Source organism: Camelus dromedarius, chromosome 2, assembly GCF_036321535.1.
Source record: "Camelus dromedarius isolate mCamDro1 chromosome 2, mCamDro1.pat, whole genome shotgun sequence".
NCBI classification, from domain to species: Eukaryota; Metazoa; Chordata; class Mammalia; order Artiodactyla; family Camelidae; genus Camelus; species Camelus dromedarius.
In genome coordinates, this window is record NC_087437.1 from 107,133,812 (window position 1) to 107,277,990 (window position 144,179).

Below are 144,179 nucleotides of genomic sequence, written 5' to 3' on the forward strand. Positions count from 1 at the left end.
AGAGAATATTATACTTAGTGAAGTAAGACAGTGAAAGCCAAATATTATATGATATCACTTATGTGAGGAATCTAAAAAATAATACAGTGACTCTATATAACCGAAACAGACTCACAGACAGAAAATAAACTTATAGTTACCCAAGGGGAAGGAGAAGGGGGAGGGATAAATTAGGAGTATGGAATTAACAGATAAAAACTTTTATGCATTAAATAGATAAGCAACAAAGATTTACTGTGTAGCACAGGGAGCTATATTCAATATCTTATAATAACCTATAATGGAAAATAATTTGAAATATATATATGTAGCTCAATCATTTTACTGTACACTTGAAACTAGCACAATATTGTAAGTCAACGATACTGCAATAGAAAAAGAAGTAACAACCATCCTTGGCTTGAAACATTGTTCCAAGGATGATAGACATGACTGGCATAGACTTGCCAGTGGAAAATGGAACTGATGATTATGGGAGACTTTGAAAGTGGTGGGAAAGGAATGTCAAAGGGATAAGTGAGACTGCGGATACGCAACTCTGGCCAAGAGTTCTGCTTCAATGCCATGGAACACTCAATACAGAAATGAGCTTGGAGTGGGTCACATTTTTTTAAATGAATGAAGCAAGTTAGTCTTCTCCATTTAGTAAGATCCCTTTGATTGTTGAGTGGGACACCAACGCAGAGAAATGGCTCGTGTATGCAGTTGGTGCATGTTTGTGGTGGAATGATGGAGAACAATAAAGTGAAGTCAAAGGTCACTGGGGAGGGAGGGTCAAAAGCAGGGTAAGAAGAACGGAGTCAAACAGTTTCGAAGGTGCAGGGCAACAGACTGAAAAAAAGGTTATGCAAGATGGCTTTGCAAAGTTATCAGTTAGTAAGATCAGCTGATGAACAGCCTCAAAGTTAAAGTTGCTGAGTGCTATATAGATTGTGCCTTTTTGCCATTGTTTTTGGGACCTGATCTGTCTATAAACTAACTTACTTCAGTGGATGTACTAGTCTGGCCTGTGTCAACATTTTACTGTCGTCTTCTCACCTCATCTGGCCATTACTGCGGGAAACACTTCCAGGCAGGTGTAACCTGAGAGTAATTTCCAACAGACACACCCTGTGTCTTGAGTGCTTTCTCACCTGGGGCTCCTTGAAGCTGCAGAATGACAATCTGGTAAATGCAACCGGGAAGCTCAGAGGAGTGGATAACTAGCCAGGTGGCAGCCCTGGAATAGGGACCAGCGGGAAATGGGTCCTTTTCTGTTCTTTGGGAAACACTAGAGAGGCCCATCATACATGTCTCTTCAGAAGATCTTGATGGACTTGAGTCCCAGTTGTCCCTAGCAAGGACCAGCTTGAGAATCCACCCTGACGTTTGCTTCCCCCTTGCCTGTCTAATTCTTGCTGGGCCCCTCTCCTTTTCCCTAAATTTGCTTCTCTGCTCCTTTCGCTTCCTCAAGGGCTGTCTGCACACAAGCTTTTTTTCTCTGGTTCTGCCTCCTGGGCTCAATTGAGTCTAAAACAATGAATATCAGTAGATCCTTTCAATGGGACCATTCACCGATCACACAGCAATAAGGATTCTTTTACTGGTGGTAAGTAGGGTGGAGTAGCCTGGGGGCAGGCAGTGGCATTACAATACAATTGCAAAGACTCAGGATGCGATGAGATGCAGGTTTAGCTGGCAGCAGTGGAACTTAAACAGAATGAGGAAAAGAACACTTTAAAGTGCGCAACTGAATGGCTTTTGATAGCTGCTTCAGAGTGAGGGAGTTGATGAACTATGGCCCAAGGGCTTGACCACCTGTTCTGAGAATAATGTTTAGCTGGAACATTTGTTTATGTATAGTGTGTGATTGCTTTTGCCCTACCAGGCAGAGTTGAGCACACACGTTCAAAATATTTATTATCTTTACAAAAAAGTTTGTTGACCCTGGCTTTAGAAGCCTTGAAAAAAATTTTAAAAGAGAGGGTTTGTATTTTTCTAATTCTTTGCTGTTGTTGTTTGGTTGGTTTTGTTAATGGAGGTGTTGCCGGAAGATCGACCCCGTCCCGGATGAGCCAAATGACTCAGAGACCAGGTTTTGGAGCTTAGAAGGAAAGAGACAGCTTTAATACTTGGCTGGGCAAAGGGGACTCACAGCAGGCTAGTGCCTCCAAAACTGTGAACCCCCCTTGGGGATGGGGTGGGGTGATTATATAGCCGTGGCTCTAACAATAAAGCATCAATAACAATCAACAGAATCGTTTTCTCAACAGAAGACTTAGAATGGCATCATGGTACCTCCAGACGACCAATTCTATAGAGGCCAGTGGTTAGATCTCTTTATCTCTATCTTGTAAGTACTCAAGGTGTGGTCTTCTTGGTAATTCAGGCTATTTTGTAAGGTTACAGTCCTGTGACCTTCTCCTTGGAGAAAGACTCAGAGACCAAGCATGATTATTACTTTCAATGACTGGAATAAAGTATAAACAATAAGATCAATAGCTTTAGTTTTAACAATGGGCCTGGAGCTGTGAGTAGCAACCGGTCAGTCAGTTCAGTTGACTGTTTTAAGGGCAAACATAATAAGCAATCTGTTAGCCTAAATGTGGCCATTTTATTATTCCTCCTTCAGAGGTACTGGGGATTGAACTCAGGGCCTCCTTCATGCTAAGCATGTGCTCTACCATTAAGCTATACCCCTCTCCCATTTTTCTAACTCTTAATCTCAAGGCATGTCTTGAAGTCTCCTTTATCTCCTGCAGCCAGAGAGCAGACTGTGCTGAAAAATCTGAAAATGTATAATCTTATGATTGCTTAATCCCAAATCTGAGTCCTAATAGAAAAATTGTGGAAACTATATGAGATGGAGACATTTGGGTGGCTGAGCAAGAGAATCTTGAACCCCCAGGTTCTCCTGGACCCTGACACTGCAGATTGTCAGGGGCAGATATCACTCCCTTGCTACAGCAGGACAGCCTCCCTTTGCCAAGAGGCTGTAAAGTTCTCAGCAGACCCAAGTGCCTCTCAAAAGTACACTTGCTCTCCTCTGTATCTGCTCCATCTCCTTCATTCCTAGCCTCGTATGCAAAGTTCAAAATTGTTCTTGGAGAAATTCTTTGAAGAAACACTGTCCATGCAAATTATGGTCCCCAAACATTTTCTAAATTTAAGTAATAGAAACAATAGCAGCCAAAAGCATTGCACTAACAGTAATATTGTCAACTTATGTGTGGTTAAGACAGACTTACAACAGTATAAAGTAGTTTATTACAGTGCTGTGAAAATTTTACCATCATACACAAAAACTCCTCTGTGAGAATGCAGAACTGCATTATTTTCAGGTTAATGAGATGACCTGTTGGAGTATGCACAGTTAACTAGCAGGAAATTCTGGGGGTCCGGAAGTGAGAGCCAAAACAGAGCAGTCCCTGCTGCCCTATGGGACTTGGTGGTGGTTGTCTATTACGAATTGCTATCAATAGGGATGATTCTTGCCCGTTTCCCAAGCTTGCAGCAATGACTCCAGCAAACTATCTGTCCATCTGGAGTAGGGGATTGGGCTGGGACAATACTGAGGGTATGTGTGTGTAGGGGAGTGACTCATTCTCCGTATCCCCAATTCCCTGTCTTCTGAGCAGTGGCTTCCCGTTGTCCCCTGCCAGGCTGTGCTTTCTCTTTTATGCGGCTCCTAAATGAAGAACTTCGGTCCACTCAAGATAACTCGGCGGTGGAAGGGAGCCAGCTGTGAATGAGGTTCTATCTGAATTCATGTTTTTCTAATTTTACCATGACAATAATAATGCCTGGTATTTACTGTGTGCTTACTATATGCCATACACACTCCATATAACTTAATTAATCCTCACGTGGAGATTTATTGTTATTAATATCACTGTATCACAGATAAGGTAACTGAAGTACAGAGAAGTTAAGAGATTTGGCCAAACCCACACAGCCTGATGGAGTCAGGTAGTCTGTTCTTTTAAACTTTAATGCAATATGTATATATGCATTATATGTATACAACCATATTTAAAACTTTTTAAGGGTGGTGAGAAATACAGAAGAAAGAGGATCGGGTTAAGAGTCAGGGTAACTAATTTCAGATGCACAACCATCTGCTAATGACCGTAATCACAGACTCGCTGGAATTTAGTTTCTAAATCTATAAAATGAACGGGTTGGACAGCTCCAGTTCAACTGTTCTGTAATTTTCAAGGTGATTTGAGCACTTTGAAGAGCTATAGATGTACAAATTGCTGTTTGTGTTAATGGTATATCTCCACTGTGCGAGCAACTTATTATATGCTGAATGCTTGGTGAGGTTGCTATTCCTCAATGAAACTTTGCCTCAACTAAAAAATTGTCTGTATTAGGAAATTAGACACAGTTTTCTTCTGTTTCTAGAAACGCACTGCGGCTAGTGGTATTATTGTCACTAGTGTCAGAAAATAATGGAGTAAAAGATCAAATAAGGCTGTTTTGTTTTACTGCGATTCAGCCTATAAAAGAGTTGGGGAATATGATGGTACAAAGGGATTTGGCTTCCAAAGGGATTCAATGCCACATTTTGTAGAGTCTATGACTTAAGAAGTCATATGTATGCATGTATGAAAGAAAAAATGGATTTCAAATTTCCAAGTGGTGTCACTAAGGCAGGAAATAAAAAGACTGCAGTTTTACGGTTTCTTAACTCTTAAGTATGTCTGACTCTGAGTGGGTAACTGCAGTGCTTTCTGGAACTCATCAACACCATTGTCACTCTAAGATTTATTGAGCACTTATTAAGCACAAGCACTGACCTACGTATTTCACCTGTATTACAGCTTTGCTGAAAAACCATCCCAAAAGTTACAAGAGAAAGTTCTAACTACGGAAGGATAAATAGATGGGAAACTTTACATTGGAATAAGTGAACTTCTCTACCTTGAAGAAGAATGTGACACTTGCTGAGCAGCTGACATGCATCCACACTCAAGGCAACTGCACGAGCTATATATACTTCTCATTAGAAATCAGAGCTGGAATAAAAGGAAGCAAGTGAAGCCAAAGGAACGTTACAAGCGGTCTGCGGAAGCACACGTGTGAAGCACAGGCGCCCTGTGCCGAACACCTGCGCAGCAACTGAAGCGGTGAGAGAACACGTGGGGCACAAGGATCAGAAATACTCTTAGCGAGAGACGCCTCAAGTAAAGCATTTTAAAAATATTTTTTTTTTTTTTTGCAAATTTAAGAATTAAAAGGAAATTAATGACTTTACACAGAATAAGCCAAAAGTATAAAGCAAATCCCTCTGGTAGTCTTTTAAGAGACTAGAAAAGAATTGTAACGAATTAACCTTCTAACTCAGGTGTCATTTTCTGACTGGCTGGGATTCAGGGAGCCGCTTTTGAGAGAAAATTGAGACTGGGAGTCACCCATGCCCTGTCTTAAGCCCACGTGCCGTGATGGAACGCAACTCTTAAAGAAAAGATTTGATGATTTTAGGGACAATGGCAAACTGATGAGGACCAAAAAGACAGAAAAAAATTAAGAGTTTTCTTGTCAGGTCTATGTCAGATCACAAACGTCTCTGTTCATGCAATGTGCATACAGAAAATGTGTGCAAATAAGATATAACTCCCTTAAGATGATAACAGGAATCTTCAGCCATTTCTCTCCTAAAATTTAGGATTTAATTTTGTGATTTTTTTTATCTCCTTAATATTTTACGTTTGACATAGTTAAAAGAGGTACAGCAGTCTTACTCTCTTGCAGGAATATTATTTATTGCAAATGGCTGTTGAAAGCTTCCAGTAATTTGTGGTAAGAATAAAATCTGTTTTTAAAAAACGAGAGAAGAACTTTTGTTACCAAGTGAAGTGATTTTTTTAACAATTGTATCAAGTTTTTCCTCTGGGGTTTGTGTCAGTCTTCCTCCCTCCCTCCTTCCTGTCTTTCCTTCCTTTGTTCCTCCTTTTTTATTTGTAATGTCGATTACTTTCCTATTATGTCAGGTACTGGACTGGGCACTAATGATACCTACCCTGCACCCTGAAATTTCACAATCTCATTAAAGATTGTTTAAATAATTGCTCTTGAATATCTTATACAAATGTACTCAAATAGTTGTTCTTGAGTACAGCGAGGGCTTTACAGGGAATTCAGACCAGGAGAAGGGGATGGATAAAGATAGAGCCATTGACCTGTCCAAGGGCAGGAGGACTGGGGGAGTGGTGCAGGTTTCGAAGAAGAGAAGTTATTTGGTCTGATTTTCTTTGCATTATTTTGAAACTTCATAGATGTACCTTGTATGTGGTAAGTACTGCCATTTCTGTTCCTTTTCTAAGAAGATGAGAATATGGGGAATTTGTCTTCTCATGAAAAGGGTCATATGCTTTAGAAAAGATTTTTTGTTTTAATTATTTTGTCATTTGACTTAGTACACTCTGTTCTGTACAGCTTCGTTTCTGCATTCTACTAAATTATCATTATCATTAGAAACAACACAGACTTGATAACTCTCAGATGTTCATGGATGTAAGGACTTAGTTACAGAGAAATTTTAGATTCATTTAGCAGTTTCAGGAAATGAGAAAAAATATGCTAAAATCTAATTTTAAAAGTCTAATGAACAGTTTTTACTGTTTAATTCCTTCTGCATTTCTATAAAAACTTTCTTCAACATCATTTAAGAATTTTATCAATGTTTCTTTGTTTTTTGAAAAAAAATATGGATGCCTATAAAACTAAAGCACTAAAATGTTATTATTTGGTGTAAAGAGTGACTCTGGGGCATTGTAAAAACAAAACAAAGCAAAACTCAAGCTTGAAGCTTTCAATATAATATTAAAATTTGAAGTATTTAAATATTTAATATTTTCTTTTTAATATATGATCAATTTGTTCTTTTTAAAGAGATTGACTATAAGTACAGGAATAGGTTTGTTGACTTCTTACATGTTTCCTTACCTTTTCTTGTTAATGGTGGTACAAAATAGTGAAGCTATAAGAAGAATCTTATCTTCCTAAGAAAAATGGATTACTTTGTATTCTGTTCTCAGATTAGAGGAAAATGCTTATTTTGAGAAGTAAAAATGACCAGAAAATAATTTAACTTTGTCCCATAATTTCTGGTAGGATATTATACATATATCTATTAGAGAAATTGACATATACCTTCAATCATATTTTTACAAATTGTGATAATACTGTAATTTTGAACATATTGTCTGAATTGGGACTTTGAATAATATCCTATACTTTTAACATGCAATTCTTCTTTTGAAGAATCGAAAAATGCCATTTAAATGAAACACTTGCTCAGCATGACTCCTCTTTCCTTATTCATTCTCTGGTAGATGCTGAAGGAGACACTAATGTCCTTTAAAACCCCAAATGGTCCTGAAGTAATCAAAAACAATTAAAAAGAGTACGTGTAGTCAAATCTAGGTTTTTCTGATTAATGAAAGAGTCAAAGACCTAAATAATTCAGAACATTTCATAATCCAAGACAAAACATATAAAATATTTTTAAAATACTTGAATAACATTGATTTGAATATAAGTGATGATGAGAGTGGTGGTGATAATGATGGTAACTCACATTTACTGACAGCGTTTTAATCGCCCGGCACTGCACTGAAGTCTTCCCATAGATTAGCTTATTTATCTTCCAAATAGCCCTGTGAAGTGCATCCTCTTACTACCAGATGCTTGGAAAGGTTAATTGACCTGTCTAAGATCTCATAGCAAAGAGAGAATTTATGTAGTCATTAGTGCTGTCCACTGAGTATTTCCAGTTCTTTTTCTAAGAACATAATAATATTGTGCTTTTCTAACCTCTCAAAGTTAGGTGTGTCTGTGTGACTTCCTTTAATAAATTGTGAGCAGAGTGACTTGTTCTGGCCAATGACTTGAGAGCAGAGTGTTATTACTTCCAGTTGGAAACTTTCAGAGCCAGAGTGATTTGCCATGTTCTCTTTGTTTCCCTCTGTAATGACAATGACTGGCTACTCCATCACCCTGGGTTGTGGAAAAGTGATAACGACAATGTGACAGCCCAGTGTAATGGGCACATTGCACAAGTAAGGAATAACTCCTTGTTTTCAGCCCCTGAAATGTGGGATTATCTAGCCATAACCTAAATCATCTTGACAGATAAACTAGTAGAACCAAGGTGACCTTTGAATTGGTGACAACAATAAAACTGCAAACTATTACTCTGAGAAGCTATATTTGAATTATTAACCTTCTGTCTTTTATGATCCTTCTTTTATACAATGTACCATGCCAAGCTGATTCCTTAGTTTCTATCTTAAAAGTTGGGAAAGATACTTAAAGGAATACTAGCTATCTTCATTTCAGGAGTACAAGAATGTTTTATTATACAAAAATCTACTAACATAACTAAACCTATTACCAAGTAAAAATTTTAAAAATGAAATAATCTTTACGGATGCTAAAAATAAATTTTAAAGCATTTAATCATCTGTTCTTGAATTTAAATATAATTAAATCCTCTTACTCTCCAGAGACAAAATAAAACCTTTTAGTATGATAAGGAATAACTAAATACACAGTATGTATCAAATTCACTTGAAAAGCTCTAGAGTTATCCCCATTGAAATAAAGACAAGGATACTAATTCTTAGCATTATCATTTGACATTTTCCTGCAAATTGTAGCCAATGGCTTAAGAAGAAAATGTAAGAAAGAATGTGGAGGAGAGGAGTGGAGCAGAAACATTAATATTTTATGTATATGTTCAGAAAAGATTTCACGTAAACTTAAGTCTGGGATTTCCATGTATATAGCATGCCTAGACCATTTACTCTGGAAAATTAATATTTAATTTCTCTCGCATATTTGTAAGAATGTTCTGGGTCTTCTAACAGAAGTTCAGTTGGTAGGCAGGCATGCACATAACCTCGTCTCTGACAGTCGAGAGGAGGAAGGAGGGTACATTTGGTGCTCTAGTGCCCACAGATTGTACGGGTAAGAATGGCCAAAGGGACTTCTCAAAGAACCTGTGGGGTAATCTTACCAGGTCATGCTCGTTCATCAGCTGCTGGCCACATTATGGAAATGTAAAGGCCAGTTAAATTTGCCTGTCTGTGTGTAATAGGTCATGACGTTTTCTTATGTTATGATAAATTGTGCTCTATGCCAACAGTGTGCACAATTTTCTGTAAAACTTATCCCTCTTCCACTGTGATGGTCATAATATAACGTGATGGTCTACAACTTAGAAAAACCCAAGAGAACAAAATGAAAAAATATTATGATCATCAAAGTAGTTTTATGAAATTAGGTTTAGGGTAACAAAATAATTATAGCAACATCAAGAATTTTTATATATCCCTCCAAACATAAAATATAATGGAAAAATTTTATTCACAGTAGCAACAATTTTATTCACAAGCAATTTATATAACCAACTTAAAATATATAAAAACTGTACTGGACTACATAAATAAAACCAACAAGCCTTTATTCAAGCACCAAAATACTTTAATAATAGATAAAAAAAAGCAATAGTCTGGGTCAGAGTAATTTCATATTATAACCTTAAAAACACTTTCCAAATTAGTTTACATATTATATAAAATTCCAATAAAATTCCAAAGGTGGCATATAAGGTAAATCCTTAAATCTATGGAAATGAGAAAGAGAAAGGGAATTTAAACCACTCTTGGGTCAGAGAGAATATACAAACTAAAATTATAGGATATCCAGGAAATATTAATGAGGAAAAGACTAAACAGAACTTAAACGAATGACTGAAAATCTACTAGGAAGCCTACATTTGGACTTGTTTTTTTTTTTTTTTTTAAAAAAAGAACAAAATAACCCAAAATAGAGCAGGAGGAAAAATACATTAATAGTAGAGAGTAATGGGAAAAAAGAAAACACTAGAACCAGTAAATAAACACAGAATATGATTCACTTAAAAATAATAAAATCAATATACCATTAACTAACCTAAGAAGAAGAAGTACATATGAAATAACAAATACTAAGTGTGGGAAAAAAACCACAGGTACAAAACAATTAGAAGATATTTAAGTTATATATTTTCTTAAGTTTATGTAAAAATATTTGAAAATCTGAGTGAAATCACAGAAAACATAATTTACCAAAAATGACAGGAGAAGAAACAGAAAAATCTAACATTAGTTACCACAAAAGAAATGGAAGAATGTCATTAAACAGAACCACCTCCACCAAAAAAACACCAAACGCTTAAAAAATAGTTAATCCCAACAATGTTGAAGTTTTCCAAAGCCATGGGACTAGAAGAAAGGCACTAAATTCTTTTTGCAAAGATAACATAAAGTTAATACTTAACCTTCACATGGTTTTCACAAAGAAAATAGTATTTAGACCAATTTTACTTCATTTTTGAATAAGATCACAAAGAAGTATGTTTTAACCCAAAAACCCAAGGGCAATTCATTATTTTGAGTTATTAACATAATTCATTATTAATAAATCTAAAGGAAAAATCCATATGTTCCAAATTATTCAGATGCGGAGAAAGCATTTAATAAACTATATTATCCATTAATAATAAAGGCTCTTAATAAAAGAGGAAATATGGATACTTTAAAAATATTATGTAGTTTTCCTGTCCGAATATTAATATCTTTTAAAATGAGGAAACAATAGAAGTAACAATGCAGAAATTCCACTATCAGCAATATTAATTAATGTTTTTCTGAAAGTACTAACCAGTAATAATTGGCATGAGTAATAAATCACAAAAAATTGGAAGTATAAAATAAAATATTTCACAGTCAGTAATTTGCTATTTTACTTAAAACTAAGAAAATCAAGTAAAAACTATTATATGGCATAAGATAATTCAGCATGATCATAATACATATATAAAAAACAAGTTTAAAAATATAATGGAAAATAAGCCACATTTGCAACCAGAAGAATATTAAAATCCTGAAAAGGACATGACCAAAAAATTTTGAGTTTTGTTTAAAAATAATGAAGTTAAAAGAACTTTGGAGGTATGCAAAATGATTTGATCAAATGATGTCATATGTTATTGTTGGTCCATGGAAGACTCAGGTCATAAAAATAACATTTCCCCACAACTTATACCTTGAAAAATCACAATAGAAATATTAATAGAAATTTTCTCAAAGGGAACCTAGAGAGATTATTTTTAAATTTATACTGAAAAACAGGCAAAATTAATTCAAAGGAGTGTTTAACTTTTGCTTAGGAGTTTGACTCTTATTGAAAATGTATAAAGCTGCAAGAGAGTAACACTCTTATAAAATTGTGGATAATTAATAAAATCATAACTTTCCTTGAACTGTTCAAAGAGCTGTAGTCACAAAGGACTAAGAATGGAAGAGAGAATGACACACATTTTTTCTTCACTATTGACAGAGCACTGAGAAAAGAGCTAGCGTAAAAGTGAATAAAGAAAAGACTGTTACATTTTTTATAAATTCTTAAAGGACAAGCATTGACCAACATATTGGGAGCACAAGCACTAGAAGACTTTGCACTCACTCACAAGCTAGGAGCCTCCTCCTTAGTGACTCACAGGTACAAAACCCTACCATCTCCTAGACTTATATCTCATTTGAAACCAAAGAGAAAGAAGAACAATTTACTAATTCAGGGATGTGGAATTCAATAGAATCTATCTTCCTTGAGAAAGAAAAGAAATAAGGCACCCTACCCCGGTCCCTAGCAAAGGTAGATTGCCTGTGAGGATAGAGTAAATGTGAGAGCTATCTGTGCAGACTGTGGGACTCTGCCTCGGACTCAGATTCTGCACTCATACAAGGTAGAAGTCAGCTACAAGTAGAGGAGAGAGAGAAAACTCTCCCAGCTGCAATCCACACAAATATGAGGCGGAGTTGTACTGCCATGGAAGGAAGGGATGGATAAGAACCCTAAAGCAACACCATCACCACAACCCAGGCTAACAGGGATTGCTTAAGACAAAGGCATAATGAAGACAACAGAAACACCCAACAGAGTGCATATGGTGAATAACAAGCAATTGCAGAATACTGCTTGGGGAGGCAAAGAAATTGGGTAGAGACACCCCTCTGTGGTGTAGGCATGTTGAGACTGTCAAACTCCAAAGACAGAACAGGGATCTGAGAAAATGCTTTGGCATCCCAGACATCACACTGAGTACAAAGCAGAGCGTAGTGTGCACTGAAGGTAACAAAAGCTAACCCAGTTTGACTACCAACTTGCTCGACTCAACCCCCCATTAAATGGACTGGTCAAAAGAAGACATACCCCTTTCTGGGAATAAATTCTAGTTACCACACTATTCTTTTTCAACATATAATGGCCACTGTTCAACAAAAAATTTAAATGCACCCCCGAAAAACCAAGGGAAAAAAACATCATCAAGAGGTAAAATAGTCCACAACCAACAATTGTGAAAATGATATTCCTCTTGTACAAATTTGTTTTGCCCCTTTGCTGCTTAAAACAATGCTTCTGAGTCATCTCGAGAGAGAATTCCACCTCCTTTCCCGTGGCCCACGACAATGTGTGCTGTCTCAACTCTCCCAAGCCCTTCTTGCCATTTCAGTCCTCCTGCTACCAAACCATTTGTTGTTTCCTGCGGGCACAATGCTGCTTTCTGTCTCTGTACCTTTCTATTTTCCCTTCCCGAATCCCAGAACATCCATTACTTTCTTGTGTGCCTGAGAAACTGTTTACTTTCAATACTCTGCTCCTGTGACGACTCCAGGGTGAAAAAATGCCAGATGGTGCCAGTTCCTCCCCCACATAATCACAAGCACCTTTCTTCTGTTTGTGTTGCTGTGTCCATTGTTCTCTTTGTTACCTTGTATAGCTATCGAACAGCAGCAATTGTCTAGTTACTTATATAATTTTCCCACTAGAGTGTAAATTTCTCTAGGGTAAAGGCTGCCTTATCTCTACCTGCAACTTTTTTTTTTAAATTCTAGACAGCTAAATGTTTCCTTCAGATAGATTGAACTGAAAATTACTAAAGACTAATGTAAAAATGATGCTTGCCTGTGATGGGATTCAAATGAGTGTATTAATTAATTCTTTAAATGAATTTCTTATGATGAAGAAATTATTTGGAGGCAGATTTTTTTAAACTGTTTTCCTTCATGATTCAAAATTTAAAACAATTGTTAAGTTATGATTTAATTTTCATAGACAAGAACTCTTTAATATAAGATTGATAACTGAGAGTTGGTATTTCACTTTATAAAAAGGGTCTTAAAATGAGTACGCTTTTACCTCTGTTTCAGGCTGTACTATGCACTAGATTGCCTTAAGACCCCTCCTGCTGAAAACAACTAAAGAACTGGAGGAAATATTAAAAATAAGGGAGTCCTCATGAATGCATCTATGAACAGACAAGAAATTAGAAGGAATTAGAAGCCAAGGAATCAACAGAGGGAAACAACTCAAAAATCAGTTCCCAGTGAGGACATTTTCTGTATGGATAGAGTTTGTTTTCAGACACTGTTTGGAACTGGGGAACCCAGATAAACCTCAGGTCCAGACAAGTTAGGATCCTCAGAGAGAGTCACCGTATATTCACCTTTCAAGGAAGGACAGGAAAAAGTGTCTGTTTTGAATTTTAATATTGTATGGAGGAGACTAAAAAGTTTTTTTTTCAGACTTTATAACTGCAAGCCATTTGATTTCAGTTTTACTGCTTGAATTCATTCTTCCTGGGTGATCTAAGTAGACAACATACAAGGATTCAGTGTAAAGTTGGGACCTGGCAGGACCGGACAAGAGCCCTCTCTCATAAAAACCACTGCAGCTAATGGCTCAAATCGTATCTACAGTAATATGAGCTCACAGTAAAACAAACACAAAACAAAACACAAAACAAGCAAGCCATGTTGAGTGAGAGCCAGTGGAAAGAAACAAACCCAGAATGAAACCTGCAAAAATATTAGATATTAGAATTAGACACAGAATATAAAATAATGGTTTGAAAGTGAGTCTATAAAAATAACCAAACATAAAATCTGAATAAAATGGGTTTATTAGTAAATTAGACAAAGATAAAGAGCAAATTGGTGACCTCGAGAGGGATAATGGAGAAATTTCCAAGACTATAACAGAGTCCATAGGATGGAAAATAGAGAAAGCAGGTCAATAAAAATGAAACATGGAGTAAACTTAAAAATAAGAAATTTGTACCTCAACATAGCAGTAAAAGTTCAGATGACCAAAGATAAATAGAAACTTTTACACCCCAGCAAGCACTATACATAGTAACATTTAGAGGAATGACAATTATTCTGAGAGATGATTTCTCAACACTAACAATGAAAGCTTGAAGAAAGTGAAATGATATATTTAATATACAAATATACATACTGAGAGAAAATGTGTCAGTCAAGAATTGCATCCTAGAAAAATGACAGGAATGGGACCAAAATAATTACCTTTTAAGATAAAGAAAACCTGAGAATTGTAATAGACACTCACTAAGGAGAAACTCAATTATGTATTTCAGGAAGAAGGAACATCATCTCAAATGGAAGCTTTTTCTAGGGAGTCAATCAGCCATTTCAATATTAACACCCATAATTCCAGACTATTTAAAAAGAAAGAACATTCCAGCTCATTGTATGACAATAACATAAGTTTGATATCAAAAGCCCCCAAAAAAGAGTGAATGAAGAGGAAGATTTCAAGCCATCTTAGTCATGACATTTGTGCAATACTTTTTAGCCAAATACTAGTGAATCTAACTGAACAATGTATAAATAAATACCTCTTGGTCACATGGTTTAACTCAGAAATGCAACAGAGGTTTCAGACAAGAAAACCAACAAATATAATTTACTACATTAATTTGAAAAAGGAAATTTGGCAATTGTATTAAAGATGTAGGAAAATAATAAGTAAAATTTAACACCCATTCATTGTAAATATATTCTTAGGAAACCAAGGATAGAAAAAACTTTTGTGACCTGATCAAAGGTTTCTATAAAAATTCTATAGCAAAAGTTATACTTAATGGAGAAATCTTGGAAATATTCTACATATGAACTAATCAAGGGTACCCAACATGACCATTTTAAATAAACATTCTTTTTGGAGAGCATGAAAAAATTTAATTATATGAAAATTAAATGATCATCATTATAGAAAACTTAAAATACTTTGTAAATCATTAGAATTAATATGAAAGTGTAACAAGATATTTTGCACATAAAATTAATACACAGACTCATTTACATTTCTGTACTAATTAACATTTAGAAAATAAAATCAAAATGTGCCATTTATAATTACATTGGAAACAAAATGTATGTAGGAATAAAAGATTTTAAAGAAGATCTAAAGAAAATGGAGATATATTATACATGCATTGGTTTAAAGACATATTTGAAGAAAGAACTTAGTCATTGAATTGATCTATAAATGAAATGTAACTAAAATAAAAACCTCAACAGTTTATTAGGGGACTTGACAAATTGGTTCTAAAATTTATATGGAGGAAGAGAGGGACACACAACACTCTGGTAAAAGGAAAGCTTATCTGATAACAAAAGTTAATATGGGCAACTTCTGGTAAGATCCAGACAGTAGAAGCAGACCATTGCTTCCATCATATCAACTACACAAACTGAATAAAAATAATGGATTTTTGGAAAAACATTGGAAATCTATAGTTCTAAATGTAGGAACTACATTCCAGAGGGGGAAAAGTAATTCTTAGGTGAGCATTTTCTTAGATAAGGGGTTTGCTGATATGGGCCATGGGGTAAGGAACAGACTTAACCATAGGCGAAGAGATTCCCTCGGGTGAAAAAGAAACAAGCAGAGCTGCTGAGAGCTGTTTGGGATAAAGGACTGGAGTCTGGAAGAATCCAACAAATTTCCCTTCCAATTTTCTCTCCTGCTACTAGTCCTGAGTTCTGGAAGGCTGAGGTGGAAGTGCTTAAAAGCCAAAAATTTTCTCAAAGGAAGGCCTACCATAAACATGGGGCAAGTCTTTCCTGAAAGATAAGTGAAGCCAGAGGTGAAATGAATAGAAATGAAACTGCAAATCTGTCCTGATCAAAATCAATTTTTGACTGGATTGAAGTAGTTAATCCCTCTTTCTATCTGCCCTGCAGAGGAAGGGAAATGCCCTCACTGAGGGGAAGAACATTGACTTCAATATCTACCTTCTTTTAAGCACAACACCTGGCTTACAAAAAATATGTGACACTGAATGTGTAGAAGCAAGAAATGAAAAACATAACCAACAGAATCAGACCCACAGGCGATCTAGATGTTAAGATTACTAGACAATGATTTCAAAATCACAATGGTAATAAAAATGTTTAAGTATATTGAGTAAAATATATAAAAAAGAATAAAAAATGAGAAGTTTCTTCAAGAGAAATAAAATCTATCAGAAGAACTAAATGTATATTATAGAAACAAACAATACTTTATCTGAAATTGGAAACATATTAGGTTTAGAAGAAGCCTAAGCATAGAGGAGAGGGTTAGCAAATATAAACCAGAGGAGTATAAATTATGCAAACAAACACTAAAAGAAGAATGAGAAAAAGAAAAGTAAAACATAAGAAACGTGATATACAGTGAAACAGTGTAACATATATGTAACTGAAACTCAGGAAGAGGGTGGGGGGAAAGGGTGTGGGTGAAAAGCAACATTCAAAGATATCATGGCTGAGAGTTTTCTAATACACAATGTAAGACAGCCACCCAGATATTCATTAAAATTAGAAAAACAAAACAAAATAAATACAAACTGGCCCCCACATACTTACACACACCCAAAAGATAATAGTTAAAAGTCTTAAAAAGCCAGAGAGGAAAAATGCATTACTTTTAAGTTTTGTGCATCTCTCTTTATGATTGCAATTGCATATAAGGCAGATAAAAATTTAATAGCAGGATGGGACAAATAGAAGACAAAGTAAATGATTATGTGAGTAGGCACATTAAAATGCAAGTGTATGAAATCTTACAGCTAAAAGACAAAGATTGTCAGATTAAAATAATAATAGAAAAGAATCACCTACATAATATTTACATGACACCTCGTAATTGAGAAGCATAAAAAATATATATGCACAGAAATAAATAGAAACAGAAATATATATAATGTACATGTATGCATGGGTTAGTATAAACATACATATCTTCAGACTATATACACGAGAGGATCTAAAAGCAATGACAGCCCCAGTAGCATTAAGTACACTTGGAGCCCAGATCTTGGTTTCCAAGTACCATTATGGAATAAAAGGAACCAAGTCTCCTTGCTGTAGTAGTTGATTGGGCAGGGAAAATTTGAGATGTGCTTAGAATATTTTGTGATACCAGAAAATAAGGTAGACTTTAAAAAAATACTAACATGGATAAATTATATAAATATAATTTATACAATTTTGAGCAAACAAAAGTATATTGAAGAGTATATGCAGTATTATTCTATTTATAAGAAGTTCAGAGACATACAGAAGTGAACATACTGTTAAAGGATACAAGCATATGTGATGATAATCCCCAAAAAAACCAAAGACATGATAAACATGCAATTTTGCATGCTGTTTTTCTTATTTGCTAAAAACAAAAACACCGTTGAACTTTCAACAGCTTAATAGCTTTCACAATCAAGAAGACTCTTCCTTTCTTTACCTCACATACATCTTTCCATTGTTACAATTAATTCTATCTGTCTGGGTTCAGTAGGTCTAGTGATTACATCCTCTGTGTAGTAGCCAAGCTTAAAATTGGAGATTGATGTTAGCTTGCTTTCTCCAGCATAAATAATTCCATGTTTTAAAGATCATGTTGTCTAATCATCAGTCGTATTTACATTATTCCTCTGGTCTTCTCTGAGTTTTTCTTACCTTTTGGCTTAAAAACCTTGTTCAGTACACTGCTGTGAAACTGACTACTCCTGAGTATAATGAGCTAATGCCTCTTAATGCCTGTGTGCTAATCCCTGTATTGTACCAGTTTGCAAACCCATATATATTAGTTCCAAACTCACCAAAAAATCGTTAATAAGGTAGCTCTCTCTTCCACAATTCTTCAGGTGCACCCAAGCCTGGTATGGTTGAACTTTCTCTCTCGCTCTCTCTCTACTTTCTCAAACATTTCAGACTATCATCTCTATCTATGTAGAGAGTCCTTTTTTTCTAACCCAAAGAGTTTGTAGTAATGGGAATATCTTTCTATAAAATGTGCAAATAATACTATCACAAATATATGGAAATATAAATTCTGCTTTTTCAAGGCATAAATAAATTCATTATTTTAATATTTTCATATAATTTTATGCTTATAACAATAAACTAAATGTAAATTTATAAATATTAGAAGCAAAATGAAAATAGTATTATAGAGGTATTAGAGTTACTAAAATAAGAGACACATTTAACATTTTTTTCTAAGTTTTATAAAACCTCTTGGTAAATAAGTGTAGTTAAATTTCTACTTATGCTACATAATTTGATAACAATTCAAATAATATTTACTACATTGTTGATGTTTATTTTCTTTATCCAAAATAAATGTAAACATATTTTTATTAAAAATAATGCAATGAAATGTAATGAGATATCTTAGGTTGGATCCTGAGATAGAAAAATGATTAGTGGACAAACTGGTGAAATCTGGATGATTTTTTAGTTTTTAGTTTAATGAATCAATGTCTCAACATTTATTTATTAGTTTTAACAATTAACCATGGTTGTATAAGAGTTAACATTAAGGAAATCTGAGTGAAATACAGGAACTCACTGTATTTTCTTTGCAACTCTTCTGCAAAACTTCTGTATATCTGGAACTACTTAAAATGAAAAGTTTATTTGAAAATAATATATATTATTCTTAAGTAAAAATTTTATTCCACTAAAATATATTACATTTTTAAAGTCTTTTTTAAGGAGAAATTGAATAAGTTTCTAGAAATTTAGTTTCCAGGTGAATTATTTAATATGACAGATTAACAGTAGCTTTCATCTAGAGATTTTTTTCTATTGTACAAACTTATCCTAAACTGTGTAAGATGATGAATATGCAGTTTTAGTTTTGGACTAATGCAAATATGAAATTTCCTGAAAATTGGTTGACATTTTGTAATTAAAAGTCATATAATATAAATGTTTCTTATTTAACCAATACAGGACATATAATTGCCTATAGAAGATATACATCTACCTTTGATGGAAAACATTTTAGGTGAGTCCAGTTATATATTTAAGATAAAATTCCCTGAGTATCAATGAGATCCTCTATTGGGAGCCAAATGAGCAGTGGAGATAACTGATGATTTCCTCAGGGTTTGAACATATAGATATGTGGAATATAAAAGTGGCATATAATTTTAGTGTGATTACCAAAAGTTTAATAAGCAAGTCAGATTCAAATGAACTTGGGAAAAACCAAGTAATTTCCCTCTTTGTGAAAGAGGATTAACCAAAAAATTGGAATTCTCTGATAGGCAATGAAGACAAGTCCACGGGGTGTTTAAACACTGCATGAGGGTTCTATTTAAGGATAAACAATAAGCTAACGGATTTGTAGCATTTGCAAATAGGAAAGAGAAATAATTCTTTATCACAGATGCTGTATTTCTATTCCACCACTGATAGTAGAAGTTTCTTGATACACTAAAAAAATCAAGAGAGGGCAAAGAGATCTACGTGGTTCCAATGTGTTTTTATTTTAAAAATTAGTACTACCCTGAATTTAAAGCAAATAGAACTCTGAAAAGTCATGAAGTGAAGTTTTTCCTATGTTTGTGGACATTTATGTTGATTCACAAATAGAGCTCTTTTCCACTCTGTGGGGTATAATTCATTGGTGCTAATTTTTGTCAACGTACAAACTCCAAAGTGGACAACCTACAGTTTCAGAGGACAAAACCTCTGAGACAAATTTGTGTTCATCACGCTATATGGCACATGTGAGATAATCCTAAAGGTGAAAGAAACTCCGTGAACACAGTGCAGTTCTGTGCTCATGTATGGAGTGTATTCCATTATGGCTTTGACTAGAGACTTGTACTCCTCCCTTACTCAGGTCACTCCTTTTTCACACTGAAGCAGGGTTTCTCGGAAGGAACAGGTTCGGGGGGAAGCACTGGGCTCTTTCTCAAAAGCTACCTCTGCCTCTGGTGGGCCAAGTCCATAGTTCACCATAATGAACTCCTAAGTATGTGACCACTTTCTATTGGACTATCAGACACCCTGACTTCTCCTTGGTACATTTTTACTAACCCAGCTTTTCAATCAGACCTAGGAAGCTGCATAAGCCTTCACTTAAGAATCTTCAGCTCTGGTCACATCTCATTGCAAGTCTTCCTGCCTATTATATCAACATTTTTTTTATTGACCTGTAGTTGATTTACAATGTTGTATTAGTTTCAGGTGTACATCAAAGTTATTCAATTATATATATATATATATATATATATATATATATATATATATATATATATATATATATATATATAAAATATACACACACACATATATATATGTCCTTTTTCATACTCTTTTCCATTATAGGTTATTACAAGATATTGAATATAGTTCCCTGTGCTCTACAGTAAATCCTCATTGTTTATCTATTTTATATATAGTGGTATGTATCTGTTAATCCCATACTCCTAATTTATTCCTTCACTCCTCTTTCCCCTTGAGTAACCATAAGTTTGTTTTCTATATCTATGAGTCTGTTTCTGTTTTGTAAATTAGTTTATTTGTATTATCTTTTAGATTTAACATGTAAGTTGTATTATATAATATTTGCCTTTCTCTGTCTGGCTTACTTCACTTAGTATGATCATCTTTAGGTTCATGCATACTGCAAATGTCAATATTTCATTTTTTTTTTTACAGCTGAGTACTATCCCATTGTATACATACACCACATCTTCTTCATCCATTCATCTGTCGATGAACACTTAGGTTGTTTCCATGTCTTGGCTCTTGTAAATTGTACATCAGCATGTTTGATGTGTATCTTTCCTCTACTTATTTGCATTTACCACCATTTTCTTTTGCTTTATCTCTCCACTGGCAATGGTTATCAATGGCCTCAGCTAAGACCTGTGAAGTCTTGGAAGGCTCAAGCAGCTGGCTCTTCTACACTGCTTCTGTCTGACACTAGGTCTGACAACCACAACCTCCTTGCTGGAATTCCTGAATTAACTCCTAGCATTTTGGCATTTGAACTACATTCAACAAAATTTAAGATGATTTGTAAAAGAAAACATATAACATAATGAAGAACGATTTGGAATGAAAACAAAACAGAACAGAGGTCCACAGCAGAGAGCAGAAAGAGTTAATGTGACCAAGTACCTGAGATGATCTGATTGTCATAATTGGGCACGGGGTTTAATTTGCCTGGAAGCAAAGAGATTTAAGCTATTTTTGTTTTTACAGTCATAATAATTTAAATGATACTTGCAGCAGTTTTTTTTTGTTTGTTTTCAGGCATCTAGCATAAAAGAGCTGCTTATATAAAGAACATTAAAATTCAGTGGCAAACTACTATGGTTTTATAAAAATCTCTAAAATCATGCTTAAAGAGATGATGTCTTTACTGACCTTGAAGCTGAAAGTTATATTATAAATTTGTGAAATTTTGTCTATGTCAACTAAATTAATATTTTTAAGTCTCTTATTTTTCAATGATCTAATTAGCTATAGGAAGAGGACTTTGGGAGTCTAGATGAATGGGTGCATAACATGCTAAATAGACTTTTTAATGAATGACTTACATGAGTCAATGGCAGGTGCTGGATCACAGTAAATGATGTTTTCCAGTTCTAACTTAGAGCAGAGAGATCTCTACTATTGGTCAAGTCAGAACTGTCATTTTAATAAAACCAGATGTGAATGAGCAATTTGATTATTTCACTATGAAATTTTGAGAGAAGATTTCTCATCTCACCTGGAGTTCAACCCACTTTATCAAGACATGAATAGCAAAGGATGTTTTTAGAGCCAATATTTTCTTTGAAGTGGGTAAATGTAATCCATGGCATTAGAATTATGAGACCTGGGTTTGGTTTTAATTCCATACTCACGAATTGTGTGTCTCTGGCTGTGCCAATCAATGGTGCAGCTCCTGTAAGCATCCTTTTTAAAAAGGAAAGAGTAGACATAATTTAGATCAAACTTTATATGAGTGTGAGTTTGAGGGGACAAGGATATAATGGATGGGATAGACAGGGGTTGAAACTCATGATTCCAAAAACTCCAATTAAGAAGCATTACAACTCCCATTTTATTATAGAACATAAGTGAACAAAGTTCCTTTCAATAAGCTGCACAGTTAGGATGAAAACTAAGGGCATAAACTTAATATGCTCAAGATCAGTTAACACACACAGACACACACACGCTGTATTTGCAGTTTTTCAATTTTGATGTTATGTAATAACAAGACCACCCAAAAGGTGGCACTAAAAAACAGACAGTCATTATGTGACCTTCAAGTAAATGTAATTTAATGAGAAAAAGAAAAAGAGATGGTAGATAAATTTCAGTCTTGTTTTCTGTTTAAGTGCATAAGTTGTTTTCTTAGCCACAGATAAATAATAAGCAGGTGGCTTCTATTCTCAGTCCAACATAAAGCATTTGAAATTGATTTGTGTTGTAGCTGTGTATGTTTAATTCAATACCCTTGCCTCTTTTAAGACTAGTGTCTCTTTTTGTTATCAGAAGACAAGATGTTGGCTTTTGTAGACTCATTTGATTGTCTTTGGAGTCATCCTCCTGCAATAAACTTTGAATGAACAGATGATCTTATCTGAATCCAAATGTATACATTACTGCATGTCTATGAGTTGTAGAAAAGGCTAGTAGAAGATATGCTGGAGCTGATTTTTATTTTTTTGTTTGTTTTTGTTGTTGCTTTGCCACTGTGTAAACAATCAAGCCGTGGCACAAGAAGATTAAGAATATAATGCACATATACTGACACATTTATTTCAAGTTGTTAATAAAATTTTCTACGAAAAAATCAGCAGTAGTTGCACATTCTAATAACTGATAAAAATGTATTTATATCACTGAATACTAAAGTAGTAGTTTTTAGTATAGTAACAGTTAAAAAAAAACTATTGTAACTATTGATGGCAAGCATATTTAAATAAATACTATAAAACAATGTGCTACCAACTGGGGGATGCAGTAACTGTTTCCCCACCTACCTACTCAGATTCTTCATTAATTAAGAAATACAATGAATGAGTCAACATATGGAGAACAAAAAAAATCATTCTTATTACAGTTAAAACTGAAATTAGAGAATGTGTTTTGTATCTGGGAGAACGTGGGCTTCCGAACGCTGAGCCTCAGATTGACGCAGCCTCACATACCTCGTCACAGGAAGGCTTGACTGGGCAGGTTCTTCCCGTGAGAACAGAGCTGGCCCACAGAGAAGAAGAGCAGAACATGTGGGCAGCTGTTTCTCAAGAGAAGAAAGGGAAGGAAGATACTGGCTCCACCTGCCTGGGTCTTCTGTCCAAACTTACCCGTTAGATCAGCTGCTCCCAGTTAGGTAAGCCGTGTGGGAATGAGAGGGCGAGGGAAGCTGGGAGTATGACGACAGTGGAACACTGCACAGAGAAGAAAACACCAGGAGTAAAGAAGTGTTCCCTGATAGACCCATCTACAAATGGTCTTTTAAATTGAAGTATACAGTTGAGTTATGATGTTGTGTTATTAGTTTCTGGTATACAGCATAGTGCTTCAGTTACATGTATATATATATTCTTTTTTAAATTTTTTTCATTATAAGCTATTACAAGTTATTGAATATAGTTCCCTGTGCTATGCAGTAGGACCTTGCTGTTTATCTATTTTATGTATAGTAGTTAGTATCTGCAAATCTTGAACTCCTAATTTACCTCTCTCCCCTTTCCCCTTTGGTGACTATAAGTTTGTTTTCTATGTCTGTGAGTCTCTTTCTGTTTTGTAAATAAGTTCATTTGTCTCATTTTTTTTTGCTTCCACATGTAAGTGATATCATATGATATTTGTCTGTCTCTGTCTTACTTCACTTATTATGATAATGTCTAGGTCCATCCAGGTTGCTGCAAATGGCATTATTTTATTCTTTTTTATGGCTGAGTAGTATTCTATGTGTATATATGCCACATCTTCTTTATCCATTCATCTGTCAGTTTAGGTCCCTAAATGTCCATTGACAGTCTCAGGGCTGGCATCTTTAGAGAGTCCTGAAACCCTACAATGTCTTGGTAGAAAGATGGTTCCTGTGTTTACAAATAGATTGCCTTAAAATAGATTCCACCCAGGTCTTCTCTGTTATGGGGGTCCATCTAAAAATTACTGTTTGCTTTATTCCTTTGATAACTATGTAAGTTTAAAAAGTTAAAGCTCTAATCTGTTCTTAGAAACAATAATCAGTACATATATGCAAACTAAAAAAAAGGTGCGGTATACTGTATATATGTATTTACATGCAATATAATGTGTATGTGCAGTTCGAACTATAATAATCTAACTGATAAAAAATGAAAAAGGGAAAAAAGTCTAAAAAATAAAAATACTGTATGCATTACTTCTGAAAATATTTTATGTGTATTCGGTCAATAAAACATTTATTGAATGTTTTCATGTGCTAGGTGTCCTCCTAGGTGTGGGTAAGACAAAGACGAATCGGATAGATTTTCAAACGCAGGGAACAGAACCTGCCTTTAGAAGGGAGGGCGTACAAAGGAATAGAACATGATATTATAGAGTGATTTATTTTTGTGTAAGAGGGATGCACAGAGTGACTACTGTGCTAATGTGAAAGAGGAGCGGCACCCCTTGGCCCGGAGGTGGGAGAGCAGGAGTTTGTCGGGTGAAATGAGGGCAGGGAGCAAGAAAGGCATTTGAGGAGCAGCTGGTGCCCAGGCCAGGAGATGAGATGCTGGTGTCGCGAGCACCTGTAAGGTGCCCAGCACCTGCAGCACAGGGTGGTGAGAGATGAATCTGAAGAGATAAGCCAGAGCCAGATCATGATAGACCTTAGACCTTGCCTTTTCAATTGTTTGTTTAGTTTTAGTTGGCTTTGTTCCGGAAGAGTTTTCAGCTCCCTTGCAGGGCTGTGAATACCATACTGAGACATTTGGAATTCTTCCTAACATGTTGCCAGTAGTGTCAGAAGGAGAGCAATACGGTCAGATTTGCACCTTAGGAAGATAATTGTGTCTTCTTACAGAACAGTGAAGAGCAAGAACAAAGACAGAGGCAGGGGCCAGTTAGCAAGTTGCTGTAGTGTGAGGGGCTGAATCAAGACAGAGGCTTTGGTGATGGCAAGAAGTAAGAGATGATAGAACATAAACACAATCAACGTGGTTTGCTAGTAAATATTTTCTCAATGAATGAAGTGTGACTAATTAGATACGTGGGGGAAGGAAGAGGGGGATGTTGAGGATGAATTACAGGTTCAGGCTTGGGGAACGAGGTGGGTGACAAGAGAAGTCATTGCTTGGACAGTGACTGCATTCCTTCTGAGTTCTTTGTGTGTATGGAACTGGAACTGTTGCATGTGGATTCATCTTAACTATAGAATAAACTCACTGCAAGTAAGTCAGGGTCTTTCTTCTTTTTCCTTATAATTTTCCCAGCATCAAGAACAGTATTGATCACACAAATGTGATCTAATACTTTCATTGATTGATGACAATTCAGTGAATCCAAAGTAGCATGTGGTGATATTCATCTAAGAATGACTGACGGGGCTCACCTGAATATCAGTTGGGATTCTCTGATTGCATGTAATAGAAACTGCCTTTGCCTAACACGAATCCAAGAAAATTGTGGTGTGTTATTGGAAGTTCTCAGGCTTGACACAGAGTCTGGAGAAACAGGGTTGGAAATAAACAGGTAGAAAAGTAGATGCAGAGAACGGAACAAGAACCATAGGATAAGCCACAATTTTCAGTCCCTTTGTCTGCTTAACATTCCAATTCCAGAATTATTGGCCATCTTGAGTAACATCTCACTGCTTGACCAGGAGAAGATTGGGACCCTAATTATAGTCTCACAACAAGGGAAGGAGTAATTTCTCAACATTTGGAAATCATGGTGCCCTTAGGAAAAGAAAAATGATGCTAGCAAAACAAATAATTATAAATGTCCTCTTCAAGCTGATTGTCACTTTTATTGTTTTTTTCCGTTTAGAAAAAAATCATTTTTATTGAAGCATAGCTGATTTACAATGTTGTGTTAATTTCTGGTATACAACATAGTGATTCATGTACACATACATATAGGCCATTACAAGGTATTGAACATAGTTCCCTGTGCTATACAGCAGGACTTTGTTGTTTAGCTACCTTATATATAGTAGTTAGTATCTACAAATCCCAAACTCCCAATTTATCCCTCCCACCCACTTTCCCCCTGGTAATCATAGGTTTGTTTTCTATGTCTATGAGTCTGTGTCTGTTTTGTAAATAAGTTTGTTCATGTCTGTTTTTTCTTTTGCTTTTTTTTTTAGATTCCATATAAAACAAAAATGAAGCTTTATGAAGTATAGGCATGAGAAATTCATTTTCTGGCTAAAAGGAATTTTGATCTTTTTCAATTTAGCTTCTCTCTTTGACAAAGGGTTTAATCTGTTATTTAGCTTCTAGAAAGTAAAATGAAAAATCTAAAAATAGTAGCACATAAGCACTAAACTAATGAGACACAATAGGAAATTCTAGACTTGGAAGGAAATATTACACAGATTTTGCAGGAGAAGAGTGAATAGGCAAAGGGGAAGGGATTGGAGTGGGAAAGAAAAAGGAGGAACACACACAGAAGAAAAATCCAATTTTGTTTGGATAAACTTTAGAATGACATTCAAAGCAAATCTCTAACTCTTGAGTGTCCGGAGGGAACACCCGCCACTAATTACAGGACTAAGATATGGAAGAAGCCACTTCAGGCTGTGGAATTCGAATCAGTCATCCTGAGGGTGGCTTTTAAGATGTGGCTGTGGTTGTTTGTTTGGTGGTAGAAGACAGTTTAAATTTATTTCCACTGGCCTTGGTAGATGTTGATGTTTCTTCCATCTCTAATCTCACTCCAGAGCTCAGGAGATAGCTGTGCCAGCTGGGGCTTTGCTCTGCCAGACAGTCCTGGTGCTGCAAAGTCAAATCACTGTGAAGGATGTTTAGGTGATTGTGGGAAGAAGTTTTGCTTAGAGATCACCATGAAGTTTCTCTACCCCATCCCTTCTGAGAAAATAAATTAAAAGAGCTGGTTTTATGATTGATTCTGAAAATTGTGTAAGACTTTTAAGTTGGTCTATATTTGAAACCACAATTTTGATGATGTCTCTATTTCCTTTCATTTCTAGGAAAATTATAAAAGATTCTAAAATTTCTCCTTTGCGGCAAGCAAAGATGAACTTCTTGAAGAAAGCGCACATTCTTTTGCAGGATGAAATAGAGATGAAACAATAGAATGATGGGCGAAAAGTCCTTTTTGAAAACTTAATTAGCATTTTCTGTGAGAAATTACACTAGACATGTTATAGATTGGTTTAATAAATCTAGACAGTTGATGTTATAATTTACTCCAGAACTTTTCAGTTTTTCTTTTCTTCTCCCAAGCTAGAGAGAGGTCCTCGAAAATAATAACTTATAGTTCATTTATTTACACTTATTATTTTACATCTTATGAGTGTGAGGTTTTTTTTTTCTTCATTTTCTATGCAGAAAAGATGATTATGAAATAGTAGATGGGAAGGAGTAATTCTTCGGAATTTGGAAATCGTTTAGCAGAGCTGCCTAAGGAGTAAATTGAAACTGTTTTAATTTGTCACACAGAAATAAGGCCCAACATATTCCTTCTGCTTCAGAAGTGTTTTCCTGTCCTTACTGTTAGGAGAATTAATACACTGTCAGGGGTGATACTGAGCACATTAGACATCAATTTGTGAGTTGGACTAGATAATCTCTTAATCTCTTAACCCCATTCCAAACATGAATACAGTCGTTTGAAGGTGTCTGTGGGGGACTGGTTCTAGGATCCCTGCAGATACCAAAACCCATGGATGCTCAGATCTTTTTTATACAATGGACAGCTCTTCATATCCATGGTTCCGAATCCACGGATATTGAGGGTCAACTGTATCTATGTTACTATTGTTGTCAGGGATGTGGTCAAGGATGTAAGCCAGACTGCCTGGATTTGAATGCCAGCTCTAAACTATAGAATCAGCTACCATCCATAAGTTGCGAACAAGTGGTATTCTGCAGAGCTATACGTATGAGTTGATGCAGAAAAATCTGGAAATTTCCCTTTATAAGTTGGTTTTTCATTTGATGGTCTGGAGGGAGTATAAGAGTTTGCATATGTCTTGATATTACCAAGCCATCTAAGAGGAAAACTTTGATTTTAATAACGCTGCTTCTCCAACCCATTTCACGTGGAGTACAGTTACAGCGGAGTTAACAAGTCCGTGCTAGCTTCTTTGTATTACAGATGGGAAGAGTCCATAGGCAGAGATCAAATAGAATCCAAGATAGATCCTTATTTGTTGTGTAAATCCTTATTACAGTCTGGGAAAGGGGATGCGACATGGGGGATACTGTCCCCTAAATGGCAATCAGGATACCTTCTGATGGGATGTAGACTGGCATGCTGATGATGAAAACCTGGCAATTCTTCTTGGTCAAATTTTTATGAGGATTTCTTTTAGCATTTTCTTAGTCATCTCTACCTACCTTTCAGGCTGTCATTAATTGAAGGTGATGAAACGTGTGATAACGTGGAGAAATTCTATGAACTAAATTAATTCAGACTATTATTGGCAAACAAAAGTGTGTGGCTCTCTGTGCACTGGGGGATTATTTCAGGAGAGGTTCAAAATGAAAGTTGCTAGATGTGAAGCCATTTTGGAATATATTAAAATCAAAAGTTTTATTCCCTGAGAAATGCCTCCAAAATTTTGTTGCATTCAAGATTATATTTCCTGGTAATTTTTTCACGGATAGTAGTAGTTGATTTTTATTGAATTGATCTTATAATAGAAGAATAAATTTCCAATAAAAAAGTTGTCAGATCCAGCTTTATTCCCACATACAATAAGTTGACTTTGTATGACTCTCTCTCTCTCTCTTTTTTTTTTCTCCCCCCAAGGGAGAATGGGTGGAGAAGGAATTATAATAAGTTACATAAGAAAATTTTAAAATCTTGCTTTATTTTTAGAATTTATGTTTCCTGTGTGGCTGTGTCTTGATTTGGGCTGGATAATACCCAGGGCACTTGTTTGGAGTCTGAGAAGTTTACACCAGATTTTTCACTCGGATATACATATCAAAGCTGTTTAGAACTCTTTAAATTTTTCTTATGGGTGCATCAGCTATTTATACCACAGTGAGACTATCATTGCTATGTGGCAGCACACCTGGAAACTGAATGGCAAGATCAGGTTGAAGTTATGGAACATTCCAGAAAGGCCAAAATTCAAAGTAAAAGCAGCTTAACTCAGAACACGCTCTTCAGTAAGGGATGGTTGTTTTGGCTTCTGCAGAAGCCTCGCTGATGATCTGCTATTCGGAGGCTTCCAAGAAATAAATTTTTAACAGTTTGCCCTTTGGAAAGAGGATTAAGAATTTTATCGACTATAAGCATTAGATATAAATATTCATTAAATTCTGAGTACTTTTCAGAAAGTCTCACATTGTCATTATACTTTAGTTCTAGCACTGCATTGTCCAATATAATAGTCATCAGCCTTCTGTGAACATTGAGCACCTGAAATGTAGCTAGTGAGGCAGAGAAACTGAATTTTCAACTTAATTTAATTTTAACTCCTTTAATTTTACAACTTGAACATAAAATATCTCATTACTACTATTAGATCAATCATGTGTTAAGGTGGTAATATTTTGAATATATTGGGTTAAATAAAGCACATTATTAATAATTTTACCTGTTGCTTTATATTTTTTTTTGTCATTGTGACTACCAAAACATTTAAAATTACATGTATGGCTTCCATTCTATTTCTGTTGGGCAGCCTGGTTGTGCTTTGTACTCGTTAGCTGCTCAGAGATCTCTAAGTTTCCTCAATGCACAATCTCTCCTAGTTTTCTTTCCCACAGAGGGATGGTTATATACCTGTTTTTCATGAATTGATTTATAGCTGGTTTAAGAAGAAATGACTCTGATTCTTCCATGTAATTTCCCAGCTCTTTGGAGAGTTTTTTTTTTTTTTCCTGAGAACAAGTTCACTATTATCAAACAGTCAAAGTCACCAAATGTTGTCCAGTGTCTTTCTTCCTTGGCTTTCTTGAATTCTCCAGGATAACCCATACCAACAATGGTATGCATGGCATTAAAAAGTTTTTTTTTTGTTTGTTTGTTTGTTTGTTTTGCTTATCTGTTTGATTGAGTGATGTCTCCAAGATCTCTTACTTTAGTCAGCTTCAGTCTAACTAGTATATTGTCTCCTCTAGAGTTCTGAACTTGGCCTTAAACCTCCTTTCTCTCCTTGTTACACTCAAGAAGCGTTTGTTGATCCTGATTTACATTACTTCCCATGGTTTCCTCAAGGTACTGCTTCCTAAGTAATGTCTTCCCAATTCCACTCCCTGATTCTCGGGACCCAGCATAGTTGTGACTGGATGCAAAAGCACCGTTACCATCTTACACCATTCTAGGTACTGCGCACAGCACTGTAGAGTGTGGCATGGCTTCTGACCTCATGGGACCCACAGGCTGGTGGGAGAGGCACAAAATCAACACTTATGCTTTTGCCAGGCTTCTGGAACCTGTTTTGCCTGCAAGCACAGAGAGGGGAAATGCCTGAGAATTTAGTTCTCCATGAGAAAGCTCTTAGCCAATGACTGGTACGTGGGTGAATATAAATACTCCAGCCCCTAATCGGGACAACTCTTCAGTGAGACTACATGGAACACAGAGTGCCTTTGAGTTATTGAATTTAGGTCACACTCTGTGGGGCTTTTGTCCTCGTTCCTTGTCCTCCTTCCTTTTCTGGTCCCATGTCGTCACTCCTTTACGCATGTCCTAGAAATATTTCAAATACGTCACTTTCTGAAAATTCCTCATCTCTGTTTGCTTCTGGGAAGTTCAACCCTTTGTCAGTCATCTTAGGTGCTGGAATTGGTTCTGGGATGCTGACTCTCAGGATGAGATTCTGGAATTGGATCATGCGATGGCCAGATGGCAACAGAGATCCTGTTGTTTGCTGTAAGTGAAGGGGTAATAACCTCTGGCTTGCTGTCATGTTAACATTTGTCGATACTTTTACCTGTTGTGAGTTGGGAAGGGATACAAGGGAAAGGGGAGTCACTGGATTGTACGATATCTAAAGAATTGGATAGTTACGATAATTATAAGAAAGATGGATTTGTTTGGTTGCTGCTAACTGATGCACTGTAGAGAGAAAATATGTTGCCTTTGTTGGCCAATTACCACTTCCTGGGGGAGAAGGAGATCAAGAATTCTATTTTATAGCTATTTAATTTTATCCAAGGGAGATTTCAAGGCAGGGGTGGTTATGTGTCTGTAGATGGGTCAAAGCTAGAGATCGTCACTGTATACATGGTTGATGCAATTTGTATTAGAGTTCTTAGTAGCAAAAGACAAAGACTAGCAGAAACCATTTCAAGGAAAGAATATTGAATGGATGTTGGGTAACTCACAGAATTCCCAGAAAAAGTGAGAATGAGACTCAGGAAATTGTCATGAACAAAGGAGGCTGGAAGGTAGCCAGAACTGCACAAACAATGAGAAAGCCACAGATCCTGTCCAGCAAGGACGCTGCAACTGCCACCACTGTATAATTTGGTGTCTCAGATTACACAACCTTCACTTTAATTCCTGGAGGCCACTGTAGGCTACTGGTGCCCTGGACAATGGATGTGGCTGCTGCTGGCATTAGAACCAATTTCCTATGGTCTCTGTATCTATATGTCACAAGCTACAAATTTGAAGTGGCGGATTCTTCTGATCTGATAAGCCTTGGCCATAATCCAGGAATTTCCTGGATCTGTGGATTTATATAAGTACTAGCCAAAGAGTACAAAGTTTCACTTACAAGTCCTAGAGATCTGTGTACTGCATTGGGACTATAGTTAACAATACTGTATTGTATACTTAAAAATGTGCTAAGATGATAAATCTTATTTTGTGTTCTTATCACAAAAAATAATAGTAATAAGTAAAAAGAGTGGGAGGAACCTTTGAGGTGATGGATGTGTTTATGGCATTGATTGCGGTGATGGTTTCATGGGTGTGCCTTTAGCTTCAAACTCATCAGGTTGGATACATTAAAAATGTACTATATTTTGTTGGTCAATCATATCTCTATAAAGTGGTTTTAAAGACATTTTGAAGAAATTTTGGCCATTCTTTTTTTTTTCCCCTTCAATCTGCCTTTTCTTCCTATTTTTCTGGAAGTCCAGTTGTTCCATAGGTAACAGAGGTTCTGTTTATTTACTTTTCATTCATTTTCACCCTGAATACTTTAGTTTCCATTTCTGTTGCTATGTCTTCAAGTTTGTTAATCCTTTATTGCCCTATCTCTAATCTGCTACTAAGTTCATCCAGTTAAATTTTCCTCTCAGATATTGTTTGTCAGTCCTATAAATTACGCTTGTTTTTCTTCAAATCATCAATTTCTCTTCTCAATAGGTTTTTGTTTTCATTTAAATCCTTAAGCATATTTATAATATTGTTTAAAAGTATTTGTCTGCTAACTGCATCATCTTTGTCATTTCTCAGTTTATTGCTATTAACAAGCATTTCTCCTGACTCTGAGCTACATTTTCCTGCTTCTTTCCATGTTCAGTAAATCCTTATATGATTATAGGCATTGTGAACATTGTGGTAATTTTGCTGTGTTCTTTAAAGAGTATTGAAATACAGTTTGGCAGGAAGCTTAATTGTTTATGGATTATCTTGAACATATCTTTCAGCTTTTTTAGAGGACAGAGTAGCCTGACAATGAAGACACCTTCTGAAGTCTCTATTGGATGCCTCATGTGTTCAGCAAGGTTTCTCCAGTTTGCGTAGTCAACACACAATAGTCTCCCATCCCTGAGTGAATTTTGGATTTATTCAGTTTACAGCTCCCTAGTAGCTTATTATTTTTGCCCAGCCCTATAGGCATTTTACCCTATGCATTGCTTAGTTTTACCCTTCATGTATGGCTTGGTATTCAGCCCAAATCTCAAGAAGCCCATGCTGTCTCCTGGAGCTATTTCTCTGGGAGCTTTCTTATCTCACAAGATATGTACTTGCCCTGCAAATCCAGGTTTCTCAGGCTCTTTGAACATTAATCTCTGTTCCATCAACTCAGCAGGACTAACATGCTCCTCTTCCCTGCTTTGAAATTTAGAAAATGCTTTCAGGAAAAAAGTTGCAGTGATCATGTAGCTCACCTCATTTTTAAAAATATTCTCTCAGGTACTATAGTCCTGGATTGTCAGTTGTCTAATGCCCAAAAATAGTAGTTTTGCATGTTTTTTCAGTTTTTTCATTGTTTATACTGAGAAGGCAAGTCCAGTTCCAATGACTGTGTCACAGGCAGACGTGACAGTCCTTTGTTCAATTTTTAATCTGTATTTTGAAATTTAAATCTGTGACAAAACAATAATCTGGGACAGTTTACTTCCAGAATCCACATGTTCCTCATATATGCTGGTCTTAAGTGGAATTAGTAGCAGAATTTTATTTTGGGAATCCTTAGATGTCTCTGACTGTCAGAATCATAATATGGCCTAAGTTTTGATGATAAATAAAGAATAAAACCCTTTAGCAAACAAATGTCCAAAAGCAGCCACGAAACAGATAAATGTGCTTTGTTTGTTTCAGTTTTTCATTTACAGTTTTAAGAATAAAATTCATAGTCTTTAGAATGAGTTAGTACTGCTGGAAGTTTTTCATTCCTCCTATCTTATTTTACATACTAGAATAATATTCTTGCATCAAATTCCAACACAAATAAAAAGACAAGAAAAAAAATTAAAACATTAGCAACAACAAAAGTCCTGTATTGCAGCTCAACTTCTTTGCTCTCTGTCCTTGAATATTTTGCCATGCAGGTAAGTAACACAAAAGGGACAACTCTTTGGAAGCTTTAAGCAGTGTTCTGCTCTCAAACAGAACTTTAAAGCGTCCCCTTTTGATTCAGAGTTGTGTCTACTCAATGCTTCTCACTTTTCTCAGTCTCACTTTGATCTCCTTATCTGCTCTCACTCCTTCTGTCCCATCTATCTGCTCTTGCTCCAAGTCAGATCAGCACATCGCAAAGGCAGCACAGGGCTTTATGGCTGGGAAATTCCAGGTTTACCAGTGAGGACCCAAAGTCCTGTGTACCTGCTGAGTCCCTGAAGCTCGAAGAGGTGTTAGTTTTGATCAGTGCTTGTGGTGTGAGGGAAAGCCAAGAGAGAGGGTGGGATGGTGCCATGATTGCAGTGGAACAGCATGCTGAAGTGTCATGGAAATGTGAAGTGTTGTGAAGACATGAGTAAGGACTTGATCCCTTTGAATCAGTGGATGAAAGGTGATTTGACTCCTCATCATGAATTACTGATCTCTTCTTATAAAAATGCAATAGGGAAGGTGACCTCATATTTTCTAATTAGTTTTGTCATCACCAGCCTCTGGTCCACTGCTCTGTGTATGTGTTTTCCTCCACAGGTAAATAAACTAACTCCAGCTGTTCTGGTGTGTCAACTTTTCCAACAAGTTTGGTCCTTAGCTCTGATCTGACTGCGTACAAACCAAGTGCTTTCTCCAATCTAACATTTAGATTGAACTCTCATTTCCCAGGTCTGTAGCACACAGCAGAGCTTCTTACATGATTTCAATGTATTTTTATCTAATTAACTAAGCATTGAATCAACACTTATCTTGGGTCAGTTGGGTGAAATATGATGCAGTATTTGACAGCATTTCCAAAAATATACACAGTGCTATTTTATGTGTAAGAAATTATTATCATTGATCTAGTAACTTGAGGCTTTAGAAGTATCTTGAGGTATTTAGAACATGTTAAGCATTGGCATTATCAAGGAAGGATGTAATATTCTGATCATCTTCTCAAGTCGTCTCATATCCTTAGGACAAAATTCAGTGACGTTAACAATAAATGATTGCAGGTTGAGCCAAGATGCGGGATGGAGATGTGACTGCTTTCAAGGTGTTTTTGCTTTGAAGTCATTATTTCTTTGTCTGGTTGCTTTTTTCCCTCTAATTTTCCTATTATTAAGTTATTTATCTTAGTTCAAAAGCAAATACTTTAGGACTTTTTGAAAAGGTAATAAGAAAGATATAGATAAATTAAATTTTAAAAAATTAAATGAAAGGCCATAAAGTGGGACCAAAAACTGACAGAGGGAATATAATTGAGGCCTGGGGACTTTTTAGAAGAAAGGAAATCTAGATCTCATTCTGTTTGTCATCGTGTACTTCCTGACTTGCCTGGATGTGTCTACTTAGTATTTGAATCTAGTTCATATTTTCTTTATATCTGTAAACCTGCTTCTTTTTTGTTTTATTCACTAGTTTGTGATATTTTTCAGATTCCACATATAAGTGATTTCATACTGTATTTGTCTTTCTCTTCTGACTAATTTCACTTAAGACTAATGTCCTCCAAGTTCACCCATGTTGCTGCAAATGGCAAAATTTCTTTCTTTTTTATGACCGAGTAGTATTCCTCTCTGTCTGTGTGTATACATATATCTCATCATGTTTGTCCAGTCATCTGCTGACGAACACTTAGGTTGCTTCCATACCTTGGCAATTATAAATAATACTGATATGAATATAAGGGTGCATGTAGCTTTTTAAATTGGAGTTTTCTCCAGATGTATGCCCAGGAGTGGGATTGCTGGATCATATGGTAACACTGGGGTGCCTATACCTTTTCAAATTAGTGTTTTTATTTTTTTTTTCAGATATATGCGCAAGAGTGGAATTGCTGGGTATTATAACCTCATGTTCATTTTGTGACTTTTAACACTTGCATTAACAATAAATTTATCAATGTTTTGGTGTCACTAGAGGAGAACGATTTTATGGAATAATTACATGGAAATAAAATATGGCTTTAACTTCTAAAATTTTTAATTCTCTCATATAGTCATATATTCATACCCAATTCAGGGAAAGCTATATTTTTGAAGTTTTTGTTACAGGAGCCACAAGAGTGAGCATTCATTCTCTCTCCCGACTTTCCCTTCGTGCATTCTTTCTGTTTTACTCAGTGTGTCTCCGTCTCTCTATTTTCACTTATGAGTTGATTTTGTTGGTATATTCAATTTGTCATTCATTAAATGTGGCTGGAAGTGCAGTTCCATTAGACGTTTAGGACAAACATGACTGGTTTATTTCAGTGTAAGCCCATCAACCAAAGGTGGAAAAAGTTCCAAAAAATCTCTTTGCTGGAAAATTTACTAATAAGCTTTTCATTGCTCAAAGGCTTGTTCACAATGTGGGATTTGAGGGTGGGGGCCTGGGTGGAAAGAAGACAAAATATAATAAACACAACAGAAACTCACTGGCATCAAACTGATTGGAGTGCATTAGGAAAACAAATTATGAGAGAACTATGAAAACAGGCTTTGTACTTTGCAAAGTGGAACATTTCAGAGATGCCGATTACAGAGATTGGAACTAATAGCAGTGCCCCAAAGCAAGGTTTCTGTTTCAGGCCTGTGTGTGCACATTTTATTCTTCATTCATAAAGAAATCTTAGTTTGCAAACAGGATGTATACCAGACCCCTCAAGGATCTAAGAATTTCATCAACATAGAGAATTAATGTGAACACATGACTTTCTTGTAGAGTGAGAAAAGGTTAAGCTAAAATGAAACAAATGACATTTCACTTATCTGACTTTTTAAAATTAGAAGGGGAAAAAATGTATGAATGAGGAATCAGATTTTTTATTAAAAGCATATTTTAGAATATTTTCTTTTCGGAGGGCCAGATTTATTTCCTTCTTCCATTTGTTGACTCCCCCGTGAATTTAAATAAGTTCTTGGTGTGTTGTTGGTTTATTTGACTTTTGATTTTAAAAGTCAAGGGATGAATTTCAGTCTCTAAATTTGAAAGAATGTCTTTGGAGTGAGGTCCTGCCAGCTTCCTGGAGGAAGTGGCAATTAAATGGGCCCTTAGGGAAAGGGCATAATTTCAATAACAAAAGGATGGTGTAGAGTCCTCCCAGATGGAGGGACAGCGATCTTTGAATGCAAGGATAAGGGTAGGGGGCCAAGTCATTTTAGATGAGTGAGATGACCTTATGGTTCAGGACAAAGGCGAAGGGGGAGAAAAAGTGGGAAAATTAGACTTGCACATGCCCCAGAATGTCAGGACTAAGAGTTTTATTTGGATAATTGGCACTTGGTAGACATGGACAGTGTTAAGTATGTAGCTCCATGAAGAGAAAGTGGGTGAGCTAGAAAGAAGAAATGAAGCAAGACCACAAGTTTATGGAGCTATTCTCCTGTGCTGTATATTACACAAGCTTGTCAAGTTTCCCCTTATGCAGATGGATAGGGAAACGAGGGGTCAGGATGTTGAAAACTTGCTGAGATCTGTAGATTGAGTATTTGGATCCAGCGTTGTTGAGTGAACAAAGCCTAAGCTTCAATAGTGACAAGACTCAAGAGATTCTTCAGAACCAATGATCTGGCACAAGGCATAGAGACCAGGGTCGGGGACACTTCATGGGAGCCTCTAGCCTGCATCAAGGTCAACCTCCTAAACTAAATCTAATGGTACAGAATGTAGAGCAGACACTAGAATTCTATTTTTATTCTATTTTTTTCTGATTATCAAAGTTAATAGGATTTCAGGGTCAGCACACTAGACATACTTAGTGATATACCTCATTTTAACTGAGCATGATAAATCAAATACAAGGAGAGAACAAGGGTGGAATTTTCGCTAATTGGATCTCTAGTGTGGTGGATTTGAAAAGCTGGTCTTAGTCTGTATACTCTAGGTTCCAATCTCTGAACTCGGACAAGAAAGGAGCCACCCCAGCAAGTAGGCACATTGACTCCTGACTTGTAAGCATGTTCAGGTCCAAACAAATTAAATCCAGAGCCCAGTTCTTTCCCTCATTTCTTTTATATGCACCCATTTCTCTCTCGACATTCACTCAGAGATTACAAGTTTCAGCACACAAAAGGCTTGGAAGTAGAGGAAGCTAGAGACAGGTAGAGATGGGAAAATGCAGCTCACTGAAGATCTAAAGAAGAACGATGTACTGCATCTGATTCTTGCACTGCAACTTACTCTAGAAGAAGCAGACTCAGTCCACCAGGTGCCCACTGGGTAAATTCCTATCAAGTGCCACAAGATGACAAGGCATTATGTTCCATCTCTTGGCTTTTAGGTTCAGAGAGGCAAACTCCCCAAATTCAAGTGGTCTGGGGTGGGGGGCTGGTTGTCCTCTTTGTTTCAAAAATCATGTATGGATAGACTTCAAAGATGAGCACCTAAAAACAAAACTAATCAAAGCATTTGGCCTATGATAAGAAAATACAGAATTAGGACTGAGAACATGGCCACAAAGATGTGCGGAAATACTTTACTTCCCTGGATTCATGATGAATCTCCTGAGTTTTTTTTTTTTTTTTTAAATACTAACACCTGGGCCTCAGACCCAGTACTTCTGATGTAATTGGTGTGGAGCCAGGCCTTGGCATTGGTACTTTTTAAAAGTGCTTCCAGGTGACTTTAATGCAGCCAAGACTGAGAACCTGTTAGAGCAAGCTAGAGCAAGAACATGTCTCCACAGATATTCTCCTCTTATTTGGTCTCAGTTTCCTTATCTGGTAGAAGAGAAACTTCTGATAAGGCAGTGAGTCATTGTATTTCTCCTACCTCCTTGAAAATGCTGTTACTTTCCTGTGATGTTTATATCCTAAAATCCTCTGAGGAAATACATATCTACATGAGAGCCAAACAGCAAATGAGATAAACTGAAATTGCATATAATCTAAGATGGCTTCCTTGTACCCTGTTCATTTTAGAATGTGTTGTCATTCCAAGATTGGTTGAGTTCAGGCTGCTAGAAAGCCTTACTAATAAAGACAAAGACTTTATGCTGGGTCCCATGCGCAAGGAAGCCTACTGGACTTTGTTCATATCCATAGACCCCAACAGCCACCTGAAGACCCAGTATTTCCAACATAAAGGAGAAGTAAGAGTGTGAACCTGGACCGCTTTCTCCTAGCCAACCCAGCCCTCAGGGGCTTCATCTATATAATAAAGATGGTGGATAATACAATTTGAAGTTCCCTTAATTCTCTAATCTATACATTATATTATTATTATTATTCAGTAACAGAAGCTCATTAGCATTGAGAACAACAAACAAAACAAAAAACACATTTTACAAACTTTTCCCCAGTTATTTTAGATGTCCTGGGTATTCCGTCCCAGCACCAGGTCTCTGATGAGATGAGTGAAGAACTTGTCTGCAGCCCCCAATTTAAGGAGGGAGCAGGGGTGTCATAAAAGACTCAGTACTCAAGAAAAATCATCTCTGTTGTTCCATTTTTAAAAATCAAAACGAAAATGAAAAGTCCATAAGCATAAAACATCAACAATCTAGATAAAAACATTGTATTTAAAATTTTTGATTTATTTAGTATTTTAAATTCATGTCTTACAGTGTTTGCCCAAGCTAATATTCAAATACGCGCTCATGCAATCATTTGTACAATAAGCTTCCAGTCCTTATGTTGTATTGCCTCCTTATACTACAAATATAAACATGTTGAAAAGATGCTCTTTGCCTTCAACAGACTTAGAGTCCAATGTAGGGTGGTGAAGTCAGTGAGGTAGGGAAAGAAGCAAAAATAGAAGAGGATAATAATGCAATTACCCATAATGTGGGTATTTAGAAGACACAGTGATTGATTTTGACTGGGAGTGTGTGTGTGGATCTGGGCAGTCTACACGAAAAATGTTACTTCTTAACCGTGGAGCATTTTATTGGGAGACATAATGGAAAGGCAACCCGGGCTGAAGGAACCACATGGCAAAGGCAGAAACTTGGGCACAGAGAAAACAGTTCAAGAGAGAATATGCTTTTGGGGACAGAATTATAAGTGTGTCTGATCAGATGTGATGGTTGGATGTGTGGTTGGAAAAGTTGGTTGGAACTGGAATGTTCTGAGTAGCCATCATCTGCTGGATTCCAGACTCAGGCCCTCCAGGGTAAAGAACTGAGCTGTAAATACTCTTCAAAGCTCAGAATCCCCACAAATGAGAACCCACTGTGTTTCTAAATACAACAAGTGTTTTGGAGATTGGTAGCTCTGACCTAGTCAACTTAGCCAAGAAGGTTTAGGTAAACATCCAGGAAAACAGGCTGCCTCCAGAATTTAGCTTTGAACTGACAAAAGGCATTATTCACTCCCCTGTCTGCATCATGGGCACAGTCAGGCAAAACCAAGGTAATGCATTTTTAGAGTTGGCTGTTCGTTTTGATGGCTGTGTCTGAACATACCAGGGTGATCATGTATTAGGTTCTGCATTGAGCCAGGATGGACTCTTATGATTGAAAATCATTTCTCTGAGAGAAAAACAAAGCACATCAAAGTGTGATCATTTTTTCAAATTGTACACTTGCTTCTAGAGATGGAGTGTCTTTGGCTTTAACTTGAAAGCTGTGGCATTGAGTCTTTTAGGAGGTGGAAGGTAATGCCATGAGATGTTAGAAATAAACAAGAACCTCAGGAATCCTTCTGGTTTGGCATGGTGGGATCCAGTGGCAAGTACACTGTATATATCTAAAAATGAACAGTAACCTCACGAAAATGGAAGCAGAATTTCATAGTGTGTCCTCCCTTGATCTTACCTGCTTTTAACAACAGTGCTTGCAAACTCTCTCTCCCTCTCTCTCTCTCTCCCGCCCACCCCCTCTTTCTCATTCTTCCTAATCTCTCAGAGATGGTGGCTTCTTTCTGGTTTTGATCAAATTTTCAGCTATTGTGGTATTGGTGATTTCCTTTCTAAATTAGGAAGCTGTGGTTTAAAAAAAGAAACACAATTTAAAAAAAACCCAAAAACCCTTTTCTCCCCCTCTATAGTCAATTAGAATATTATTGGGGCTATTCTGAATAGCTAAGTTTGAGAATGTACATTTTGGCTTAGATCTTTATATATAAGCCTTTCTATAACTCTTACTCTTCAACAAAAAACCAACATCCGTAGATTCTGACTCATGGAAAATTGAATTCGGATTGTCTGTTGTACTACCCTGTTTTTGTATTTCCTAGAGTTTTTGTATTACTAGAATTCTCTGGAAACTAAACCATGCCCATTTACAGCAGTTACTATTTAAATATGTATGCTATTTTCACCTAAAATAAACTATTGTTTAAAAATGCCCATGAAAAACAAAACTTTCATTCTTCTCAATTCTTTTCATTTGGCTATACGGGAAATATTCCACTTAGCTCATTCAGAAAATGTGCAAACCTGGCTTTGGGCACAATACTCATTTTCTCAATTGGATGGGCTAGTTTCCGCACATTTCCCGCAATCGGTTGCATATGGCTGGAAGTCAGAGTAACAGTGATTTATAGTAATTGCCTGTCATCAGTCTATGCCATGCTCACCTGCATAATCCATCAGTTGTCTCCCAAATGCCCAGGGCTCATAACCTACCTGAGGTTATTTGGTTTTCATATGAGGAAACACACACCAAGTGCCAATGTTCTGAAAATGAAGCACTGGCCCCTAGTTCCTGCTGCTCCAAATTTCACAGCACTGAAGAGTCACAGGCATGTTGGCTCACATCTAATTAGAAGGTAAGAAGTACTTTCCTGAGAATGTGTATCCCATAGGCAGAGCGGGACAGGCGTGATCTACTGAAGTGCTGCTTCTCAGCCTCAACATTATTGACATTTTGGATGGGATAGTTCCTTGTTGCAGGGGCCTGTTTTGTGCATTGCAGCATCTTTTGATTCTACCCCTTAGACGCTAGTGTTGCAGCAAAGTGTGTGACAGCTCAGTGTGACAGCTCAGTTGTGACAGTAACCTGGATCCGGGCGAGAGACCAAGCAGCACTCGGAGGGTTGGAGAACTCAGGTTTATTACTCCGGTGGGCCCAGAGGAGTTAACACTCCAAGTTCTGGACCCAGTCTGTAGGGCTACACAGGCTTTTATAGGCTGCCAGTCTACACTTTGCAACATCATATACAAATAACATGTAACAAAGTTGACTAATTAGGAACGAGCTTTGTAGAAATGGACCAATCATGAGTGGTAGAAATGGACCAATCAGGAGTGAGCTCCATGCAAATAAGGTGCTACAAATGGACCAATCAGGAGTTAGCTCAGGGAACCAATAGAATCTTAGGGGTAAGTTCCACTTTCCTAGAAACAAGCCGTTTCAGAGGCAAGAAGCGAGATAATGCCGCCAGGCCTGGGAACCGGATGGTGCTGGCAGGAGAGTAGTGGCCCTGCCGGGGTGTCCTGCCAGTCTTTATCATGGGGCTTCCCACCTCACTAGTAGCATCCTTTGTTTTTAATTGAAGTATAGTCTATTTACAATGTTGTGTTGGTCTCTGGTATACAGCATACTGATTCAGTTATACACACACATATATATGTACACATATATTCTCTTTTGTATTCTTTTTCATTATAGGTTACTAAAAGATATTGAATATAGTTCCCTGGGCTATACAATAGGACCTTGTTGTTTACCTATTTTATATATAGTAGATAGGGTCTGCAAATCCCAAACTCCCAGTTTATCCCTCCTCCGACCCTTTCCCCCTGGTAACCATAAGTTTGTTTTCTATGTCTGTGAGTCTGTTTCTGTTTTGTAAATAATTTCATTTATCTTTCCTTTTTTTTTTTTTTTGAGATTCCACATATAAGTATATCAGATATTTGTCTTTCCCTGTCTTATTTCACTTAGTATGATAACCTCTAGGTCCATCCATGTTGCTGCAAATGGTATTATTTTATTCTTTTTTATGGCTGAGTAGTATTCTATTTTATCTATATACCACATCTTCTTTATCCCATCATCTGTCAATGGACTTTTAGGTTGCTTCCATGTCTTGGCTGTTGTATATAGTGCTGCTATGAACAATGGGGTGCATATATCTTTTCAAATTAGAGTTTCCTCCAGATATATGCCCAGGAGTGGGGTTGCTGGATCATGGGTAAGTCTGTTTTCAAATTTTTAAGGAATCTTCATACTGTTTTCCATAATGGCTGCACCAAACTGTATTACCACCAGCAGTGTAGGAGGGTTCCCTTTTCTCCATGCCCTCTCCAGCACTTTTCATTTGTGGACTTTTTAATGATGCCCATTCTGACTGGTATGAGGTGAAGCCCTTTGCAGTTTTGATTTGTATTTCTCTGATAATTAGAGATATTGAACTTTTTTTTCATGCGCTTATTGGTACATCTTTGTTGGAGAAATGTCCGTTTAGATCTTCTGCTCATGTTTTTTTTTTGTTATTGATTTGTATGAGCTGTTTGTATATTCTGGAAATTAAGCCCTTCTCAGTCACCTCATTTACACCAGTAGCATCTTGGCCACTGCATAGTGACAATCAAAAATATCGCCAAACACTGCCAAACATCCCTTGCGGGGCAACATTTCTCCTGAATGAGAACTACTGTATTAGGGAAAAATAAAACTAGGCTTTTATAATTGGCCAACATTGCATAATGAATTCATGAACTATGTATCAGTCTATAGGATGAAAGGGAATAATAAGATAGATACTTATTAAGCATACTAAAAAGCAGCATATATATGTGTGTGTGTGTGTGTATGTGTGTATGTGCAAAGCATACACTGACATTTTGGCACACTTCATTGGGGGAGGGGAGAAGTAAAAATAAACGTCGGTAGTTATGGTACTTCTGGGGCACCTGTGTTTGGAAGAGAAGTTAGAATGTGAGAATGGTAGAAACTTTTGCCGACATTTGCCTTTATTTTGACCAGCTCATCGGTTTTAATTCTACCTTTCTTGTTGTGCAAAGTAATTACAATTTTTCTTCCCCACTATAGCCCATCAGCTATTTGAAACACATACTACATTGTTCTAAAATCCCTTTCCAACCTTTTTTTTTTTAACCACACCAAATAGGACATAGTTTTAAGTTCTTTCAGCTTTCCAACTTCTTTCCCTTAAAGGAGCTTCAGTCTGTTTATATTATTTTTAAATTAGGATTCCCAGGATTGAAATGGGAACTTGAATCAATTAGAAATGCTTTTGTCTACAGCAGAGAGAAAAATCCAATAGGGATTTAAACCTTAAAAAAAAAATAGTTCTCACAAAACAAGTATTCCAAAGATGGTTGATTGTTGGCTTTGGTTTCTCAATGACCTAGTCTCCTCTGCCTTACCATTGTTAGCACAGAGCAAGGAGGGAGGGCGCAATGGTGTCAACATAACAGTGCCTGTAACACACAGAATAGGGAGAGAATCACTGTATATAACTGTAGCAACACACTTCAAGAGTCTAATTGCTTCTTTGGTAACTGCATTACTTGATTAACCCTGTATTTAACTGTATCAGAGAAACTATGACACTGCAGTGTAATTTCTTGGTCATCTCTATGCATCACCCTGGCTTTAGGTCCTTAGAAATTGTGAATTATTTACTATTGCACCCTAATATCATTATTGGCTATATTATTTAAGACATCAATAAATTTTTAAAAATTATCATTATATACCAAATATCTGATAATCTTAAGAGCAAAATTTTCACTGTTTATTAGTACGTTTCCATTTACAACATATTTATTTTTCTTTCTGTTGCATTGAAATTTCTTATTTAGCTTCAAAGGCCCATGAATTCTCTAGAAATTGTGCATAATACTTTGTGTGCACGTGTGTGTGTGTGTGTGTGTGTGTGTGTGTGTGTGTATTAAGCAAATCAAAGCTTTAATCAGGTTCTTGAAGTGATATTTGGCTCACGAAATTTTAACTTCTTCTACAATGTAGATTTAAAAAAATGAAATATCAAAAGAAAACTATTCTGAGAGAAGAATAATTTTCAGGAAAATAGGACAACCCAAAAGGGCCTATTTTGGAGAGATTTCTGTGTCTTCCTATGGCCCAAAAGTTAAAAAAAAAAAAAAAAAAACAAAGAAAAGGAAAAAGATAAAAGCATCTGCCATGACAGTCATGGATTTCATGTCAAACTTTGAGCTCACATACTGGAGTCTTATCAATGTCAAAATCCAAAGAGGGTTTAAGATTCTACATATATTGGATTTTAAAAATTAAAATTGTGAGCTCCATACTCTACCAATATTAAGACAGTTTTGTTCTTTCACTATAAGAAAGATGCAACATACAAGCTATCCTTTCTATAGGCTCCTGACCCATTTTCAGCAGCAGATGCCTTCTGAAATCTGTGTTGATGGGTGTGTATTTATTCATCCACAGTCTCTGGCTGGTCCCCGGGAGGACCAATGGCAGAAAAGCTGGTAGAATTAGGAGGGAGGTCTATCACTTTGAAAGAGCTGGAACTTGGTCACAGCTGCATAATAGAGCCAAATTAAGGTGCTTTACACTTTTCCTAACAAGCACGTTTTCGAAGTCTTCATCTTCCTGGGTAGAAGAGTTTTGCTCAATTGTAAAATGACCTACAGATAGATGACTGAACAATTTATTATTCTTTTGTACATATCTGGCTTAATATTTTAGAAAAATAAAGATTTATGTATTATTTATTTAATTCCACACATACAGCTGATACCCAAGCCTCATTTTTACAGTCTTAAATTTGAGACCTCTTTAAGTCAGACACTCCTGGTCCACAGGATGACGACAACTTTTTAGACATGTTGAAATGTTTTATTCAGGGAAAGGCATGCAGAGTGGGGAAAAAAAACAACAAAGACAAAAACAAAAAAACCCCAAAACAATAAAAATCAATTCATCTTCCCCACCCAACCCGAAAGATTCCCCAGAGTCAGGGCTGGTACACAAAGTTAATTACAAGACTGTGTGACTTATTGTCTGTAGCTCGCTGGATTTATACTCAAATGAACATAAAGGGTAATGATTTCCACTTAATTGTTAACTATTATGCCTTTGTAATTCTAAACATTGTTGTTCCTGAAATGAAAACCTCCATTTATTTGTGTGTGGAAATGACATGGTTGCAAAGAAAAATTAACTTTAAAAGGTTGATAACTACAAAGATGGAGTATAGTATAATGTTTCGACTTTGGAGGAATTGAGGAAGGATCTTTGAGTGCTGCTGATTCACACATTGTGAAATTTTTTAATTAGCTGCGTTAAAAAGGAATGTTCTGGGACTTTGACGTCTTGGATGTAAGAAATCTTGTCGATTCCACTTGGGTCTTTGGAAGTACCTACTCTGGAACCCTGAGCCGCCTTGTCAGAAGACCGATTACAACTTGGGGAAAAGACCATTGGGGAGAGACCCGACACTACATGCAAAAGAAGGGCCCCAGCTGAGGCTGACCTTCTGGTTGTCCTTGCCAAGACACCAGGCATGTGAATGAATCTGTCGTGGACCCTCCAGTCCAGTCTAGCTACCAGAAGAATTTCATCAAATGACTCCAGTTGACGTGCAGAGCAGATGCATTGCCGCAACTGAGCCCTGACTCACAAGATTACGAGGTTCAGTAAACTGTTGTCTTAAACCACAACATTTTGGGATGGCTTGTTAATAGCAGTATAAAATCAGAACATCCTTACTAAAATTTTAACTTATTTGATCAAAGCCTTTATGCATTCATTTACTGCCAACAAAAGATTTCTTAGCTGCATCTTGGAAAACATTGTTCCAGGCAATAGATTCCCTCCCCATGGACTCATCCCTTTTGCCCCTGTTTTCAACCTGTTTTGCTTGTTCTCATCACTGTGGTGACAGATCCTTACTTGCCGTCAAGCTTTCGGTTAACATTGTCCTTGAGTCAGGGGGTTTATGTGGACCTCTTGGCCAGCAGACCAAGTGACTCCATATCAAAGTTAGCTTAGATGGGGGTCTGATCTCAAGCTTTTGTGCCCATTCTAGTAAGTCTGATTCTGTGTTTTTCTTGTGTCCTTCCTCTTATACTATAACTCCAGTAACTGGTTCTTAACCTTGTGCATTCTGATTAAGGGTGTAAACTGATAGCCTTTCTAATACTCCACTCTAGATTGGCATCCTTCCTTGTTTTCATTTTCTATAATTGCCTTATCAAATTGCCATACACTTAGCATCTTAAAACAACACCAGTCTGTATCTCATAGTTCTATAGATGTCTAGGCTCAGCACTGCTCAACTGGGTCTCTGCTCTGGGTATAACCAGGTTGGAATCAAGGTGATGAAGGGGCTGCATCCCTTTCTGGAGGCTCTGAGGATGAATCTGATTCCAAGCTCCTTCATGCTGTTGCCAGAATCCAGTGTCTTCCTGTTGTCTTTTATGGTTCCCTTTCTCCACCTTCAAAGTCAGCAGTGGTGCACAGCATCCTTATACTTGGCATTTCTCTGGCTTCTTCTTCTGCCCTTCTCTTCTGCTTCTAAGAGTTCATGTGATTACATTGAGTGCCCCAGTTAGTCCAGGGTAATCTTCCTATTTTAAGTTACGTGGGTTGGTAACATTAATTCCATCTGCACCATAATTGTATAGCAGTAGCTGGGTTAGTGTTTGACTGACTGGTCAAGGAATGGCAATTATGGAGGGACATCTTTAGAATTCTGTCTTTCACAACATGTCATCCAAGGAACTATAGATCTGTTTTGGAGTCAAGGAGCTGAGTTCTTGCTACCATTCATTTGCCCTGGTCCCCTACTTCCCTGGCCTAACCCAGGCTCACCTTTTGTCTAGAATGTCAGTATTACCTGTTTAAAATATCTTCATTACCATATTTTTTCCCGCCTGCTAAGACCCCTTTGACGATTCCCTAACCCCCTTAATGATAATTACCTGCCTTGATTGCCATCTATTCATTCATTCATTCATTCATTCATTCATTCATACAACAAGTATTTATTGAGTACTTATTATATGCCAGGTACCTTCCTAGGAGCTGATGATGTGGCAGAGAAATAAACAAAGACTATACCCTCAAAGTATGTATGTTTGTATCCATAAGTAGGTAGGTAGATAGATAGATACATACATAGATATTTAGATACATAGATAGATATCAGACATACACAAATGAGCATATATGAAAATTTCAATTGTTGATAAATTGAGGAAAAATGAAGGAAGAATGGTTCTATCTGATCTAGAGTGGTCAGGGATGGCTTCTCTGAGAGATAGCATTTAAGCAGAGACTTGAAGGGAGAGAAGCAGCAAGTGCTTATGTGGGGGAGAATGTTCTAGGTAAAGAGTTCTGGACAGGGTTCGTGCTTGTTACCATGAGAATCAGCAGGGAGGTCAAGTAGCTGGACCAGGGTGAGAGAAAGAGGAAAGGAAGTCAGAGGGAGGCAGGAATCAGATCCTTGGGGCTTTGAAGGCCATGGAAAGGACACTATTTTTCACTTTGACTAAGATAGGATGGTGTTGGAGAATTTTCAGCCAAGGACGTAAATGATCTGGCTTTCCATGATCGGCCTGGCTGCTGAAGGAAGGAGGAAGCACCATTAGAAGGCATTTGCTACTTTTTAAGGTGGACAATGTTGGTGGTTTGGACTAAGTTGGCAGCAGCAGAGGAGCTGAGAAGTGGCTATTCTTAGCATCTTCTCAAAGTAAAGATGTCCATTGCTTATTCCTGTACACTGACGTTCTGTCTGACATACCCACAGTGGTCACACTCCAGGCACTTCTTCCGGGTTCCATCTGCGTAGGCTCTGGTGTCTTTGTATCTTCTGCCTGATCCTATCCAGATCTAAATGAGCTCCCACATTCAAACTGCCTAAAACAACACAGCTAAGATCCTGGGAGCAAGAAAAAACATCACTGAATAGGCAAAGAGATAGTATAAAGACTCAACAGTAAAAAAAAAAAAAAAATCTGGATAAATTCTTTACAACGTCTAGTAGGAGCCAGACTTATCTGGAAGATGAATGTGTTAGTGGTTCATCTACTTTTGTAGATGAACAATTCTTTTTACCTAAAACTAGTTCAGCCATTGTTTTTGGAATGAGTACTTCTAAGTGATTAAGAAATCTTCCTGCTTTCCAAGATTTACATGCTTTTAATAGTAAATAATAACAACAAAATGTCTGTAACTCCAATTCAAGGCAAACTCCAATGAGAGCTAAAATAGGGTGGCAGAGTGCTATGGACATGCAAAGGTAAGAAGAGAGGTCAATATTATGGCAAAGTTAATGAATTCATGTTAGAGTGAGGTCCTGGGACTGTTTCTTAACGTTCTCCATCTGTGGGACCTGCCCCAGTTGGTGAATCATTCTGGGATTCAATTCTCTTTACCTCTGAGGTGAACATGGAAGAAATTGAGAAAAACAGAGCTGTTCTCCCTTGCTTGTGTCTACATTAAGACATATAATCTTACATTCTGGGGGAAAAATGAGTTTACCTGAACAGATAAAACAATAATACACTAAGAAAGACCCCCACAGAATCTAGGAACTAAAGATGGTTGAACTTTTCAAATGTCTATCATTTAATTTCTAACCATCTTTATTCACTCTACTCCTAATCTAAAAACTACCCCCAGGACAATTTTTACACCTTCGACCTTGCCTGAGTCAGCTCATTGTTACCTGTGAAGGAAATTTTAAGGTTAAATACTGAAGAGTATTTTTCTTTTTTAACCTTTCCCAGCCATTTACTAGTTTTCTAAATCAAGTTCTCTCTCCTTAAACAATAGTTCTTTGTACACTCTGAGCTCTTGTCTCTACTCTCACGGCTTGTCCAATTCTCCAGTTTCCATGCAATTTTAATTGGAATTTTAAGATCACTCTTGCTTTAACTCACCCACATATTAGGGCATCTAATCGCTCCCCCTCATTTCCCCAGTCTCACACCCTCCTCCATCCACTCTGCAGTCCCTCCCTCAGACTCACAGTCCATATAGATTTAAGATTCCTAGGGCTACAAGAAGCCAATAATTGATAATAAATATCTAAAGTGCTTATAACAGTGCCTGGAACTTGGTGACAGCTAGATGACCATTAGTTATTATGATGTGATTGTCATCTGCAATTTTGGGGTCTGATGACCAATGTCATGAGGGTTGTTGGAGAAAAACACTTGGGAGAATGTAAAGGTGTTTATCCCAAGGCCTGACCCAAAGAGATGTTCAACATATTTTAGCCAAATTATGATGTATCATGCTTTCAAACATTTAAGTGTTTTCAATTATTTCTTTAAAAAGTTTACAGCCTACCAAGAAGAAAATTTAAGGCACAGTTCTGAAATATTATTTGATAGGAGAAAGAAATTCAATGTTTGCCATGTACACCAAACAGTAATGATTTCAGGTTTAGAAGGAATGAATGTCCTTTGGAATCCTGATACTCTAAATTTGTTAGCAAATACATAGGCTTTTGCTGGTGTCAATTCTTTTTGAATTTCCACGCGTGCATTATTATCTTGGCTCTTTAATTTTATATCTAGGATGTGTTTAATCTTTTACAAAGTAAGGATGAAGCAGGTAGATTACTTTGCTGGCTGCTTCTAATTTAACATCAGAAGTTCAATGCTAGACAGATTCAGGGAATGATGGTCTGGTAAGAAGAACTTGAAGCAATAGTTCCATAATAATTTAAGGAAAGTATTAATTGTTTGTGCCAAAGTGGATGAGAGATGATAGAAATTATAGTGAGCCTAGGGTTTCGTTAAGACTTGGCTTGGTCCTACTGCTGTTATGAGAAAATTAAAAATAAATGGACAACAGTTTCCAACTCTAAAACATATTCTATGCAGTACATACGTTAACCTAGTTTACAATTTACGTTTATTATGCCCACTGAAATCACAAAGCCAATGCTTAATTTTACAGTTTAAAGTCACACATAGGGAAATGCTTTACAAAACAGGATACTGTTCCTTAGTGAAAAATATTACGGTATAGGTCCCAACCGATTCAGTACAAGTGGTTTACCTGGATGCCGGAGGGCAGTGTTGTGGAGGGCGAGCTACAAGACACAAGAATGCTTTCAACAGTCGATTCGGGTTTGAAATTTGCCAAAGCTGAAGACACATTTTAAACAAGACCCATCTTAATTTTCCAAGATATATTTTTGGTTTTTCAGCTGCATTATATTGACTGAAAAAAGCCATCATTCCTGGAAAATTGAGGGTAAAAAGCAGCCTATATTGCTTGTGTCTGGCATGTAAATTCTCAGTATTTTTCTCTATCTTGAAAGCATCTTTCAAGATTTAAAAATCTCAGTTCTACCTATTTAGGTTTATTACCTGACTTGACTCCCAGACTCTAATATAGAAATCAAATATTCATGCCACGGCCTAGAGTAAGTGGAACACATTTCCACAATCTGTTTAGTTATCTGCTCTATTTACAAAGCATGTGCGTGATTTCCTCTAATTAATGCGTCATACTAAAATGTAAGCAGTATTTGTCAAGTCCTACATTTATGTCATGCTGGAGTGTGTAATGCAAGAATACCACCCAGAGACAATATAAATTTCTTAATCTAAAGTCTAGTTTCACAAAGTCACACACAGTATGATACTCTACTGTAAATATACTCTGTATGGGTTGAAAGGCTTCTAATATGCTGTGAATTATTACAGAAAAGATGGAGATATAGTGGCCAAGTGTTTACCAGGGACATAAAATATTGCAAAGCTTAAACAAAATCAGGCTAAATATACACAGGCGTTTGCGTATAAGAAACAAACAAGTTTGTTTGAAAGGGATGCTGATGGCTTAGTAAGCGATGGAACATGACTAATGGCTTAGTAAGTGATGGAACGTGACTCATTTAAAGTCTGCTGCTTCAACCTGATGCTCTTCAAGTTTGATGTCACCTTAAACATCCTCAGCGTACATGTAGCTTATGTCACTAAACACTGCTGATCCGAATGACCGCTAGATTCAATTTCCCAAACTTTGAGTTTCAAGGTGTGCCCAAACTTGACAAAACACTTGGCATTCTTTCTTGCAAATTGAAAACTCATGTATAATTAAACAGTAAGTCCAAAATATCACATTTGACAGTTGGTCACTGAGGATGTTAGCACCTTGATAAATTTACAATTGTAAATTGTAACGTGCCAAAGGAAAAAAAAATGTTCGGTTTTATTCACAAATCACAGTTTTCCTCACAGTGCTAGACTTGGGTCACTCTGATGTGGCAGTGCCTTATAGGGTGACGGGCCATTGTTACTTGTTTTTTCATCTGACCTATGTCTGTGCACATGGATCAGGCGGTGGAGCTATGAGATAAGGACCACAGACGGCAAACTTATTGTTAGTGCTAGGAAATTGAGGGTGCAATTTGTCAACTGAGTTAACAAATATGTACATTTCAGCTCTATTCCCTTTTAAAACCAACATTTTCTAACAACATGTTCCTTTATTTTTTCTACAAAACCTACATTGAGAATTATGATATCGTGGCGCCAGGGAGATATGTGACAGATCGAATGGTTTTCTGATCTGAATGCTACATACATTCCCATTTTCTAGCTCACTAATGCATGGGTTGGTGTTTCAATATGTTCTCATACATTAATTGACTAGAATACACAATTATGCAGTTTAGAGTGATGTGTTTCATGTGATATAACTTAAGAAGTCATTTCTGTAGTTGATGTCAACAAGGAACTATAAAACACTGTATTTTTTCAGTGGGCTAGTGAGCTAAGTTGATCTACCTATTCGACCATCTAGAACTACATGTTGTTGGCAAGTGAAAAAGAAAAATAGAGAAAACATACAAGTTCCTATTCTGGGTGTCTAAGTGACAGATCACCTTGACTGTGCATTTGGTTCTTTGGATGACCATTTCTGTCCTCAAGGTCATTCATTTATTTTGTGGCTCCAAAATGTTAAAAAAAATATTAGGTATTTTTATGGCCTCAGTTTAACTATAAATAGATTAGTAATAGTGATCAGTCATGCCAATGAGACTTCACTCAGCCACAAACAATTAGCAAAATTCAGTCATGATTGAATTCAATCTAATTTCACAAAAAGTGAACTCCAAGCCATAGCACAAGTCCTGAACTTCTTTGAATCTGGCTGCTGTCCCCATGTAAACCACTACAATGACCTTGTTACTAAGGAATGAGTCAATGGGAGAAACTTCAGAGCCAGAGGTTGATCCGATCAGTTGTGTATCCAAAGATGCTTTGCCCTATTGCTGTGATCAGACCGTGAAATCACAGTCAGGGGCAAGCTGGTGTGATCAGAGGGGTCCCTGCTTTTCCCAAGTCCTATTATCTCTCCATGAGAGTAATTTGTAGTAGTAAAAAGTCACACTGTATCAGTGGACATCCCATACTTGCAGAAACTGTTATGACTACAGATATTTGAATAATTCAATCCAGTTTGTTTACTCTCATCTGTAGAACCTTAGATACTAGAGACTAAATGATAGTCATTGTAAGGAGTGTTTCTAAAGCAGCAAAAGACAATATTTAGTTTTACATTGTTGCTGTCACTCGGAGGTCATAATGTATCAACAGCTCCTTGTCCAAGTTTATCAGTGAAGTGCATGGACCTGGTTCTGAGCTGAGTCTTAGCTTCTGTGGGACACTTCTAGACCTCAGTTGGTTGAGTACGTGTTTTTCTTATCTGTGACTTGGAAAAGTTAGCATTCAGTGGAACCCAAAGACCTATTAATGTAACTTACAAGTAATGAACACTACTAGTCATGAAAGATTAAGTTTAAAACTTCCTTAGAAAGGACAAGGATAGTATCATAAGAACACATGAGAAATATACACACATACACCTGTTTCACACAGAAAGCTTTCTGTAAAAAAAATACAAAAGCAACCAGTGCTGTATATCATATAAACTCACAAAGTGTACTTTATACACAAACATGAAGCATAAATTAAAAAGTAGGACAATAGCAAAACATTTTAAATATAGAAGAATTTGCACATATTTTTGTTAAATAAGAATAAATAATTTTATCACACAAATTCACATACCAGTTGCAAAGACAATAAATTACTTCTTTTTTCAGTGCTGCAACTTTTTTGTTTGTGATTAATCCCTTCATTCTTAATGCACTAAAACTGTTTCCACAGGAAGGCAGAGGAAGCTGAATTTTCTGAATAAATTAAAACAATGTCCTTAAACTTCTAAACAACAAGGTGGGGCTTCATTTGACCTTTTCTGTTCTAGAAGAAATAAATGCTATTTTCTTCTAGGCTCTCTTTGTGTTTAATGAAACTCAACCTGAAGTGTTTAGTTTTGTGAGTGAGATTAGATTCTTACTAACCTGAGCATTTTCAGACAAACTTTTTTTTGAGGAAATAGCCCCTCACATCCTGAATCCTAGGCTCGTGGTTTAAGATGTAACTATGGAAAGGTAAAAAGTATAATCCAGAGTGAAATTGGGCTAAATTATTTTACATTATATAGGATTTTCCCTTTGCTTATCTTTCTCTATGTTCTGCCAAACACTCCATTTCTCTGAACTTCAGTTTCCAGTCTATGTATTTTCTCAGGAGTTTAGACATACATTTCGTTAGTCAATCTATTGATACCCATACAAAAAAAGAAACCTAAAGAAAATTCCTTAAAAGCATGGAATAGTGGTTTCTTGTCCTAAGGTCTCTGGGACTGTTCCCATGAGAAGTGTAAAACTTCATTATTTGGGGAAAAAGTGAATCATTGATAACTCATATTAAAAAATCTATAAATACAGTCTGGAGAAGCAGAGTAGGAGACAATCATGTTTGCTTTTCAATGATTATTTAATGTTGCTGTCACTATACTGCAAAAGATAAACATAAATTTTGTCATAGTGGAATTACTTGATTCAAGTTATTTTGAATACTGGAAACAGTAAGGTTGGCTTTTCCATTAATTTTCTCTGCATAGTCAAATGGTCAGTGTGATTTTTATTTTTATCTTTTCTGACTGATATGAACAGCTTTGCTCCCAGTACCTGGTATCTGGTGACCTCTGTCAAATGGAGGGGACCAGTCTTGTATAGGCCTCCTTTCTGTAGCTGATCATTTATTAAGAAAAATGACCACATCTAAAGCAAAGTCAGCCTATGAAAATCCAAAGGATGATTAACAGTTTTGTAAAACAATTCTTTGTTTTACCAAACGATTTCTTAAGAAAATACTTAGTGAGACATCCATTTCCTTGGCCTACTGAAATGAATGTGCTTCAGCAGGATCAATTACATAATCCTTTTATATTAAAAATATCATATAATAAAAATAAACTCTCATGAGCTTAGGGGAACTCAAATAATAGTTCCCTAATATCCTTACATGCAAGTCTTTAACAATAGGCACATTTGGTATGATAATTATAAACTTTTATAAAAACAAATAGCTTTGTGATATTTCACAAAGAAAAAGAAAAACCAATGAAATGAAATATGTTAGATTTTCTCAGCTGTGGGATAGAGGGATGAGGTCTCCTGTCTATGAGATTGTTATGCAGATGACTGTAAAAATTTTCCACATCTAACTATTCCAACTTACAACCTACTAGACAGGCTATGGAAATAAAAGCAAACTGCAAAAATCATCACATTTCATCACTCAAACACTTCCTGGCACAACCAAATGCTTTCTAATTGGGAAAAATCTTAAGTACAGTATCAGTATACTTAGATTAAAAAAAAATGCAAGAAATTATTGCCTATGGTGTGGAAACAGTCTTGTTAATATTAACCACTTTTTTTTTGCACTAGCCACATTAACAATAACCACGTCTAGATGTGGCTAGTTACCAAGTGATCTTTAATATTCCTATTACGCTAAGTCAACAAGAAGTATAAAACATAGTAGTTACTATAAGACCCTTGAACAAAACAAACAAGCGAAAACAAAAATGCATTTTAAAGGCTTGCTGGTAAGAGATATACCAGTGTTGAAGGTGATAGAAAACTTTGCCGTGTGTTCTGTACGTGTACAACACATTGTGCAATATCAGATGGGAGCTACAGAAAGAGAATGCAGTGGTGAAGATATAACTTAAAAATATGGTGAAGGGTGTTTTTTCTCTTCATTTTAAATCCCAACAGAAGGAAACTATTTTTTAGACTCTTGAATACAGACAACATACACACATGCACACACTACTTCTACCTCCTCATTATGCATTAATTTGGCTGGCTGCCTGAAAAAATACAGGCAGTCAAAGATATAAATAAATGGACCCCTGTATATATTTCAGTGACTAAATACACGGAGATCCTTTTTCTTTTCAGAATTTCTCAGAAGATGCTTGCTGTCAAAATGGTTTTTGACGAAAATTGTATCTCCTGTAGTCTGAAAGTATAGTAAATCTCTTTAAAACAGCAGCAAGTTCTTAATTTCCAGTAAAACATCCACAGCTCTTTCTGGAAACTGGAGGGAGTTGAAATAGCTGCAGACCTACTTTGGTCAAACACTTTTTTATAGAAATATATATATATATATATTTATATATTAAATATATATATATATATTTAATAGAACCAAGTGATATAAAGTGACATACCAAGAAAGAATGTATTTACAAACAGTAAAAATAAGCTACTGTGTAATATGCATCAAAATGACTATGATGCCTTTGAAGACATTCCATAAGAGGTAGGTGACAAGGGGGAGACTGCTCTGCCAGCTTCCAATGTCCCCTGATTCTACATTCATCAGTGTTTTTGCATTCTTGTAGGTCCAGGGCATGTTCAGTACTCCCAAGGTTTTCTCTATTCCAAGGTCACCACTGTCCTGTGAAGCAGTGCACATCTTCATTTGGTCGCTGAGAGCAGATTCTGCCCATGACTGGACTCCTGTTGCTAATGACACTGAAGTGTGACTCTGTGCTTTAGGTTGACCTCTGTTCACCAGGACCGTATCAGTGAAGAATCAACCCAGTTATCTCTGTATCAGCTCATAACCACAGGCTAACATTTCTTGAGCAAACACTGCTTAAATGCAGAAGGCCTCTGAGAGAGAAGGCATCCCTTGGCTAACTTCCGGTTTCCATCCTGGCACTGCACCGTCCTGGTGTGCCAGCCTGTGTCACAGGTTCTAGAGCAGGCGAGCCAAGGGCCCGTCACCCACTGCAGCTGCGGAGTGTGCGATCCTACCTGATTGCTGCTGTGGCTGGTGACAGAGTTTACTTTTTGAGTGGACTTCTTGGGAACAAAAAAACTGTAACGGACATCTAATGCTTTAGTTGGGTCTGTTGCAAGGATCTGCACAATGAGTATTTCCCTCGTGGCTGCGTAGCCCATCCCATGCAGGAAGTCATCCCTGTGGCTCCAACCACTGTAGTTCATGACTGTTCCGTTGATGTCTATGATGGTTTCTGAAGTGGAGATCATGTACTTTCCATTGATAAGATACTCACCGTTTTTCCTCTTCAGGGCTAAGTAGGCAGTGAATCTAGTCTGGTCTTTGGCTTTGAACTGTCGGACTTTTATGTGAGTTGCCCCTTCGGGGATCCTCACAACGTCAGTGTAACCCTTACTGGAAGCAGAAATGTCCGCAGGGGAGGAGAAACAGAGAGAAATGGGAAGAAGGAAAAATAAGTAAACAATAAATAGATCAACAGAAATTCTCTAAAAGTCTCACCTTATCTTAATACAAAGTTTTAATGTATGAAAGAGATTAGTTTAAAACTGGCTTCCAAAATTAATTTTCTTATAACAAAATAGAATTGCAGTTGGACTATCATATTGTATACCTTTGCATTAGAATGTTCAAAGTTAGGACAATGTTAGCAACCTGCCTTTGTTTTAAAAATTTATACCACCTTTATTTAAAGATTTACAGAAAAATCACACATCTTTATCAAGCCCTTTCATCTTTACAAAGCTACCTAAGATTCCTTCTGGCACAAAATGGGACACACATAAACACAAACCAATAAAAATCTACCCTCAGTTAATCTCATAGAAATTGGTGACATTTCTCAAACTTGTTTGCACATTGAGATCACATGAGTATCTTTAAAAAATTCCAAAGCCTACAAATTTAGATCCTCAGACACACGGGCAGTCAAATCCCATTTTTCAGGACGGGTCATGGGCAGCAATGCTCTCAGAGTTCCTCACGTTGTTCCACACGGGCAGACTAGCTGGGAAACCATGGATTTAATTATTTGTTGGACTAGAGACAGGGTAGAGGCTCTGATTCCATTTTGACTTGAACTCTGGATTTCCTGGGGCAGAAAATGGAACATAACATTCTGTAACTGGGTAGCCATAGCTTACTAGTATCATCAGAAGAAAAAAATACAGAATCTTTAATGCCTTAGCAAGTTTCCCCAAATGCTTAGGGCCCATAAAGCGTTATGACAGATTGAGTGAGGCTTTATGGTGAGCGATGAATGAGATAGCTCTCTAGTGATCCATCATCTGCTCAGGAAAATGGGCAAAGGCTTCAATATCTCTGATAGCAATAAACTTGCAGAAAACACCAGGGCGGAAGCATTGATTCAGCACCAAGGGACTGAGAAGGAGTCATCTTTTGCCAAAATCTTTGCCTGTATAAGTAATTTCATAGTAAGGTAACTGTGTATTTTGTTTTCCTTTTATTTATTTATCTTATTTATTTATTTATTTATTTATTTATTTATTTATTTATTTATTTATTATTATTATTACTTTAAAACTTTTTTTTAGGGGGGGTAATTAGGTTTATTTATTTATTTATTTTAGTGGAGGCACTGGGGATTGAACCTAGGGCCTCACGTATGCTAGGCACTCACTCCACCGTTGAGTTACACCCTCCTTTTTCCTAGTTATTTAAATAGAAAGAAATACTTTGCTTGTGCAGTTTGACGGATGTGTGTGAAATTTAATTATATACTTTCAAATTCTTACTTGGGGTTAGAGACTATGGGGTAACTGATTCACAGACTGAACATCCAAGTCTGTTTCCCCCGCTCGAGCATTTCCTCGGAATTGGAGAGGAGACTGGTCCCCAGGGAAGGGCCTTTTCTATTGGACATCTGACCTACAGTGACTGCCAGACAGGTGTCAGAGCTTCCTACTGTGTTGAAGCGAAAAGGCGCAATGCTGACGATGTTGAATTTGAGTCACTTTTATTTTTGTAATACACGTTGGATTCGATTCTGTCACAGGATTGTGTTTTTTTTTTTTAATATCTAATATTGAGATGAGATGCTTCTACAATGGTTTCAAACAAAGCTGGGAGAAAACATTCCATCTTACGTACGCAAGTGGAGATACAGTAAAGCGCGTGCGCAGGGTCCCTGGAGAGCTAAGGAGCAGCAGGGCCGGGCCTCTTGCCTCCCACTGTGTGCTCCTTTTCCCACACCACCAGGCACGAAACCCTATCCTCTGCCAGCTGTATTTTGTCACAGTTAAATGGAAATAAGTTCTGGTGATGTTCAGAGTTTAAATGATACCAGAGTATAAAGAAAATAAAGAATGAAGGGTAAGGGACTCAGACAGGAGAGCATTTTTCTTGTCTTAAATCCTTGTCTTAGAGACTGTCTCATACTTACGAGAATCAGTGGGAACTGTCAGCTCTGCGGCAGGTCTGCAAACTGAGCTTCCCAGGCACTGGGAAGTCTGAGGGCTAGAGCCCAGATTTCTTGGTGCTTTAGTGAAATAGGATTCCCTTTGTGCTCATTCATTTTCTTTGCATCCTGCCTGGTAGCATTTAAACTCTGGACATTAACCAGCTTCCTTGGCTACCATGAATGAATGCGGTTGTTCTCCTACAACTGAGATCTGATGTGCGGCTGGCTGGCAGGGCAAGGGACTCTTCTCTTGTTCAGGGCTCTCCCTACCGTACAAAGAACAGTACCTGCCACGAAGGAATACGTTCATTCATACATACTAAGCAGGCCACCATGGAAGTGACATCCTAGCGGGGGGAAGTGAGACCCACAAATTATCTACTGGTAAGAGCTGTGAAGAAGCAGAGCAGAGTAAGAGAGGAATGAAGAGGATCGGGGAGAGATCCTCCGATTCATTTAGGGAAACCACTGCCTGGTAGGGGGTGACATGTAACAGACAGCTGAAGGAATTCTAGAAGCATTGGTTGTTAACTGTAAAAAAGGTTTGCTTCAGGCAGAGAAAACAGTCCACATGCTCTTGCTTGCCCTGTTGGAGGAATGTTAGGAAGCTGGGAAGTCCAGTATCTGAGAACAGGGCAAGAGAAGGCGACAGTGTAGAAGGGACCCAGAGCAGGGCAGGGGCCAATTTTTTAGCCTCTCATAGGTTACAGAACAGTCTTGGAAACTGACTCGAAATGAGATGATAGCCGTTGGAGGACACAGAGCCAAGGAATGATGTAGGTAATGAGGTGATGGCTCTCTCTGCTTTGTGAAGAGGTAAGAAGCTGGGAGACCCCTGGGAAGATGGCTGGATTGGTCCAGGCAAGAAACAATGACTACTGGATTGGGATGGCAGTGCTTGTGGTGGTGAGGGGCACCCAGATTCTGGAGCTATGTTGGAGGAAGGACTGACAGGACTTGCTGATGGATCGAGGGGGCGTGTGAGAGAAAATAAAGTGTGAAAGATGACTGCAAAGTTTTGGGCCTACGAAGAAGAAGGACTGAGTTGCCATTTACTGACGTGAAGAATATTAAGGGAGCAGTGAATTAAAATTGGATCATATTTGCAAATCAGTTTGAACTTAAGGAAATATTTTAATATGCATTATTTCACTTGACCTACACAGCAAAATTAATTTGAAAGATAAGTACTCGTATTTCCATTCTACTCTCAAGAATTCTTAAGAGAAAGAAGTTGAGTGACTCTGCAAAGACCACACGGCTAGTGAATTACTGAGCCAGAGCTTGACTGCAAACATTCCAGCTCCAAGGTCAATGTTCTCTTTTATCCATCACACATTAATCTGGGTTACTCACACAGGTCATTTGCACCACATAATACAATCTTGCTCAAATCAATCTGCAAGCATCTACGCTGTGTACCCCTTGCTACTCTCCTGAATCTCCTCATCTTTTCCTGTGACATCAAATGTGCAGATATTTGTTGTAAACTCAGAAAACCTAAAATGCTAAATTAAGCATTATAAAAAGAGGTTTAGAAGTTTATGTAGGAAGACTGCATATTATATAGTAAATAAGCTATCACTTATTTTAAAAATTATGGTATTTCTCATTTGGTTCTTTTCTTTCTTTCCCTTCCTTTTTTTTTTTTTCCTGTCTTTTTTTACAAATGGCCTGTGCATCATATTCCTATGACCTAAGCTACAGCCTCTACTCCCGCACTCATCAGCCATGTAAAACTGGGAGATTCTTAAACTTTCAGAGTCCGAGTTCCCTCATTTGTAAAACAAAAGTTTAGATCAATCATTTCTAAGGTGCCATGCATCTCTGAAGTACATTCAAATGCAGCGTATAATTGGACTTGTAGGATTTTTGACCTAGATGGCCCAACACAATTTGATGAATAATTATTCCATCACCAGCAAATAGGCTTTAGCAATGCATATTTTAATTCAGAATAAATTCTCCAGCCATACCTTTTTTTTATCATACGGAAGATGATTTCTAGTTTTTTTTTACATTAACATGGCATGCAATTGTTTTACTAAGTCCTTATTGTTGACTCAGTTTGCATACTCCCCTCCACAAAGACAACACAGCACATACAGCAGGAGTGCGGGTGCACCCGACCAAAACCACTCAGCACAGGAGTGGTCTGGTGAAGAGGAAAAACGGTGCTGCATTTCAACAGACTCTTCAGCCAACCCAGCCACCCTAGCTGATAGCAGAATATTTTATGCCAGCAATTGGTACTTTATAAACTCACATAGTTAAAGCAAGTGTGTAATCAAAGACCAGGAGGGGAAGCAGGAAGCAGACATGACTCTTTATCGATATGAATCAGGATAATTCACTATAAAACGGGATTGCCACTACACCACTGCAGATAATGTACATTTTGCCATGAGAAATGTTCTCTCCAGAAAAAGACAACCAAAGAAGAATTTATTTGTAAAAGAAAGTAGTTAAGATGGAACCAAGCCATCCTTTCCTAAATCATGTTTCAGGAATAATAGATCTGCAAGATATTGCCAAAGTGGAACGTCTCAGACATTTTTGTTTCCTTTTCCACACTTTGTAAAACATTGACCCCATGGCCGTTGCAGTTAACCTGCTTTCAGAGGTGCCATTAGTGTCCAGTCGGCATCCAGAGCTTTTTTTTTTATCTCCTCTCCTTCCCTTCTCCAATTCATGTCTTCCTAGAGCTGAGCTAGACAGACCCCCTCCTACAGATAGCTTATGATGTAACGTGAGTCCTCCTTTATCAATTTTGCAAGCATCTAAAGCCTTGGTGAGGTCAGATAAGGACAATTGTTCTCTCTCATTACCTTTTCTTATTGAAGGTTCCAACAATCTTTGTACAGCTGGAGTTGTCTCCTCCACACACTCCACACTTGTCATACTGCAGCTTTGAGCCAATGATGCCGTCGCAGCCGGTCCGCACACACTTCCCCCGGACGCAGACGGAATTACTGTATGGCCTGCACTCGGTCCCATCAGTCACCTGAACAATGGGAAACACGTCAGCCGTGGGAAATACCTGTGCTTGTGAACGTGGTTTCTTTGATAAAACAGCAAGTTCTAATTTGGAAGTTTTAAATTTGATTGGAAGAGATAGTACACTGAAAACTAAACAAAAAACATACAAACAAAAAAACCCAAAACACCCCTAGTTAATAGGAGTATCGACTGACAAATCCTTGATGTATTGACAGAAAGAATTGAGATAGATCTGGGTTATGCCCTTTCTCTCTTGAGCTTAATTCCGAATGTGTTAGTGTTGAGTAGGCAGATAAGTGGGGGCACCGGGCAGACAGGTGGAGGACAGCGAGGATGGTCCGGATGATGGTGTTATGCCTGCCTCCAGCATAAAGGGGCTTTACTTCCTCTAAATGAGTGGCAGCAAGAAACCGCTTAGAATCCGACAAGGACCTAACCGGACGTGACCCAGTGCTCGTTGTAATATAATTAGCATTGCAGTTTAGGCCCCCTCTGTGGGTTTTTCTGTGTACATCACGCGTAAGGACATGTGCGGAGGGGACAAACATGACTAAGCACTCCAGGGGCAAGAGCTGTCAATCAGTCAAAAGACTATCTCTAAGCGAGGGTATAAGAGAAAGGGCAGGCAGGGACCGCTGCTTTTCCCCCTTGGATCAGCCCACCTCCTGTTCTTGGAAGAATACTTTCCTTTTACTAATAAATCCTTTAAAATCTTTCACGACGTAACACTCTGTCTCCCATCTGTATTCCCATCTTTCGGTTACGACAAGAACTAGGGTATTTCCCTTCCCCTTGTGGGGTAACATTAGGAGACCCAGGGTCCTGATCTCCATTTCCATGTGCATGATAAGCTCCCATGGTACAGTCTTGCCTTTTTACTGACAGAGTCCATCTTTCACTTCATGTATGGGACTGTCTGTCACTTATGTGGGGAGCAGAATACGGGTGGGCTCAAGGACACAGATATCCTTGGTTGCATAATTGTTATTACAGTAATAAACTGAAAATCTCCGTCTGACATTCACAACCTCACAATGGTTGGAAAGCATTTCCTATTGTGTCGAACTGTGAGATGCTGAGATAGAGGCAAATTCATGTAAAACAGAAATCTGGGGAAGTCAAAGAAAAGTAGTTACTGGGAGGGACTGAATATATTTGGATAAAAGAATTAGTATATATTTTAAAAGCTCATTATAAAACAGTATGTATATGGACTCTGTGATTTGTGCATGTTGGTAAATGCAAATAACATATGTAGCCATACGTGCAAATAACATATGTAGCCATACGTGCAAATAACATATGTAGCCATACGTGCAAATAAGCACACGTATTTTGTATTTGTGTGTATATCAAACTCTTCATACGTGTGTGAAGATACAAGTGTGTGTACCTGTGTGTAAACTGATGTAGAGTATACTGCAACAGACTAACAGCTCTCTAGATGATTATATTTCTGAGTAATATTTTTGCTTTTATTTCTCTATACAACTTTAAATAAAAATGAATTATTTTGCATTAAAATATGAAAATGAATATATGTATGTATATGCAAGACTGGGACATTGTGCTGTACACCAGAGATTGGCACACTGTAACTGACGGTACTTCAATAAAAATAAAATAAAATAATAAAATAAAAACTGGAAAAAAACTATTTTGCAATAAAAAGATAAAATATTTTAAAAGTTGTGTAAGTTAGACATTCACTAATTTTTCAATAGTATGTCATAAATATCTGAAAGCTTAAGTTACAGAGGTGGTTTCAAATGTAGCACCTATTTACAAATTAGATAAACAATATTTTAAACTGCTGTGTAATGTTGATTGTGAGAATTACTTAAGTAATTTAGAAAATGCTCTTCTGTGGAAAATAAGGGATAACGTCACATGCACACGTTATAATGTGTAGAACTAGAGGGACACTGATTCATATGAAAGATGCAAGACATTTAAAATTCTAAGTCAGAGACGATGATCTTGAAATCTATCTTCATGAATCAACAAAGGAATTCTTAACTACATGGGAGAAAAACAGAAAGCTTCCTTGCCTCCTAGTCTCCTTGACAAACGCACCCGGGAAATATTATTGTGACGTTAAGGTCACTTCTTACCTTTCTTGACAGAGAGTCATACTCTTCAAATATAGTTGTTAAAACATTTACTCGTTATGTTTACAAAATGATTTTGATTCATTGTATAAAGTTTGAAAATATAGAAATGACAGAGATGAAAATAAAAACCTCCCCAAATCCTGCCCCCCCCCCAAGATAATGACTGTTTACATCTGGTATGAGCATGGCCCATTCTCTTAAACAATCTCCACCAAGGACACCTGCTGTGTGTGGCAGTCTGTGTGCAGTTACCTTTGGAGAAAACACCACGTAGTAGCCGGTGCCCTTAGCTCTGCAGGTCAGTTTGCACACGTCTCCCGGCAGGACGCCTGCGTATTTGGGAACCCATTCCACAAATGTTTTGACTCCTTTGGCATCAGACTGATACCCATTTTTGGCCTCACACTGCTCATGGCGAAAAGATTTACCTAAAAAAGCAAACGTATCGCATTATTACGCGATCTGTTCTGAAACTTAGATATATTCTTATCCATCTAAATACTTTTAAGGAGAAAATGCTAACTTATTATTCTTTGTAGAGTCTCTTAACACACCAGCATTGGAAGATTTTTTATCGAAATCGAAAACAGTAATTATTTTCTTTCTACGCTCTGAATCCTCAGTTGTTTGCAGTAATAATATAAAAATCACTCATGTATTTGTTATTGGTTTGCACACTGGTAGAAATGTGCAGACAAGATGAATAGGCTATTTCTCCGGCCTCCCTATTTATGACTGGTAGAATACAAATTACACCTGACACATGGTGGTTACTGACACTCGGGAGCGGCGTACCATTAGCGGGGCAGGGTATGACACTGCAGGAACGGTAGATAGCCCTCTTCCCTGTGCAGTAGCGGCCGTTGTTTCTGGGCGCAGGGTTATTGCAGTGGCGATAGGCAAACTGTACTCCTCCTCCGCACGAGCGGGAGCATTGACCCCAGGACCCCCAGGATCCCCAGTTGCCATGGCTTGAAGTCTAAAAGAGAAATAGAAGATATTTTAACTCAGAAGGGAGGAAAGCATTCAAAACATACATTTGGAGATCACTTGCATTCAATGACTCAGAGGAAACTTCATCTTAGATACAGTTACATTGTCACTGAATTTAACATGGTCACAGGTATTGGACGCTCTGGAATTACAACACAGTTCCAGTTCTAAGCAACTCGCCTTGTCTGCCTCTCCATTCTCCAGCAGCAGAGAGTCTGAATACTTCACCCCAAGCTCTGAGCACACTGCAAGGGTTACTTATGGCCTTCTGATACTGCGCATTTCGGTTAATAACCACTGAAGCGTAGTTCACTTTGTGTCCACTCTTAATCTCGCATGTTTAACAAACAGTATGATGCTAAAGGTTTTGCATGACTCAGGCATTAGCTGATAGTGCTTACATATTTTCTCCCTTTTTGGCATTGAAGTTCTGCGGTCCCCTGGTGGACATCACACATCCCATCTGTGACAGACCCTCTGCCACATGCATGAATGTATCTGACCTGGGCTTGACTTCATTATACCCCACAGAGAGGAAACAGACAGATACTTACGTGCACCTGTCACATGCACCCACACCACAGAGAATGAAGAGCCCTGCTATGACACCCCAGGCCTCTTGCTCTGGAAACACTTCAGCAGGAAGCTGAGAGACCAAAAGCAAGCACACTGGAAACTCCTTTGTCCAGGGAATTCCTGAAGAACTTCCTCTGGCTGCCTGGGTCAGGGTACCTGAGAATGCTCAGTTGTATGACAGTCTTGAAGGGCAGAGGAAACATGCACATGGCAACACTCTTCTGGGGACTCTGAAAATGTTGGATTGAGAGGGAACAAACGCTTTGTGTGGGCCTTGAAAACGAAGGTGGCGATGGCTGACCTGAAGCTGGACTGGGTGCACAGGGAGGCAGTGAAACGGAGCAGGACCCTGTGGGGTCCTCCCTGGTACAAATCTTTTCTGTGTCCAAGGAGGAGCAGTCAAGAAAGGCTAGTGTTGCCATTAAATCAGGATCCTGGTACCTCGTCAAGGAGTATCCATAACAATATCTTTTGAGTTCTTCTGCAGGAATTAAGGCCCCACCCAGGTGGAGGATGGCAACTTCTGGCTGAGCACAAGATCCCTGGAGCACTGCTCTGCTACCTCACCACCAGCCGATCAGAACAGTCACACACCCTGCAGCCCTCTCCCTAAATTTTGCCTATGAAACCTGCTCCCAGAAAACCAATGGAGAGTTTGAGTTTTTCAAGCACAAGCCACCCATTCTTGCTTGGCCCTGCAACAAACCTTTCTCTGCTCGAAACTCCTACGTTTTGGTTTCTTTGGCCTTGCTGTGCCTCGGGGACAAGAACTTTTTGGTTTGGAAACAGCAGGAGGTGTTTCCCTGGAGCAGGTGTACTTCAGTTCCTACAGGTAGATTAACTTGCTCTAAGGGGAAAAACATGACCCTTTTGGAGCTCACCAAGTATGTGTGAGGATCACATCTATGGCTATTTCCTTAGTGAAGTTCCCATAACATTTAAGAGAAGTCAAAAGTAAACTCCCAAACCTTGATTTGGGGCCCTACTTGTGGTCTCCATTCGACAGAATCTGGGCTCTGTGTTTTTGTTTCAGTATATAGCCTGAGATCTGTATTTTCTCCACTATTTGAGGACTGAGGTTGGCTCCTGTGGGTAAAGGAGGAATCTGTATATAGATCTTTCCAGGAAAAAATATTCTAACTAGGGAATAAAGCCTTTCTGGTGACAGGCCCCACATATGTCCCAGGAATAGACTTCAGACCTTGGGTCTCCAGGCTTTGCATGACAAGAAAATCACTTACTGAATAATATTTTTTCTTGGTTTTGTCCACACACTTGCCCTGAAGGCAGATCCTGCCTTTCCCACACGGTGTCCCCTCCACGGCTGGCAGCTTTTTGGTCAGACACACCATCTGGCCCTGGCGCACCACGGCGCACCAGAGGCGCGCGCAGACATCCATGCCGGGGCACACGGAGTACTCGGGCCCGAACGTCAGGTTGCACTGCTGGCTGGCGTCGTAGGTCTGTCCTGGGAGTTCTTCGGGGCCCAGGATCTGCTTGCGTGGTAGGTCTAGCAAACAGTTACCTAAAAGAAGTGTGAGGTGATTAGATAAGTCGGGGCACGGAGCAGATAGCTGGAGGAGAGGGAGGGTGGTCCGGAAGATGGGGTTATGCCCATAAGCATAAAGGGGCTTTACTTCCTCTGAATGAGTGCCAGCAAGAAACTGGTTAAAACACAACTGTATTATAATTAACTTTGTGGCTTAGCGCCCCCCCCCATGGGTTTTTCTGTAAAAACCAGGGGTAAAGACACTTGTAAAAGGGGCCAAACATGACAAAGCATCATGTCAATCAATTAAAAGACCATCTCTAAGCAAGGTTGTAAGAGAAGGAGAGACAAAGACCACTGCTTTTCCCCCTTAGATCAGCCTGCCTCCCATTCTTGGAGGTGCACTTTCCTTTTTCTAAATAAATCTTAAAAATCTTTCACTACACGACGCACCGTCTCCCGACTGTAAACTTGTCTTTCAGGTATGACAAGAACTGGGGTCTTTACTTTTGGGGGTAACAGAATAACCAAGATTGACCACTGTTCTGCGTTTCTATTTCAAATCTCTGAAATTATTGGACCTGAAAATGCAAGACCCGGGTTGGTGCTGAAACACGATGCATCCAGACAGATCTGCAGTGTGATGTCCTGGAGAAGCGACTCCACGGGGGACCAGGCTGGGCACCTCCGTGAGCTTGTCAACCTCCTCCCGGATTTCCAATGGATGATGTGCTTGGGGTATCCATAATGATGGCAGTGGTTTGATGAAATAAAATTATTTTATAATAATTGGTTGTGAAAAGAGCCATTGTGGTGAGGGACTAAAAGAAATTGGGCTGGGCATAGAGAAAATGAGATAGTGAATATAATAATAAATAATAATTAATAATAATAATAAAGTGTATACAACTTTGAGTCCTTGCACTCTTTCTATACCCCGTTCTCTACTTCCCATTGCCCCATCTTACTGCCTTTTCATGAACCCTTCCATGTCATCTTTTCATTAATTCTGTAAAAAATAAACAAGGCGATGACTCGTTCATCCTTGCATTCATTCAACAAGCATGTGCTGAGCACCTACAATGTTCTAGCAAAGGTACTAGATTTTGGGAATATAGAAAAATGATCCAGCTCTACCTCTCAAGGACTCCCAATAAACTAGATGAAGTCTTTCTCCTAGACTGAAAGAATTTTAATAAAGAGCTTTCAAGCATCACAGAATAAAGGAGCAGTGGGAGAAAGCACCTCTGAAAACTTGGGATCAGGCCCTTTTTTTTTTTTTTTTTACTCATCTCTTCCTTTTTCTTCCCTTTGTGTCAGTTGTTGAATTTAACTGGTACGTGCTGGGTCCTTGGAGTGGGTCTGCCCCAAACAAGTAGGTGCTCCCAAAACGCTTCCTTAAGAGTCCCTATCCAGTGAGTTAACGCCATTAATTTTCTCTCTTCATAGGGGAGCTTGCTTTTTGCCCATCAGTTCCTGTATTTTTCTGTTTATTTGATTTTACAATTGACACGCTGATTATGAACGATGCTAAAAATAACTAATATTTGTTACACACTTACACTACCTTCAGGTCTTTAAATGTATTAGCTTATTCAATCTTCATGAGAACTCTATGAAGTGAATTCTATTATTTTCTTTAGTTTCTAGATTCAGAAACTGAGGCACATAAAGATGAACCACTTACCCAAGGTCAGTCACATGGCTGTCAGGGTTTTCCACTCAGAGCCTCCCCTCCTCATCTTATACCATCCTGCCTCTGCCTAGCAACGTGGATAGATTTCTTATTTTATTGCTCCAGCGCAGGCACGTAGAAGGATCCTTTAAGTGGTAGATAGCTTGCCTCATGGTAGAAACACCCGGTCTAAAGTCTAATTCTGGCAGAACACTAAATGGCTGAGTGCTTGGCCAAGTTAGTTAACTGCTCCCTAATTTATTTTCAAGATCTGTGAAATGTTTCTCTCCTCACTGTGACACTGTAAGGGTAAAATCAGCTCACAGAGATATAAGGGGAACCCAGAAATACACAAAACAATCCTAGTTGGGACTACTCCCATATTTAACAACATTTCAGATGTATTCAAGTTATTCTTTTTATTCAACAAACAAAAAGCATATTTAAATCCTATTTTCCACTGAGACATGGAATATGCAGCACATTTTAAGTCAGCACAGCCTGCTGCAAATGTTTTTAAAACGACACTCAAGTTTCTTCAAAATGAATGCCTTAAAATTTGTCAATCTGTGATGGAGGCATTCTATGAAAATGAATAAAGAGCAAAAGTTTCTATTTAACTTCTTAGCCAGAACGTTTGAAGAGGTAAAGCTTCTTAAGGCCAGCCAGAAAAAGCATTAAAAATAAGTATCCGGCCAAAGAGAACTTTGGGAGAAAAACATCAAGTAAAAAGAAAAGCATCAACACCAAGGCAATAGGAAGGAATGACAGTGAAAGCTCACTAAGCTTTGTTTAGAAGATAAAACGAGATGAGGCACTTCAGAACTCCAGGAAAAGCATTATCTTCCTTGCTCCATAAAAAAAGAACCTTGTATAAACCAGGGAACGCTTAGCAGATCTGCTGATGGTAGAAAACTGTCAACAAATCTCTGAGGCAGCAAGAACGCTTTCCAGTTCTTCAAAAGTGCTGTTTTAAGAAACTTTTTTTTTTTTTTAAATTTTACTGAAAAGCACAGACTGTGAAACTGTGTAACTAAATATTAGCTGAAGTCTTTAACGTGTGTGGGTGCACGCAGCCTGGGTCTACCTTGATCATCTCCAGCTCAAATCACTCACCGTCTGTCCCTGGACATGTGGTCACCGGGATTCTTTCTGCCTTACTGGCCGATGATGAGGGAAAAGAAAGGTGTAATGCAATTTGCAATCAGCCTACAACAAGGAGACTTCAAGATGTGGCATCTCTTTACAGAGCTCAACACCAAAGTATGTTTTAAACATGAATACCACATTTGCTTCTCTATTTAAAAAAAAAAGTTATCTCAGTGCTATGGTTTTCCCTCAGAGGTTATCTGGAGACGATCTTTTATCACTGAAAGTAAAATTATTTCTTTCAGATTTGCCATTGATTTTTCACTTCAGTGTTCTCAACATTAAGGTTTGTTGCTGCATTAGTTTCAGTGAACCCTGAAATAGACAGTCTGCCGATTTCATCTCTGTGTTGAATTATGTCCTTTTGCAATAAAATAGGTACAGAGATCGCTACCCAGTGGCAGATTTGTGCCAGGGAGCAGCAACAACAAAACCCAGTATAGATCCTGATTCTGAATCTCATGATATGAAATAGTTAAGATCTAAGTAATAGTGGGTTGGATGAACATTGTCCATCTACGAAAAAAAAAGGTGTACAATTTGGGGAGGAGGGTGAGAGAAGAAATTGATCAATCTTTTAGCACCATTTATATTGACCTCTAAAAGCATCTAATCTTTCGTTCACTTTCCTAATCTGTTTCCTTTTACTCTCAACCATTTCTTAACATCTACTCACGTATTTTTAAATTTATCTCAGCCTGAACTCCTATCTAGGCCTCACTGCCGACATTTTGTCTGTTTGCCCTGGTCCACACAATTGCCGAGTTCTTTTCCATTTCCTCTCTCTTTCTCTTTCCCCACTTTCCTTCCTCTTTCCTTTTGTTCAGCATTTTGTGTACATAGATGGAGAGTTTCCAAAAGAAAGACAATAGAAATGTGTGCACATCACCTGTTTGTTTATACCACCCATGTTAAATTAAGATAAATGCTATAAGTAAGGTGAAAAATTACTTTTAAAAAGTAAGGCCCAGGGATTTGTGATGGACAAATAAAGAAAGAATGTGGTAGTCTCTCCATGGCCAAAAGTACACTAAGGGGTGATGGACAGTAAGCCCTGCCTCCAGGAAATGGAGCAGAAAAATCTTTGGTTTTTCATATCTGACTTCTAGCCCTGTTTGCCTTCATATTAATGATTAAAGAAAATTATCGGATTAAAGTTGGTTGTTCTTTATTCATTTCATTCCGCCTCCCCTCCCATTTCTAGCACCATAGTTACTTCTGTTTCCTCTTCCTTTTCAATACACAGGAATGAAATTAAGCATTGGCCCAAATAGCCACGGCTCAGGAGATATCAGTTAATATTCCTAATGAAACTCGTTCCAAGAAGCCTCACAACACGGCAGAGTCTCTTCTTTTACTTCCTCCTGCCACCTCTCTGGCCCTGCGATTCTCCTTTTAGGTCTTTATTTGAACGTCTAACATTAGAAGGGACACTGATGCCTTATGGGCTCAGGGATGGATGAACTAACTCGGGCCATGACGACTGCTGCCGACCAAAGTAATTCAAGGCATTTCTTTGTGAAATGGTTAGAAGATCGGTACAGTTTAGCAGGTGTCATGCCAAGGAAATTAGGTTAAAAATTCTCTGTGTTAAAAGATAAAGCATAGTTTTTTAACATACAGGTCACCGTGGACTTCAAATATACATCTTACTGACAGACTCTGTTAAAGAACCTATTTATTGTAAAAATCAAGACACTCCACAAGGAGCTTTGAATTTTATGAGTATGACCTTGAAAACTGGACCTTAAGGTCATATCACTAGCTCTCTTGTCTACACTTACCAAGGATTCAGAGACTTGGTTTTCTAATACCATTTTATCTCCAAAGTTCTGTGTTTAGCAAGTGGCTGTAAACTTAGTTCTTTAAATATGCTACCTGTTAATTTTTCACAGCTGTCTGTAGATTTTCCTTTGCAGCCCGTGTCTTGGGTGTTCTTGAGCTGTGTCTACGTAGGTAGTGGCCTTTCTTATCAACCGGTGCTGAGGACTTGGGATCCAGGGGACACATCTGTTGTTTTTGGCTTCAAGGTTATGAAGCATTTGAGAAAGGAAATTTAATAACCTGCTTTTGCTGAGCAGTTTCTCTGCCAAGCGCTTACCTTTATTTTGGGGGATCATCCTCCCGGCCAGCTTGCCTAGAGCTAACTTGTAGAAACACTGCAGAAAGTCTACAAGTATCTTGGCCAGGCTGGGGTGGGAGAGAATTCCCTGTGAGACCTGGCTTTTTCCTTTCTGCATCACAAATCTGCAGGCACAGTGATTTTCGAGTGTGCACATTGACTTTTCCACCATAACCTAAGTGTTGCCTACTTCTTGTTGGACCTAAATCAGGAAACACTCAAGATTAATAAATTTAAATTTGGCAGTGATAAAGGGCTACAATGTCCAGCTACTTATGGCTAATAATGTAAAAAACAAATCCAATGACTTGAATGTAATTGTACCCTAAGGTCACATTTCTCCAGCACTGCTGGAGGTGGGAAGGCCACCGACGAGCTATTCCATACAAAGATTTTCTAGGCAAGGTATTCTTTAAGAACGACCTAAATATTGTATAAATTTTGTGAGACTATCTGCTTAAAAACAGCAATGGCTTTTTTGCCTTTTATGGGCGTGTCAGAATTTAATCTTCCTAAATAACTGAAAATCACTTTTTTTTCTGAGTATCAGTTGAACTGAGTATCAGTTTTCTGAGTATTGTATCATGCTGAAAGAGAGAGGTTCCTTGAGGGACTGTGATGGTGGGAGAGAGTTTTTGACCTTCTGGGAAATGGGGCCAGACCACTGTGCTTTTACTGTTTTAGGGCTAACATTTTCCAGCTGTTCTGGTTTCTCTCTCACTGTCAAGTCAGTTTACTTCTTGCTCTCAGCTTACCTTTCTGAAGTGCCCTACCCACCAAAATGACCATTTTATTGCTCTAAATTGTGAGGGGCCTAGAAAATTCGAACAGAAAAAGAGCAGAACTATTTCTACTAAATGTGAATGCATGGGCTCTGCTCGAAAGGGTGAGTAAAAATGAAAAGGTTTGATGACACGGTTTCATGACATCAGGCTGACCTTCGAACAAAGACGTATGTTTGTTTGCTTTCCCATCATCTTGGGCTTTGATTTCCCTTTGGTTCTCTCCTAAGCTCGGAGGTTGCAATGTGAGAACCTCCACCGTTCTCAAAGTCACGTCAACTAGTTCCCATCACCACACTTTTACTTAAACTGACTTAAGTCTGTTTTGGGTTGCAATCTAAAAATTATTAAATTATGTAAGTTCGAGTTTAAATGACAGCCCCCTACAGGGAGTATTTATTGCTCCTTTGGCTCTGTGTCTATGCCTGCTCTTCTGAAATGAGTACGGCTGAGCTTTGCCACTGTATCATGGCCACTGTGCCTGCCTTGGATTCTCATCATTCTGAAATTCATTCACTACAGGCTACTGATAAAATCAAATCTGGGGGGTAAGGGTGGTGGTGTGGTTAAAACACAAGACTGTCTAACCAACACATTCAAAAGTGAGAGAGTCTAGGTTTGATACAATTAATTAGTTAATTAATGATGAGCATTTCCTGTCCAACAAGCGTTGGTAACTGAATTTATTGATTTATTTATCATGCAGACGGGGAATTCAGATAAGATTTCATCCGTGCAAATGAGTAAGATCTATTTCTAGTAAAAGTATAGGCTTGGTTGCCATCTACCACAAAATCACTTAGAATAGACACAGAAAACTTGCTGGAAAATTTTTAAAAATCTGAGTGTAGACTCTTTTAAATACAGAAATAATGTTTAAAAAGTGAAAACAATATTGGGAGCTTATTTACTGCATGGAAAGTAAAATCGTGAATTCCACAAACATGAAATAAATGAATCATTCCAGAATGATGGCAATAAGGAACAGAATTCTGCACAGCATTGTAATTAGCTGACCTAATACTTATATGGGGAAAAAAAAAGTTGGTCCCATTTTAGCCATAAGTATTTGCTGCCTTAGCAACTAAATTCGTTCATTTAGAGATTCAGAGTTTAGCTCAACCTTTTGGAATGTGTATGTGTGATTTGGAAATAAAATATTAATGTTACTCCATTTTCAGAAAACCTGGGGGGAAAAAACAGTGAACGTAATATTAAGAGTGGAAACTAAGATTCCACCCAAGAGGAAGCTTCTTAAACAGGGATTTGACCCATGTAGATAGGCGGGTAATTAGGTGAACATTCATTTCAGGACTTTATCAGCATTTTAATCAGCATTTTAAACTGAGCAAAACAGAAAATTACCATTTTATTAGTAGTAGAATAGAAAAACCTCATACATCAATTCTTGATATTGTTTCTAAATCTTTGAGATATTCGGCCATCCTTTCAACAAACAGAGAACATTTATTTTGTATTGAGGGAAATTTTAAAGCAAGCTGGGTGTGGACTGTTTTCAGGAATAGGAAATAGAAATTTAAGCAGCCCCAAGTAGCTAAATTAGCATTATCAGTTCACCATTAACATAGCAAAAATGAGTTAGTGAATATTTTGGCTACCAGATGCCAAAGAACTGCATGGTAAAATTTCTTTTTGTCTGAAAAGAATTGAATTTATCAATTGTTTTGTAATTATGTACCCAAAGTTCAAGGTGGCCAACTTACTAAGAAATTACAAAAAAATTAAGCTTTAAACTTTGTGGAACTAGGAAAAAAACAGTTATCACAGATTTTCTTTATCCGACTTTGAATTGTACATCATGTGCTAATTTTGTGAACGATTATCGTGATCAAGAATTTCGTATTCAACCACCAATTTTAAAGAGGTAAATTTTAAGAGGAAGAAAAAAAGACATGAGAATATGTCCTCTTCTGTAATACGAGAAACTTGAACTCTGTGGTCTCCAAAGATCTCTTCCAACCCTAATGCAACTATTCTCCTGTGTTTCTAGTATTTTAAGGTAATAAAGAATGCTAGGAAATTAGCAAGAGCTTGTTTCAAAGATTGCTTAAAGGTCAGAATTTATTATTTCTAAAAACTGTGACTTCCTCAGTATTTTTATATAATTTACAGCACTAATCCTGGATTTACAGAACTTAATAAAGTACGCTATGCTCCTGAACTGTATTTAAAGAGTGAAGCCAAAGATTTTCTTTTGAAGTTCTTAAACTGTTTTCTCACCATTCAGATTGATTTTCTATTTTTGTTCTGCAGTTTTGACTCCGCTTTCAGGAAAACCTGCTGTCAGGATGAAACCAAATCTTTTAGTGAATGCAAATCTAAAGAGCTTCCTCTCCTGGTTTTATGTTGCCATAAAGAGAATCCGACAGAACTGTCACCTACATTTTAACCACACCCCTATAATAGGCATGTAACAAATAATTCTGAGAGTCACATTAATAGCAGAGAAGCAAGATACGTGCCAGCGTTCTCACAGGAAGCTCGTGGTGAAAGGGGGAATAAAAGCCAGGCTTTCAGGGCACTAGCGAGGCATTCTGTGTGGTCTCCCACACTGCTTCTCTTTTGAACTTTGCGATTCAAAAGCAAAAATACCATTGCTATGATGCCACCAAGGGTGTTGGCATTGCACACCCACAGACAGTCTCTTATCCTTCTTCTGATACTATCCAAGTAACTACTGTCTTAGAGGGCCAGGTGGATGTCATGAGGAGATAATAAAGTGTAACTTGTAATAATTCCAAGTTTTGTTTCTGAGCCTATGCTGTCCTGAACTTTACCTACCATGGCCATCATCCAGGAATTCCGTGATGGTGGCAGATGTGCATTTGGACCAGGGCTTGGATGCGTCGATGCTGGTCAGGATGGAAGACATTAAGCGCTTATCTTCTGTGGTCCCGAAGTTCTCTTCACAGAATTTGGAATCATCATGGGAGAGGCCAAGGAGATGTCCTAAGGGAGAGAATATATGAAGAACAAATAATGAGGGAGTCTGCATTTCTCCTTTTCCGTGGCAGTTATACTAGCCCTTGGCTTTTTAACTCCCAATCGTACATGAGTTCATTTTAACTGCATTTTCACACAGTGACTGGGCCCCCAGGGAAATTAAAGCCGCATGGAATTAGGGCAGTCACTTCTGGTGAACATTTAGAGGAAAACCGAAAAATTACACTGGAGTGGATGTTCCCATAATCCATCTGGATCACACATGCTCAAAGATACATACAAACCGGCCTTATTTAGAATCTAGAATCTGCAAGGCAACTGTGGGATTATGTCATAGCCCTCACTACATATTATTTTGAAAGCTTGTCTAATTTTCCATCTTCTCTGATCAACCATAAGCCCCATGAGATCAGAGAGCATCTCCCCCCCCTCACTGTATGAAAAGCCTGTATTTAACTCAGTGTTCTGTGAGTTACAAACACTGAATAAATGGTTTTTGAATGTCAGTGACTTCCACTTTCTTGGCTAAGTAAATAGGTAGTCATCTAAGAGATGGCCAGGGGAGGAAAAGAAAGAAGTGAAATTAGTAACTTTCTGGTTCCATGCAAATGTAAGCTTGTTTCATTCACTCTTTCATTTCTTTTAGTTATTTAGTGAGCTGTGAATGTTTACTAGTTCCACAGGTATATTTTGGAGACATACCCATTTACACTTAAGAGATGTCAAGGACACAAAGCTAGTGTGCTAGTGCTTGCAGGGAGAACAAATATGGGAAGGTAAGTGATGGTCCAAAACCACTCGGCGGGTGGTGTTTGTTCTTAAGACTACTCAACATGCGACCCATCACAGCTGTTTCCATTCTAGCAAGCCAGGTATTATTTCACAGAATACTCAACCCCATTCTTATAATCTGACTAATTTGTTTTAATTACATAAGATTCATTTGCACATAGTCTAAGGAGATAATGCAGCCTCCAATATATTAAAAATGCTGTTAAAAAAAAAAAATCCAGGACATCAGTTTGTAGAGACTCTAAAAAGTAGCCAAGTCATTCTAGTAGTGTGTTTTTTTTTTTTTTTTGCAAAGCTTTATAGAATTATACACAAACCACCAAAACTGTATGAGGGAAATACTACAGAAAAATGATGACTCTATGCCCCCTGGGTTCCTGAATGCCAAAGGCAGGAGCTTTGGCCACTCCACCAAGAAAAAAATCCAGTGTACAACAGTAAAACCCAAACAGAGATGAAATTTTGTATGCTAAATTCCAACTGCTTTTGGCCAACTTGTTAAATCACTAACACCTTGTAACAAAATTGTTCACTGAGCAGCTGGTTGCTGCTGTGGCCGAAATTCAGTGGCCAGGGCTCGGTGACCTTTTAAGGCTCCACATTTTCAGGTTATTTATGCAGTTATTTACTTCAAGAGCATTTACAAGGCTAGCAAGTTGTGGGAAACCCTCCCGCCACCACTCACACTTTATTTGGTCAGGACCATAAATGTGCATGATAGTTTGTAAAGTAGCTCCCATATCACATGCCAAAGAAGACTGGCAGGGGATCCTCCAATTTTTGGGTGGTATGCTGAGATTTTCATGGCATCCACAGCTCACAGAAAAATAGACCCTTTCATTCACGTCCTAGTCAAAACTGCTTAAAGTTACTCAGTACATCAAACACTTGTTGAGAAGGTAAAATCTTGATCAGCTGACTGTGGGATTTGTGTGGAAATTACACACTTGAGTTTTCTTCCCCACCTTGGCATAGAAGACAGAGGGAACGTGGCCTAAGGGGACCTCTGCAACATGAATCCAGATTTTCTATTTAAAAGACTTGTGATTTTTGCCTTCTATGTCATAAGATATTCATGTTTATTTAATGGAGTAACAGTCTTTTTTTTTTTTTCCCCCAAGTGTATCTAAATAAACAGTGTTTTTCATATGCATTTTTATGATTGTACCCAGGGAGTTTCACTTCATTTGGAGGCTAAATTTTAGATTTCTGATATAAAATACAAGCCATGTGGTAAACACTAAATTCTCTTTCAGGGATCTAAGCAAGTATCTCATTTTTTTTTTCTTTTATACAGAAAGGTAGAGTCTATCATGTTAAATATCAATACTGCAAGCAAAGACAATTTATTTTAAAATATTTCGGTCTATTTTATGATTCTTTTGGCATGTCCTTTGGCCCCTAAATCACTAATTTATCAATATATCTTACTTGCCACTAAAGACACATAAGAAATTCTTAGATGGCCATAAGATTGCCATTCTGGGCCTGAACAAATCTTAGTTCCACATTAGCAAGAGCTGAAAGGTGATGTGAATTTTGGAAGAACCTCCAAGAGTCGGTCAGAAAGGGACTGCTTGAGAGTCCCTTAAGAGAGACGGACTCTTTGGAGGGAAGATGAATGCTCTGTCCTCCATGAAGAAAGTCTGGCAGCTGGCTGGGAGAGGTGTGCCCTCTCAAGGACAATGAGAGTCATGGCCACTGAGGAACATTTCAGGGCCCAGAGAAACTGGCAGCCACTTCCACAGTAGCTGGAACCAGGCACAGCGAGGGACCTGTGTGATTTCCCTGCAGGGGCTGGAGAGGAATTGAAATGGAAAAGCCATGTGAGGGATGTTTGGAAGCTCTTCAGGAGAGACGTGACAGGCATACTAAAGGCTGTGAACAGCCGAAGAGGTGAGATTTTTCAAATGTGATCCCTCAGTCATGGTGCTGAAATCTGCCCATATCTCTGAGCCTTGACATGGCAAGACACATCTAAAAGCAAAAACTATTTCAAAGGGACACTCACATTAGAGACAACTTGCTATAATACTAAAAGCTTATGAGCAGAGAAAAATCTAGCATCTAGGAAATGTCAAATATAACGTCACAGAAAACAACAATACATTTCATGTTGTGAAGGGTTGAATCAGAATTTATCATGATGTCGCTGATCGCCTAGGACCTTGTCCTTTTACCAGTGAGAGTCTGTTCCTAAGTCACCCATGGAGATGTTTAAAACTACAGGTGTGGATGGGAGATGGTGCGTTTCTCCCACAAACAGACTCTGGCAGGGTTAGTGCAGTGGGGGGTTAAACACACGTGCCCCAGAGAATAAAAAACAGCATTGGAGAAAATGTTGACAATTCCTAAAATAATGTATTGTTGTTTTCATCAAAATGTATTTTATGATGAGTTTTTAGAGCAATGAAAAACAGTCAGTTGAGGGGTGAGGTTTTGAAGGAGTCAGAGTGACTGAATCCAAAACCCCACGGAGGAAGGCACTCAGAGATTTCTTTTTTGTTTGTTTGTTTTCAGGGGGGGGTGGAGGGGGCTAATTAGGTTTATTTACTTATTTAATTTTTTTTTTCAATGGAGGTACTGAGAATTGAACCCAGGACCTCAAGCATGCTAAGCATGCACTCTACCACTGAGCTATACCCTCCTCCCGAGAGATATTTCTTTCTCAAGTCCACGCATAGGAAAAGGGTGAAGAGGAGTCAAGGCAACTGTGAAGGGTAAATGAAGAGATCTGAGGAAGTTCAGCCAAGCTCCCTGAGTGAAACAGGACGGGAAAACTTCTAGTGATAGGATAAGGGAGATACAGATACAGGGAACCAGGGTTCAAGGTCAGGGTTTAAAGCAGAGATGCCAAAGTCTGGCTTTAAGGAAGAATTAGCTTTTGTATTTGGAACCATTTGCAATCGGGAGGCATGCGAAAGACAGAAGAGAGGTTTGTATGCTTTAGCTACGTTAAGCAATCTTATTTACAATGCTACCTTTCTTTGTGCATCTTTCTGTAATTGGAAAATAATTCTCAGCAAAATACTTCTCAGCTAAAATACTTCTCACCTCACACAGTTAAGGACCCAACACAGTTGTGAAGAGGGTGCACTTGTTAACAGCACTTGTATTTATCTACTAAATTAATAAAAAAAAAGAGGCACAACTGAAGTCAGAGGGAAATGTACAGAGTAACGCAGGGCTCTAATCTAGTATTTTCCTCAAGTGATGCAGACCCCAGAACTTATAACTTGTTTGTTCGAAATCATTAGTAAAAATCAAGGTGTAAATTATAAGTGTGTCTGTAGAAAATACTGATGTCTTCTTAATAAATACTAAACCATGTCATAAATACGGCAGTCCTGCTAAGGAGTGCCCATCACACAAAGCAACACCAGGAAGGAGTTATCTGAATTGTGCTAAGGAAATGAATTTCATGGTAAATTATGTCACAGAAAAGTCTGCAGGGGAAGCGTCTGAGTCATGTTGTTAGTTCAGAAATAGCAGACAGTTAGTCACCTGATAATTTTTCTAGTACAGTAATCATCTTTTTCAATTAGCAAGCGGGTGAAGTTTCATTAAATACATTTCACCTTTGATATTCACAATGTGGATTCAAAAAGCGTCTCGCCTCCTTCAATTCACATGTGAACCTGGTGTTAGAAAATCTGAGACAATGTGCCCCCCGAGCAAAGGCACAATACTTTAGAGGAAAACGTTGGTTCAGCTTCTTACTCAGCTTCAGGTATTACAGCTAGGGCTGACTTATAACATTAACCTCAGGAAGTAAATTTGGTTGTTTTTCTAGACTTTGGTCTGTAAATTAAACAGAATTACAAGTTCTTGTCTCCTGACCCCAAACTGACCAATGGTCAAGGGGACATAGCACCACATCCTTAAAAAATGTCACAAGAAGCTCTGTAATGTGTTTACTTAAGAAAGCCCAGCTCAGATGAAACATCTGTTTCTTAATGAGGTCATGTTTTTATTTTACCTAATTTTCCAGCTGGGATTATTAAGGGGGCAGGAAGGTCTTGCCAGGGGTTGAAAAGGGAGTCAAACGCTCACATGGGATCAGAATCTAGAATCCTCGATGAAGTGGACCAGGAACTCTTAACAATTGGATGGTACACGTCTATTCAAACACAAGTCCTTATGTAGAAGTGAGAAAACTCTTAAACCCTCATTTCAAAACATTAAACATAAAAGCAAAACTTTACATCAATGATGTAATTTGGAAGGAAGAGAACACATTTTTTTCACCTTATAAATAGTTGAGTCAATATCTTTGTGAATCAAATTCAGGATTATCTCCTTCAAAATGAACACTGTCAAGTCATTATAGGATAATACCCAAATCTTGGGCAATGGAGTCAGATGAATTGGGTTCCAGTTATACCCAAGCAGTATGCTAGTTTTTGACCTTAGATTAGTTTAGAAACTTCTCTGCATGGCAGTGTCCTCCTCTCTTGGATGACTCATTTAAAGTACTTAGCTCCTGGGATTTTGTGAAGCTTAAAGAATATAAAAGATGCAAAGTGCTTAGAATACATGCTTAACAAATATAAATGGGCAGTGATTGTTAGCTGACTTTATTGTTCTCACTGAAAACTTGGATTTGTTATAACTTGACTTACGAGTATCTAGTCTTCAGTGGTTTTTGATAAATTGTGATATTATTAGAGACTCTTGATTTGGGAGAGAAGGGAAAATTTTCTAATCATAAGAGGAAAAAACATCACACATTGAGTGTGTGATATATTTATTTTATGCCATCTTCAACCTGTTGAGTTTCTATACGTGTGGCAGAAAAACCTATAGGCCTCCCCTAGAGAAATAAAATTGGGATTTGATTTAAAAACAAACAAACAAACTGATGCTAAAACACCAAATCTCTCAATGCTGCCACTGGACATGTAGCAAACGCCTTTCATCTGGGGGCCAAGAAAGCCAGAATGTGGCATAGCTCCAAACTGGAGGAAAAAAAAAAGATGTTTGGTTTATGTTGATTAAAGCTATGGGTTTGGAGGTAAATACCCAGTTGAATCCGAGTTTCCTTTTACCTCACATCTCACAGCCAGTCCTGACATCTGATTCTGTGCACTTGCCTTTGGTCTGTGGTGTTTCGTGGGCCTCTGCAGCTTTTCAAAACATGGCCTTGTTTAATCTAATCATCTGTGGGGGCAGTCACACGTAGATCAGCACAACCAGAGAACTCCCTGTAACCACAGCAAAACACAGGCTGCCATACTGTTGTGTCTCGACCACTTCCTCAGCCTCCAGCTGAAAACCTGGCTTTGACTTTAGCTTAGGAGGCATTCTGGAATCTTTCACGGTGGAGATTCACTTAGCACATTTTCTAATTACTCTAAAGCCAAGCTTCGGCATGTTGGCAAATCATGTATTCCATTAGTCTAAATAAAATCAGATTGTTCCCTCTAGCATGTTAGAAGCTGGCCCGACATGAATAAAATTATGATGTTGAAGAACCATGTGGGCAGCAGGTGAAATCTTTATTATTACGAGCCGATAATAAAAGTTCGACAAGTTAAAAGTATAAACTCCAAATGTAAACTTACATTCACTTGAAACTTGCTACGGTTCACATTTGGATTGTAAAATGGCTATAACCATGTTCTTACCTCAACCCAAGGCCCAGGGATGGGGATTGTGTTCTTGATAGTTTAAAACAGCTTTCTTAAACGTCCTAACAATTTACGCAGTGTTGACATACATGTAACGTAACAAAAAGGCAGGCAATTTGTCGCCCCTATGCAGAGTCTAGACTCATTAGAGTCTCTTTCCTGGCATCAGTTGACTCCGTATCTCCAAAATCTAGCTCTCCTTTGGAAAGAGTGAGCAGGCAAGGAGATGTGTTCCCATTGCCATGTGGCACACGAAGAGTCCCTTTTCAGAACTGTTCGTTTAAGTCACTTCATTATGACTTTAACATCATGGACAGTCAAGGTGCAAGATAAGGGCTTCCGGCTTGCTTTTATCTACCTTACGTGAAAATTCTCGGGGTAGGGATATTTTTAAATGGAGGGAGTAAAAGAACAAGTTAAAGGGGAGTAAAGGGATGAAGAGCTTTTTATTCAACTCTAATGACTTTGTATTTCAAACCACCGTGTATAGAAAGAGGAAGCCAGGAATGAGGCATCCTATGAGAAACCTTAAGTTGGCTGATGAAAGTGTTATTTTTCATCAAATATATCCTTTTACTGCTTACAGAAAAAATAAAGTAGAAAAATCATGGGAATAGTCTGGAAATTTTCTCCACGACTTATGTATTGAACACAGTAACATCTTTATACTGTGTGCATGAAGCAAGTTGCTCATTTTGGAATGGGACAAGCAAATTCAAAACACTCTAGCAAGATCGAGGTTTCACGACGTCATTTTATCACCATATGTAGCCTGAATATATAACCTCCAAATCTGGAAAGTAGTAAATGTCTAATAAAAGGGAAGGGAGGAAATTACATAAGAAGAACAGAGTAGAATTAGAATCCAGAGCAGAGTTAATTTGAGCTGATGGTTTCAAGCAAGGAGCTAAAAATAAAGAGCTGGAAACAGAACAGCGAGCTGTATTACCCAAGATCCCACTGCCTGCAGAGGCAAAGCTCTGTAATCGCATACAGATGATTGGGAAATATTTTGTAAGGTTATCTTCTCTAAAGTTTTTAAAGCTCATACTTTATAACACATGTTCACAATATTTAGGCAAGAAGTGAAATTAAAGAATAATAAAACAATTAGAAAATGAAGTGAACGAAAGCCAGATCCCTTTATGAAAGGGAAATTAAATCCATATCCCCTATCCCCGGACCTTAAACTTCTCAGATTAGGCCATACGTAACGCAAAAAGGGACATTAAGTAGGCACTGTTTGACTGGAGAATGACTGACAGAGAATTCTAAAGAAGTAAATAGAAATGATCCAACCAAGAAACGAAAGGGCACACAGCGTAGTTACACATCAAAGATTTAGGTTAGATTTTTTTCTGCATAGAAACCGACATTTCTCCTGCATTGTTCTCTTAAAACTATGTCCAATATCCTCATAGTATGAAGAAAAGTTCATATTGTACATAGTTTTAATAAAACTTCTGTTCTCACCAGCATCCAACTTCCGACTTCTCTCACTGCTTTGTCTGCCTATGTGAACTCTTGGTTTAGGAACTCAGGAGGGCTGGGAAATGCTGGAAGATTCTTCATTCCAGTCCAGTTGCCCTCAGGGTCAATGCAGCCTCAAAGAAGCTGTATTTACTGCCACAGTGGTTCCCTTACAAAGAAAGCTCCCAGATGCTGTCAATGTGTGAAAATAAATCACTAGAGGATTGAAGGAAGAAAATCGCTCTTCCTTCATGGAATCTGTAATCTCTTCTTTAGAAGGTCAGGATTTAGGGCTCATAATCATATGGACAGTTGACGCCACAATTCTTCTCTGTCTCTTCTTCCTCATCATTCCTCTGCTTGGTCTGAGACGAACCAGCCTCTGCCTGCCCAGGGCTGGGAACTTTTCCTATGGGACTTCTCCCACTCTGAATAATGCTGATGAACTACTGGCACACTTTTAAAATCATCTCTAGCTACGTAATTACAATGCTCTTGAGTATTTGAACTAATTCTTAGCTTTGCTGCAAAAGTGGAATGTTGTCTTGGAGGATTCTTGTGTTTCTCCCACTCATTCCTGTACACACATAGATATCTAATAAACATTGATGAAGAATCAAAGTTAGGCTGAATTTTTATCAGTTAGTTGAACAGGCATGAGTGAGAGAGAGGTGAAGACACAACGCCAACCCTGAAGTTCACACGGAATGGGGTTTGTGTTTTAAAAACATTTCCAGGCACACCAGGTCTTCTAGTGCAGCCACCAGGGAGCTGTGCCTCATTGATTCCACCTACTAGGGAAGATATGGAGATGGAGCATCTGAATCTCTTGCCTCTGATAAAACAGGACATGGAAACAGAGCTGGGACTCCATCTTGAAGCTAAAGGTGCTCAATTAATAAAGGGTTAAACTGAATTATTATCAGTGATGCTATTGGTGGTTTTGTGGTTATGTTTGTGGTTTTTTCTGCTTAGATGGCCCAAGGGCGTCAGTTAAGAAAACTAAGGTCATGATTAACACAAGAGAATTGGAATTTAACTACTGATTTCTATTTTACTGCTCTGATACACCGACTTATGCAATTATACTTTTGATGTGAAGTTATTTTAAGTCCCCAAAGAAAACATAGCAGCCCAAAATCAACACATTGTGAAACTTTCTCTGCTTATGAGGAATATGGAAAAAAAAAGTTTTAATTTCTATTTAAAAATGATGATTTTGGCTGAAGAAAACTAAATCTGTTTAATCAAATATAGCAAAGAAAAGTACAATAATTATCAAACCATACTTTGCCCCCAAAAGATAATGCTAAAAGGTGATATATTAAAAAGTAAATGTATAGAACAGGGAACCATATTTGATATCTTGTAGTAACTTATGGTGAAAAAGAATATAAAAATGAATATATGTATGTTTCTATAGTACTGAAGCATTGTGCTGAACACGAGAAATTGACACAACATTGTAAACTGACTATAGTTAAAAAAATATATAAAGTAAATGAACTAGTTAAAAACCAAAACAGACGTGGATATGGATATAAATAATAACTATAACCTACACATGGCCCCTAAAAACTCAATGAAATATACACTGTCATTCTTATATTTCAGGTATGAAAACTGAAGCTTAGAGAGTTTAAATAGTAAGACCACCGTGACACAGGTAGAAGACACTTCAGAAAGAGCTGAACCTGGATGCGTCTAATTCTCACGTGTCTAAGTACTAAACTTCTTACATACCTAGTAGACTAGGTCAATGGTTAAGAAATACATATTCCTAATTGAGGAGATGTTTCTCAACCATCAACTCCGTCCTAAATTACTAGTGTTAGGATTTAGGTGAGTTTCTTATGACAAACAAACCAGGGAAGTGACATTTTAAAACAAACCCCGATGACTGTGAGGTTTTGTTCCACTTGCTTTGCTATAAAACCAGACAGGAATGTTGCCCATAAGCTACTGATTACCTTTGACAGGAGCAGACTGTTCTCACTCACAGTGGAATAAAACATGATGCATTTCTGTGTAAACTGATTACCCCTGGATGAGTCAATGGAGTAACTGCTAACAGAAACATCTCTGCGTGCCATAGCCAACTGTAACAAATTCTAAGAGTCACTTACGGATGCTTACAAAGCCAGTGGCAGTAGCGAATTTCTCTTAAACTTTTAAAGGCACTGTCGGAAAGGAAATATCGACTATGTGTGCCTGACTTCGCTTTCCTTCTCTCTTATTAGTTAACCCTAAAAGGGCAAATATAAACAAATGTAATCCCCAATGGTACATCTGAACCAGGAGAAATCTGGGATTAACTGCCAAGTCTTCTGGTTCCTATTGCAGCTGTTACAAGTGTTTGATTTGGCCAGGGAAGAGAACGGGCACCGCATACCAACTTCGTGAGCCACGGTGAAAGCTGCGTGGAGACCATCATCTTCAATCACAGCACAGCTGCGCTCGGGAGAACATATGGTCCCGACGTCTGCCATTCCCAGGGTGTCACATGAATGATGCCCACATAAATCCTGCCCGGGAGAAAGAGAGAAATCATTAAAATCAACTTCCATCCAGAAGGAGCCACCTTGTGGAGCCACATGCTCTCCCCAGATGTCAACACTGGGATATGTGTATGGTGTCACCGGCTCAGCTCTGGAAATGTTCCAAAGACAAACTAACGGCATTGACTCTTCCAAGCTTCTCTGGGGCCCAGAAGCACAAAAAGGATGATTGGACTCAACTACACTTTAAAAGATGTCAGAAGATTGTAGCTTGTCCATTGCAGTAGCAGCCGCAGCCTTAACCAAGCTGTATGGTGTCTATGCAGATAGCTAGGCCATGATCAATTTCACAGCGGGTCATGCTTAGGAAAGCCTTAATATTCTGACCTAAATTCATTCTAAATTTATCGGAAGCTGGGCTTAATAATTTATTTTCCATCCCAGGGGCAAACCCCAACTACATATTTATGGCAGAACGTAAATTTATTAGTAATTTGGATAGAAAATTCCATTTTAATCCATAAGGATAATTTCTCAAAAGGTCATCTCTTCATTTCCAAATCAAGTTGTGATTTCAGAGTCTGTATCTTCAGAAATGTATGTGCTCTTTCCCGTAGCATTGAAGGCAGTGTTTCTCAACCTGCTCAATCCTCAGAAAATATGTGTAATATTAATATAAATGAGTGTATGCATTTTTCTGGTGAGAAGTTGCATAGCATTTAAGAGATTCTCAAATGAGGGTTCACACTGTGTGGCCCACTGTCGTCTATGGCAGCGTACCCCTAATAAATTCCTTTCCATTCCCCTAAAAGAAGAGATTTTCAAAGGGAAACATTATCGCACCTCACAAATGGTTCAAATTGTCAGTTGAGATGAAAGAGAAATCAACAAGACAATATTAAATTATGAAGCATAAAGAGAAAATACATGCCAAATTTTTTGACATGATAGATTTGTAATGATAAACTTTCTCTTAAACACTACTTGAGTACTCATGAACATTAGAATTTCTTGTTTTTGACTACTTTTTGCAGTGAAAAGCAATTGAAAGTATGTATATTTATAGCCAAAAACATGACACTATCCTGGTAAGCCTTAAGTAAATAAAAAAATTGCAGAAAAAATTTAGAATATTAATTACTATGAAAGGTGACTGTTAACTATTTGAAATCTGTGTTCTTTCCATTACAGCTATTACCCAGCTATCACAATATCTTATGGCTCATGATATGAACTCAATAAACATTTGCTTACAGCTGAGATGATTTCTGATGACATACAGGCAGATGCAATGCAGACCTCACACACCTTTAATATGCTGTGTGCTAGCAAGACCTCAGCAGACTCCAGGAAGCCAGCACAAGACATTATTACTACATAACCAATGCCGCCTACTCAACATCAACATACTCTTCTAACTCTTCTCTATTTCATTGCATAAAAGACCTGCTATGGTAAAGAATATTTAAAAGGTATACCCTACGGTCTCTCTAGTACATTTTCAGGTCCTTATTGTGTTCCATATATTCTGAGCTCCCAGCTGTGATGAATTGCACTGTGGCCACCATGTCATTACAGCTTCAGACAGTGGAGATCTCAGCCAAGAAGTCTTGGTGAATCAAGTCACCAGACCAATACGAGCCTCCCAAAGTGTCCTGTGCATCCTCATATGTCATCCTGTGGGATCTCAAATTGCAACTGTCGAGAACAAATTAGTAGTTTTTAAAATTGAAATTGGAACACACTTTTGCATAACAATCAGTCTTTGAGATAATTATATAGTACAATCCATGTTTTAATTCATTTTTAACCCCCAAACATTTTAGTAGCTTTAAGACCAAAGACCAGGTCATGGTTTAAGTGAATTGTTAGACACTGTTGGTTATTTCTGCACATGCCGATTTTTTTTTTTAAATCGAGATTTATGTTTATCTTCAAAATTTGGGGTTTGCTATCTTCAAATAATAAAACCCAAGAATTGCTTCCCCTTCTTACTTTTTACTTCATTAATGAGCTTAGATGAAGAGCCACAGCTAATGGGAATGGCCCTCTTGCTCAGAACAGAGTTTAATGTGGATTCTTGAGCTCTGTTTACTGGTAATCAATTGCTCATTAGAGGCCATCAACCCTCCTTGTCATCCTTGAATTGCATTGAATGCATTTGGCCTTTTGCCATGGAAATATGTACATGTGACAAAATTATGAACAGAAGCAGTTATTTTTTTTTAATGACACTGATTAAACCCCTTGAGTACATAGCCATAGTCTACATTTCTGTAACTGTAATTTTGGAAACTGGCAACCTTTCCGTTTCACTCATGCAATTTCAAACCTTGGCAGCCCAGTTATGGTTTCTTCCTCAAGATTTACAATGAATGCCTGCAGTACTTTGTGATTCAATGTTCACTCCAATGTGTTAAAACTCAGCTGGTGCATCACATCACACTCATGTCTATTTTCTGATGGCGATTTATAATGACATTTACAGGTGCAATCCTTATTTGAAGTTTATAGGATTTTTTTTTTTTAATTCAGAACAGGAGTAAGGATAATATTGGGGCAACAGCATCTATCTATCTATCTATCTATCTATCTATCTATCTATCTATCATCTATCTATCTACCTTCTGAATCTGGAGGCAGAGGACACTAAAGAAATGTAAATCACATGCAGTATCCACATAAGAGGCAAATGAATTAAAAGCGCTGACAAGAATTTTTCTGCTTAGTCAATCTACATCTGAAGGTAAGTTACATCTTTGTTATGTTAGATGGTCCTTTTCACTCAGGATCAATACCATATCACGATATTAATATCGTATAGACAACAATGGTGTGGACAACAATGTAACAGAAGATTTAGTACAATTCTTAGTAAATGTCAGGGTAGCAAGAGCATGCAGAGATTTAACTAGTGGGATTGTGGTGTGTTCCTGGCCAGGAGACAGGACTGGGACATTGCATCTAATTCAAAAATAGAGCCACGATGGTCAGTGAGACCAACGGAGAGTTGACAGGGAGGTCACTGACGTGGTGAACAGGCGTGGCTGTTTAGAGGATTATGACTATGGGAATATCTGTGATTTATCATGGAATTTACACGGACTCGTGGTACCTCAGGCCTATTCTTGTGGATGGAGTTGGAGGCAAGGAGTCAGCAAAGTACGCTACCTTGAGAAGCAGAGGCTTAGAAAATCATACAACGTGGAAAATCCCAGTGGTCAATACTGGGTGGGGAAAGTAAACTAAGCAGATATGAGTGTGCAAAGTGGGAGAAATAACAGGAGATGAAGGATTTCAAGTCCTGACTGGGAGATTGGTCTTTCAGGCAGCATAAATGTACTGAGAGAAGGAGCTGAAGGAAACACAAAGGCTGTTAAGAGCAGATATCATCACAACTGCAGCAACCACAGTCAAAACGAAGGATGAGTACCTTGTGCCAGAGCATCTGGAGTTAAATAAGAGTACTTGCTGTTTCTATAGACATTACCACCTGGTAAGGACGAGCCTGGAGTTCAAGGGAAGGGCAGAGAAGAGGGTTTAACCAGTCTTGGGTGTCTCTATCTATCTGTCTACCCACTTTCTAGAGAAGAGGGACTAGTGGTAGAAGAATCTGGTGGGGTACATATTTCAGTCATAAGTATTATGCAAACAAACACTTACACACCAGAATTCATATGTGTCCTAGGATCCGACTTTTGAGGTGTCATTTGCTTGCCTGGATACTTAAACAGAAGTCTCCAACAACAGAGGTCCTGATCTGAATTTCAGCAGAGACCACATTGACTGGGTCTGTTAGGCACCCATTAATGATGATGCATGTTATGCAATCTCTATCCATGGTTCTGGATACAACTAGGTAACACCAAACATAGAGAGCTCGGCTGGATCGGAGGCGCTTTCCTTGGGAAGGAATTTATTCCTACGACAACTGCTGTGCGCCCACAACCTGCCAGACACTGTACTGAGCGTTGACACTGCGGTGAGTAAATAAAATGAGATCTGATCCTGATCCTTAGGAAACACCATGAGCTAGTGAGCAAAACAAGACATGTCATGAGAGAAGCAATTGAACAGACTGTTGAGGGAGTGCAAGGAGGAACTGAAGAGCTCTCCCTGTGAGAATCAACGTGTCTTAAAGGAGGTCACTGCATCTTAAGGGATGAAAAGAACTCTGACAGTGTGAGAGCAAGGGTATTCGAACAAGGAAAGACTAGTGAATGCATCATAGGGTAGGAAAAGGCAGGGAGAGGTTGTTCTGGAAATGACCACACTTTTGCGGTGGCCAGAGGACAGGACATGCCTGGTGGAAGCTGTGCAGGGATAGCTGGAAAGATAGTCTGGGCCCAGAGTTCCAAGATGGGAAACTTTCTCTGATAAATGTGAAGTAAGAAGGGGAAGGAAAGATGGAGGAAGTTGGGGATGGAGGTGAACAGATGCTCAGAAGAATCATTTTGGACAGTGGGAATGGAAGCTGATTAGAGACAGTGAATGAGAAGGTAGATGGCTTTAACTTCAACTCTGTTAGTAAGAAGCATTGCATAAACTATTTACATACTTTGAGACAACCTTCCTTCATCAACAGCATAAGAATTTTGGGCCAAGTGGTCTCTAGGTTTTGTTTCAGCTACACATGTGTTGGTATTAGGGGGAAATACTTCAATTTATAGACAGAGAAATGAAAGCTCAGGGGCAATTAGTGGCCAAATCGCAAACTTGGGATGGGTGAGGCTGAAATTCAGACTGATATCTAAACACTCCAGTTCCTGGACTGACTTCATCATGGTGCTGTTAAATCATCATTTATGTTTCTCGACGTTACTCTTATCTTTTGCATTCGTAATCTGTACTTGGTCAAGCAAATTCCTTTTTTGCCACAAACAATACAGCATGGTCTTTATCTCTGTGGTGTGTCTGGTGAAACTCAATAATCTAGAGGTACAGGAAAATATCAAATGCACTGAGAAAGATATTCCATAGAACAAGAAATTGGAAGGGCTGGATAAGATACCTGGAGACATCATTTACTTGCCTGTCTCTCACTTGCCGCATCTGGTCACTGAGGTCACTGACTCCATCAACCAAATGTCTCATGTAGCTATCCTCTCTTTCTCATTCCTTCCATTATTCCTTCCTGCCTGGACCATCACCTAAGGCTTTGAAATGGTCCTTTTGTCTCCTGTAACTTCCCTACCCAGATGCTGCAGTCAGTTTCCTTTTAAAGCCCAGATTTAGAAGATTCCACCATTCCTCCAAAACTTAAAAGGCATCCCAACCTTAGCCTGGCATATAAAACCCTCCACTAGGCTTTCTTGTCAGCCTTCGGTGCTCCTTCGTGATCCATCTTGTCTACGTTTTCAGCATATCTCATCAACATTTTGGCTCTAAACCTTAGCCCAAATATTCCTCCTGCTAGAAAGGATTAATTTACTCATATCCACTTTTTTTTTTTAAAAACACTTACTGACTCCATTCCTGCTTTTCTATTTCTAATGCCACTGCTTTAGTTTAGACCATCTTGAATCTCTTCTTGAAGCCTTGAAGATTACTGAAATAGCCTGTAGATTTTCCTACAGGATCCAGCCCAACTACTTGGGCCAGAAGGCTCATTTAAGAACACACTGTTTTCCTGTCAATGCTCTTTCCATAGATTCTCATTAAATCTAACTTACAATTTAAATTCTTTAAACTCTTTAAGCTATAGACTGAACTGTGTTCCCTGTCCCTGTCTAAATTCATATGTTGAAGCCTTAATCCCCGATGTCCCTGTGTTTGGAGATAGCGCCAATAAGGAGGTAATTAAGGTTAAGTAAAAGCATAAGTTGGGGGCAGGCCCTGATCAGATAGCATCAGTGTTCTCGTAAGAGACGCCAGAGAATTCTCTCTCATCTTACCCCTCTCCCCTTTACCCCTCCGCCCCCATGTAAGCACATGGTGAGAAAGCAACAGTCTACAAGCTGGGAAGAGTTCTTATCAGAAATCAAATAGGCTGAAACCTTGATCTTGAACTTCCCAGCCTCCAGAATTGAGAAAGTATGTTTCAGTTGTTTAAATCACCCAGTCTACGGTATTTTGTTATGGTGGTCCAAAACGACTAATACACGTGGCATACAATTTCTTCTATAACTTGGTTGTTATCTTCTCTAGACTAATCTATCATGCTTCCACTCTCATATCATCTGTCCTTTCACACCTAACCCTCTATATTTCCCAGAATCACCAGGCTGCCTCTGGGCCATTGCACATAGAAGTCTGGCATGTTTGCAATGCCTACTTCCTCCTTCTGATTGAGCTAATTCTCCTCTTTCTTCTAGATTGAACTCAGATGGGCTAGGCTACCTTCTAATGTACTTCCATGATGTCAAATGACCACATCTATTATAAAAGTCTTCATGCTGTACAGCAAATACTCATTTCCGTGTCTGTTTCCTGTAATAGATTTTTAGGAAAGGGGCCACTTTTCAAATCTCTGAATCCCTCTTTGCCTATTAGAAACATATTGAATGTTTGAATACATTCATTGTAATGTTTTTACTTTAGAGACCACTAGACACGACGACCTTCCCTCTCTGCTGTTTGTCAGCTGTTACTCAGAAGTTTATCTCCATTTATCTTTGTATGAATGCCCTTATCTGTCAAATCATAATACTGTTACTACGGTTGCCGATTGTTGAATGAATTAATTACAAAATGGTTTATGACTGTGGATAGTGTCTTGAGAAGTGCTCAGGAAAAGCTGGTTGAGTCCAAATCAGATCTATCCACCCTTCAAGGAGCAATTTAATTCTACATTTACAATGAAGTCTGTATAAAGATCCAGGGGCACAGTTGACTGTTCCCTCCTCTTTCCTTTTGCAGACTTTGTTTATAGCTCAATTACAGCATTTACGAGAGTTTTCCTTACACTGGAGTGATTTATGCATGTATCTGTTTCCTCTCCCCTGGTAATAAGTCGGGGTGGGCAGAGACCAGGTATTTTCCATCTTGCTGACTTCAGCTCCCTGAATGAGTGTCTCACACATAGGAAATGCTCAGAGACAGGTGCTGAATGTGAGAAAGATGACAGCGAAATATGTCCTGTGTGCTATGGTTTACTGTCTCTGATTTCATCGACTTTAAATTTTGCAAAATATTCTTCACGATTAATTAATTAAGACAGAATTTACTTACAACACTATGTTAGGTTCACACAGGTATACAACATAATGATTCAATGTATGTATATATGAAATCAGCAAATCAATTGCCACGGCAAGTCTATTTAACATCCATCACCACACATAGTTATTATTTTTTTCTCTTGTGATGCAAACTTTTACGACCTACTCTCAGTAATTTTCAATCACAATTTATTTATTTACTTATTTTTAATGTACATATATTTTTATTGAAGTATAATCAGTTTACAATGTTGTGTCAGTTTCTGGTGTGTACAATTTATTTTTAAAATGTCAACTTGAGCTGATGAATCTGCTCCCTGTCTTCCTATTTCTAACTTATTTATTGATTAGAATTGACCTATCAGCTAGGATTCCTTGATAAGGGTTCGCTTTTGAATTTAAATGGGATTTGAACTCAAACAGGTGATTGAATTAGTCAATCCAGCCTACAAGCAAATAAGAAAAAGCACTTCCTTGTCCCTTTTCCAAGCTTCCAGTCTTCCTCTAGGGCCCCCACTGTCAGAATCCTACAGGGAAACAGCTGGTGGTGCTGGGTGGAGTCCCAACCACAGCTTTAGAAGGCAGAATGTAGAACAGAGTTGTTAGCTGAGACAGGATTGCCTGTTAACTGGCACATGGATGGTTAATGAAAGTGAATGAACCTTTTATATTATATAGCTCTTAAACTGGTTCAGTTTCAAGCCAATGCTTCCATCCATGAAAAAGTAAAGCTTTCCTTCACGGTGTGCAGGGGTGAGGGAATATACAACAATTTTCATGTTTTGTCCTCAAGCAGGTAAGTGCTTTGTTTTTAAAGAATAGTGCATCATCTCCAAAATGGGACTGAGAGTTTGCCTTTAAAGAAACTATTTTAAAATAAAAGAGGAAGCCAGGAACCAGAAAAGGATCCTGGACAGCAAACATAAATGCTGGGGAGATCGGATTTCTACTGTTTGATGGCAGAAGTGGTGTGAATTCCAGCATAAGTGCCACTGCAGAAGGAAAAGGGCTCGGATTGCAGAAAAGTGACTGGTGCTAAGTTTCGTTAATTAGAACAGCACGGAGCACTGGGGCACAGTCCTGACAGTGAAGCCTGTTAGTTTGATAAATGAATTACTAGAGCTATTCTGCTGACTCCCAGACACAACGTTCAAGGTGGCCGCGGCTGGTAAACAGGGGTGGAAAACATATCCTCACACATTTGCTTCATGCCTGAAAAACAAGTAGTTTAGGAGAAGACATCTGGACATAGAATTTGAACAGTGCTAGGAGCCCATCAAAACATGGATTTGATGGCTTGGCGTCTGGCTGCTAGGCAACGTACCTCTTACATTCAAAACAGAGTTGTAAAAGTAGCATCCTGGTGCCAACTCTGGGTATTTCTCACTGAAAAAAAATATAGCCATGAAAGTTTCTTTTCAGGGCTTAGCTATCTGACTTCCATGAGACTGAAGCCCCCAGATCATTCCTCCTCTAGTCCTTTTGGTTTCCACATTCTAAAGTATTAGGTGGAGTTTAATATTGCATTTTAAAGTACTCCTGAATATTGCATGAGAGTCTCGTAGTGTTTTTCTCAGCCCCCTAATTAATTGCACTCCTTTAAATTAGGTGCATATATTCATAATAATGTGCTTTTCAGATACTTGGTTCTCATCAAGTTAGATGTAGATAACAAAGGGTCAACGACAAACTGAGATTTACTTTACTGAAAGTATGCTTCTGCTTGGCAAGAAGGCCAGGGAGGGCCCAGATCAAATATTTTCCATGGGTGGACTAGTTTGAAAAATGAATGTTCTTATAATACTTATTAAAATTAAGACAGCTGGTAATTTATTTCCTCCTTGCTTTATCTGTTTAAAAGTTACTGATATATCTCAGAGCTTGGAAAACAGGAATTGTTAACTATCTAAACAAACAAACAAACAAACAAAAAACAAAACCAGAAAAAGCAACAGACAAATCATTTAGAATCAATGACTAGTTTTCCTTTTTTCTAAGGAGCAGTTGGGAAAATTATGGGGCAGGAAGTAGGGAGTAATTGGATCTCCTATTAATGTTTATTTATTTAAAAATTATGGAATGTGCATTTGTATTAAAAAATGAAAGTGAACCATTAAAATGTTCAAAGTGTTCTAGTGAACACTTTGAGTAGTATGCCTACAAAAGTATTTTTTCCTCTGTCTTTAGAGAACTTCCTTCCATAAACTCTCTGAAGCCTCCTTCTTGGCAGCCTCTTGTGATGTAGCAAAGCAAAAAATCCAGACATGGAAAGTTGCTTACCAAAAAAAAAAAAAAAAAAAAAAAAAAAAAGAAGAAGAAGAAGAAGAAGAAAATCACCCTCCCCTCCAGAAAAAAACCACTTGGAAACCAAATAAGAAAGGGATAGTTTTACAGGAGAACTTCACTTCATATGAAAGGCTACAAAAATGGATGTCCTTTCGTTTTAAAGATTAATGCTGTGCAGAAAAATTAAAGGATGGTTTCCAGGAGATCACTTAATGAGGAGAAAGATTTTCCATCTTGCAAAGTGTGCTGCCCAGTTCTCCCTAAACTACTGCCCTCCAGCGTCTTTATTTACATGTGGTTTACATTTATGTCCACCCCATGAACCACAAGTGTTGCTCCACTCCAAATTTATCAACACTTTTCCTTCATACCAGGGGTGCCTTAGTAAAAACAGGAGAATTAGGTGGTGAAGCTGTGTGATTCTGAAACCTCCTGTAAGCTGTCACTGAATTTCCCGTCCTGGTTCTGGTTATTCTCTTTTGTACCATGATTTTGCATAATATTTCAAAGTTTCTGATCCTTCATCTATCCTGGGTGGATCTCAAACACTTAAAGAATGAGCTTTAAAAGTCCATTTTTACCAGGCATCTGAGAGCATGACTTAAGACTGCCAATCAGAAGTAGAGCTGTGAAAAGTGAGGCTCAGAGCTCTGAGCAAGATGAGCTCACAACCAACCCAGACTTTGTGTTTGGATGTCACACTTCTGTGGTGGTCTTGATGGATATTGTGTTCCTCCCAGAGCCTCTGGGCCTATAAATATCAGTTTCTTTCCCTTCCTGTAACCCTCTTTCTTAAAAGAGGGAAACCCTGGGAAAACATTCCTTCATGTCTTGACTCTTTGCCCAGATCTTTCCACACTGGGGCTTCAGAAACATATTTGTCCAAAACCCAAACGTGCAAGCTGGATGTGACCCTTCACCAGCAGCTGTGGAGGGCGGAGCAGTGCTTACTGTGCACTGGAGGACCAGGCAAAGCAGTTGCTAAGGAACTTCACAAGATTGGGTTTCTCTGTCCTCCTGGCCCTCCCCAAACCCTTCCATCCAAAGAACCCAGATTCCACCCACTTGGACATGTAAGAGGTCCATTAGGAAGTCAGACTGAAAAAAAAGAGTCCTTCCTTTATAATTTCTTCCTTTGGCTTAAGTCACAGAAGGGGATTTAAGTAAGAAGGTATGGACATTTACCAAGGAAGGTCGTGGATAAAAGTGACCATTAGGTTGGACAAAGTTCTATCTTTATGTTCAATGGCAAGTAGAAAATCTCTGATTCCAAAGACAAACTGGCTTTCCCCCTTTTCCCATTTAACGATGCATATTTTCGCAAGCATTCTAGCCACATTTTATCATATTCATGCATCTATGACACCATATCTCAGACTGGAGGTGTCCGCCCTGATTGATGGATTGATCGTCTAAGCAGGTGCTTGGTCATTCAGGGCATTGCTGCTGGCTCTACTCCAAATACAGGAGCAAAGTTGGAGGCTGGCTGGGTTTCCTGCAAGAGGCAGGTAAGCAGATCCGTGGCAGCAGGCGGTTCGTGGGAGAAACCAGACTGTCAACAAGACTGCCCCTTTGACCTACACCTCCTTACACCAGTGCCCCATCGACCCACCCAGGCCGGACCTACCTCTCGAGTAAAGAGGATGGCTGCGTCGTAGTGCTCCTCATGGTCATCCCCCAGCTGGTTGTGCTGGTGCTGCCACTTACAAAAGTTCTTAAGCGTGGTGGCCGCGTTCTTGCTCACCTCCAGGCTCTTGTCCTTGTCGCCCAGCACCACCACCTTCACTACGGCCAGTCGGATGTGGTTCTCGATGCTGGCGTGGCTGTACAGCCGGTTGGCGATGGAGGCCAGGGTCAGCAGGTAATGCTGCAGGCCCCGGCCATACAACCGCGCCATGGACGCGTCAGCCACCAGGAGCAGCTCCACCTGGCGGGCCCGGGAGATGGAGCGCCGCCGCCGCCGCCACCACGTCTGTGGTCCCGGACTCCCATCTGACGAGGGAGCTGACTGGTCCGGGAGCTGCGGGGCCAGCGCCCTGCCTCGATCGGGGCTGCTGTGCGCTGAGGGGCGCTCCCGCGGCCCTGGAGGGGACGCAGGGGTCTCGCAGCTGGTGCGCGACGGCAGGGCCTCAAAGCTGAAGCCCTCGCGGGTGTAGACGTGCAGTATCCGCGCGGACCCATCCCCGTACACGCGCCGGTCCTCGGCCTCCGCCCAGGACCCACGCAGCAGCGGCTTCAGAGTGTAGCGCGCGTGCTTGACCGCGAAGAAGCCTTCGAGACCACCGCAGAGGTCAAAGACAGCCAGGGAGCGGGGGCTGCCGTCCACGGTGCCCCGGTAGAAGCAGTGGCCCGGGTGGCGCCGGGTGGCGCTCGGCCCGCCTCCTGCGGGCATAAAGCCAGCGGCGCCCACCGAACCATCCCGCTCCAGGTCCAGGAGGAACCTCCGGCCGCCCGCGTAGACGAGGTAGCCCACCTTGCCGCCTCCCGAGTAGAGCTGGTCGATGTTCTGCACAAGCCCGCTGCTCCTGCGCTGCGGCGCCAGGGGGTGCGGATGGCCCGGAGGCTCGGTCCGCTCCTGCGCCTCCTCCCCCTGCTGCCGGCGGGGCTGGGCGGCCGCTGCTGCAGCCCGAGGCTGCCCGGCTTTATCCTGGGCAGGTGCCGCGGCGGGGCCGGCCGCGACCAGGGGCAGGCGGAGCGCGCACAGCAGCAGGGACGCCCACCCGAGCAGCATAGTGCGCTGCCCGCGGGGAGGGGCTGCGCGACGGGGACTTTATGGGAATTTGTTATTCGCTCTGGAAGTTACCGGGGCGGGAGGTGGGAACACACATACACTTGCTTGCTTGCAAGGTTGAGTCAAGTGTCGGAGGGAGGGGGACCCGGCAGCAGCGCCAGCCTGTCCCGGCCGCGGTGCCAACGTGCGAACTTTTCTTTGTTGGTTTGGAAAATGTTTGGATTCGTGCTCCGGAAAGAGGGGGAAAAAAGAAAAAGAAAAAAGCCGGGTTTTGGAGATTCAGCAAGTACGAGAAAAGGGGAAAACCCCAAATCAACCCCAAATGCGGCCAAGATCGGTGCACCAAGAAAAGTAAGAAGGTGCCGCGCACCAGGCGGGCAACGGGTGCGAGCTGCCTCCAGTCCCCTTGCTGCTCGGGACCCGCCGGGGTTCCAAGCTCCGAAGCCCGCTTCCTCTCTTATTTTGTGGGTTTCCTTGACCCTAGTGGAACCAGGAGGAAGGAAAGAAAGAGAGGGAAAAAAGCCATAAAAAATAAAACAAAGATGCAAGGGGCGGCCTTCGGCGAGCCGGTGAAGCGGCGCGTCCGTGTCCCTTTGGATGCAGTGTCTTCCTGCCAGCCGTCATCCCCAGTCGGCCGCTGCGAGCGCGGAGAGCAGCGCGAGCGCTGTGAAGATGCGAGGAGGTGGAACAATGAATTTATAGCGGCATGCCATCCTGCAATGGCAATTTCAACAATTCGTCACTGCAAGCTGCCTCTTAAAGGGAGAGCTTCCCCCACCACTCCCACCCTTCCCGGTCCGCGCCTAATCAGAAGGGGGAGGGCGGGCCAGGGGGGTGATCGAGGAAAGGGAGACCGCGAAGGAGGAAGGGACACGGCGAGGTGGAAGGAGGGACGAAGGAGGGAGCAAGGGCGAGGTAGGGGGAAAGTGTTTGAGTAAGAAAAACATAAGATTTCCTTGGCCTCATTTAAAGCCACAGCGGCTCGGGGTTTGTCTGATATTTCACAACCAATCGGGGTTGGTTAACCTCGGCTTACCTCATCTCCTGAAAGGGTGTTTTGGCGTGTTTTTTTAAGTTACTGAGACGCTTCAAGTCTCTCCCTGCCTCCTTCACTCCGGCTTTTCTTTGCCTCTGTAGGAAGTTCCTGCCGCAAGTTTTGCCCCTTTGCACGCCGGTGCGCTCCGGCCCGGCCGACCTTGCAACTGCATCCACCAGCCAAGGGCTTTCGGCTTCCCGTGCTCCCCCTCGCCCCGCGCTCCTCTCGCCCCCCGTCGGCCGTCCCGGTACCCGGTTTCCTCCCGTCCCATTCCCCGGCCTCTTCGCGCTCCGACGCACGCGAGGTTCGGGCTCCGGGTGACTAACTTCTCCCATCCACCAGCGGAGGGGCCGAGCAGACGGAGAGCCGCGGGCGCTTCCTGGCGCGTCGCTGCGCCCTGAGGGCTGCGGTGTCCCCGGGCAGGGGCGCCGGAGGCCTGGGAACTCCCGCCTTTGTGTGCGAGCCGCGGGCTCCCCCCTTTCTCAAGCGCGCCTTTCACCGGCGCCCACAATCTGTCACTTAATCCCGGATGACTGGAACTTCCTTTGCTTGGCTTTAAGAAGGCAGGGCGGGAAAGAGTTAACTCTTGAAGGGAATTGCGCTCATCCCCCTCACCCCCCCAGATTAAAAAAATGTGCCCACACTTTTCTTACTTCGGCTTAAATGATACCTAAATGATAAATACGTATCCTTTGTATTTATATCTCCTAAAACAACCACTCATCACCTTTGGCCCTGACCAATTCCTAGAAATTTCTTTTAGGAGAAAAAGAAGACATTTGAGGAGAGGGGACGCAGGTTGGTGCTTTTTAGGACGTGAGTGGTATTGTTACTCCTCCTTGGTTTCTCTCTCCTCTATCTTTCCTCAGACTATCAAATCTAAAAGAAAAAAAAAAAGGAAAATCCAAGGCCTTTCTAGCCACTGCTGGTAATGGTCAGGTTTAGTATAGGGTCTAGAGCATCTTCCTGCCCCATTATTCTTTAGGCAAATTAATGAATATATTAGGGAAAAACGAATCCACCATACTTAGCACATTTATGTCTTTCTACCTTTGTTTAGTTCACAGGGATGCATACCAAGGATAACAGGGCCACCTCTGTGCACCCCAAGATGCTGGTGGGTTTTTTTATCCTTGCTGGGGGATCTGATCACTTTTCAGGGAATCAGGAGAGTCCCGAACTGGCTTGAGGTCCCTGAAGTAGAGATGAACCTGGGAGGGAATCCCAGAATTGCTCAGCAATGATGCCTGTTGCCCTGCGCCTGGAGAACCCTCGGGAGTCATCTGGGACGAGGACTGATGTGTGTCCTGGGAGTTAGTTCTCGTTTATAAATGAACCGATCATTGGGGTCCCCAGACCACCCAGCAACCTCTGGTGGATTCTGAAATACCTCAAGATTTGGGAGGAAGTCACTACTGCTGAAGGCCATTGCTTTTTAATTCCATAACCCTCAGTCTCTCAGTGGTCAGTTGTCCAAGGGCAACACTACCAGTTGAGTATTTTGAGGAACTAGAGACATCAGGATCAAGAAATAAAGGAGGAGAACCTAGAGTCCTGTACTCTTCTTTGTCCCCTCAAAAGCCTCCATGTCTTGGGCTGGGCATTCTCTTCAGTGGTCATTGCCTTGTGCCCTTTGGTAGCATTTGTTATTGTTGTTGTTGTTGTTATTATTATTATTATTACCAATTTCAGTAAAAAGTGGCCCAATATTTATCACTAAATACCATCTCTGAAATAACTTTGATTCAGTAACTTGAACTCTTTTTATTATTGTTAATTTCAAAGGATCATTTTGGTAGACAGGCATTTTAGATGACAGTGGTGTAAATTTACGAATTACAATTATTTGGATTCACAGACAGGAGATCTCTTATTTAGCATTTAAAGAAATCCAGCTGAATTTTCTTCTTAGTGAATGGTTTCTCCTCTCTCAGAAACACTACATGTCTTACATAAATCATGCCTTTAAATTTTAAGCTTTCCATTTTAATTATGTAATGATCTTTGTACTCAGATAGAATATTCAGATGTTTAGAAATACTTTGAAGGATAGGATAGAAACAGATCAAGCCCCAAAGGTGAATATCAAGTATAACCATATATTCACAAGGACAGGAGCTAATACAGCTCATAAATATAATGAGTAAATTCTTACATATTCAGAAAACTTGTACTTGGATATAATTTTTTTTTTTTTTTTTTTTTTTTTTTTTGCTGTGAGAATAACTTGGGCACTTTAGGACATTCATTTCATAATACTTTTTAAATATTACCCTTGTAGATTAGGAGGAACTGTTCCAGAAACATTCAAAATTAATGTCTGTCAGTCCAAAGAAATAACTTGCTCTGGATGAAGGTAGCTTGGGTTTTTATTTTCTTTTTTAGAGCAGAAAGATAAACATTTAGGTGGGTTAATTGCTACTTCATCATTTCATTATTCCAAGTAGCAGTTTTATTATTGCATTTTTAATGAGAACTTTCCATTGCATTTCTAGAGTATATGATCACACCTGATACGTAATTTTACATTTCCCCAAAGGGAGAGAGACTTTCCACTCCAGGATATTACAGGTTGGAAATATCTTGGGGATTATCTAAGAACAGAGCCCAGTGACTTGTCTGTGGTCAAAAGTCCACTGTTGGCCAGCTCTCCTGAAACCTAACCTAAATCTCTTCCCCCTAATGTGATGCTAAATCTGCAACATCTTTTAAAGTCCACCCAATGCAACAAATATCTGTCGAGGGCCCACTGTAAAATGTTCTGGAGGTTCTCTGGAGACGTATAAAGATGAATAAGCCATGATTAATGTTCAGAGAAACTGACAGTTCAGCGATGAAGCCATTTGTACCAAGAGATACTTGGAATGCAAACTGGAAAATACAAATAGGGAAAAAAAGCAAAGGAACAACTTCTGCAGGTGCTCTGAGCTGTGTATTTCCAGTACAGCTTCACTCCATAGGATCTGTATATCCTTGTAAGTAGTATTTTCTCAAATTTCCATTTGCTAAAGTGTCATTTCCTCCCCTTCCCCCATCTATGATTTTAATGCTAAGAGCGAGGAAATAACTGACAATAAAATTTTCTCCTCCAGCCAAACACCTGCTGCTTACCTCCCAAGTAGAAGAATCACAGTCTCTCAACTCTGCAATAATTTTCCTTTCCCGCATTGAGATCCCTACCCGAGGTCTTGCTGTATTCTGAGGTCCTTTTGTACCATGTCCCTGAGAGGCAGCATGGTGGATGTTGGGAGCGGGACAGTTTCACTGCTGCTTAAGGCCCTATATGAATGTTTTAAAGATTCTGGGTCAGCCTTTTCCTTTAGTGCCACTCACCTTTTGTAAATACTAGATCTGAGAAGACTTGCTTCAAAACCCAAGGCTATTTGAGGTATCTCAAATAAGTACAATCATGCCGTATTTCTCCTCCTGTGACTGGCGTGATTCACTTCGCATAATGTCCTTCAGCTTCCGTCTTGTTGTCCACGTAAAAGAGCCAGACTCATAAAAGCAGAGAGTAGAATGATGGTTGCCAGTGTCTGGGGGGAGGGGGAAGTGAGGACTTCCTCTTCAAGTGTATAAAGTTTCAGTTATGAGAGATCAATATTTTCTGGAAATCTGCTGTAAAACATCGTGCCTATAATTAACAATCTTATATTGTACGTCTAAAAATTTAATCGACGGTAGATTTTTACGTTAAATATTCTTAACACAAAACAAAACAAAAACCAAAGCTTACACTTTGGGGATAGGGAAGGGAGTTTATGTACTACGCTAGCTTTAAAAGGAATCCTAAATTATAGAGGGTGAAACTATTAACCTGAAAATCCTTCTTCTCTTTTTTCCTAGCCCTTTATTCCCCTCTTACCATAAATTCCACAATGATGTAACGTGCTTCTTGACACGCCAAAGCACGTGCACGATGGCACACACATTAGACACGCAACACAAATCGGCGCGCATGCGCACACGCGTGCACACAACCCTCAGCCCTAACTCAGTTCCCGTCTAGGCTGTTCTGATGTGATGAGTGGGCAGAGAATCCTGAGATGATAGGAGAGGAGCTTATGCCAACTCCCCTGTCCCCTTGCAGAGAAAACTTTCTTGAGATCTGAATATGTGTGTGTGTGTGTGTGTGTGTGTGTTTTTAAAGAAATACTCCTAATATAACTCAAAACCATGTTCTCTGCTCCCTGTCTAGGACATACTACAGAACGGTCTATCTGTTGTGATACATAACATATGTTTCAGAATCAGTTTTACTTAATTTTATAAAAAATAAATTTGGGGGAAAACTAGATTTTCATTTTTCTTATACCCAGAAATTTTATACGGTATAAAAGTCTTCACATGAATAATGTACATGTGTATTATTTAAGACATACAGGTGCTATCTGTAAAGTAAGACCGACAAGTCAGTTTTTATGCTGGCCAGCTGTGAAATGTTGTTTTAGCTTTTCTCACACAATTATGTGCATATTACGTGCTTTTATGAGTTACGCGAGTTCTTTTTTTTTTTTCCTCTTTATTTTCCGGAAATCATCTCAAAATCAAACATTACTGGAAACACATGGAAAATCAGGAATTTCCAGCCCAGAGTAATTCAAAACATTTGAGGCTTTTATTTTTTCCTTCATGATGGTAAATTTAAGCTAAGATTTCAAGTTGCTTAATGAGTAGTAGTTGCCACTGTAATTGTAGTAGGTAGGCTTCGTTGTTTCATAGCCCTAGAACTAGTTTGTTTTGTTTTGTTTTGTTTTGTTTTGTTTTGTTTTGTTTTAAGGTTAAATAGCAACAACACCTTGTTCAAGCTCTGCAGTGTCGAAAGCCTCCCTGGATACCAGTCAATCTCTCCTTATTAAAATTTATTTGTGTTATTCTGGCCAGTGAAGTAAGAAGCTGAAGTTAGTGCAAATGGAGCTGATGAGCATCAAATTGTTCCTGCCTCTCTCACCACTGGCTAGTGAAATGGAGACAGAGGCTGTCTGATCAGTAAGCTTACCTTCCACCCATGCTGCTGGGGTCACTGCAAGTTGCTGAGATGGTTTAAGAAAGAGATACACAGTATCATTTTTCACGGCCGTCTGTGGACTAACACACACCGCTCCAACACACACATTTCCTAGGCAGCTGTTAACAGGTGGAAGTGCAGTCATCCAGGTTAGGATCTTACATGAGAATGGGGGTTCAGGTAAAAGCTGGGCAGTGTTTACTTGTTTTCTTTTACTTTGGTGAGTCTTGCTATACCCATCTTCCCAAGCCCTCAATCATGGCAGAAACAGGAAGTAACAATGCCACCATTGCTTATGTACTGACTGACTGAATAAAGATTTTATTCTAAGTCCCAGGAAGGAATCCATTACATGACCATCACCTTTGACTCTCCCTCTTTTTCCTTCCAATTATCCAGTCCTGGGCTTGTTGGAAACTCCCCTTCCACCTCTACTGAAGTACCTCAGGGTTCCAACAAGGTGGCTACCTCTCACCTTTGAAAATATAAGCACATGGGCTTGAGGCAGCAGGAAAAGAAGAGGAAATGGAATTTGATTGAGTTATAGTTCAGGGGATTCATCTTGGCCCACGTTTTCCTTTATTTTTCCCCAAAGCTGGACTCTTACTTTTGCTCCTTTTTTTTTTTTTTTCCTGATTTCTGGATCCTCTTCCAATCCATCTACACCCTTTCCAGTCTGTGTAAGTGATGAAGCAAGATTCCCCTTGTCCTTCACACAGGTGGGGAGTCTCATTCTTTTGAGAACAGAGCTGAGCAGGAGAGAATGAGGCTGTGGTGCTGTCACTCATGAAACTCAAACCTATATTCAAAAATCATCCTCCACAGGGAGTCCTCACCAGATCTACCCACAAAGGGTATCAGACTGGATGGTCCATGTCAGTCTGGGCCCCAATGTTTTAGGTGACTGTTGAGTTATACCTGAAAGAGTTCTTTTGACTCATGACTTTAGAATTAATTACCAGTAGTTGGTTGTGAATTACTAAACACATATTTACAATTAACTCTATAATGTCTAACCTATTTTTTGGCATTTCAGATCCTCATTTATTTCTGCCAAAGCAGTAATGAAACAGGTCATTATTTTATCCATCCATTTGCTTCTAAGATGTCTTTCTCTTAGAAAAGTGGATTGAGGAAAATGGTGCAAATGGAAACTAACTAAGGCAAAGGCATTCGTGGAAGAAAACTTGTCGAGTCTGACACCAAGAAAGCCTCTCATGTATATTTCACAGCTAAACTTTACAGAATTTTCAGAAAATCCAAAAATCATTTAAAAAAATATCGATAGCCAGAGGATTAAAGGGCAAACTGTCTCGACTGGACTCTCTGCGAGCTTTTAGCCAAACAATGTATTCTCCCCACAAAATGCAAAAGAATGTCTTGAGACTATGAGGTGTTCTGATTTTGTTTCTCTCCCTCTCCAGTCTCTCTCATAGACATTGCTTCTGCCTTTGATCGTTGACAAGTCTAATGATTTGGTCCCTCCGACACAAGTAGGCATTTAGCATGCTGAAGATAACTCCATGTCTCGGAATTATTCTTGGCCTCTTTTTCATCCTTCTTTCTCTTTTTGCCTCCCCTCCTCTCTCTTTATGTCTGTCCTGTCCATTAAAATGCCCACTCCAATGAAAGCAGGAACCACATTTATCTTTATCATCTCGTAACACCAGTTTCTAGTTTGGTAACTGGCAAATGGGAGACATGAATAGATACATGTTAACTATGCAAAATGTGTGTGTTAACCATTTTTTTGAGTATTTATGCATGTGTTCGGTATTTGTCTGTCACCTTTCTTAACCACTCTTTCTCTAATAATAAAACCACACCTTTTCAAGGAAACACAATCCATGTGCTTGAGTAAAGCTAATTCCATCTCTGTCCCCTTCCCACAGGGCTGGGTACTTGATAACAAACCAGGAACTCAGAGCACCCCAGAGATCTAGCTATAGACAGAAAGAGCTCTGTGTGTTGGAGTCCCACTTGGGACATTTGTGAAGTCATTAGCCAAGTCTAGTTTTTCTCCTTGATCACAAGATATAAGGATCAGGTATTAAAAATGGAACTCTAAGTACTATGAAATATCCATAAATTCTCAATGGTCTTACACAATTGAACTTTATTTTAACTGCTATTGTAAATGCTCTCAAATTCTCAGTGTTTTTATCATCATGTTTTATCCTTCGATCATTGCACAGTTCTTTGTGGATTGATGGCACATGGGGCACTGTTCCATGCAGTTGATCAAGAATTCAACCATGTTTCATCCTGTGGTCTTACCCCATCCTCCACTTGCTGCTTCCATCACTGACTTAGAAAAGGAAGAAGGAGAGAGTAGATAAGACGTTCTGTCTTCCTAGGAGTGGCAGTCTTCATTTCTGTTGACAGTCCATTGGCATAACTGGCCATATTGATCCACCTGACATAAGGTGGAGGTAGACAGCTGTGGAATATAGGGTAGACACGACCCCAAGAAGGAGAAAGGCGGGGAGGGTGTAGTTCAACTGGTAGAGCACATGCTTAGTGTACACAAGCTCCTGGGTTCAATCCCCAGGACCCCCTCTAAAAATAAATAACTAAGTAAACCTAATTACCACTCCCTTCAAAAAAAAAAAAAAAAGAAGAAGAAAGGGGACAAAAGCCACATCTAATCAGTCTCTGATGATTGCCATTTATCTGAGAAATGCCACTAAATGCAAGCAGACTAAGCAGTGGTGAGAATGAGAACAAGAGGGTGCAAATAAGACCAAGGGATAGGAAAAAAAAAAAAAAAGAGAGAAAACAGTAACTTTAGAATCCTTGAATCCACAAAGTCAATAAAATCCTTATTTTTGCTTATGCCAGTTTAGTTAGGAATTCTGTCACCTAAAACAGTACCAATCTGAATGAACACACCCCTATTTTGCTTGCCACAGTGTGTCTGGTCCTCAGCATAATACTTTGCATATGGTAGACAGTCTAAATATTTTTTGAATCCAAGGTTATAGGAATGAACACTCAATATTAATATATTTGTCTGACATAGCAGTCAAGCTTATCTCATACATCATTCCTGAAAATTGTTGTCTCAAGTAACTAATGAATGCATGACACTTAGTCTCTTATTGTATTTTCTGTTATTCTGTTCTTTATCACTCACCTGTGCTTCTTACAAGGAGCTGTATCAAAACTGTCAACACTTTTTAACTGACTGATTCACTGATTGAAGAATTTTCACATGTACGGTTAGTTAAAACTTAGACTTCAGTTGTATTTCTATTATTCTAAAGCTGTTGAATCTATGAAATCCCGTAAATGTCTGTGAAATTCTGGAGCATAAGGAACACCTAACCCCCCTCCAAAGTGTGCTCTGATGAGATGTTTGGCTCGCTGCCCCGTCACTGTGCCAGCCCCACAGTGGAGAAAGACACTCAACACAGAGCTCTTGGTAATTAGAGCGAACCACCAGAGCTGAACATCATAACAACATTCTTCTACAAAGCCGTGGGGCACAGGAGTAACAGAAGATTTACTTTGTGCCAACTTGCTGTAGGATTGAGCCCATTCCTCCAAAAACAGCAGCAAGCCCAAATGCCCAGGTTTCTATCTCAGCCCACGTGCTATCTGTGATCCTTGATAATTTAGAAGTTATTTTAGACCCTTTGCTTTCCCTGTTTCTTCATCTGCAAGAGGGAAAATTGTAACATGTACCTTGTTCGGGTCTTAGAAAGATTAAGAGTGTAAATGTGTATGAAGTGCCTGGTGCATAGCAAATAAAAAATTGATCGACTACACTTCAATAAAAATCAAATTGAAAAAATAAATTATTATTATTATTATTATTATTATTATTATTATTATTATTATCCCACTACAGCAGTAGTGAATTTAGTTTTAACTCTTTCATGTCCATTTCTATTTGCACTCAGCATGTGCCTCTGGCTTTGTCCTGATAGGAGGTGGTGGTGTTTTTTTAACTGAAGTATAGTCAGTTTACTATGTTGTGTCAATTTCTGGTGTACAGCATAATGCTTCAGCCATTCATATACATACATATATTCTTTTTCATATTCTTTTTGATTATAGATGATTACAAGATGTTGAATATAGTTCCCTGTGCTATACAGAAGAAACCTGTTTATTTTGTATATAGTAATTAATATTTGCAAATCTCGCTGACAGGAGGTTTTGAAAGCACATCATTAAGGCTGTGAAGAATAAAGGTATTTAAGGCATTCTAGATGCTAAATTTGGAGAAAAGCCTGATGCGAAGTAGGAATTCCAAAAGGGTTTAGACAGTTGTATCTTCTAATGGTCATTATCTCTGATGTCTAAGGTAACTGTAGAGAGGAATTTTAAAAACGACTTTGTTTTTTCCATTCATATCTTCATGTGTTTATACTCTGACAGTGTTGAAGTCATTTGTGGGCTTGTCTTTCTGTCCCTCCTGCCACATTCTTGACTGCTACTGTCGCAGAATAAGAGGACTGTCACCCCTATCTACATACACCTCCTGCACCTTGCACAACCTCAGACCTCACAGTGTCTTGACAAACATTTGTTTAATTGATTTCTATTAAGTCAATCTCTTTTGATCCCACAGGATTTAAGGGAGGAGAGATAAAAGACAATATTTTTTTGAGGGGGAGATAATTAGGTTTATTTATTTATATTTTTAATGGAGATACTGGGGATTGAACCCAGGACCTCATGCGTGCTCAGCATGCACTCTACCACTGAGCTATATCCTCCCCTCAAAGCACAGAATATTTAATTTCTTTTTCTTTTTTATGATCTTGCTCTAAATTCAAGGAAAAGAGAAATAATTATAGATTATGAAAGTAATCATGACTATCTATATCTCAGTTTAGTAGAAGTTTTTTGCGTTCTAGAGCCCCATGGCCAGAAGAGATTATAGGTGGTGACAATATGGTAGAAGTTGCTGTACTTGAAGGAAGACTCAATGACTTTTATCTTTCCCATCACATGATGCATAATATGGGACCCTTAGGGTTAGTGGATATGGTATTCACATTTCTAATAACTTGGGGGTTCCTGGAAGAACTTAGATATAAAATATACAGCAGTTCACCTTTCTTCTTTCTTTTCTTTTTTTTTTTTTGCAGGGGGTAGGTAATTAGGTTTATTTATTTGATTTTTCAATGGAGGTACTGGGGATTAAACCCAGGACCCCACACATGCTAAGCATGTGCTCTATCATTTGAGCTATGCCCTTCCCCCTGGCAGCAGTTCATAATTTGAAATATAGTCAGCCTATGCAGTTGCCTGACATTTCTGGTTCTGGGTTTTGTTTGTTTTGAATATTTATTATCACACAACAAAAAGCTAAGGTAAGAGATTAAGCAAAACTAAAACCACAGCTTTTTGTTTCTTTAAGAGAAGCCATCCAAAACCACAAACTGGGACCTTGTTTGGGATTAAGATTGTTGCAGATGTCATTAGTTAAGATGAGGTCATACAGGGTTAGGGTGGGTCCTAAATTCAATGACTGGTGTCCTTATAAGACACAGATACAGGAACACACACACACAGGGGAGATGGTCAGTGAAGAAGTGAAGCAGACATTAGAGCCATGCAATAGCTGGAAACCAGGGAATACCAAGGGTGGCAGGCGAGTACCAGAAGCTAGGAAGAGACAAGAAAGGATTCTTCCCTAGAGCCTTTAGAGAGGGTGTGACCCTGCTGACACTTTAATTTTAGACTTCTAGCCTCCAGGATATGAGAAAATAAATTTCTGAGCCAAATATTTTGAGCCAAAAAAAAAAAAAGAAAGAAAAAACTAAAACATTTTGTTTCTTTAAAATGGATGTTTCTTGAAAGGCAGTCGTCTCTGATTGTTGGTGGTAGAAGTGAAGGGAACACAAATAAGTAAGGCAGAAAGTAAAATGGATAGATTTGAAAGGGGAGTGCAGCAAGGGCTCAGACCTACCATGTAAACAATTTCACTTACGCTGCCCAGAGATACAAGAAAAGGAGGCAGACGGGACAGTGACTCCAGGTGGTTCACACAATGCAGTTTACTCACCAGTGAGATAAACACTTGGGAAAAGCTACAAGATGGCGAGATGGGTTATGCACAAAAAGTCCAGAACTATGGCTCTCCTTTACAATGAGGTTAAAGAGGAAGTCAAGAGTGCAAACGTTTCTACAGAGCGGCAGATGGCGAAGGCAAGACGGTGGCAGTTGGAATAAGCATGCCTGGAGTAAATGTTGATTAGAAACTTCCCAAAGCATTTTATTTTTTGACACATGTGAAACCAACAAATGCATCATTTGACTCATTTCCCCAGAAGTGTTCTGTTGAAGAGAAGCAGCTCATAGCAGAGAAATAACATGTTCAATAAAGAAAATTCTGGCCCAAATATTCAATCAACCATGAGATGGGTAAGAAAACAGAAGTATTTAAAGAGGCCAAGGATAAACTGACTCATCTACTTTTGTGGCAATGTAGCATATTTTGGGATTAAGGCTCACTTGTTTTCCTGTTCTGTCATTTCCCAACATTAAGGGACTCGAATAAGAACTCCCTTAATGTTTATTGACATTCCATTAAAAACAGTGTAAGACATAGCCAAATTCTTTTATTTTTTTTCCTTTAAAAATGTCCACAAGTCCTTGGTGCTAGGATGGCATTTGAAAATGTGTGGGTTCTCAATGTTTTCTTGGCATATGTATAGAGTAGAATACTTGATGTTTTTTCTTTCATCATGTTTCTGTTGAAACAACAAAAAAACTTCCATCCTCTAGAAAGCAGTGAATATCAAATATTTTGGGGTCCCTTTATCCTTTTAAAAATGATTAATGACCCCCCAAAATTTTGGTTTATGTGAGGACCTAAATATGTGATTATGTCTCCTGATAATTACCATGATAGAAAACAGAACTGAAAAAAAATTCATTTGTCATAATAATAAACCTATTACATGCTAACATAGGTAATATATATTTAGAAGTTAGAAATCTTAAAAATAAAAAGTGTGTTTTTAAAATACAATCCAGTATGTGCTTAGCATGCATGAGGTCCTGGGTTCAATCCCCAGTACCTCCATTCAAAATATAAATAAATAAATAAACCTATTTCTCCTTCTCCCCCAAAAGCCCCTCCCCTCCAAAATAATAAGATTAAAAAAATTTAAAATATAAAACTATTTAAATTAATTTCATTGTTCTGGGCCCAGGTTTTAATTTATAAAGGTGACTGAGTGACCACACAGAAAGGCAATGACATTGAAAAAAGCAGTTTAATTTGCTTACAGTTCCCCGGAATCAACAGGCACAACTCACATTGTGGGGCCACTGGAGAAACACCAGGTTTTAGTCAGGAAGCAGAAGCAGGAGGTGGGGGGTAGCCTAGGCCATGGCCTTTACTGAGGTTTTCAGGGAAAAAAGGCAGAGCAGTGTAAGGTAAATAGGATTATCTACTCTATTTGCATAATTTTAGAGGGCTTTGAGCTACAGGTGTGGGCTTTAGTTGCTTGGTGGCTGGCCCTGGGATGATTAAGGCAAAAGGTATTGTCATCTGTCTTCTAAGCGCCAGATAGAGGATCTTCTGTGCTGAGTTGGCCACCAGATAGAGGAGGTATGGCTTTGCATTGGTTGGTTTGCGTATCAAAGACATTTCCCCAGCTGAATCCCTGCCCACCTATAAGAACCAGTTAACTCTAGGGAAAGCAGTCTCTCCCCAACCAGAAAGATTCTTTAAGATGTCAAAACATCATAATGATAGAAAATTAAAAATATATATATATGGAATAAATCCATAAACTCTGCATACAGTTGAAGATAGTAATTTGAAAGAAGGTTTTGAAGAATTCATCTAGAGTGAATCTGTCTCGTCTGTTCAGGTGGCTGTAACAGGATACCATGAATGAGTGGCTTATGAACAACAAGCCTTCATTTCTCACAGTTCTGGAGGCTGGATGTTTAAGATCAGGGTGCCAGCATGGTCAAACGAGCCTAAGAAAGCCTCGGTCAGATTGAATAAAGTTCTGAAGGTCATACACAGCTAATAGAGTGGTAGAGTTGTTTCTGAACTGAGTTTATTTTATTTCAGATTTTGTGGTTCTAACCATTCTTCTATACTGTACTATACGAAGTGGCTTACTTTAAAAAAAAAAAGGGTAAAAAACTGTTCCTTACGAAGCTCTAGATAGAAGTTTGTTAAATAAATATCCTTCTAAATGTTATATTTTAATAATATATTGGAAAATATTCATTGACTTTCTTATTTGGTTGCTCAGTCAAATGGGCCACAGACTTCTTGTTACATTTTCACATGGTAGAAAGGGTCAGGGGCTCTGTGGGATCTTTTATAAGAGGACTAAACCACCCTAACAACTTAAACTGCCCCATTTCCTAATACCATCACACTGGGCATTAGGACTTCAATATATGAATTTTAGGGGAGCGTATTCATACAGACCATAGCAGCATCATATAAAGACAAAGGAGCAGGCAAAAGATGTGAGCATTATTCAGAAAGGATCCCACAGACTCAGGTAATAAAGAGAATGACAGAGAAAAAGTATAGAAAGAGAAAATATTTGTTAAGTTTCCAGAATTCCTTAGATCAAAAATTTACTCTGAGTATCGAAATAATGAAAACAAATATATATATATGTATATGCATGACTGGGAACTTATGCGGCACACCAGAAATTGACACCGTGTAACTGACTATACTTCAATTAAAAGATGAATTAATAAAAAGAATTTCTATTTAGATTTATTACATTGAATCTTCCTAACACAAAGGATTATTAGTTTAAATTAATGGTTACCAGAGTGGAAGGACATCCATACAAATATTTAGCAAACTTTTGGTCAACAAAAAATAGGTAACAGAAAATAGTGGATTAATATCTTAAAAGGAAGGGAAGTAATGGTAAGCACAGAGTTTAATACCTAGCCATATTATTTTCTAAGAATGAGGGTGAAATAGAGAGGAAAAACAATTTTTCCAAGACTATGAAATTTTGCCATCAACTAATAGGCCCTTTTATAGGAGTGGTTAAGGGATAAAACGTAGCAGGAGAAAGGTCAACACAGAAGGCAGGCATAGAGTAAAAGTAAAATAAGTGCAAAATTGATACAATATGTTGATTAATATGCTGAATTTTGATGTAATTGCAAAAACAGCACATTTTGTATGCTTTTTATTAAAGCATTGAACTGAAATAATAAAATGGAGGAGATTATTATGAGCTTTAATATGGGAGCCAAACCGAAAGAGCTTACTTTTGTATCCCACAGATTTGAGCCGCAAAATAAAGTATTTTTGGATTATAGCCCAAAGCATATAATAAACAAACATCTGACACAAATATACAGTTGAATAGATAAATAAAATGACACAGATTTCACACTCACACACAGAATTCTGCATACTATGTTGATACTGTGTCCCTTAAATGGATGGAGCTTAGCTCTCCCTCCCTCTAGTGTGGGTTGCACTTAGGGACTTGTGTCCAATGACCAGAGTACAGAAAGGGGGAAAATGTCCTTACAATAGAGGAGTCCTACGAACTCTACTAGGCCAGGTTCTCAAGGTTAACAACGCCAGTGGTACGTGATGTTGATGGTAAGCACCCTCGCTCTGAAGTGATCAGAATGACATTGCATCTTTCATCTCTATAGTCTTTCCTCCCATAACCCATAACCTCAGTGTTACCATGAGAAAAACACTTTGAAGAAATGGGAGGACTAATGTTGCTAACAGCAGAGGAAGGAAAGGGAAGAGAGGGGAGTTATAAAAAGCCTAGCAGGCTTTTTAGTGAAATATAAATGCAAATACAGAAAAAAAAAAAAAAGAAAAAGAAAATGAAGGCTGATTCAGGCCCAACTGGAGGAACAGATAGACCTAATTATCTTGTAGAGCTTTAACTGTGAAAAGAGAAGAGACGTGCGTGTTGAGTAATGCGTGGCAAAATCCAAACAGAATTTCACTTTAATGTTAAAAAGAGAAAATTGCCCTGGCCAAGCTGAAGGGAAAGAGAAAATCAACAGATTTTGTGAATGGCGATTGTGTTTTGGTTTAGGAAACTGAACTGAAGTTTGAGTGCCTATCTGTGGGCAGAACTCAGAATGAGTAGGTAGGACAGGGCTTTCTAGTATGGTTCATCCATGAGGCTCAAGGGAAATAAGTCCTTTTTTAAATTTTTTAGTTATCCACAATGTTGTAAAGAAGGATGAGCCTGCATCTAGCGTTGCAATAACCCAAGTCCCAGGGCCCAGCTTCCTGTAAAGGGGAAGCTCAGAACTGATGCTCTGACCAGATAAAGGTGTGGCAAGACAGAATTCTGAGAAAGCACTGCAGGTCAGAGCGGAAGACGATTTTGCATCAAAGAGACCACTCTTTCCTTAAGTTTTCTCAGGCTAACAAATTCAGTAAGGCACTTGTTTTAACTACAGGTGGTTCCTCACTTAACAGCAATTTGACTTATAATGAGTCACATGCTCAGTGCTCTGCCAATTACTCAGAGCCCTGGCGGGAGGCCACACGCAGCGACTTCATTGGCACTGTCTGCTTTCTGACACGCATCGATACTTAAAACCCTATGGCCTGGGTTCTCGACATCAGATGGCCTACTGAGAGCCCACACAGTGCCCTCTGCCTGGGTTCTTTTCGGTTCTTGGTCTCAAACCTTCTCTTTCAATAATCAATAACAGTAATGTAGGATACAGATGTACAACTTTGCTCTTTACCTTTGGGTACGTGTTCTTTCATTTTGTACCAGCTGGTACCAATAGCTGAATATTTATTGAGCACTTACTACGTGGCAGTTTCTGTAGTAGCCACTTTGGATTGGCAAATGTATTTAATCCTTTAAGAGATCTATGACAAGGATATTATAAATTGTATTTTGCTTATAGGTATATTAAGGCTTGACAATCATAACTTGGGCAAAGCCAGAGCTGATATGTGGCAGAGCTGGAACGAATCCAAGTTTCCTGACTCTAAATCTCATTTCCATATTATACATACTCTACTCCTCCTCAGGAGGACCTTAGTTGTTCACTTTTAACCTTAAAATATTTCTACCAGTTATACTCAGTAAAGACTAAGTATTTTCATGTGTCTAGTTACTGTACTGTCCACATACGCTAAATACACACCGTTAATACTTTCACACTATGTGCTGCATACGTTTATGATTTAACGGAAAATATTTACTTTCAATAGAGAAACTGTGATAATTTTTTAAATTGAGCATCAGGTTGTTGATCAGGAAATATCCCAACGTTCCCTTATTACACCATTGTATCTGCAGGAAAACCAAAACCAACCTGAATCATTTTATTTACAGCCCACATGATTAGCTGTAAATTTAAGGATGTCTTATGTTGGTCTAAGAAGAGAACAGATATTTCTTTTTGAAAGAGAAATTTCATCTTCATTCTTGATTCTTGGATATAGAAAATGTGACGTTAACCTAAAATCAGAGATTGAGAAATTTCGCCATTTCCTGGTGTAACCTTAAGATTATCCTTATCAAGGACCACTTTCCTTGGTGACTCTGATGATTTATTACTCAGAGGTGTGAATGGATTGTTTTTTGCAATCAGCCTACTATCTGCCAAAAAAGCCTCAGAGATGCCTTTTACCTTGGTGAATTTTCATGCTCTGAAACTGAATCATTAGCTTTGCAAATAAGAAACTGGGCTTTCCTTTCCCTAGTTCACCCACTTTGCAGAGCTGATGGTCCTCCCTGATACGTATTTTCTTTGGCCTATTAAATTTACTGACAAAACCAGCAGCTCCTTTAGTCCTGAAAAACATTTTGTCCCCTCTCATCATATCTTGAGTTCAATAATGGGCCCAGCAGAGAGCCACCTCCTGTCCTGTCTCCAGTAGTAAGATCTGAAGCATACAAGCCTTGTTGTATGTACTCTCCCTTCTCCACACGACCAAGTTATTATTTTTACAGAACACTTAAAATGTATTCTAAAAGAGAATAAAATACAAAAGAAAGTTATTCTTTATAAAGATTTATTGGCAAAATCTATGAATCATGTAACATTTTAAAATGCTAAGAAAAAGATGATACAATTATCATCCAGAACATCTTAATAGTAAGGCATTTATAATTTTTGTGTTTTGTATTCCAGCCTTTAATTTTATAATTTTATCAATTATATTTCATCATAGTTTATTTTTTTAATGCTAAAGGCTTAGAGTTAAAAAAACAGTATTTCAATGCCTCCATACCTAACAGTTCTACTCCTTGGAAACTACTATTTCAAAACTTTTAGCTGTTTCTTTTGATATTTACTTCCGTATTTCCGAGTGGTATGTTAATAATGTTATTGCTTAACTTATTGATTTGAATCATCATCCAATAACTTCTTCTAGTAGCTAATGAGTAATCTCTTGGGGTGGACGGTGTGGCTTAGTAGTAGAACTCGTGCTTAGCATGCACAAGGTCCTGGGTTCAATCCCCAATACCTCCATTAAAAAAAAAAAATCTAATTACCCTCCTCCCCCTCAAGAACAAAACAAAATTTAAAGAGTAATCTCTTACATAGTACCCCCATTCATTTCTGCTGCCTGTGTGCTCCCAACAGTTAAACCAAGTTTTAGACAAACTCAATAGTTTGTGGAAGTCCTATTTTCTCAATATATAAGAAGCAAGGTTGTTGGCTAAGAGTGAAGGAAGACGGCACGAGGAGACAGGAGACTGCGAGACAGGGTGGTCTAGGAAAGGAGGAGAATAAATTGGTTACTCATTTCATTTCAGCATGCTCTGGAGAAAATACAGGAGAGGATGTAAATATGTGTGGCCTCACTTACATGCTCAAAGAACAACAAAAATCAGTTTTAAACGGAAAAAAAAAGGTATCTAAAAATGGGTACGACTCACTATGAGTTTTTATTTAGCTTAAATGTTATGGCAAATTGTATACCTGGGCTAAAGATAAATAATTACATTTTGAATTCCAAAGATGTGGCATTTCTAGTTGAAGCAAGCATGTTCGCCTTTACTTATCCTTTAAAGTGACTGAAGGCAAACTAAACATGCTAAAGTTTGATATAATAGAATAATCATATTTCCCCAAAGGATTAAGTCTGGGTGAAACCCACTGAAAAATTTAAGTATTTTGGTTATTGAAGGATTTTAAGTGGTGTGTTTATGAGGCAGCTTGCTGTGCTAGGAATAGCATGGCTTTGGGGTTGAAGAATCACGTGTTTGGTCTGAGTCTCAACTCTGCCAGGTAAATTTCCTCACCTATTAAAATGTTCAAAATAATATTTTCCTCATCTATTAAAATAAGAAAATGACCGGTTTCCATATCTATTACAATAACATTTCCCCTTCAGCAATGTTGGGTGGAGTAGAAGTCATTTTTACATAGTACCAGGTATTTTGAAGGCCTTTAGTAATTAGAAATTGCTCTACTGCGGAATTACAGGATTCTATGGACTATTTCCTCCTGGTGGCTATAGTGAAATTTAAACTCTGCTTAGGATCAGATGGGACCACTTTTACATCCGTGAAATCAATCATTCACATTGCAAGAAGGATGCCAAATACCATGTCTATAATTCTTGCTACAGGAAGTTTACTCATTATTTCAGTTTACCTTCTTTTTAACCAAGACATCAAACATGTGACTTGTTTGCAAGTGGCCATTCCTTTCATTGGCTTTTGAAGGATTGATATAAAAGAATCACCATGCCTATGGCCTGGCTTATTTCCTAGACTATTATTTTAAAAAAATGTGTTTGGACAGCATATAATGTCATAAGTATCTCACTATATAATAAAAATATTAAGGTGTGTCCTGGATAAGAATTACTAAATTAGAAATGTGCTTTCATTTAAACTTCTACGTTAAGTTTGAGCCTGAAAGTTTAACGAAGTGTGATTCAGAGTGTGCTGCGTTGTCTTATAAACATATTGGAATGGACATGTCAATAAACCACTGGACCTTTTTACACAGTGATAAGGTCTCCAAGAAATGCATCTGGGAGGAGAGGCGTATGGTATGCCATTTATATTTAAAGTCAAAACATTTCAATGTCCATCAGTCATTTGAATGTTATCAAGTTTCATTGTATTCAAGGAGAGAGAGAACATTCTTCTTGACAACTGGTTTACCCCTGGTTTCAACAACTCTCCACATTCTCCCCTTCCACATTAACCACCCTCCCCTGTCTAAACTACAACCCCTTTACCTACTATCTCTCCTTTCCACACTGCCAAACTCCCACACAAAAAACAAAACAGACAAATAAAAAACATTAAACACTCCCTGGGTGACCTGTTTCCTTCCTCACCCTTTTTTTGTACTGCTTGACCTTTGTAAGGTCCTGGAATCACCCCAAGCTGGACATCACTAGTCCAGAGCTTGGACAAAGTAGGTGGACAGTAAATACTTATTAAGCGAATGAATGAATTGTGTCAACAGCCCCAAAATTTCCCTCTATCATTCTGTTTTCAGTTAACTATGTTGGCATCCATTCATCTGTTGCAGAAAAAAACCCCCATGAAATCATCCTCATTCCTGACATTTATTTGGTCAACAAGTCCTGGCAATTTGACCTCAAAAATAACTCTAAATTCATCTCCTCCTTTCTGTTGCCTTTGTCATATTATCTCACCTGGATGTTAGGATGAGACTGATCTTGTCTTTGACCCCTCCTAGTTTCTTTTTTACATAGCTTCTAGGTTGAACACATTAAAATTCACATTTCATAAACCCATATTGACTTGCTGCATAAAATACCTTTTAAGAGTTCCCCACTTCTTACATGAATAAATCCAAAGTCTTTAATACCATATAAAAGTCCACCACCAACAAAGCTCCAGATTAAACTTCACAACTAGCCTTTCTTCCATGCTTTTCCTTCTCTGGTCAAACAGGATTCCTCTCCCTTCTCAACACTCCTTACTCTTTTATTGCCTCTCCCTTTTACTTCCTGTTCCTGCTACTTTGGTAACTTTCCCCCCACTTATTTTTCTGGATAAGATGCATTTAATCTGCTATTACAGCTGAAAAACTTGGGGATGTGCCCTTGACTCAAGGAGAAACTTGTCTTTCCTTGTTTGTGCACCCACTGTTGTGTCAAGGGGTTGTAGTTACTCGACATGCCTCTGGCCCCCGTAAGACTGTGATCATCTCTGGGGAAGAATCCTCATCCTACTGTTCTTTGTACCCGTGTTAGTTTCCCGTGGTTTCTTTAACAAACGATCGTAAGCTTGGTGGCTTCGAACAAGAGGACTTTTCTCACAAGTCTGAAGGCCAGAAGTTCAAAATTAGTATCACGAGGCCAAAATCAAAGTGTTAGTAGGACGGCACTTCCTCTGGAGGCTTTAGGAGAGAATCTGTGTGTTTCCAGAGATTCCTGGAATTAGGACCAGATACTTTTGGGGACCAGCATTCAAGCCAGTACAGTCTACCCTGTACCTATAAAGTTTCTACATGGTCTACAAAGTTTCATGTCCATCCCACACATAAAATACACTCACATCATCCCCTCATTTCCAAAAGTCTCAACCCATACAACACCACCTCAAGTCCCAAACCTCATTTAAATATCATCCAATTAAAAATCCCAAATCTCATTCCCCTGAATCATCTAAATGAGGAATATGCAAGACTCAAGGTATGGCCATCCTGAGGCAAAATCTCTCTTCATCTTTGGATCTATGAAACTAGAAAACAATTTATCTGTTCCCCAATTGTAAGAGTGGGGCAGACATAATAGTTACAGAAATTTTCATCCCAAAAGAGAGAAAATGGAAGAAAAAGACCACTAGTCTCACACAAGTTTGAAATCCAGCAGGACAAATTTGATTGGGTTTCAAGGCTGGGGAACAGTCCTTTGAGGATCAGAGGCTCTGGTCTCTGTGTCTTTGACTCCACTCTCTGGGCAAATGGCTCTAGTCCCTGTGCCCATTGCTCTGGCCTCTACACACATGGCTCTGGCCTCTGGAATCAAGGCTCTGGTGTTGGAATCATAGTTCCTTTTTCTTGAATGGTAGCTCATGTTTGCATCTGAATAGTTTTATCTGCCTGCTTCCAGCTTCTAGAATTTTGGAAGTCTGACAACCCTCTTTCATTTTGTCCCAACTCTTTCACTCTCAATGCAAGCTGACAGTTTTTTTGCTGATGTAACATTCTTAAAAAATGGCTTGGCTCTCTGGTGTATGTCACGCAGGATTCACTCCATTAGACAAGAGTGTTCGCTGAACATCTTTCCTGTGTCATCCCAACTCTAGTCTACCTTCTGCTGAGATGAGGAGATCTATGAGTCACATGCCTAATCTCTCGCACTCTAGCAAGAAGTGTCCAGCCACACTTTTGACCTTCTCTCCAGAAGACGCTTTCCTAACAGTGAATTTCCTACTTTTAGCTGTTTTTTTTTTTTTCAATCTGGATAAGCTAAGAATGTTCCCAGTTATCAAGTACTGGCTCCTTTTTGTTTAATAGCTCTTTTTTCAATTTACCTTTTCCACTCATATTTTACTATAAGCAGAAAGAAGAAAACAAACTATATCTTCAACACTTTGCTTGAGATCTCCTCAGCTAAATATCCAAGGTCATTGCTTACAAGTTCTGCCTTCCACACAACTGTAGGGCACAATTCAGTTACATTTACTACCCTTATATAACAGGAACTGCCTTTCCTCCAGTTTCTGATACCATGTTTCTCATTCCAGTATGAGTTTACCAGAAGTGTCTTTAAATATTTATATTTCTACCAGCAATTTGTTTAAGGCAACCTAGGTTTTTTCTAACACGTGTCAAAATTTTTCCATCTTCTATCACTACCCAATTCCAAAGCCACTTCCACAAATTTTATTACTCAATGATGACACTTCTTGGTACCAAAATCTGTATCAGTTAAGTTTCCACCAGAGAAACAGAATAATAAGACACATAACACACACACACACACACACAAATAATAATAGATTATATATATATATATATATGTATATATATGTGTGTGTATACACACACACACACACACACACAAAGTTATTTATTGTAAAACACTATTTTATGCAGTTGTGGGAACTGGCTATGGTCAATTGAAAATCCATAAGGCAGGCTTTCAGGAAGGGCAGGCTGGAACTCTCAAGCACAGTCTGAAGCTTTAGTCCCAGGGCAGAATTTATTCTTCTTCAAGAATGCCTCCTTTTAACTCTGAAGACCTTTCAAATGATTGAACCAGGCCCAACCAGATTATCCAGGATAATCTCCTTTACTTAGAGTCAACTGATTATGAACTTTAATAATCAATTATTAGAGAAGGTAACAAAGTATCTTCACAGCAACACCTAGGTCACTGTTTGATTGAATAACTGGGGACTATAGCCTAGTCAAGTCAACACAGAAAGCTGTAGAGTTGGGATAGATTCTAACATACAGTAGGATCTCACTTTACTTATGCTGAATAAACAAATGGATGCTGTCTCACTCTATGAGCTGTTCTTCTGCTCTACTTGACTTTCAGTAGAGCTTGGATTTTATGGTCAGTTTCTTCAATAATGTCATCACTACTATATTTCAGCCCCTAAGACCATGCCTTTCCCAATCCTGGATCAGCCCTGCTGCACAATTTTCTTGTTCTTAATCTTGATTTATAGTCATAATGCCTTGAGCACTGGTACAGAAAATCATGGTTAAGAAAGAAAAAGGGCTAATATTGAGTGTCAATTGTTTAATAGGTATAAAGACATGAAAATTTCGAACAGATTCATTTTAAATTGCTCATCAAAAATTGACAAAAGAACTTATTTACAAAACAGAAACATATTCACAGACATAGAGAACAAACTTATGGTTACCAGGGAAGGGGGTGGAAAGGGATAAATTGGGAATTCAAGATTTGCAGGTACTAACTACTATATAAAATAGATAAACAACAAGTTTATACCATATAGCACAGGGAACTATATTCAATATCTTATAGTAACTTATGGTGAAAAAGAGTATGAAAACGAACATGTGTATGTTCATGTATGACTGAAGCATTATGCTGTACACCAGAAATTGACACAGCATTGTAAACTGACTATACTTCAATTAAAAAATATATGTACAACAAAAATTTGTTTATTTGAATAATTACTTCTCAGTTATTTGAAATTAATCTATTCCTCCTATTAATTACTATTCCACATCTTTTTCACGTCTGTTCTTTTTTTCTAACTCCCTCCTGAAATGATGAATCTGAGAAATTATCTATTGATAGCTACATCCTACACACAGTTTCCCAGGTTCTCTTGGAAAACTTTCAGTCAAACTGAAGTTTAATCCTTAAATTCCTCAAGATACGAACTTTGCTTAAGTTAATATTCTAAAACATGGCAACAGTCCATGTAAGTTTACTATCCCATCAGAATTGAAATCCCCACTCTGCACTCTTTGAAATCACTTTGAAAATGTAAATAATATATTATTCTCTTTTAGTTCTCCTATTCCTCATAAATTACCAAGGATTACATATGGCGACTTGGCTTGTCCTCTGCAATTTTGTTCAGGTCCATACAATACAGTTCATTTTGTTCAGGTCCATACAATACAATACAGTCCTAGACACTATGACACCTTGCAAAGCCAATGTCCTTTGCTATTTTTTCACCAATCTGAGGTTTCAATTTTAACTAAATGAACTCACTTGAGTTTGAAAATTATCCTTTTTGATAGAGAAAATGAAAAAAAAATACATTGGATGGGAAGAGTTTATTCTACCCTATGAATCCTGACTCTTAAATTTATGCAAATAGATTATGTATCTCATCTGTCTGGTTCTTACTCATAGTATAAATGGTTGTTGAATAAATGACAAGTTTTTATTGTTCTTAGCATTTCTCAAAAACCTCAGTTTTATGATCAGCTTTTTCAGCAGTGTTCTCAATTGTATTTTATCCCTGGTAACCAGCACTTTTCTCTTTTATGTTTCTGCTTGGCAAATATTCAAGTACCTTAGAGTTCTTAGCCCAGCTTTGTAAATTGCCTTAAGCACATCAGCGTTTTCTTCTCCATGGGCCTAATTTTTAATTACTTACTTAGAACTTCACTTCTGATATATCACCTGCCCTCTTAATATTTCCTCTCTTGCAGAGTTCCTATTTGTGTGGTCATTCTTATCCTTTTTATTCTGAACTTTTAAACATCCTGGTCACTAAATCTAGAATTTACATCCGAAAGGTTAGGACGCCAGGCAACATGAATACACTCATCTGTGACAACTTCTAATTTCAAATTGGGTCAACTACCCAGGGAATTCTTGATCTTGTTTGGTGTGAAAACTTGAGTCAAGTATGTTCTGTGGAATATTGTAATCTGGATTTCTGTTAAATTGACTGGAAACATGCCAAAGTATGTGTTGTTCATGATTTGTTTTTCCATCCCTGCCTCCTCCACTGCTACCCATGTTCATCTGACCGTAAAAGGCCTTTCTAACTAGGGCAAATCCATCCATGTTTGTATTCCTCAAGTGTTTCAAGCTATTTTTCCAACTGTTGGGGTTTGGCAAAGTCTTGTCAGCTTCTTGCCAACTTGGTTATTTTTTTTTTCTTTTTAATTTTCAAACCCAAGTGTATTTCTAGGGAAATGCAGTCCATATGTTTCTTATTTACTTATATATAACTCATAAAATAGTTTCTGATAATTATTTTACATTCACAGTATCTCACTGCTGTTCCGCACCCATGCCTTGGTCAATCCAGAAATGTTCCCTCTTTTGTATTTCCACTTACATGAAGAATTTTTAACCAAATGTGAAACTCAGATGGGCCAGAAAATTGAAAGGGTGGCAAAATGTAGTTTTCATTTCTCTTATTAGCTTTAATAGAAACGAACATTGCTCTTTTTGCCTAATTCATCAAAAGGTTAGGTCCATTCACATAACTAACGAATAACACATGCAAATAGCATGTGAGAAATAAATGGGGAACAAGTTCTTTATATTGTGTCCTAGTAGCTCGACCCATTTGTTTTGGAATTCTCTTCCTTTCCCAGTTCCCTGAGAGAGAAATTTTTCCAGAAACAAGCACAATGCCAGTCCTCAAGTAGAATTCATTGGATTCCTTTCATTTTTTTCACATGAACTAAAAATTGCCACTTGAGTTTAAATCTTATATCTAAAGTCACTAGCACACATACTAAATTTTGACCTTTTTCTCCTCTTTCGTCTTAATTACCCTATCACCATTCAACTTAGCTTCTGCCCAAAGTGTGTTTCCTCTGAGTAGACCTCTACCCCATCACCACTCTGCTGCTATGGTTCTCCCATCACTCAGCATGGCTCTTTGAACATGACTCCTTGTGTCCATCTCTCCCTGTCCCCCATCCAGCCTCCACACCGCTACCTGAGTGATTAAAGAATTGTATTGGGTACTTTGTGTGAACCTGAGTTAATCTGTCTTAATTCCAAAGACAGAAATGTTAGCTTTAAATCCCTACAAGTTTGGGAAAATAGTTGGTATCCAGTGATCACTGCTCAATAGCAGCTTGTATATATGTTCAAATTTCTTTTTTTTAATTTTATTTTTATTGAATGTAGTTGATTTACAATGTTAGTTTCAGATGTACAGCAAAGCAATTCAGCTATGTATATACACATACATATATATATATATTTCAGACTCTTTTCCATTATATGTTATTACAAGAAATTGAATGTAGTTCCCTGTGCTATACAGTAGGTCCTTGTTGTTTATCTATTTTATATACAGTAATGTAAATCTGCTAAGCTGAAACTCTTAATCAAATCCACTTAACTGTGACAATATACAAATATAATTCTAGGAGCTAAGCGCAGGGATAAACTTCAGCCACTTTAAAAAATTCCATAGAAAGTGAGAGTGGTATTGTTTATCAGTCATCCAGCAAGAAGGAACAAGTAACACATTTCAATGATGATCATTCCAGGAAGCTTTACTAAAGGGGTTATTTGCAAGGGGTTATTTGTGTGCAAGGTGTGGGTGATCAAGGGATAGTGCAAAGTGATGTGGGATAGTAACTGTGGTAACCATTGGGTATTGGGCTTGCGTGACAGAAAAATGTGGGATCAATTTCCAGGACCTGGGAAGGAAAGAGTCTGTAGCGAAGCCACCTGGAGGAGAGGAGCAGTGACCTTAGTTGAGGAAAGCAGCCAGCCTGAGGCAACCCCACAAGAAGGCAGCTTTGCAGGTAAATATCTTAAATTTACTTACCTCCTCTTTTTGACCAAATCCAGCAGAAGCCAGAAGGCAACGGTGCTCACTAATCTACTCCATAAAGATCAGCTTCCCTAAAGAGAAAGAGTGAAGAAGATAGAAAGTAGATTTGGAAGGACAATGAGAAAATCACCTGGAACATATGGAAAAGGACCATCAAAGGACTCCTGTTTAGCAAAGATACAAAGGAGACACAGCTCCAACTAAACTCACTGGGCTGGAAGTTCTAGGTAACTTCAATATCTATGCGATTCATTTACTTCAGATACATCTCTCAGATCTTGCTGGTTGATATCTTCTATTGCTTGTCAACAATGGACTTGTATAATATCAGGTCTCTAATCAGGAAAAGGGAACACAATTCTCAGTGTGAATACAAGTCTGAGAAGGACTCTCCTGCTTCCAAAACATATGTTCAGTTTCCTACTAGGTTGTATCAAATTTCTTTGGACAACTATCCTCAGATCTCATTCTTGCAGGCATCATTTACACCCTGATCCACATAACGCTTAGGAGAACCTCTACTAATGGAAAGAACATGAGATAAAAATGTTACAGCATTCTAGTGCAAATTTGGGTTTGGTTCCCAGAAAAGCCACTTAACTTTTCTTAAGATTTATTAATACTTTAAGTGTTATCTTGTCATCCACCCATTATTTTTATTTATTTACTTTTATCACTTTAAGTCCATACACTGTTTAATTTTTAAATTTTGAGACTAAAATATGACATGGGTAAAAATGATTTGAAAACCACAAAGCTGTCTGCCAGTGCTTTTCAGTCCTGGCTCATCATAACAATTCATGCAGTTTTATTTATTTATTTGTATATTTATTTATTAGGTTAGTTTTACTGAAGAATAATTGACTTACAATGTTATATTAGTTTTGGATAAGTTATCACAACACAGTGATTCAATATTTTTATAGATCATACTCCACATAAGGTCATTACAAAACATTCCAGGCTGTATTTCCCTGTGCTGTATATTATATCCTTGTAACTTACTTATTTTATACCTAGTAGTTTGTACCTCTTAATCCCATCATCTGTCTTGTCCCTCCCCTGACCCCTCTGCCCTTTGGTAAACACTAGTTTGTTCTCTGTTTCTATCACTCTTTTTCTGTTTTGTTATGTCCATTCATGTGCTTTATTTTGTAGATTCCATATATAAGTGAAACCCCAGTATTTGTCTTTATCCGATTTATTTCACCAAGCATAATACCCTCCGGGTCCATCTACATTTTTGCAAATGGCAAAATTTCATTCTATTTTATTATTAATATTACATTGTGTATATATATGTGTGTGTGTGTGTATGTATTTATATACACCACATCTTCTTTATCCATTAATCTGTTGATGGACACTTGGATTGCTTCCATATCTTGGCTATTGGAAATAATGTTGCTATAAACATTGCGGTGCAGATAACTTTTGAATTAGTATTTTCACTTTCTTCAGATATACACTCAGGAGTGGAATTGCTGTATCGTATGATAGCTCTAGTTTTAATTTTTTGAGGAACTTCCATACTGTTTTCCATAGTGAGTATACCAATTTACATTCCCCTCAACTGTGTACCAGGGTTCTTTCTTCCACATCCTTACAAACACTTGTTATCTATGGTCTTTTTGATGATAGCCATTCAACATGTGTGAGGTGATATCTCTTTGTGGTTTTGATTTGCATTTCCCTGATGATTAGTGATACTGAGCATCTTTTCATGTGCCTGTTGGCCATCTGCATGTCTTCTTTGTAAAAATGCCTATTCAGGTCTTCTATCCATTTTTTCAATTGAATAGTTTGTTTTTTGATGTTAAGTTGTATGAGTTCTTTATGTATTTTGGATATTAACCCCTTATCAGATATATCATTTGAAAATATCTTCTCCCACTCAGGAGATTGCTTTTTCATTTTGTTGATGGCTTCTTTTGCTGTGCAAAAGCTTTTAATTTTGATTAGGTCCCATTTATTTATTTTTGTTTTTATTTCCTTTGCCTGGGGAGACAGAGTCCAAAAATATTGCTAAGACCTATGTCAGAGTGTTCTGCCTATGTTTTGTTCTAAGAGTTTTATGGTTTCCAGTCTTAATGGTCTTTACTTCATTTTGAGGTTACTTTTATATGATGTGAGAAGATGTTCTAATTTCATTCTTTTCCATGTAGTTGTTTAGTTTTCCCAACACAACCTGTTGAAGAGGCTGTTTTTTCTTCCATTGTGTATCCTTGCCTCCCATACATGAACTTTTAAAAACAAAATAGAAGTCTGGGTTCCAGCCACTGAACTTCCAGTGGGACGATTTTTGGTATGTCTTTTCATAAAGTTCCATAAGTGATTTGAACGTGTGGTAGGGGTAGTTGAAAAACAATTCTATAAAGTTGATTGCTTCAAGGGTTACTTAAAGTACACCACTCCCTGCCTCTTAGCCACTGTTGCTTTGTGTCTAAATATTGTATGCCCTCACTCACCTTCATGAGTTTCTGTTAGAACTAGGCATTGTTGGAGAAATAAAGAAGACAAAGACCTTCCGAGTTCACCATTCCATTACTATCTTATAACCAAGCTGAAGCTTTGTAAAGTATGGGCCACTGAGTTGATGCTTCGTTAGACTTTGGTCACAGGGTCTAGGATCCCACTGGGCACCTTCTGTGAAGAGCTTAGAAGAGCTCATAAACTGAGCCTTGGACACAAACTGTAGTAAAAACTGATCAGAATGCTAACGTTCCCTGCCCCGTACACACACACACACACACACACACACACACAAGTCACATTACATAGTTATTTCTAAATCCTTCTTACTGGCTCAAATCCACAGTCTAAATGGTCTCACATCCAGGATATTAGAATTAGAGTTAGATCCTCACAAGCTTCCACCATGCTCTGCCTAGCTGGCTAAAATTTCATCAAGACGAAATTACGAAGGAAAAATGTTAATATGTTCCAAGCACTGCTAAGACACCGTCAACTCTTGCCTCTGGAACAGCATACTAAAAGGGCTAACCACATTGTCCAAGATGAATCATATTGGGCCAAGATACACTTTTGGGCCAAGATGCCACTAAGACTGAAACCACAGCTTTTAGCATCCACCATGTCATTCGTATGCCAAACAGACCACAAACAGAAGTCAGAGGCTTGACTACTTGCTAAACATTAGCACTAGACTCCATGAATCTTCAATAAATGGACAAAGGAATAAGTAAGTTCTGACCGCCAGGACTAATCCAGAAGCTTTTACCTTTGGCAATGTCCAGAAGAGATCGCTCTCACTTTTGCCCAGCAAGATACTTTTAGACTAAATGGATGCACTTAGCCTTGCAATGATCTGTGTTCTGCTGCCCTTCAAACCAGGCTCAGGTTAAAGTGTGGCAGGTAACTCAGGGCCTTTGACCAATTTCTTCCCGCCAAGTCCCTGACCAAGGAGACTCTGCTTTCTCTTCCCCTGAAGGGAGTCAAGATACTAGAATCCTATTCTCCCTAATAATGATAGTTTTCTTCCTAAGGATTTAATTTTGGGTTTACTGTTTCTACAAATTGTGGTATTGAGAGTCTCAGGTCAGAGCAAACAGGTGTCTGATACACATGATTTGCACTCTGTTCTTTTTTTGGCAGAGATGGGATCTGGAATAATGCCTGCTTGGCAGGCTTCCCAAATTATCTGTTTAGAATTGTTAATAGCAGTTCTGTAAGGAGTGACTGTCTTTAGCCAATAAAAACCTCACTGATTCAAATCCTTACAAAATAGTAGCCTAGAAGTGCCAGTTATGTGCCACATACAATGGGAGGACAAAATGGTGAATCCAAAACAAATGTCCATTGACAGATGACTGGAAAAAGAAGCTGTGGTATATTTATACAATGGAATACTACTCAGCCATAGAAAGAATACATTAATGCCATTTGCAGCAAGATGGATGGGCCTGGAGATAGTTATTCTAAGTGAAGTAAGCCAGAAAGAGAAAGAAAAATACCATATGATATCACTCATATGTGGAATATTAGAAAAGAAAAAAAGAAGACACTAATGAACTTATCTACAAAACAGAAACAGACACACAGACATAGTAAATAAACACATGGTTACTGGGGGTTGGGGAAAGGGGGTGGGAAGGGATAAATTGGGAGTTCGAGATTCACAAATATTAACTACTATATATGAACTAGATAAACAACAAGTTTCTTCTGTATAGCACAAGGAACTATATTCAATATCTTGTAGTAACATATAATGAAAAAGAATATGAAACAAATATACGTATGTATATGCACGATTGAAGCATTGTGCTGTGCACCACAAATTTACACATTGTAAACTGACTATACTTCAATTAAAAAAAGCAAAAAAAGCAAAAAAAAAAAAAAAAAAAAACAGAAAAAAAAACCAGTGACTCTGCAGTGGACCTTGTCCATACTGAGCCCACAGTCATGCTTAGAGATAGAAAAGGCACCTAAGTAGACATGAGCAATCATGGTGTCAGTAGGAGGTGAGCGTCCATTGCAATGAGGAATGAGAGGAAGAGGGTTGCTTTCAGTGGACAGAATCAAGACAGGCTCTATAGAGAAGATGCAAAATTAAAAAAAAAAAAAGATTTTTGGTTTAATTCTCCTCCAAGCATTTCTTATGAACACCAGAATTATTCCTCTAGGACACTTTTCATTAAAGAGGCAACAATTCCTAAGACAGAAGAATGGAGAAGACCACAAACCCAGACTTAGCCTTAGGTATATCCACTTCCTAACAGTGCCCAGGCAGGTGGGGTGGGCTCTCTAGGGTAGGTGGCTATGTGATCAATTAGTCCTTTTCTCTCTGTGGACACATCTCCCCTGTGATGTCCCTGAGAGCTGGTGTCTGAAGTTCCTTCCTTTGCTCACTTCCCTGTACTGGATAGTTATTTCCTTAGCAGATGGCTTGATTGAAGCCATTATAAACAATTTGTTGAATCTTGTAAGTAATAATTCCATAAGGGAGACCAACATTTCAGGAAACTCCAGGCACAATTATTCTTCAAGCCTGTCCTTAATCAGTTTAACATTTGTGGACCAAGAAGTTCCTCAGGCCAGTGTTTCTCAAAGACAGACTCTGGGTCATTTCCTATGAAAACAGTTGAGGTACTGTTAAAAATGCAGATCCCAGAGCCTTACCCCAGGAATCTACTGATACACCTCGAAATCTGAATCTTAAGAGATCCCCTGTTACATTTCTTTTCAAACTAAAAGTTTGAGAACCTCTACCTTATTTTATTAAAATTATCAAATGGCAGTGTCATCTTGGGTAGGTCAATTGATTCATTCATGTCTGATATCTGTCATGTCACACAGGGGTCATTCTGGTTCTGTCTGCATTCCAGGAAGGCTGTGAGGGAAGACATGGAGAGTTTAATGCTATGCAAATATAAGCTATGTATAACTATTGAAGAAACCAACATCAGTCCATTATGTTCACCATATTTCTCCCAAGCACTGATTCTCACACCAAAATCTCTCTTAAAAACTAAACATACATAATCATTCACACAAACTGTCAGCTTGCCTGAATTCACTTGTGAGTAGCAATGATCCTAATGGAAACATAAAGGAATTAAGGTTTGCTTGTATCATCTTTTCTTTCTGTTGCCACAGCAACAGAATCCCCCATTCTACTTTCTTAGGTCTGCCCCTCCGGGTGCTTAGACATAATGGTGTTTTTCAGGATGAAAAGCCTTATTAAAGCCTTTTCACTGGCTGGAAATATTTTGCCAACAACAGATTCCCTCCTTATGATGCCAACTCGTTAGTCTGATTAAGGAATGTGCACCAGAAACATTCAAACTGTGGCTTTATTTTTCCTGGTGGGTAATACCCTTACTTTGTTTCCTAACTTTCTGGTGGTTTTCATGTGCCAAGTCATGAATGTTGTATGAAGGTCGAGTAACTTTTGGCATTTTTACCATGATGGAGGCTGGCAACTCTACCATCAGCTTCCAGAGAAGGTGAGAACACTGCTAAAAGCTATCATATCTGAAAGAGGAACAGAATCCAAAGGGCATACACACAGGACTGTGAAAGGAATTGAGAAGGAAGGCTTTGGAATCAGATTAATTGGGTCCTGGCTCTACCTTTGTGATGCTGAAATAATGAAGCTCCTTCACCCCTAAAAAGAATCAATTTTTTCTTTTTAAAAAATCAGGCTAGTAATACTTATCACACAGGTTGTTCTAAAGATTAAATGAGGTGCTTAGAACAGTAAGTATCTGGTACACAGAAAAAAACTTGAAATGATGAGTATTTTTATTCTTGCTGAATACTCACAAAAAATCTATTCATAGAAATTATAGACATCTGACTTCCACAAGTTCAGAATCTCTAAAATAAGACTTACTAGGAAAACCAAAAAAAACAAAGTTTTGATATCAACAGATATTAGTTTCTACATAGTTTGGAAGTGTAACATAATAATTATCTAAATTTGGCTCATATCCTGATATTGGAGTCAGATACCCATAGTTTATGGATAGATGGTTTATGAAACAATTTCTGTGAACTTAATCCATCACAAAACACGAAACCATTAATTTTTGTGTGTGACAACGCTACTTTCAAAAGAATTTTAAAATAAAAAGAAATTTTTTTTACCCGATTCATCCTCTCCCTGTTTTTGACTTTCTAGTTATAGAAATAAAGCGTTGTTAAGGTGCTGAACATGGCTGTTTTATGGGATAGAGGCATGATTTTATGATGTCACACTTATTGACAACATAAAACCCTATGTGTGTTCATCCCCTCCCTCACTTTCTTATCAGATTATACACAGAAGATTGGAGTCTAGAACCATGTAGAATTCCCATCTTACTTATACTCAAATACAAGTAGCCAATGAAGTGCTTCATTTCTATCCAAAATGCCACTGCCGAGTAGAAATTGAAAGCATTTAGCAATGAACATATTTCTACTACTGAGAGAAATTTCCATGTTAACAAAACAATAACAAGTGTCTAGTTAAGTTCACTTCAAATGTATGAACGCCTCATTTTTTAAAGAGTGAAGTATTAAACTGTGGTTGTAACGGGCAAGAACAAACTTGGCTTCATATTGGATCTATTTCTTTAGCGCCAAGCTTTGTGCCCTGCTGTCTGCGCTTAGTCATGAGGTCTCCGCCCCTTTTAAAGGAATAATGCCTATAGCCGAAATATACAAGATAGCCATTTCTCAAGGCTCTGCCTCCCAGGCTTGACCTTTAGAGGCCTAACACTTCTTATTCATATAGAAATAAAAAGTTGCAGGACTGAGAATGACATTTGTTTTGTTGTGAGTTTGAAGGAGTACGGTGACCAGACCCAGGTAGACCACCGCAAGAACCAAGGATTATCACACCCCCCTTGGGGTCTGGCCAGCACCAAGAAGTTTGCAACAGCCTGTCCCCTTTTAGTATAGCAGAAGCCTGAATTCTAACTAGGGGAAGACCGTTCTTTGGGATACTATTGGCATACTTCTCAGTCTGCTGGCTTTCTGAATAAAGTTGCTATTTCTTGCCACAACACCTCATCTCTGGATTTATTGGCCTGTCGTGTAGTGAGAAGTACAAGCCTGAACTCAGTAACATGGTTATAAAGTTATTGAGAGAAGCCACATTATGACAATTCAGATCACATTTTGATTTTTTAACTCTGAAGATCCAAATGGGCAAACTCTGTGGTTAATAATTGTCAATTGTAACAATATCCCTAAAAAATATTCTTATCCTCATTATGTGTTTAACTAAACTGATGATCAGAAACTTCATCATTTGTCCTTAGTCATCCTTGTAGTCAATACCCCAATTCCTTCTGATGCTAAAACAAAGCTTTCCCTCCACGGCCATGCCACCTCCCTGCTTAGTGAGATGGAGTCAAACAGGGGAACGTTTTTCATGTGGTTTCTGGGAAGGTTCCTGCTCCAAATATTCTTTCACCAAATGATTAGGATGCTTGAAATCTCTCCAAAGTATATATATTCCTGTGAGCCTTAGGGGATTTTAATTCATTTAGAGTCTCACACTAAAATCCAACTGCCCTTAAGGTTAAAATGAACTTTATTAGCCAACATCCTAACAATTATTGATGAATGGCTTGCCAGAGCTTTTGCGAAGTAGCAGAAAAAAAAAATGCTGCAGAGGCAAACCAGAGGAATAACAACAACTTGTTACTTTGGTTACTTAGAAATTATGCCTTTTTGGTTGTTGTTTCTGCCCTTCCTGTGCTGCTTTTGTAACATGGAATTTGAAGAGCAAACTATTTTGCTACAGTGGAACGATTTGTAACATGCACATTTTAGAAGGGCAGTTGGATATTCCCTTTGATGGAGTGTCTTAAAAGTGGTGGGAAGTGGGCCTTAGGAAATGTTCAATGGTGAACAGATGGCGCTGGCTTGTAACAACCACACGGATCTGGGAATCTGCTCTATCTCTAACTCAAGCACAAATGCATTAGTGGTCTGGTGGGTTACAGTGAAGGCTGCTATTATTTTGAAAGGAATAGTCGTTACAATTGTAGGGGTTATGCATATATATGAATATGTGTATTTGTGTGTGCACATCAGCATGTGTTTGAAATCTTAAAGAAAAGATTATATTTACAGATTTTCTGAATATACTGATAAGAGAAGGGGATCAGAAACAATTATTTGGATGATTCTAACTAAAGCAATACTACTTCAAACAGTTATTCTAAGGTAAAGAAGCAGTTGCCTTAATCCCAGATTCTTTCATATGTAGACATTCACAATATATGGACTCAATTAATTGTTTTTCAAATGAATTTTTAGTCCCATGATGGATGGTGATGGAAACTTTCATCATAAGCAAAACATTTTGAAAGAGAATCAAATTTTAAAACTAAACTTCTTTAATAATAATAATAATTTTGGGGTTTGGATTGAAAGAATTCCCACTTGACAGATCTTAGTGAAAACATTCAGACATGGCTGTTTTGAAAATATCTTGATTTGGTTAAAAATCATAACAATCAATTATATATTTTTTTCAATTTTTGAAGCTTTTACTCTTTTTTTGGTTTGGTTGTTCAAATTTCCTTTTTCCAGTAAAACTACAGCCATGCCCCCACCCCCACCTCCCCCATGGCAATATCAACTTCCTGTTTCCTGGAAGGAGCGACTGGTAAAGTCAGGAAGGAGCTGGAATGACAGCACCATGGAGGAGACTTGACCTTCGGTGGACAAAACAATCATTTTTCTTTTTATTTTGAAATACTTTCAAACTTTCAGAAATGTTGCAAGAATAAAACAGAATTTTTTTTAACCCTTAACCATTTTCCAGTAAATCACTGTTTGATACACCATCACCTCTGAATACTTTATTGTATAATTTCGACAAAGAAACTCTTCTACACAACCACAACATGGTCATCAAAATTAGAAATTAACACTAATACATGGCTACCGTCTAATCCTCAGATCTCATTCAGGCTTCTTCATTTGTCCTATAATGTCCTTTATAGCAAAAGGGATCATTTCAGGATCATGCATTCTGTTTAGCTGTCATGTCTTTTTAATCTCCTTTAATCTGAAAGAGTAGTCCAGTCTTCCCCTGACTTTCATGACCTTGGCACATTTAAAGATTACAGAAAATTTTTGCTTGTTTTGCCCCTACTCCCCCCATTTGGGTTTTTCTGATTTTTTTTTTCATGATTAGACTCAGATTTTCCATTTTTGGCAAGAATTTCACAGAAAGTATAATTTGTTCTCGCAATGCCCTATCAGAAGCTACATAACTCAATTCGTTTCATTACTAGTTATGTTAAATTTGATTACTCTTATGTTAGTTTATTTTAAAGTTACTCTTTTCCTCTTTGTAATTAAACATTTTATCTGTGTGTATGTGGTGGGGTGGGGTACTTTGAGACTATAAATATTCCATTCTTCATCAAGCTTTCATCCACAGTGTTAGCATCTGTTGATGTTTCTTGGATTAATTATTTGTTATTCCTGTGATGGCCAAATAGTAACTTCCAAATTCCACCGTTTCTACTAAATTTATTAGTTGCTATTCTACTGTGAGAAAAAGTGTTCTCTTTTTTCCCACTTTAAGTTTTCCCTCTGAGTTGAAGAATGTAGGTTTTTTTTTTCCTTAATTTTTCCCTAAACCATGTGGTAGGTTGCTATTGTGAAGGCAGGAACCTTGTTCTTAGTTATAGCAGAATTCCCTGAGGCTCCGATGTATTTGCTGTTGCCCTTTAACACATATGGGAATGGCAAGGCTTCTTAAGAGTATGGGGATACGTCAATTCTGTAAGGACAATGTGGTTTTTATTGTAGGTTCCATTGCTTCATTTATTTATATTTTCCAAGTAATAACGCAAATCATACATCGGTAGAGTAAAAAAGTAAAGTGTATTAGTTTTCTATACTGTGTAACAAATTGCCACACACTTAAAACAACCCCTGTTTATTTCTCACAGTTTCTGGAGTGCCACACAGCCTTGCTGGGTTCTCTTGATTCAGAAACTCAGCAGACTGCAATCCAGGTATTGGCTGGAACTGTGGTCTTATCAGAGGCTGGACTGTTGGGAAACAATATGAGTTTAAGCTCTCTCAGTTTTCTGGTAGAATTCATTTCCTTGCAGTTGTAAGATTAATGGCAGCCAGCTTCTCCAAAACCAGCATAAAGTAGGGGTGGGGGGAGGGAGGAAGGAGAAGTGGAGAGAGGGAGTCTCTAGAGTGAGTCATCTGGTGAAGAGCTGTAAGTAATGTAAAATAATCATAGTAGGAACATCCCTTCCCCTTTGCCTTATTTTATTCTTTAAAAGCAAGTCAGAGTTCCAGCTCATATTCAAGGAGTGGGGCTGTGAAAAGAAGAAATGAAGATCTTGAGGGCCATCTAAATTCCCACCTCTCCAAAACTTCAGTCTTCAATCCCACTTGTCAGCCTGGACACAAGTGTGCATAATTTACCCTGATTTCCTTTGGATCTTTTGTTTGGATATCCACATACACAAATGTATTTTGTCTATATTTCTTTTTAGTACTGAATAATATCTCAATGTCTGGATGTATCACAGTTTGTTAAACCATTCACTTACTGAACGACATCTTGCTTGCTTGCAAGTTTTGGTAATTACGAATAAAGCTGCTATCAACATCCATGTGCAGGTTTTTTTTTTTTTTTTTAGAGGGTATATCCTCAACTTTTTTTTCATGAATACTAAGGAACATGATTGCTGGGTCCCAAGGTTAAGAGTGTGCCCTAGGAGAAAATCTGTAAAAGTTTTTTGGTTTGATGGTAACTTTTCAGATACAATACCAATGGCAAGATCCATGAAAGAAAGAATTAATAAGCTGAAGTTCTTTAAAATTTAAAATTTCTGCTCTGTAAAATACACTGTCAAGAGGATAAAAGGACAAGCCACAGACTGGGAGAAAATATTTCCAAAAGGCATAGTTGATAGAGGACTATGTCCAAAATATACAAAGAACTGTTAAAATTTAATAATAAGAAAACAACCCAATTTTAAAAAAATGAGCCAAGGAACTTCCCTTCTGGTAACCACTAATCTGTTCTCTGTTTCTATGAGTTTGTTTTCATTTGATTTTGTTTGTTCATTTGATTTTTTTTTTTAGATTCCATATATAAGTCAAAAGATACAGCATTTATCTTTCTCCACCTGACTTATTTCACTTAGCATTATAACTTCAAGGTCCATCTAGGTTGTCACAAATGGCAGAATTTATTCTTTTATATGGCTGAGTTGTATTCCATTGTGTATATATACCATATCTTCTTTATCCATTCATCCATTGATGGACACATAGGTTGTTCCTATGTCTTGACTACTGTAAATAATGCTTCAGTGAACATAGGGGTGCATATCTCTTTTGAATCAGTGCTTTTATGTTCTTCAGATAAATACCTATATGAGGAATAGCTGGGTTATATGGTAGTTCTATTCTCAATTTTTGAGGAATCTTCATAGCTGCACCAAAATATAATCCCCAGAATGTACAAGGGATTCATTTTCTCTACATTTTCTTCAGCATTTGTAACTTCTTTTTTTGATAATAGCCATTCTAACAACTGTGAGGTGATATCTCATTAGGGTTTTAATTTGCATTTCCTTAATAATTAGTGATGTTGGACATCTTTTCATGTGCTTTGTTGGCCACCTGTGTGTCTTCTTTGAAAAATATTTACTCATGTCATTTGTCTATTTATAATTGGATTTTCCGTTTTTTTGATATTGAGTTGTATGAGTTCTTTATGTATTTTGGATTTTTAACCCCTTGTAGGATATATGATTTGAGAATATCATTTTCCATTTCAGAGGTTATCTTTTCATTTTGATGATGGTTTTCTTCACTGTGAAGAAGCTTTTTAGTTTGATGTAGTCCCATTTACTTATATTTGCTTTTATTTCCTTTGACTTTAGAGTTAGACACTCAAAAAGTGTTGCCGTAATTGATATCAATGAAGTTACTGCCTATGTTTTCTTCTAGGAATTTTATGGTTTCAGGTCTTATATGTAAGTCTTTAATCCATTCTGAATTTTTGTGCATTGTGTAAGATAGTGCTCTAGTTCCATTATTTTGCATGTGACTGTCCAATTTTCCCAACACCATTTATTGAACAGGCTATGCTTTCTTCACTGTATATTCTTTGCTCCTTTGTCACAAATTAGTTGTCCATACATGGGTGGATTTATTTCTGTTTTTTCAATTCTGCACCATTGATCTAAATGTCTTTTTTTTGTGCCAATACCATCCTGTTTTAATTATGATAGTATAGTTTGAAATCAGAAAGAGTGATACATTCAGCTTTGTCCTTTCTGAAGATTGTTTTGGCTATACAAAATCTTTTGCAGTTCCACATAAATTTTATAATTATTTGTTCTAGTTCTGTCAAATATGCCCTTGATGTTTTGATAGGATTTGCATTGAATGTGTAGATTGCTTTTGGTAGTATAGACATTTTAACATTAATTTTTTTCAAGCTGTGAACATGGGTTATCTTTTCATTTGTGTCTGCTCTAATTTTTTTCATCAGTATCTTATAGTTTTTAGTGTTCAGGACTTTCACCTCCCTAGTTAAATTTATTCCTAGGGAATGTATTCTTTTTGATGCAAGTGCAAATGGGATTGTTTCCTTGATTTCTCTTTATGATAGTTCACTGTAGTGTCGAGAAACACCACAGATTTCTGATACTGATTTTGTATCTTGCAACTTTACTGAATTTATTTATTAGTTTTAACAGTTTTTTTTGTGAAATCTTTAGAGTTTTCTCTATATAGTATCATGTCATCTGCAAATAGTGGCAGTTTTTCTTCTTCCTTTCTGATTTGGATAGTTTTATTTCTTCTTCTTGCTTAATTGCTGTGACTAGGACTTCAATACTATGTTGAATACAAGTAATGACAGTGGGAATTTTTGTCTTTTTCCTGATCTTAGAGGATCTTAGAGGAAAAGCTTTGAGCTTTTCACATTGCCTGTGGGTTTGCCTTTAGTATGCTGAGTTATTTTCCCTCTATACCCACTTTGTTGAGTTTTTTTAATCAGAAATGAATGTTGGATTTTGTCAAATTATTTTTCTGCATCTACTGAGATGACTGTGTTTTTATCTTTCATTTTGTTAATGTTATGTATCACATTGATTGATTTGTTGATATTGAACCATCCTTGAAGTCCTGGAATAAATCACATGGAATAAATCTATGCTCATCAAGGATACTGGCCTATAATTTTGTTTTTGGTAGTATCTGTCTGATTTTGGTATCAGGGTAATATTGGCCTCACAGAATGAGTTTGGAGTGTTTCTTTCTCCTCAGTTTTTTTTTTTTTTTTTTGAATATTTGAGAAGGATAGATACTAACTCTTCTTTAAATGTTTGGTAGAATTCCCCTGTGAAGCCATCTGGTCCTGGACTTTTGTTTGTTGGGAGTTTTTTGATTACTGATTCAATTTCATTACTTGTTACAGTCTGATCAGATTGTCTATTTCTTCCTGATTCAATCCTGGAAGATTATGTGTTTCTAGAGATTTACCCATTTCTCCTAGGTTATTCAGTTCATTGACATATAATTATTTATACTAGTGTCTTTTATGCTTTGTATTTTTGTGATATCAGTTGTAACTTCTTTTTCACCTCTGGTTTTATTATTTGAGTCTTCTCTCTTTTTCTCTTGGTTAGTCTAGCTAAAGATTTGCCAATTTTGTTTATCTTTTCTACAAATTAGCTCTTAGTCTCATTGATCTTTTCTATTTTGTTTTAGTCTCTATTTTATTTATTTCCACTTTGATCTTAATTATTTTCTCCTTTCTACCAATTTTGGGGTTCATTTATTCTTCCTTCTAATTCCTCTGGGTGTAAAGTTAGATCATTTATTTGAGATCTTTTTTATTTATAGAGGTAGGCTTGTATTGCTGTAAACATCCCTCTTTAAACTTCTTTTGCTGAATCCCATATAATTTAGTATGTCACATTCCTTTTTTTATTTGTCTTTAGGTATATTTTGATTTCTACTTTGATTTCTTCTATGACCCATTGGTTGTTAAGTAGAATGTTGTTTAATCTCTATCATTTTTGTAGTTTTTTCCATGTTTTTCCTTGGGTTTGATTTCTTGTTCTATGCCATTGTTGTTAGAAGATGATTGATATGATATAATATGACTTCCTAACATGTGATTTATCCTGAAGAACATTCCAAATATTCTTGAGAATATGTATTCTGCTGCTTTTAAGTAGACTATTCTGTATATATCTATTAAGTCATACTATCTAATGTATCATTTAAGTCAAATGTTTCCTTATTAATTTTCTCTCTGGATAATCTGCCTATTGATGTAAGTGAGATATTAAAGTCCTCTACTTTTATTTTATTGGTTTCAATTTATCCTGTTAAGTTTATTAGTATTTGCTTTAAATATCTTGATGCTCATATATTTGGTGCATATATATTTTATAAATGTCATATCTTTTTGTTCAACTACTTTATCATGATATAATGACCTTCTTTGTCTTTTATTACAGTTTTTGTTTTGAAGTCTATTTTGTCTGATAATAGTATAGTTACTCCTGCTTTCTTTTCATTTCCATTCACATGAAATATTTTTTATACTTTCATTTTTAGTCTGTGTGTGTCCTTTCTTCTAAAGCCAGGCTCTTTTAGGCAGCATATAGACAGGTCTTGTTTTTTAATCCATTCAGCCACCATATGTTATTTGAAGAAATTTGTCCATTTACTTAGAGTAATTTTTGTTAGCTATGCACTTATCACCATTTTCTTCATTGTTTTCTGGTTGTTTTTGTAGTTCCTTCCTCTCTGTTCTTTCTTCTTCTCTTCTCTCTTCCCTTGTATTTTGGTGGGTTTTTTTTTTTTTAACTGTCATTTCATTTCAGCTTTAAAAAGTCCCTTTAATATTTCTTGTAAGACTGGTTTAGTGATAATGAACTCCTTTAGCTTTTTGTTATTTAGGGAACTCTTGATTTCTCCTTCAGTTCTGAATGTTAATCTTGCTGGTTAGACAATTCTTGGTTGCTGGCAGAAGCTTCAAGATTAGAAAGTGGATCCTCTTCACCTGTGGTTCATGTGCTTTTCACTCTGGTGTTCTTGCAGTGGTTTTCAGCTTGAGTGAGTCTGTACACAAGCCCTTTAAGAGAGGATTTTCTGTTTACTGAAGTTATATAGTTTTCCTGTTGGTTTTCAAAGGGAGGTGTTTGGAGGGCTTGTCTTTCCTGTGCAAGATCTGGAGGCTGGACCGCCTAATGTAGAGCTTGAATCCTTTACTTCTCATGAAAAAGATGTGTAGTTTTTTTTTTTTTTTTTTTTTTTTAAGATGTGTAGTTTTTTTGATTCCTCCCAATTGTAGATTGCCACACATGAGGTATGGGTTTTCCTTGGTGATCCCACCTCTCTGCCCCTCCTACTTTCCAGATGCTATTCTTTTACCTTTTGCTGTGGAGATTCCATTTATTTAGTTTTCATGTATCTTTCTGAAGGAATTATTCCATATGTAGTCATAAATTAGTTGTGTCCATGGGGGGAGATGAGTTTAAGATCTTCCTATACTGTCATCTTGACTCTTCTTTCCAAGCAAAAAGGCTTTGACATAAGAAAAAGAAATTTAGAAAGTCACTTGCATATAGAATAAAGTAATCCCAAAACATAAAAGATCATATATAATGCATGGCTCCAGAATAATGCCAATGTTGGTTTCAATAAACTCTGCTCTTGTCCGATTTAGATATCCAGAACAAAAATACAAATGATATTGGTTAGCTTGAGCAATGCATTTTATTTTAATTAGAACACTTTTTTTTTGCTTGTTGAAAAACAGAAAAATCCAAATAAAAACTGGAGGAGTTTTAATTGCTAATAAAGATATACTATCTGAAAATTATAGATAAGCTTTAAATGGGTTAGAATGATTCATTTCTACCTCATAAATGATGACCTTGTCCTTTTAACAAAAATCTTTGGCATAATGACAGGCTTCTGCAATATAATCAGATGATGCTATGCTTTTTATGGCCCTCTCAGCATACCGTCCTTGAATTTCAGGGATCATTTAACTTTAAATGAAGACTTCTTATTAAATAATGGTTATGGCATATTGTATTTGTTATGTCATCTTTTCTTAGCTAAGGATAACATAGCTCTCTCAATCACTTACAAATGAATTTTTTAGAAAGAAGTATCAAGAATCCATATTTCTTTTCTTCTTCTTTCTCAGGAAATCTCATTCTTGGGATCTATTATATTACCACCAATATTTACTGGTCCACAGAAATATCCCTTCTGAATTTCTAAAACATATTTGCATCCATTTATTCAGTCATCATCTGTGATTATATGTGCTTGTGTTTGTGTGTGTGTGTGTGAGTTTCTGTGTATTTCTTGATACCATAGATAATGCCTTTTAACTTTTCATATATTTCCCATATTCTAACAGAGTGTGGTTTAAAATAATACCTAAATAACTGCAATAAACAAGAAATAGTAGTCCCTTAATTCACTCCCACCACCACTTACTTTCTGAAAGCAGACTATTTTTCAATATATTCTTCCAGCTGGTAAACTTTATGGCACATTTTTCTGTTTCTACTTCATTAGTAAGAATCACTGAGGGAGATTCTTTGTGGTAATTATCACACAAACATCTTATTTTTGTTAAGTGTTATCTCATGGCTCACTTGGCAGACATATTTGTGGAGCAAATACCCTGAAACTAATCATCACTTACTATATGGAATTTCCACAAAATTGCATATTCAGGCTGGATTTTAAATTGATAGTGTTCCATGGTTCACTTGGAAACATAGCTCTGAAACCTGGCTTATTGGAAAGAATATGAGTATTACATTAATATTAGAGTTAGCAGTCCTGATTTCAACTAGTACATCTAGCAATGACTTGTTTTCTTTGATTCGGGGATAGTTACCTAAATTTCTATTTTTTGTAAAAGTTTACAATGTAGAATACATTTTTTGATAATGTAATAAGATGCTCTACTTAAAAATATCTTGTTACACACACATCTACATGTAAAGACATAAAATTAAGGGTATATTGTATCACTGGTGATGCCATAAAGTGGTGCTCAAGCTTGGAGCCTGGAGTGTAGACAAAAATATATGAAACGTTGGCAACTAAACATCACTTCTCTAGAAGAAATTTTTTTAAATCTAAGAAATTTTGGATTATTTAATTTAAAAAAATTTTTTATGACTAATAATAATGCATGTCTTCTTTCATTATTTTTAAAATAATAGGTCCTAGAGAAGAATGTCAGAACCTACCATCAATCCAGGAGAAAAAGTACAGGTGGAGAAAAGCCAAGACTGTCTAACATGGGCTATTTTGTAAGCAGGCTCACAGTGGATTCAAAATAGAATATCAAGCAGCATGGACGAGGTGATAGTCTGTCACACTATCTTATTCTTTTAAAGAAAGAACAGTGAATTATTGTAAGTAAACATTAGAGTGGGGGAAAAATAGGATTCCAAAGACATTGTAGCATCTGTCATTATGTTTAAATTAGAAAAGTC

At 38.1% G+C, this 144,179-nt stretch overlaps 1 protein-coding gene across 1 annotated transcript; it reads right to left on the reverse strand.

Annotated features, from left to right (window-relative positions):
• Window positions 1-50,809: 50,809 nt before the first annotated feature.
• Window positions 50,810-99,365, reverse strand: ADAMTS5 (ADAM metallopeptidase with thrombospondin type 1 motif 5). The gene is made up of 8 exons (XM_010977387.3): window positions 97,845-99,365; window positions 86,666-86,798; window positions 76,220-76,387; window positions 67,442-67,725; window positions 65,427-65,610; window positions 64,884-65,059; window positions 62,346-62,521; window positions 50,810-57,494 (listed from the first exon to the last, which is right to left on the reverse strand). The coding sequence occupies exons 1-8, from the start codon at window positions 98,946-98,948 to the stop codon at window positions 56,927-56,929; spliced, it is 2,793 nt and encodes a 930-aa protein (XP_010975689.2). The 5' UTR covers window positions 98,949-99,365; the 3' UTR covers window positions 50,810-56,926.
• Window positions 99,366-144,179: the final 44,814 nt, after the last annotated feature.

Coding starts and splice junctions, on each gene's coding strand:
- ADAMTS5 (XM_010977387.3), bottom strand. CDS start 98,948: ATGCTGCTCGGGTGGGCGTCCCTGCTGCTGTGCGCGCTCCGCCTGCCC. Junction 62,522..64,883: donor ACGTGGTGTTTTCTCCAAAG/GTAACTGCACAC, acceptor CCCATTGTTCAG/GTGACTGATGGGACCGAGTG. Junction 57,495..62,345: donor GGAACCTTCAATAAGAAAAG/GTAATGAGAGAG, acceptor TTCTGCTTCCAG/TAAGGGTTACACTGACGTTG.